Source organism: Monodelphis domestica, chromosome 1 (genome assembly GCF_027887165.1).
Source record: "Monodelphis domestica isolate mMonDom1 chromosome 1, mMonDom1.pri, whole genome shotgun sequence".
NCBI lineage: Eukaryota > Metazoa > Chordata > Mammalia > Didelphimorphia > Didelphidae > Monodelphis > Monodelphis domestica.
Window position 1 is genome coordinate 433144070 of NC_077227.1, and position 144179 is coordinate 433288248.

The 144179-nt window shown below is 43.4% G+C and overlaps 2 protein-coding genes and 4 long non-coding RNA genes across 9 annotated transcripts in view; 3 read left to right on the top strand and 3 right to left on the bottom strand.

The window, feature by feature from the left end:
* Window positions 1-6462: 6462 nt before the first annotated feature.
* On the bottom strand, window positions 6463-41134 carry LOC130456434 (uncharacterized). Of its 2 annotated transcripts, none has more exons than XR_008915286.1 (3): window positions 40832-41134; window positions 30305-30504; window positions 6463-6635 (listed from the first exon to the last, which is right to left on the bottom strand). It is a non-coding gene; the product is annotated as an uncharacterized LOC130456434 (long non-coding RNA). The 2 variants fall into 2 exon arrangements; XR_008915287.1 differs by lacking the exon at window positions 40832-41134 and adding an exon at window positions 31107-31211.
* Window positions 25767-42965, top strand: LOC103104805 (uncharacterized). Its single transcript, XR_008915285.1, has 4 exons — window positions 25767-25929; window positions 26859-26995; window positions 41128-41266; window positions 42747-42965. It is a non-coding gene; the product is annotated as an uncharacterized LOC103104805 (long non-coding RNA).
* A 533-nt stretch (window positions 42966-43498) lies between these two features.
* KCTD15 (potassium channel tetramerization domain containing 15) lies at window positions 43499-66711 on the bottom strand. 2 transcript variants are annotated; one of them, XM_007474758.3, is made up of 5 exons: window positions 66513-66711; window positions 60419-60594; window positions 51238-51382; window positions 49924-50229; window positions 43499-47329 (listed from the first exon to the last, which is right to left on the bottom strand). In XM_007474758.3, exons 1-5 carry the CDS (start codon window positions 66519-66521, stop codon window positions 47171-47173), a joined length of 795 nt encoding a protein of 264 aa, XP_007474820.1. In that variant the 5' UTR covers window positions 66522-66711; the 3' UTR covers window positions 43499-47170. The 2 variants fall into 2 exon arrangements, with proteins under 2 accessions (XP_007474820.1, XP_056668166.1); XM_056812188.1 differs by lacking the exon at window positions 66513-66711 and adding an exon at window positions 66168-66316.
* A 46053-nt stretch (window positions 66712-112764) lies between these two features.
* Window positions 112765-144179, bottom strand: part of CHST8 (carbohydrate sulfotransferase 8) — a 218101-nt gene continuing 186686 nt past the window's right edge. For both annotated transcript variants that reach the window (XM_056812189.1, XM_056812190.1), the window contains 2 exons: window positions 117092-117123; window positions 112765-114513 (listed from right to left, as the gene is read on the bottom strand). In XM_056812189.1, coding sequence (XP_056668167.1) covers window positions 113374-114513; window positions 117092-117123 — 1172 coding nt within the window. In that variant the 3' untranslated portion in view covers window positions 112765-113373. The remainder of the gene's footprint in view (window positions 114514-117091; window positions 117124-144179) is intronic.
* LOC107650687 (uncharacterized) lies at window positions 137835-141332 on the top strand. Its single transcript, XR_001626455.2, has 3 exons — window positions 137835-138555; window positions 140117-140198; window positions 141212-141332. It is a non-coding gene; the product is annotated as an uncharacterized LOC107650687 (long non-coding RNA).
* LOC130456435 (uncharacterized) overlaps window positions 141388-144179 on the top strand; it is a 13218-nt gene continuing 10426 nt past the window's right edge. Inside the window, exon 1 of the long non-coding RNA XR_008915288.1 lies at window positions 141388-141443. This is a non-coding gene — a long non-coding RNA (uncharacterized LOC130456435). The remainder of the gene's footprint in view (window positions 141444-144179) is intronic.

Sequence of the window (144179 nt, forward strand, 5' to 3'; positions counted from 1 at the left end):
CCTCTATCTATGACTTCAAGCTACTTCTTTAAGTCTGCCTTTGGTGGAACTATATTTTAGAGAGTCTCCTTTCTGGTAATTTCTAAATCTTGCCCTAGTAGGCACCTTCTTAGTTTGTCTGTGCACAAGGTTAGCTTGACTGGACTAGTGAATCCTTAAATTTTCATTGAGGAAGGCTCTTCTTTTAGCTCCCTTGCTGTGTTGGAGAAAACTTGACAACTGGACAGGAGACTAGATTTCTTCCTTGGGTCACATGTTGGCTCTGCCTTCCAGGTAAACACTGCTTTGTTTGGCCCTAAGCACACACACATCATATCTCCTGTCCTGAGGTAGAACAAGAAGTAGTGTTTTCTTGTATCATTTTTTCACAAATTTGTTTCGCAGTGGTTCCATTACAAAAGTTGTTCAGACAAACTTCCCCACCTGGAAAGCTTCCCTTTGTGTCTTTCATCCTTAGCCTCTCTGCACCATGCTTTACATTGACCTGGGACTCAAAGGAGAAGCTGTGGGAATAAGTCAAGTCAAGTAGGTCAGTGGGCCAGTCAATAAACATGTGCTGAGTGCTGAGGATACAAAGGATAAAAGTGGCTGCTCTCAAGAAGTTCACAATCGGATGAAAAAGATAACATGCAAACTACTGTGTGCAAGCGAGCAATATAAAGAATACATTTGAAATAAGCAATAGAGGGAAGACAATTGATGGGCATCAGGAAAGGCTTTTTTTGAAGAAAATGAGATTCTAGTTGGGATTTGAAGGAAGCCACTGGAAGCCAGTAAGCAGAGATGAGCAGGGAAAACATTCCAGACATGGTGAACGGGCAGTGAAAATCCCCAGAGTCAAGACAGCATGCATTTATTAAGCACCTACTAAGTGCCAGACACTGCTAATTTCAAGGGGTACAAAGAAAGGCAAATAGAGTTCTTGCTTCCAAGGAGCTTACACTGTAACTGGGAGAGGGAGAAATAACATGCAAACAGCTACAAATAAATTATATACAAAACAGATGGGAGGACATCTCAAAGGGTATAGAAGAAAGAGCTCTGGATTGAGAATCAGAAGACTTGTCTTTGAATTTGAGGTTAACTCCATTTTGGCTGTGCAACCTTGGGCAAATCTGTTGCCTCTCTGTCTCCATTTCCTCCCCTGGAAAATAGGGCATCACCTTTGCACCACCTGGCCCACAGATTGTTTTGAGGAACGCATTTGGTAAACTGCTCTAGAAATGTGAGCTTTGTGGATGTAGCAAAGGGGCAAATATGCCCTCCTAGGGATTGCTTTCCTCTGTCAGAGTCAAGCTTTATACCCCACCAGCACCCAGTGCATCGGTGTTTATTGAAGTGTTACTTCAAGAATGTTTTATTGAACTTTATCCCCTCTGGGATCAACCAAAATGGAGTATCTTTCTCTGACCTAATGGAGCAACCACCTATATTTATTAATAATGCTATTTCTATTGTTCTTCTGCATGCTTTACTAAATCCAATGCTATTTCATCCCACTGTTCCAAACCAACTTTCCCATCTCCTCCCCCAAATCACTTTTCTTTCCCTCCTGGAATCTGGTTGCCTCTGTCGGCCCTCAATGCACAATGAATATTTGTTGCAAGGATTTTGTGAACTGCAGAAATCTCCCCTCAGTTTGCCCTCCTCCGATTATGCCATCAAACCTCACATTGTCTGGTTTGCTATCCTTGCAGCTGGGTGGGTGCCTGCAAGATCAATGAGGTGATGGTGGATTTCTGTGAACCTGGATGCTTTTTTTTTTTTAACTATGATGCATATTATAGGTAGCTAAAATTGTTTACATATTTCCCCCCAGAGTTGGCATATTCCCAGCCCATGTTAACATGATGTTCTTTCCTGAACCTAACATGCTTTTTAAAATTTCCAAATATTTCACTAGAAAACTCAGTGGTATTGTTCGTAAAAGGGGCCTGTTAAAAGAACACTTTATTGAACTTTATTTTTCTTTGTTAACTACACACTAATTTTAAAGGTCAGTGTGGTTAGTTACCATAGCAGTGACCTAAAAATAACCTTTCTACTGTACCTGTATATTTTTGCTCTGTAGTGTTAGCATTCAGAAATGTTCTTTCCCTTAGAGTTTCAGCAGCTAAATAAGTTGCAGCCCCTTCAGCTATACTCATAAAAATTTGCTTCCAGACAACATGGTCTGTTTATTGTGTAATAATCGAAATGGCACTAAATTGCAATGATTGCCGAACACTTAGGAATTGCATTAACCACTTAAGTGCTAAACACTTTTCTCTTTTCTTCCTCCCTGTGAGAAGCGTTGTATTGATTTTTTTTTCTTCATTAGGGCTACTTGCTCAGCCTGGGAGGGACGGGGAGGGGAACAGAATATTTGAGTTACCTTCTCCATCCAGTGACACCCTGATATGTCACACACATAGGAGTGAGTGACCTTGGCTTAGGATTTTACCAGGGTTGTTTTTGTTTTTGTTTTTAAACAGATGTGAGACAAAATAGCTTATGGTGCTAAGCCTTGAATTTGCTCAGAAAATGAAAAACAAAAATAAAGCCCTCCCGGCTAAGTTGCTTTAGAAAATTGCCAATAGAAAGAAATGTTCATGCTTTTCTACATGAGCAGAGAAATGGCCTGCCCTGTGACTCTCTCTGGCAAAGTTACTCCATCTCTATGGAATATGCCTTGTCTGGCCTCTGAGGTATGGGGGGAAGACTCATTTGGAGTGGGGGTGGAGGTGGGGGTTGGGGGGACCAAAATGGACATCATTCTCTGCCTTTGAGTGTGACTGAGCTCTTTTTCTCCTCCCCTAGCTGTTGAATATTTGGGTCTTTCCACTGACTTGCCTTGCTTGCTCTGTAACTTGGTTTTGAAAGAAAAAGGATTGATGACTCTTGGAAAGCAAACGGAACTTTAAAGAGCTAAGACAAGAGCGAGCCAGTTGCTTTGTTAGGGATGCATTCTTTAGGAAGAAACCAAATGGTCGGGCCATTCTCGGTCACCTACGGGCCGGGCAATGAGCGCCGCTCCCCCCTGTGTTGGGCCGCCACTCCAGAGCCAGCGCACGGTTTCAAATGGCTTTTGGAGAGGCTGCTCTTCCCCGAGAGCCACTGAACTGGGAGCCTGATGCTGGTAAGGAAGAGTTAACCAGAAATTGAGCGGGGCTGCTGGGGGGCAGCAGTGCTGCAGAACATAGCAGCGTTCGTGCAAAGGCAAGTCATTTCCCGAAACACTGCAGACACATGGCCTCGGGCTGTCTAAAACCTTTGGAGACCAAAATGGCTCGCAGGAGTTAGAAGTAATAAGGTGTTTTTCCTTCTTTCTCCTTCACTGAAATTCTGTAAGGTTGCTATGCATTACCCGGGAACAATGGCACTGTTTTTTGTGTTTTATATGGGTATTAAGATCCATTACAATTTGACATTTTTAAGATTGGTTATCCTGTAGTTTGGTGTTAAATTGAAGTTGTTTGTTTTGAATTTAATTCTTTCATTTTTCAAAGGGGAAAAAAGGCAGCACTGCTGTGCTGATAGCTTACTGAAGTATGCCTGTACTTGCCGTTTGATTCAAATCTGTTTGCTATCACCAGACCTAGACAGAATTATCTGTAAGAGAACTCTGACATATTTTTCCATCATAAAGTCTATAAGAGCTTTTCTGGATGGTTTTTTAAAAATCAGAATGTAGGAGGTAGACACTAGCCTCTTCCAGGAAGGACAGGATCTTGGATTGTTTGTAACATTAGAGATCTAGTCTGTATTATGCCTAATGCAGCCTGCATATGATTATTAGAGCGCTCTCTCTCTCTCTCTCTCTCTCTCTCTCTCTCTCTCTCTCTCTCTCTCTCTCTCTCTCTTTCTTCCCTCTCTCTCTATTTCTCTCTCTCCTCTCCTCTCCTCCCCTCTCCTCTCCTCTCCTCTCCTCTCCTCTCTGTCTGTCCTCCCTCCCCCTCTCTGTTTCTCTCTCTGTGTCTCTCCTCCCTCTCTCCCTCTCTCTCTGTTTCTCTTCCCTCTTTTATCTCACTCTGTCTCCCTGTCTGTCTCTGTCTCTGACCCCCCCCCCCAACTAAATAAACTCCACATCCAATAAATGACCGGCAGTGGTATTAGGCCAGCAGCAATGAAAAGGACATCTGTTAACTCTTTGTCAAATGCCCTGTCCTTACTCCTTTATTCCAAATAGTTCTGTTGTTAATTACTACTTGAAGTATATGACGGCATACACAGTCCCTCAAACAGAGTGGTGGAGACCTGCTTAGGAGGAGAAATCTGGCTTCAAGTAATTCCCTTCCTCCTACCTCCCTTAAAAAAAAAATCCATACCAAATCATTTAAAAATAAACAGTCATGTAAATTGTGGCACCAAAATAGGCTGTTGGAATATGCTTTGATTAAATCCCAAGATTATAGGGCACTGTGCAACAGTGCTGTATCTAATAGCATCATTCTGCAGTCCTTGATGGAAAAAAAAATCACTTGAAATTCATGTCAAACCATAGAAAAGTTTCCACTAAGAATATGAGAATGGCCAAAGTTGCCTTTTGGTATTTTTTCAATATTTGTGACATAACAGCCTTGAAACTTTTTTTGGCTACTGCAATGGGCATAGACCATATATACATATATGTGTATGTATATGTACATATATGTGTATGTATACACACATATACATAGCAAAGCTGTATTTTACAAGTAATTTGGAACTTCAGAGTGCTATTCTGATCAATAAATAAAAATAACAACCTGAAAACCTTTCCTTTAAAAAGAACCCACAACCAAGATAGTGAAAATAAAATTCTGTTTTGCTGAATGACATTACAAGGGCAGTGGGAATGGTAGGGATGTACCTATAAGCATTGTCTCTTCTGTAGTCTTCATTCATCAGCAGTGCTGTGGAACACTTGGACAGACTTCTGCTTGGATCATTCTAATCATATTACTTTCCCTTCCATAGTGGCAAGGAGCTGATGGAAGTGTTGTGTTTGAAGGCTAGCCTGGTTCATTTGTACAACATGGAGCATTTTAGAACCCATAGTGGGATGCCTTTTTTCCCCCTTGCTAAAACCAAGGTTTCAACCAATTGTCTTCCATGAGCCTCTTCCAGTAGGAACTAATAATTCCAGCCTAACCTTTTGCTGAAAAGGCTTGGCGCTTCCTAGTCACTGGATGGATGTAGGTCATTATCTATATCCTAAATGCCCTTTATCTCTCCCTTACCAAACTTTTAGTTATTTTCTGGTGAGAGTAGGGAAGGAGTTATGAGCCTGGGTCATAAACATACAAGGATTTAGACACTATGAAGCCTCAATGGAGAATTTCTTTCCTACTCTTCATCTAATCATATGGCCAATTGCTTATATTTTTATGTTACCCTTAACTATTTCTGGGGCCCCATTTAGACACAGTTCTGGCTTCTGGCTCTGGAATGAAATAGGCATGTCCTTGCTACCTTTCTTAACCTTTCTAGTTGAGTGATTTTTATACTTTGCTTGGAGGCAGCATGGTGTAGTGGACAAAGTGTTGGCCTTGGAGCCAGGAGGACCTGGGTTCAAGTCTCATCTCTGATATATCCTAGTGGTGTAAATATAGGCAAGCCATTTAACCTCTGAGTGCTTCTGGCAGTTCTCATAAATTAGGGTTAGTTGCCAATCTGCAATGATAGAGGGAGTTTCCATATTGAGAGTCCTTTATACTGATGAAATCACATGTCTGGATCAAAAACAAACAAACAGACAAACCATCTCCCTGCCTGCCTCTCAGGGGTGGAGAATCTTCTCTTAGAAGCATCACCTTCTCAACAGTTGCTCATACTTGTTTTTCTAATAAGATCACTCCTTAGCCAACTTTGTTTGGAGGAAGATGGACTTTGCAGTTGCTCTAGTGACTGAACATTAAGCTAAGCAAGGTACTAGCCTGGGAAATCTCAGTGACTTGCAAAATCAGCCCTCAGAAAGAATTGGTTTGTTTGGGGGAAAGGAGACCTGCAGAATGGGACCAAAGCTTGTCTGGGAAGGATCACTCCTTGGTATGTGGGGAAGAAGTTAACAAGAGGTCATTGTGATATACCCATTAAGGCTTTTACCACTTTTATTCTTTCTGGGACAAGTTCACCCCCACAATGCACTCAAGAGCCCCAGAAAAATCCTTTGACAGACTATAATGCCCCCCCAACCAAATCCCTTTAAAATACAGGAGGCTCATGACTGGTGGTTGCCCAGCACTGAGCCTACAAACACTGTTGAATGTTTTTTATCAGCAGTCACCAAATAGCAAATGTTTCTACCATGAAGTGGTGGGTTGGACTTTCTTTAGACCTGTTTGTCTTTTGTTTGTGCCTCGAGATAGCATTGAATAACATATTTAAGCTACTCATGTATGAGAAATCAAAATTATATCTCATGAATTGATTTCCTCACACATTGGGAGAACATAAATCTCCCTTTTGCTCAGAAATCAAGCACAAAGCATATGGTGAAGATGATTTTTAAACTGACTTTATTCTGCGTACCAAAACAGTAGAACAGCCACTCTGTCCAAAGAGGACATTCTTGCCTGCGGAGCTGCTGTATGGTGAGACATTAGTATCCAGGCAGTAGCCTACTTCTGCATTAACTTATTCACAAGTATCTTTACTGATCATCCCAGGAAGGTCTGCAAGATAGTGAGTCACCAATAAAATGTATTAAAGGGTTATAATTCAATGCCTGATGGGGGAAGGGGGAAAATCTGCCTATATCAATTCTTTGCAATTTCCCCCCTATTCTTGACAACCAAGGCTTTCAAATTATGTTATTTGTATAAATTAAGAGAGTTAAATGTAGGTAAAAGAATTTAGAAGATGTATTTAAATGGCCTGAGTATTAATTTAATTCTGCCCTGATTTTCCAATTCTAGTGTCTTCCCTTTTTTCAAGTGCCTTCTCTCTTTAATTATTTCCCATTTGTAGATTATTATACATATTTTGGCTTGCTTGTCATATTCCCTATTAGACTATAGACTCTTGCAGAGTAAGGATTGTCTTATCTCTCTATATTTTCATCATTTTGCTTAGTGCCTGGCACATAGTAAGTGCTTAATAAGTGCTTGACTGAGTTTCAGCCTGCATGGTGTAAAACTGAAGTAAATGGAGAAAATTCCGCAAACCACATGTGAAAATCTGATTCCTTTCCATAGTTGGTCAAATGAGACATATATGAAGCATTTTGCAAACATAAAAATCTTAAATGCTAGTAGCTGTTAGTATTCTGTAAAGCCCTCATATTCAACCCATAATTATCCATGAGAAGAAAAAGAATTCCTCATTACAGGCAGAGTATACTTGGATTCATAGTTTTTTTGATAACTTGGCCAGCACTATAGAATGATAAAGGTTGATGCCCCAGAATAGAAAAGGTACTCCCAAATATAGAATGATTAGAGATGTGTAGGGCAGCTTCTATGTCAGGAATCAAAAAGCTATTTGGATGCTCTGGGGATCTGAAGCCAGGAAATCTAGGGCCAAGCCTGGGGACTATTAGAAGGTCCTAGGTTCAAGTAGTTGCATAAACAAACATCTATCCCAACTTTCTCATAGTTATTATACATGCTATATAGGATTCCCCATTCCTTCATGTTCTGAGGTTCAGGCTCTGAAGCCAGCAAAGACAGAAAGATAAGGCTTCAATACTGAAGCTCAGTGTAGTTCATCCCATTAATTCACATGTGGACTTACTTAGGGAAATACCTTAACAAAAAGCCAAATAGAGAAATTAAAACAAAATTCAACAGTATGCAAATGAAAAAGTTATTGGCTGATTGTCCCCAGTCTTCCCCTCCAGTCCATCTATCTTCCATTTGTTTCCTGAAACAAATCTAGGCTCTTCCAAGCAGCCTTTCCAAATTATTCTGACATTTTCTGCTCTCCTCTTTCTGTCTCTGTCTCCCCCTCTGTCTCTCTCTGCCTTTCTCCCTCTTTCCCTCTTTCTCCTATATATCATATCCACACTGCCAGAATAAACCTAACAAAGCACAGTTCTGAGCCAGTTACACTCCTGCTGAAAAACCTTCAGTGATTCCACTTGGCCTAAAAATCCACATTACATAGCCTGACTCCATTGATTTAACCAGCATTTATGAAGCATCTTCTTTTTACAGTGCCCTGGCCTAATAACTTAGGATACTAGGATGAATAAGATATAGCCTTTCCCTTCAAGTAGCTTATAGTTTGGTAAAAAAGATGTTATATATATAAATGGATCATATTTATAGGTAACAGTAATATTTATATAATAAAATACATATTCATGTATTTTACTATATCTTGAGGAATTCTAGCCAGGCTAGCTTTATTTCTTGTTCAATTTACTCTCCAGAAAGCTCCATCTCCTCCTCTACCTTTTTTCCTCAATTCATTTGGGCCTTGTCTTCATAGAAGTGATTGATTGTGGAAGCTCATAGGAATAAATGAGATTGCCAAGAGAAAACATATAGATAGAGAAGAGGAAGTAGGGGGACTAAAGGCAGAGTCTTGGGAGATCCAGTTGGGAAGTAGGAAGATGAGCCATGGAAGGAAATGAAGAAGGAATGAAAAAAGACAGGAGAGAATAGTATTTCAGAAGCCAAGGAAGGAAAGAATATTACAAAGAAAGTGGTGGCCAGCAGTGTCAGATGCTATGGAAAGGTCAAGATCTGAAAATAAACCATCGGATAAGATGATTAAGTCATTGATGACTTTGAAGAGTGCATGTTCATAGTGACAGTGATGGAAGAAAGATTACAAGGGGTTGAGGGAACGGATTGTGAATAACTGGAGATAAAAGTATAGAGTATACTTTCTAGAAATCGATAAGAAGAGAAGGAGAGAGAAAGGGTAACTCAAGGGGATGGCAGGGTTACAGAAACAGATTTTTAGGATGGGGGTGATAAACTTATTTATCAATAGAACAGAAGGAAATAATGTATAGGGAAAGTTGAATGAAAAAGGATTCAAAAAGAGATGGGAGAAGATAGAATAAAGGGCACATCTGGTTCTGAGAGAGGCTAGATGAAGCCATAGGAAGATTTTGAGGTATTAAAGGAGAAGACATGAGAGAACTCATGTCAGATTTACCTTTCTAGCTTTTTCTCAGTCTTCCCCTACCTGCACTCTTTTCTCCAGTCAAGCTGATCTATTTAAAGTTCTCCAAGCATGACTTGGGCTTTCTAACTTCAGTGATTTTGCTCATTTTTTTCCCTTCTGTCCAGAATGCCACTTTTTCTTCACTTATACAAATAAATCCCACCTGATTTTTAAGTCCATCTTAAATCCCAGATTTAAATTTAAATTCAAATCTCTCAGAAGCTTCCCTCATAATCCTAACCAATAATTAAATTGTCTTTTTCTGGGCTCAGGTGTCAGACATTTGACACTTAGAGCTTGACATTTGTCCGCTACATCTCACTGGTCTGTGAACTTCTTCATGTCTTATGCATCTCTATTGCTTTCCTACTGTTCAACATAAGGCCTTTTATATAGTAGAAATTCCATTTATTTGTTGATTGGTTGAAAGCAGATGATAAAAGGATAGCTAGGGAGCCCAATGAAGAGATCACCGAATCTGGAGTCAGGAACACCCAAAATCAAATTTGACCTCAGACACTTCCTAGCTGTGTGACCCTAGGCAAGTCCCTTAGCCCTAATTGCCTAGCCTTTAACTGCTCTTTAGTCTTGGAATTGATACTAAGTACAAAAAGGAAGAGTTAAAAAAGAAAGTAGATGATAAAAAATATTTTGATTGATGACTCAAGGTATTGCTTTCATAAGAGCAAATATGAAAGAGGTCTCTGATGTCAGTAAAAACAGTAGGTACCTCCACTATCCCTGGAAGCAAAATGGGAAGGATAGGATAGGTCTTTTTCATGCAGTTTTTTTAAAAGACCATTTCCTCCAAAGGAGATATTAGGGTCAGGGATTAGACTTTATCTGGGAAGAAAACATGCAGTTTTTTCTGAAAGGTTGTTAGTGCTAGGATATTCATTAGTCCTGCTGAAAAAGCCTTTGTCCAAACATCTGCTCCTCATTAGTTAAGAAGATATAGGGATAGTCTGGGATTCTGTTTTCTTACTAATGTGCTGTTTCTTTTAGGTATCTTGCTTTAGAATTCCTTGATCTGTAGAAATTGGTACTTTGGCCATTAAAAATGCCATTCATTTCTATTTACCCTATAAAATAGTTGCGTCTATTTGGAGGAGAGTGTTAGTTGGAAGGATTTTTTTTAAAGGAGGTAGGGAAATCATTTGTTTATCCTAACTGTTCACCTTCCCTTAAGAGTTCAGAAGCTCCATTTGAATGAAGGGTTAAAATTGTACATAATTCTTGAAGGCAAAGAAGGTTTGGGTATAGGAAAGGTACACAAAAACAGAATTTAAGAGTTGAAAGGGACTGTGGGGGCCACCTAATCTACCTTGCACATAAAAGTATAGGATAGATATGTATATATACATCAATAACTTGGATTCTTAGATTTGAGAAACTCAGCTGTCCATCTGCACATTCTCCCAAGTAAAAGAAAGCCTAGAAAGGCAAAAGTCATATAGTCTCAGACCCACTACCCATCTCAGACCCAGAAAACCAGTTGCACCTCAGTAACATGATGTATTTCTTGAAAATATCGAAAGTACTCTAACCAAAGGTAAATCTAGAACACGCAAGTCTCTGTTTCTTGAAATCTTTGCTAATCAACAAATCCCAAATTACAATCAAAATGAAGACTTCCTTTCTCATGCCTGAGTTTTAACCTTTGGTTGTCTGTTTCTTTCAGAAACCAGGTTATACAATATTCTGTTAACAGAAATATAATAGTAAGTTGGAAATGCTGAAAAAAAAAACCCATAGGTAGATATTCTAGTTGCCGATTTTGCAAAATAAGTCAATCTCATTGGTTGGAAAGGACTTCAAAAGTCCAGGTCATGTTTGAGCTGGACCCCCCTCTATAAAGAACAAGGTGTCATCCAGCCTTTGCTTGAATACCTATAGTGAAAAGGATCCTACTTCTTCCTAGTCAGCTCATTACACCTTTGGGCGGTTCTGTAGCAACATTTGGATGAAGGCTATGTTTGGATGAAGTGATTGTATTTTCCCTGTGTCCCCTGCTTGGGGTTTTAATAATAACAACAACAATAATAGTTTATATATATCTATAGTGCTTTAAGATTTTTAAATTGTTTCTTTACAACAATTCTGTGAAATAGACCAAGTATCATTTAATTTGCAAAAGAGGCAAATTTAGACTTAGTCTAAAAAAACTTGCAAACAGAACTGTCCCAAAGCAAATTGGGCTTTCTAGAAGGGAGTGAGATCCTTTCCACTTTAGTCATTCAAACAATGGGTGGAAGATTCCTTGTCCCATGTCTCACAGAAGGGATTCTTGCTCAGATATGGGTTGTATTATTAGATGGCTTCTGAAGTCCTTTCTAACTCTTGAGACTGATTCTGTAGTACCCATTTTATAGATATATAAATTGAGAGATGACATGCCTTGCCCTCAGTGAGTGAATAACACTTCCCAAAGTCCAGGAGCCTATTGACTTATTAATTAAACATTGCTTAGACACTATCTTTTCAATATTAGCAATTCTACTGGTTTGGAAAACAAAAGTGTAATCTCCCTAGGTATGATTGCCTCCTCCACCAAATTATCTTGTATTTGATTTTGTGTGTATTTTGTACATACTCATATACATATTATCTCTCCATAGAATATAAGCTCTTAAAAGGTAGAAATTGTTTTGGTTTTGTCATTGAATCATCAATACTACAAACAGTGACTGACACACAGTAGGTACTTGCTGACTAATGGATTGATTCACCAGTAATTGATGCTACCCTCAGGTAGGTTGAATTAAACTATTTTATGATTTTGTTTTAAAACTACAGTGATTTAACAGAGCCTTGAATTTTCTGTGAGTGCATCCCTTCCTTATATGAAAGCATTTGGGGGGATAGTATTTTTTTTTGAGCAATCTAATTCTAAGAAATCTTACCAGAACACTCCAAACTACAGAAACCTCTCTTTTCTCCAAACTCCCTTTGCTTAATGGCTACATTACTACTACTTAATGGCTACATCATTCATTTGATATTTAGCACATCGTTTGGCAACCCTAGGTCTTTCCAGGTCTTTGTGTCTTATCTCCCTATTCCTATTTTAAGTAGGTTTCTTAGGATTCCCTCAGTATTTATAGCTCAGGATTCTGCATGTAGTAGGTGCTCAATACATCTTGGTTAAAAAGTTAATTGACTCATATTGCTTAGAAATAAAAGATTAGGTAATTACTTCTAGTAGGTCTGTATCCATTTTTATTTTTTAACTACATGATAGAGAAAACTAATGGGGCTATCTTACAGATATAAGGTGGGGAAAGAAGTTTAATTTTTCCAAAGGAGATAAATAAAATGCAAGAGATAAGATAACAATAAAAATAGGAACGACTATTCATTGATAAAATCACATTTCTTTCTTTTGTGCTTCCCATAGAATTCTCCCTATGCTTCTCTGAATTCTTTATCTTTATTGTTTCTTACAGCATAGTAATATTCCATTTCATTAATGGAACATAATTTGTTTAGATATTCTCTGACTGAAAGATACATAATTTGTTTCTAATCTTTTATCACATGAAGTGCTACTATGAATACTTTGGTTTATAAGGTAGTATTTCTTTCTGTCTTTAACCTCCTTGGGGTATATGCCTAGTAATAAGATCTCTAAGTCAAAGGACATAGATTTTATCCACCATCTTAGCATGATATTAAATTGCTTTCTAAGATGGTTGAGTACACCAACAGTATTTTCCTATGCCCATTTCTCTGACTCAATTTCAGTGTTACTTCCATATTTTAGCAGTTTTGTAAATTTGAGATGAGATCTTAGAATTGGAATTTCTCTTATTATTATTTGAGTAATGGTTGCTAAAAGTTTACAACTGTTTTGAAAACTGTTTTGCTCCTCTCTGACCACTTCTCCATAGGGGAATAGCTTTTAATCATATGAGTTGGTGTTAGCTCACAGATTCTTCTTGATTTATTTAATGTAGACTTTTCCCTATTGTTTCCCTTCTTCTTCCCTTCATTCCTTTATTTGTAATCATATCCCTTCTGGTTTTGCTTCTTTTGTAAAGCAAATTTACTTCACGTTTAGAATACCACTAGGTTTTGGTTGTGAATTCAGAAGAAAGCAAGTAAGATTCTAGGCTTATTGCAATAATAAGTAAGGCACAGTCAATATGGCTTTTAAATAAGAAGTATGAGGAGGCCTACCTATAGCTGATTATTTTTCATTCGCTTCTTTGTATTCCTGTCAGTGTTTTCTGCATAATAGAAGAATGGCCTCAAAGCCAGTTTGCCGTGTTAAATAACAGACTATTTAGAGGTCTGTTATTTAAAACAAAATCCAACATACTGGCTTAAGCCCTCTTTCACTAAGTTGGGGGTAGTGAGGGAAAAACCCAGAACTCAAATTAGCCATCTTTCTGTACTTTATTTTCAGAATCTAAATGTCAACATTGAAAAAACATGGTAGTTAATGTTAAGAGATGCTTTGAGATGATTACATTTAGAATTGGTGAAGAAAAGAAATTAATACAGAGCTTCCCTCTTCCCCCCAACAACCTGCCATCTATTCCTATATAATATATGCCCTGTTCCTGTTTTATATTCAGAATACACAAGTCAGTCCTCAAATATTTTTAAAGAAACCCTGGAGAGCAAGCACCGGGGTCTGTGTGGCTAAAGCCTTCACAAACCATCTCAAGATCAAGGGCAGGTGAAAAATTAGGTTTTTTTGTTTTTATCAAGGTTCGATGCTGTTTCTTAAGAATCCGAGTTTATATCAGAATTTTGAAAGTGCCAAACAACAAAGAGAGTTCGTTGAGTCAGAATTCTTGGACAGAGAATTGGAATGGTAGCAAAGAAGAAAAACGAAGGCAGAGAGTTGTGATTTGGAGCAGTGCTACAGACCCCGTGGGCTTGTTCATCTAGCATTCTGTAATGCTCCGGTTGGGGTGGATGGTAATGCACTTGCTTCTGCTCCAGCTCGCTATTTCTCATATCTTATTGCCATGGGTAAAAGGGCCGGCAGCAGCATCCCCCGCCCACTCTGAAGCCCCAATTTGCTGATAGAAAGCCCGGAACTGGGACTTCTTTCATGAATCTTAGAAGAGCCTTTATAGACCCTTCCCTAAATCCAGTTGTCCCATGTTACCTGGTCCGTTATCCTGAAGGGCTGCCGGCTCTTGGGCCCAGCCTGCCTTCCTACTTCACCCACCCCACTGGGGCCCCTCAGAGTCTGGGCCAGAACTGGGGAAACCACCTTACTTTAAGGGAGGCAGGAGGGAGTGGAATAATGTTTTGCATGAGAAATTTCCACAAAGAGAGGGGAGTCTCAGACTTGGGCCCTCTGGGCTGGGTGAGTCTCTAGGCAAGCCTGTGGGCCCCAGCTGGTCTGTGTGTTGCCTCTTGGGGGCTTGTTTACACTGACATGTCTCTATCAGTTTTAACTGTTAAGCAGATTTATTTGTTACTACTGGCTTCTTTGGCTTTGATAATCTTGCTTTTATCCTCCTGGGTAACAGGAGCAGTGATGTCTGACTACGTAGTGTTTGAAACTGAGCTGTGAGAAAACACAGCCTATACTGTTAGGTCCTTGCGGGGTTTTCCTGTTGATGCTTTTCTCCAGAACTTTGTGCCGCTGATGTTCAGGTAAACCATTCCCTTAATTGTGGTTGATCATCTTGGGGGTGATGCTGAATTTAGCTTTCAAAAATAATCCTTGAAAAGCTGTCTCTTTTCAAATCCCTGCTAGTGTTTTACCAAAAGGAAGCCTCCTAGCATTTGTGGATTTGTATTTTAACTCATTCCTTCCTTCCTTGCTATACCTTTGTTGGCCTGGACCAGTTTTCAGAAACCTCACTCAATTTGGGGCTTTGGGAATAGAGGCTCCTTTTGGGCTCTCAAATCTTCATTGACTCCTTGGGACTGGGGCTGCGGGTTACTTGCTCTCGTACTCTTGGTATGAACTGACTCTGAGGTCTGGACTCAGAGGAGCTCCTGAAAAGGAAAGGAGAAGCAACCTTGAACTTCACTGCCTCCAGTTAACAGAGGGTCTTTCAGGTGCCCAGGAGCATTCTCACCTTACGATCTGAACTGGGGAGGAAGGAAGAAACCTTAAGCAAAAGCACGGAACACTTTCTGGAATCTCCCCATTGAAGGTTTGGTGCCTAGCAAGAAGGTGAGAGGGTTGCAGGATGCTGGAGCTGGAAAGGGTCTCTGAAGGCATTTTATGGTTAGGAAGAGCACACCAGCCTCTGATTTAGGAAGATGGAGCTCCCTGGAAGTGGATCATGAAAGGAAGAATGGAATTCTGTTGTACATCCACTTATTTTAATTCATGCTGCTAAGACAGAGAGAATGAGGCCAGAGGAAAGAAAACGTGGGTGGTGGATCTTTTGGAGAAAAAGAACATCTCATGATATGGCATGCTATCCTATGATGATGTTAACATTCCAAAAGATGGGATGTATACAGGCATACTCCTTCATGCCAGTCTTTTCCTGAAAATACAATATTGGGTGAAATAACAGTATAGGAGCTGTAACTTTCATAGGACCAATGTACAATAAAAAAGCAAGATGGCAACAGTGACAAACTAGTTTTGAGGGGAGTTAATTCTTCCAGGACTCAGGGATAGATGACCACATACTGACCAGTGGATAAAGGGCATTGCTTATACCATATTAATGACATTATCAGTAATAGCTCACATTTAGAATAGACAAAACACTTTCCTTAAAAAGATACTGTAGGGGGCAATTAGGTTGCTCAGTGGATTGAGAGCCAGGCCCAGAAATGGGAGGTCCTGGGTTCAAATCTGACCTTAGACACTTCCTAGCTGGGTGACCCTGGGCAAGTCACTTGACCCCCATTGCCTAACCCCCTTTGCCTAGCCCTTACCACTCTTCTGCCTTGGAACCAATACACAGTATTGATTCTAAGATGGAAGGTAAAGGTTTAAAAAAAAAAGATATTGTACAGCATACGCCTATATGCCTATATGTTATTTTCCCTGGATATTGTCTTCTCCTGTGAGTTATGATTTCAAGAAGCTCTGTGTTTTTATATGTGTGTGAAGGGCTGTGAGCTCAATGAGGAGAGGAACTCTGCGTTATCTAAACTTTGTATCTCTCCCAATGCCTGGAATAATGTTCTGCACACAGTAAGTGCATATTAAATGATTGTTGAATAAAAATTTAATCATGCATTTATTGATATAGACTAGACTTGAGATTCTGAGGGTTTAAAAATTATTAGGAATACAAAGGCTCTTTAATGACAAAAAAGCATGGAATCAAGATGTAATGGGAAAAGTGCTAAATTAGGAGTCAGAATAGAGAGGTCAAACCCTGGCTCTGCCATTTACTACTTGTGTGACTTTGGGCAAGTCATATAACTGAAGCCCTACCTTCCTCATCTATAAAACGAGGAACTGGATTAGATGCTCTTTAAGGTCCCTTTGAGCTCTGAATTCTATCAAATCTCTAAAAAGGAGGCTTTGTGAACTGGAGTGGTCTGACTTTATTGGGCAACCGTTGTTTAGAGACAAAGACTGCAGCTGGCTCAGATTGAGCTCAGGAAGATCTGTTGTCTGGCAGGATCAGCTCAATTCTAATTATATCTTTTGAGATTATCCTCATAAACTATAAGTTTCACAACAGAGTCTATTCCAGTTCTCTAGTTCTTTATCAAATGTGTGATCTCATCAAAAGAGTACTCTTTCTTTCTTCCTTCCTTTTTTTAAAAAACCCTTACCTTCTGTCTTAGAATCAATTCCTTATATATATTTTTAAACCCTTACCTTCCATCTTGGAGTCAATACTGTGTATTGGTTCCAAGACAGAAGAGTGATATGGGCTAGGCAATGGAGATTAAGTGACTTGTCCAGAGTCACACATCTAGGAAGGGTCTGAGGTCAGATTTGAACCCAGGCTAGGAAGGGTCTGAGGTCAAATTTGAACCCAGGACCTCCCATCTCTAGGCCTGGCTCTCAATCTACTGAGCCACCTAGCTGCCCCCAATAGAATATTCTTTCAACAGTGATGATTATAACTTATCTATGCCTGCCTACTGCCATTGAGAGTGAAACATCCATATCCTTTCATCATTTTGCAGTAAGAGGTACATTCAACATGCTGAGAGCCTTCCTTGAGTTGATGTTGCAAGGGACACAAGGGGACATATTGGCTGCCCATCTAGTTGCTCTTTTCTCTTTCTTTCTAGGTGACAGGTCTATCTTTTATTGGGTTTTTTTCCCTCCTTATCACACATTTATCTGATGACACCCTTCACATCCTTTTCCCAGGATAATTTCTCAGTATGGGGAAGAATTGTGAGTGTGGCGGTCTTTTCACATCTTTTCTAGATCACTCTTCAAAGCTCTTTGGGTGGATTCTCAACTTCAGTTCTTTAGACACGACACGGTAGTAGTCTATGATTAGCAGTTATAAAACATCATCCAAAGAGTTTAGGGAGTGGTCGGAACTTGTGAATTAATTCGGGCAAGGAAGTGTTGATGCGGAAACTTCCTCCAGCAATGCAAATTGGTAACTCATCTGTTTCTTATAATCTGAGAGAACTGCTTATGTTAATATAGGTAGTCAGGGCTTGAAATAAGGTCTTCCTGACTTGACCAACTAAGATGGCCCTCTAGCCACTCTATAAACGTGCCTTTCCTTTGGAAGAACATTGTTGAGAAAGAGGATTAGGAACATCAAAAGAACAGTGCAGTTTCCCATAGCTCTCTCAGTCTGCTCTCTTCCTCCTGGTCAATTGTGGGCACAAGCTGATTGTCCATTTGCTGTGTTGGGTCAAGACGTATTTACTTATAGATATACCCTAAGCATTGTTCATCTGCCTATATTTCATGGGTTAAACAATAGGAAACCTTTATCCACTTGGAATTTCCTCTGTGGGTGGGTAATTAGCCCAAACTCTCGTGACTCTCATTTAGGATGCTATACCATGTTCTGGGACTTGATATAAACAGTACAGTGTTATCCACGAATGGGAGCTTCTGAAAATCCTCACCATCCTACAGGGGACCCCCTCCTCAATTTGGACTGTATGTGAGACCCATTCCATGATGGGTGCAAATGCTTTAGCAAACACAGCCTTTGTATTAATAATCAATTAGCCAACATGCATTTATTAAGCCTTTACTATGTACCTTGAACTGTGCTAAGTACTGGGGCAAAAAAAGTGTTTGCCCTCAAAGAGCTCCCACATTTGAATGGGGGAGACAATATACAAATGGCTGGGTACATCTGAGCAATACTCAGGGTAAATTGGAGATAAACTGGAGGGGAAGCAGTAGCATTAATGGGCTCAGGGAAAGGCTTCTTGCAGAAGGTGTGATTTTTAGCTAAGGTTTGATGAAAGTCAGGTAAACCAGGAAGCAGAGGTGAGAGGAGGAAAGCTTTCCAGGCTTGGGGAATAATAGCCAGCAACATTTCATGGAGTCTCTAGGCAGAGGGGTGCCCTTCTATACTCCTTGTGGCAGAGGAAGCAGGTGAATAGCTTGAGTTTGGGAGTTCTGAATTGCAGTCCATCCAGGAATATGCTGGAACCAGACCTAACCAGTTTTTGATTGTTAAATTTTGAGGGTGAGCATTTACCCCTTAGAAATGGAAGATTTCTAGAAATCAGGACTTGTTTTCTTGGTTGTCTAGACTTAAGAAAATGTTAATAATGCAGACTAAACTTAAAAGTGTGTGTTCTAGTTGTTAAATATTTACCTTTAAGTAATTTACCTTTGAACATGCCAAGGGCAGCTAGGGTGGCACAATAGAGTGCTGGGCCAGTAGGCAAGAAGACTCATCTTCCTGAGTTCAAATCTGGCCTCAGAGGCTTAATAGCTGTGTGATCCTGGGAAAGTCACTTAATTCTGTTGCCCCCCCCTGCCCCCCCCCCGTTTCCTCGCCTGTAAAATGAACTGGAGAATAAAATGGCAAACCATTCTGGTATCTCTGTCAAAAAACCCCAACAACACCCAAATGGAGTTGAGTCAGACATGACTGCAAACGATTGAACAACAACAAAAAGCTAATCTGATGTCCCCACTAAATCCATCATCAAATATAGTGAGCTGCTAGCAACAGAATCACCAGACTGCTTAAAGAGGGGCCAACAGACCCACCCTGGAAAAACCAGCAATTTTAAGTTTCTGTGCTGATCTTTAAATAAACAGCAGAGAGGCTACTGTCTCTGAATCATAGAATAGTTGGAGGAGAGAGAAGGATAAGACTGAAAAGGTAGAAAGGGATAAGTTTATGAAGGGCTTTAAAAGACAGCAATTTCTATTGAATCTTAGAAATAATAGAGAGCCATTGAAGTTTATTTGACTGAGAGTAGAGGTAAGGACAGGAGGACATGATCAGATCTGAACTGAGACCAATCAGAGGTGGCTGAACAAAGTTGTCTCATCGTTATGTCTGTTGAGGTACATAGGATGATTTCTGACATTATATATGATAATGCATGCTCTCCTCTTTGTTGGAGCAGAACCTATAAAATGTTTTTGTTCCATCAAAGAAAATGCTTTTTTTGGGTAGCATTTGATTTATAGATTCCATCTACATGAGCCATAAATTCTTAGGTCCTGAAAATAACTTTAGTTTAGGTTTTCCAACCTCTGATTCTATTGATAAAAAAAAAAAAGTTGGGAAAAGGCTGATCCTTCTCCTTATGTACTGTGTGCCAAGTCAACTTTTGTTGTTGCACCCCTGATGCAGACTTTGCAAGGTTAGTTCAGTTCAGGACATTTTTGGGCAAAGCTTCTAGCTAGTGCCAATGGTCTTGTTGGTTTGGGTCAAAACCTGACCTGGGCTAGTTGGGATGCTCTACTGAAAGGAAGGAGGAAGAGAAAGAGTTTAATAAGCGTTTATATAGTACCTACTATATGCCAGACACTGTGATAATCACATTGCAACCTCAAAACAGCTCTATAAGGTAGGTGTTATTTTCTTTATTTTACAGTTGAAGAAACTGAAGCAAACAGACATTAAAGTGATTTTCCCAGAATCACACAAATTTGATTGGATTTGAACTTGGGTCTTCTTGACTCCAGACCCAACAGTTTAGCTCTCATTGGGAATTCACCCTAGAGAAAATTCTTAACTAAACAAAAGATGGAGATGATTTCTAGAGATACAATGGACAATTTCAGTTAAGTGAAAGTGAAAAGTGCTTACACAATAAAATCAGTGTAACTAGAAGAGAAACTGTTGGTTGTGGGAAAAAATATTTGCATCAAATGTGTCTGATATCAAAGATATACAGGAAACTAACATAAATATATGAGACCATAAGCCATTGTCCAATGAGTGGGGAATGGTTCACAGCACTAAACTGTGGTCACTTAGCAATGGCTGAATGGTTACAGCTTCGTGGATACAGATGGGAGGGACCTCATTAGCCATCTAATCCAACACATTCTTTTGAAGAAGAACTTTATTTTTTAAAATTCTGAACTTTACAGGCATTAAAAAATAAACATTTCCTTATATAAAGTAGAACAACAAAAAAAATGTTGTACATGAAATTCAAATCTTCATTATGTATGATTTGCTTTTCCTTTAAAATATGTCACAATTTCAATGTATATCCATGCTGTGGTACTTATTTGGGTTTCCTTCTATTCTCTTTTGTGCATAAACAAAAACATTTCAATTTCTTTTTCTTTCCTTCTTTCTTTCCTTCTTTCTTTCCTTCTTTCTTTCTTTCTTTCTTTCTTTCTTTCTTTCTTTCTTTCTTTCTTTCTTTCTTTCTTTCTTTCTTTCTTTCTTTCTTTCTTTCTTTCTTTCTTTCTTTCTTTCTTTCTTTCTTTCTTTCTTTCTTTCTTTCTTTCTTTCTTTCTTTCTTTCTTTCTTTCTTTCTTTCTTTCTTCCTTCCTTCCTTCCTTCCTTCCTTCCTTCCTTCCTTCCTTCCTTCCTTCCTTCCTTCCTTCCTTCCTTCCTTCCTTCCTTCCTTCCCTTTCTTCCTTCTTTCCTTTTTTCTTTCTTAGCCTTTTTTCCCCAAAAAAATTGAAAAGAAAAAAGAAAAGAAAAACCAGACAAACCCTTGTAACAAACATACATAGTGAAGCAAAACAAATTCCCACATGGGCTATGACTAAAAATATGTCTTATCCTTCACCTTGGGCCAATCAAGTCTATATGAGGAGGTGGTGGGTAACATGCTTCATCCTGTATCTTCTGAAATACTGATTGGTAAGTGCATTGATCAAAGTTCTTAAATCTTTCAAAGTTGCTTTTCTTTACAATGTTGTTGTTATGGTATAAAATATTCCCCTAGTTTTGCTTATCTTACTTTATATCAGTTCTTACAAGTCTTTCTAGGTTCATCTGAAACCATTTTGTTTGCCATTTCTCATGCATTCCATATATGTGCACATAAATACACATATGTATACATATGTATACATAACAAACATACATACATATGTATATATATTTACACGCACATATATACATACAAAAATGATGCTTTTATCAGGGAAATTTGCTTTAAAAATCTTTTCTCCCACTTACCTATTTACCAACCCATTCATTTTCTAGATAAGGAAATTGAGGCCCTGTCTTAAGATCTCACAGATCCTTAGTACTAGACTCAAAAGTACGATTTGAATTCAGTTCCTCTGATTTCAGTTCTAGTGCTCTTTACACTACCCTAGAACAAAGAGTTTCCCAAAGAAGACTTTCAAATTATTCATAAACATATATGCTCCAAATAACTAATAAGAGAAAGGAAACTTAAAACAACTCTGAGGTTTTGCCCCAGTCTCACAGAAAATTGGCAAAGATGACAAAAGATTGTAAAAACAGTCCATTTTAAGCTATGGAAACAAAGGTACATTTAGAATCCTGTTGGTGAAACTGTGAATTGGTCTAAGCACTAAGGAAAGGGGTTTGGAACAATGCTACAAAAGTTACTAAAATATCCACAGCCCTTCACCCACGAAATGCCAATGCTAGACATATACCTTAAGGAGGTCAGAGACAGAAAGGTTCCATACACTCCAGAATATTTGCAGTTGCACTTTTCATTGTCATTAAGAGCTGCGTTGTTTGGGAGATGATTAAACAGACTGTGGTTCGTAAGTGAAACAGAATATTAGCATACCACAAGGAACAAGTGAATACAGAGAATACAGAAAGGAATGGGAAGACATAAGAAGTGATAAGAGACTGAAATAAGCAGTGCTACACAGTAATATAAATGGAAGGAGCATAGCCCAACCAAACCCAAATTGAAAGCTGTTTATAATGATGAAGACTGGCCTCAAAGAAGAGAGAAAATGTACTTCCCTTCCTTCTCTGCAGGGATAGGGAGGGGGTGGGGGGTGCAATGATGTGGGTAGGGAATATTGTCTATACTGTTAGACTTAGTTGAAATATTGCTTTGTTTTTCTGAACTGCTTTTCTTTAACCTCTCTCTTTCTATTCTTTATTACAAAGAAGAGCCCTTTGAGTAGGAAGAGTATATTTTGAAAATGAAGTGATATAAAAACAAAGGGAGAGACAGAGACAGAGAGACAGACAGACAGAGAGACAGACAGAGACAGACTGACAGACAGACAGAGAACCCAGATATTGGAATCTAGTTGGAGCCAGGAACAAGCCTTAAGAAGGCTCTTGCAGTCAAAGCTCACATTCCCTTTTTATGAGCTAGACTGCAGGTAGGTAACACTGGAGGAGCAAGTCTGTGCAATATGAATAAAGCTGGAGTCTAATGGACAAGGACACATAACAGTTTGTTTTGGAGTCTAAAACCCCCCTGACAAGAAAAACCACACTGAAAAAACCTTCATGTCAGCAGAGGCAGGATCTACATTTCAAGGGAAACACCTGATCAAACATCAGCAGAGCCTTCCCAGTGAGATATTTCTAGGAACATGAAGGTACTCCAGTGACTAAGTAGGGGATAATGATGAAATCAGTGTCCATGGGATTGGTGGAGAAGAATCACCCTTATTTGTGATTCTCTGTATGTCTACATGCTTGTGAGTCAACCCTGGACTTGGAGCACTGGGAGAATAAAGGACAGCCCCAGCCCCTGATTTGTTTGTATGTGGTGGAGCTAAACTCTGTAGAAGCATAAAGAATTCTAGTGCTGGCAAAAACTCAGCCGACCCTCTTGACTCTCAGAGGGTACCATGTGGACAAACCAGACTGAGGAAAGAGATACGTCTATCTACATGGATATTTACATAAAGGTAGGCCATTTGCTCACTGTAGCACTACCTAAGGCTGATGTGATGGGTGGATGGTTTTGAATGGCCATGAATAGCCTCTAGTTTAGATGAATGAAGAGAGGCAAGGGGGAAAAAAGGCATCTGTCAAGAGGAGGATCTTAACCAAGAAGGCAGTATCCCTGAGAACTGGGGGTGATGTTTTGCCAGACTCAGAAGAGTGAGCAGGAAGACTATATAACACAGAGATTTGTTTACCTATCTAGAGATGCTACATGCAGATAATCCCATTGAATTGCACGGAAGAAAAGGACTTGGGTTTACATAATTAAAGAAATTTTGTGTGGTTCCTAGAAGGACTCTGAGGAGAAAGGAGCATAGTCATGTTCTAAATACCAATGAGAGGATCAGTAGCCCAAGTCCAACATTGTTGGAATTAGGCTAAAGGATCTGGGACTTTAGTTGGTTGGGGGTGGGATATCTTTCACAAAAGAATTCTGGTTGTGTCCCAGATGTGACCATGTTAGGGACTTGGCTCAGGAACAATTTTAGCTTTTGTCACATTGGGACCATCCGGAAGACTTGGAACTTTGTCATTGGGAATACCATAGGTAATGTCAATTCTGAATCCTTGGGACTCTAATCTCCTCCCCAAGTGTACTTAGCAGTACAAACATTGTATAGCAGCAGGTGTGGAATTAGTTTCTGGACTCTGCAGCAATTTTCCAAATTCTGGGAGCAGTTATCAAGGTGCCCATATTGTCACAGTTGGAAGACTTCTGCTTTATTTATCATGGAAGCCAAGTTAATATCAGCCTTTCTTCCCCTTTTATGATCCCCATTTGACTAACATACTTTCCAACAGAAAGGAACTTTGATGTTTTTTCTGTTTCTTTCAAGAATCTGTGATTTCATCAATGTGTATTCTCCTCCCTCCCTCCCTTCCTTCCTTCCTCCCTCCCTCCCTCCCTTCCTTCTTCCCTTCCTTCCTTCCTTCCTTCCTTCCTTCCTTCCTTCCTTCCTTCCTTCCTTCCTTCCTTCCTTCCTTCCTTCCTTCCTCCCTCCCTCCCTCCCTCCCTCCCTCCCTCCCTTCTTCCTTCCTTCCTTCCTTCCTTCCTTCCTTCCTTCCTTCCTTCCTTCCTTCCTTCCTTCCTTCCTTCCTTCCTTCCTCCCTCCCTCCCTCCCTCCCTCCCTCCCTCCCTCCCTCCCTTCCTTCCTTCCTTCCTTCCTTCCTTCCTTCCTTCCTTCCTTCCTTCCTTCCTTCCTTCCTTCCTTCCTTCCTTTCCCCCCCCCCCCTCATTCTTCCTTCTTCCTTTTACCTTCTCTCTTTCTTTCATGACCTTCTACATTTCTCACTTGGGCTGGTTGGTCCCTCCTTAAACATTCAGATGGCCTTCCACTCCCAGGGACTCATCCTATTGGTGTAATGCTTAATATAGGCATCCAATCAGCTTTAGGCCTTCTGTAGGTCAGAACTCCCAAACTCAGGCAATCCACCAACCCTATTTTGAGCCTTCTTGGTAGCAGTGATTACAGGCTTGCAGACACCATACCTAGCTTACAACTTTTTTGTGCACTTTAGTTGCAGTTTTCTGGGATCAATGTGGTTAAAAAAAAGTGATGGCCAAAGCCCTGAGGATGAGGCAGCTTCTTCATGCTTAGCTAGGTTCTTAAACATTAGATATGCACATGTGTTTATGTACTTTTCATTGTAGTAAAATTCCTTGTAACACACCCTGGTAAATTTAACTATTGGTCACCTATACATTATTGACTTTACCTAGCCTATAAGACATAGAAGAAAATGGCGGTGGGAAAGAGATTATCTAAAATCTGACATAAATCCATGTCTTTGATTATTAGCCAAAGATTCTTTGGTCTATTTTAGTCTCTCTGATGACTTCCTCTGTAATTTGATTTTGAGAGAAAAAGAATGAATAACTCTTTGAAATCAAATTGAACTTTTAAAAGCTAGGTCAGGAATTTGGTTCTTTCTTTTATTTCCTTGGGCATGCAGGATGGATCAGAATAGAGAGGGATTAGAAAGAGGCAGGGAGAATAGTTGAAAATATGTGGTGTGAAGAGATGAGGCTTGAACTTGGGTGTGCATAGTCAACATGAATACAATCAAAATGGATGGAGAGGAAGAGATGGATTCAAGAGAGATTTTCAGTCAATAGTCAATAAACATTTATTAGATGCTTAATAAGCACTAGAATTTTGAAGAAAAAATTGATAAGGACCTGATGACTGATTGAAAATATAGAAGGGAAGAATAAAAGATGATTCTGAGGTGCTTAGAAAGAACGAAGAGGATATGGCCAGGCTTTCTGGAGAGAATTCTTCTCAAATTTCAATGAAAACAAAGGCAGTACTGTCAGCAGTACCATCACCATCATAGTTTGATTTTACTTTATAGTTTTTATTTTCACATATAGTAACTTCTTTGAGTCTCATAGTAACCTTCCATGGTAGGTAGGACAAGGATTATTAATACAAGCTATTTTTTTTTCTTTTGCCAGATGAGGAAAAAGAAGCTCAGTGAATTGAAATGACTTGCCTAAAGCCACGTGACTAATTCATAGTGGAGCAGTGACTGAAATTTGGATCTCCTAAATCCTAGATGGCTATTTTTTTGTATTAGTTTTCCAGAATGCAGTTGGAAATAGAGGATTAGACCCCGAGAGGTAGGTGTGGGACAGAAATATAGATTTGGGAATCATCTGCTTACAAGAGAAAATTAAAGATGTTTGTTAATCACTTCATATCCTTATTCCCCAGAGAAGGGACCTTAGTTCTGTAATGACTACTCTGTTTTCTCTACCATTCTGTGAACTGCTGAGTATTCTATGAAGTCTTGAACTGTTATTTAAATCTCTTATTGTTATTTAATGTTCAAAGTTTTTGGTTGATCATTCATATATAATCTTTGTGAAAGTTTTGTATTCCCATGGTACCTGAAACATACAAGTCCTTAGTGAGCATGTATTGACTTAATTCAATTTGACTTAAGCATTTGGGGGAGATCTGGAGGAGTATTTTGTGTGATCATGTGAACAAATAGTTCTTTTATTCTTCATTCTTCCTGTTTTACTGATGTGTTTCTGTTGGAAAAAAAAAGTAAGCTACTGCTTTTGCACAGCCTCTATGAATAAGTATCTTGAGAAAGAGTCTGTTATGTTTTTGATCTCACAGATCAGGACCCACATCACCTTTTGTGATATAACCCCATTCTAAGATATCAGCTTCCGTGTGGGGAAATCAAAATAAAATTCATGTGGTTCTCTGAAGACACTACCTAGCACCTGATCTAATCTGATCATTTCACTTGTTGCTAAAAATCATGGAAGATGGAAAGAACCCCAGTGGCCAGCTAATCTAAATCATACCTCAAACAGAATCCACACTTGAGCATACTTAACACATGGGCATTCACCCTCTTTTTAGAATGTCTCATCACAATTCAGGTACCTCATTAAGAGAAATATTTAAGGGCCGATTTCCTTACAAACCTGTGTAAATGTAGCATTTGAATTAAAATTAATTTTTGACAATAATCAAACTAAAGGAAGCCCATACTTGGTCCCAAGGCTGATCTTGACTTTCTCCTCTTTAGCAGAAAACGGTCTCTCTGGCCTGAGCAGCACAAGGAGAAGCAGTTCACCCAAGAAGGGAGAGCCGTTAGGCCAGATTCTCACTAAAGCTGTCACCATGATGATGATGGATGAGAGAAGGCTCTGAAAATGAACCCATGTAAGCCCCAGCTCCTGGGACTTAGTCCCCAGTGGAGGAAAAGATGTTTTGTTGAATTAATCAAATGTGGCTAGACTTCCTTCAGGGATTTGAAGGTCAAGCTCCTCTGACCAGGGGTAGAAAACTGATGGAGAGAGATGAGGCCAGAGAAAAAGTGAATAATAGCCCTAACATCAACCTAGTCCAACTAAGTTTTTTCTCACTGACTCAGGAAAAGACATTATTAGTCAGAGCCCAGTTCAGTAGCTTTAGCCCAATGTTGACAAGGTTATGAAAATTTGGAGAAAAAAAGATTTTGTGTGACTCACAGTAATTTGTTTCCATCTTTGAAAACTCTGCTCACTCCAACAAAGTCTGCCCACTCCAGAGTACCTGGGCTGACTTCCCATTATAGCTTGAGGCAGCTGCGACAAGCTGGGACTAACTTTTCTTCCTGATACCTTCAGATCGCTCTGTGGGTCCTATCCCTGCCATTGGGGAAGGTGACTTGAAGACAAAAGACCAGGGGGTCCAGGAGATGTGAGAAGGCTAATAAAGACTAGGACACTAAGAAGCTTTCCCAGAGATGAGCTAAGGCCAGGTCCTAGATATCTGTGTGCCCAAGTGGTCCAGCTGCTTCTAAGTCAGGCTTAGGAAAGAAACTGAGGGTTTAGCATTCTACTGTAGTCTGGCTGGTTGGCCCCACCTCGATGGTGACACTGTCAGAAAGAACAATGATACTCACACTCAGTGCCACTGGCAGACAGAGGAGAAAATCCCCCAAGACCCTGACAAGTAGCAACTCTATTAGGATCAAAGGCAAAGGGAAGGTTTAAGGTGCAAAGCCAACTAGAGAACAAAGAAGTCTTTAACAGGAAGGCTGCTCTGATGACTAATTATGCCATGGAGCAACCTGATGTAGGAGGCTGGGCAGTGATTCCTCTCTTATCAGCCTCCTGGGTTTGAGAGGATGAATAACTGACTAGGAGAAAGTTGGCCTGCTGATCCAGACCATCAGGGGTATCTATAGTTTCTTCCTTGGTGTTGGACAGAATAAAGTCCCTCTCATGAAGCATTTCTAGCTTAAGTGTTTCTAGAGAGGGTTGGCCAGCACTCAGCTTCAAAGATCCCTTTGTTCTGTCCCTGCTGAGTGATCAGGGAAGACCTCATCATCATCACCCACAAACATTTATTAAACTCCTGCTTATGCACCAGAGGTTCTACTAAGCAATGTACTAAGACAGAAACTACTTCCTGCCCTGGAGGAGCTCACAGTCGAAGGAGGAGAGGGACACAACATACAATCAACTGTACATTTAAGATACATATTATGGGGGGCAGCTGCATGGTTCAGTGGATTGAGAGCCAGGCCTAGAGACAGGAGGTTCTAGGTTCAAATCTGGTCTCTGACACTTTCCAGCTGTGTGACCCTGGGCAAGTCACTTGACCATCATTGCCTAGCTCTTACCACTCTTCTGCCTTGGAACAAATACACAGTTGGATGGTAGGTAGGTAAAGGTTAAAAATAAAATATATGTATGTAAATATATATATATATATGTTTCATCCCCTCAAATGATGAAATATGAAAAGCTCAGAGAAACATGAGAATATCTGTATCAACTAATTTAAAATGAATAAAGTATAATCCAAAGAACAAAAAAAGATATATATCATATATGTGTGCATATGGTCCTACACATGTGTGTGTATAGTTGTTGTTCAGTTATGTCTGACTCTTCATTATTCCATTTAGGGTTTCCAAAACCACTAGAGAGGTTTGTCATTTCCTTCTCCAGCTCTTTTTTTTTTTAATTCTCATCTTCCATCTTAGAATCAATACTATGTATTGGTTCCAAGGCAGAAGAGTGGTAAGAGCTAGGCAATGGGGATTAAGTGACTTGCCCAGGGTCGTACAGCTAGGAAGTGTCTGAGACCAGATTTGAACCCAGGACCTCCTGTCTCTAGGCCTGGCTCTCAATCCACTGAGCTACTCAGCTTCCCATCCCCCCCACCAGCTCATTTACAGATGAGGAAATTGAGGCAACCAAAGTTAAGTGACTTAAGTGGCTTGCCCAGGGTCACACAGTAAATGCCTGAGGTCAGATTTGAACTCAAATCTTCCTATCTCCAGGCCTGGTGCTTCATCCACTGCATCATCTAGCTGAGTGTATATATATATATATATATATATATATATATATGTATGTATATGTATATATGTTTTTATGTGTGTGTATGTGTACATGAATGTGGTCATAGATGACAGAAAGATAAGAAGATAGGTAGATTGCTAGATGGATAAGATAGAGAGGGATAGATGGCAGATGGATAGATAGATGGAGAGATGGATGGATGGATGGATGGATGGATGGATGAAGAGATAGATAGACAGCTATAGAGAGATGGATGGATGGATGAAAAGATGGATGGATAGCCCATGGATGGATGGATAGAGAGATAGATGGATGGATAGAGAGATGGATAGGTAGATAAATGGATGGATAGTTCTGTAGCATTTAATGGCTTCTGTCACAGCTTTCCTTAAAAGGTCACTTCCCTTTCCACAGGGCTAGCTGGAACTGCCTGGGCTGAAGACAGTTTTGGCTACTGCCCAGGGTGTAGACAGAGGGTATGATGGTCCACCCTGACACCTATGGGCTCTCTCTCTCTCTCTCCTCTTGGCAGGTGGGCTACACTCGTTCTTAGCAGCAGATTCACCCCTGCCCAGATTCCCCAGTTCCTCCCTCTGTCTAGATCCCCTTTCCCCAGCCGAGTTAATGAGAACTTTTGCCTGCGTTTGTGGCTGTGAGTAGCCTTCTGCTATTGCCTAACATTCACATTCCCAAATTACAGCGCACTCGCTGTTAGGTGTTGCAATTGTGTTGGTATTCCAGGCGCTTGTAAATACTCGTGCAAATCAGTTTTTCTGATGTTTGACTGCAGGGCGAGGTGTGTGTTTACAGGCCTCAGGAAACCAGGGAATGCATTCGCAGCCAAAAGGGAGGAGCAAGCAAGCCAGCTCCAGCGCCGAGGAGTTAGGAGGGGTTGCGCCAGCCAGCGCTGGCTCAAAATGTTTGCACATGCAAACCACAGGCTTCCTGATATTCGTGGAATCCACTTTAGTGGAGAAACATCCCCAATTCCGAGGCAGAGGTCAAGGCTTTGGGTGACACTTTCTAAAGACTTAAAAAAAAAAAAGATTGTGTTTGTGGCTGTGGAGAGAAGTCTGTGGCCGCAGAAGCACTCCTGGATTCCTTAGCCTTCTTTGTTCCCTGTCACCAGACCTGTAGTGTAGGTGATTCCCTTCAGCCTCCCCGGGGAGTTTACCTTTCCCTTTGGCTTTTTCCGGGCTACCGAGCTCCTGCCTGGGACTCTCCCGCGGAAGCCTCATTCTTCTCCGCGGATGCTTCTGAGGTCCCCACCCAGACACAAAGCCCCATCCCTGCTCCTCTTATGCCTTGGCCGGGTGGCTCACTTGCCTCAGTGCAAGATGGAGTTCAAAGGAGAGATGTCAGGAGTCAGTTGTTCTATGATAATAGGAATGAAGATAAAATATTAAATGCCGCTGACTATTTGCCCTCTTCTTTGTATTTCTCAAAAAAAAAAAAAGGAGGCTGGCAGCCCATTTCCCGGGGTCTTTAATTGGCACTTGAAACATGAAATCGTGTCTGTCTGTTCTTCGATGTTGGGGGGCGGGGCTGGGCGGGAGAAATGGGATTTTTATGCAGAGGCCCCTCTTTTGCGGACCGTTTCCTCGTTTCAGAGTGTTTATATGTGCAAATGATGGGATCGGGAAAATCAAATTTGGATTTGAAATACGATAATGAACTGAAAAATTATGTGACACAATTTTCTATATCTAGGTATTAAATTTAAAATCAATATTTACTTCTAGAATTTAGCTAGGAGGTTCATTACAGGTTACCTAGTCCAGCAGCTCTCCTTTTTTAGAGATGAAGAAACTGAGGCCCGAGGGAGGGAAAGTGACTGCCCTAAGGTCATAGAGTGAGTTAGAGGCAAATCTGGGACTAGGACTGAGCTCCTTGTTGAAGGGCCTTTTCCCCACTACATACTGCTTCTAAGTTTAGAAACAAATGTCAGCTATGGGAAATAGAACATGGAAATTTACCTTCCTGGAGGAAGATGCTAGTCTTTTCATCGAAACAGGGGCTGATGGTGATATCCAGGGCTCAAAGCCCCTTTTCTGTCAGTTTGCTAGATGAAAAGCAGGGTGATTATTCCTAAAAATGGATAAATCTCACATAGATCCCCTCAACATAATAGGGAGAGGAACCCAATCTCCTAAAGATATTTATTTTGTGGTCAATAAGAAAGCTCTGACTTTTTGATTTCTGCTAGGGATGCATTGGCAAATGTTTATCAACCAACTCTGGGAATGTACATTAGGCACTTATTTTATTTTATTTATTTATTTATTATTTATTTTTATTATTATTATTTATTAGGCACTTAAATTTAAAATTTAACTGTATTATTAACATTTTCTCTCTCACTTAAGTTTAGATAGTTAACAAAACAATAAATCCAAGCCCTGACATAATGTAGCACTTGCCAATTTCCAAGGGAATGCTTACACTGAAAATTTAACAACTGGCTCTCACAGCCTGGTTTGAGCTGGATCCAGCACTCTCCTGGTTCAAGATCTCACAAAATAATTACATGCCACATTGCAAATGAGCTTTAGGCCTATGAGTATCTATTTGCTTTGTTATCAGAAAGGAGATGGAAATCTTACTGTACCATCTCTCCTGTATAAAAATGACACTCCCAACTCACCCTCAGCAAGATATAGACATAAATTTTCTGTTCGACACTGGGCATGGGTAGTGCTGAGTTTTTCTAAATTGTCTCTCTAGGCTGCCTTGTGACCAGAAGCATGTACCTAGGGGATCATTAGCTAGAGATGGGTCATTCTGGACCATTGAATAGGGTATATCAGGATGAGAATCTATAACTTTAAACAGTCATAGAAAGAAAGAAAAAACCTTTCTAAATGTTCTGAAAATGCTACATTTAAAATTTTTATTCTTTCTTATGCTTATATTTTACCCCAGGAAAGGAAATTTTTCTTGACATTGACAAAAGTTTTATCTTCTCTCCCTGAGGAAGTTGTTGGCTGCACATTGTATTTCTCTTGGATCATCTAAGACCAATTCATTGTGTGTGTGTGTGTGTGTGTGTGTGTGTGTGTGTGTACTTTCATTAATAGCAGAAATGGAAAGAGTGGCAATCAAGGAGAGAAGTGAGCTTGTAATCAGAGTCCCATGTGACCTATGTTATTGAGAATAATAACACATTGCAATTCTCACATTCAAATAACTGAAGAGGAAGAATTCCTGCCTGTATAGAAGCAGGAAGAGGAGATTGCTTATTTTTGTATATTGTAATCATAGGAATAAAAGGACCTAATTTCAGCACAATCTAAACTATCTATCTAAAACCAAGTGCTAGCATTTTAAAAATCAAAAAACATTAGAGACTTTCCCAGTAACATTGGGGATAAAGCAAGGATGATCATTTTCTTTATTTTCATTGTAAACTGTAGCAATAAGGAAAGAAATCTAGGGACTAAGGAAAAGCAAAAAAGGAGCAAAATTTTCTCAATATACAGATTTTTTAGAGAACTCTAGAGAAGTGACAAGTTAATTGAAACAACATTTATTAAAGTAGTAGAATATTAAATATGTCAGAAATCATCATGGTTTTTGTTTGGATTTTGCTAATAAAACACAGGAAGAAGTAATAGAAATTCTATTTAAATAACTACAAAATATACATAATTTTTCTGAAGGATTTATATAAATATAGTTACTGAAAATTAAATAAAAGAAAGCTTAATTAGTTTAGCTAATAGTTTAGTTTGTCAATATAATGAAAGTAATTTATCATCAGTGACCTAATTTATTATACACATAAATTAATAATAACAAAATCAATTGGGAAGAACAGATAAAATAGAATAAGAGTTCTTAACTTGGGGTCAATAAATGCTTCAAAGGGTTCAAGGATAGATTTTGGGGGACATGGAAATTTGGATGGGGCAAAGATTACATCTTTATTTCAATATAATTGGTTTCCTTTGTTATTGTATGTATTTTACTTTGTACATTTAAAAACATTCTTAAAAAGTATCCACAAACTTTACTGGGATCCCAAGGGGTCCATTATATAAAAATGGCTAAATGTCTCCGTTCTAGAATCTTGAAAGAAATAATGAACAGGAATATGAAAGGAGATGACCTCCTAGTATCAAAGGTACTGACTTAAAAAATAGGAAAGTCAATCAGTGGAGCAAACTAAATAAAGAAGATTCAGAAACATTTGAACACAGTAGCCTGGTGTTTGATAAATGTCAAAACACTAACATCTGGGTCAAAGTTTTCCTATTCAATAAGAACTTCTGGGAAAACTGGAGAGAACTGGCAGAAATTCCATTTAGACCAGTAATTTACACCACATGATTTAATAAACTTCAAATTAATGCGCAACTTAAATATTAAAATTGAACCATAACAAAAATTAGGTTAGGCAGTGTGATAGAATGGATAGAAAGCCAGCATTGGAATCAGGAAGACATGGTTTTAAGTCCTGTTTCTAACATATTTATATTTGCTGTATGATCCTGGGCAAATAACTTGCTCTCTAAAACTATAAAGTTCAGAACAAGTTGCCCTTCACATTGTTAGAGGGAATTCCTGCTACCAATGAAAATATAAGTGCAGTGCCTGGCCCTAAACAAAGAAAATAGAGGCAACTAAAAGAAGGTAACATTTCAATATCTATGACTTGAAGGAACATTGTTAACACAAATAAGTGATAGAAGTAATCATGAAAAAATAGACAGTTTTGATTACATAAAATTAAAAAGCTTTTGATCAAAGGAGAATCCAGCTTGAACAAGAACACTATGGGGTGGGGAGGCATTTTTTTTTTGTATCAAATATCTTTGATAATAGACTAATATATAGGATGTGGCTAGAATTGGTGCAAGTATATAAGACCAAGAACCAGTCCTTAATAAATATATGGTCAAAACATAGGAAGAAAAAATTTTCATAAGGGATACATATTGTCAATATGGGGGGGGGAATGTTTTGTGTCATTAATAATAAGAGAAGTATAAATTAAAATCTCTTACCAATCAAATCAATAGAGATGATAAAAGGGAGAAAGAGTTGGAAGGACTGTGGAAAGACAGGCATACTCTAATACAGTGTTGGTGGAATATGCATTGACCTAACTATTCTAGAAAACAATTTGAAATTATGCAATAAAAGTCACTAAACTGTTCATACTATTTAACTGGCAATTTCAGTGCTGGACACACATCTTAGGAAAGTCAATGATGGGGAAAGAAAAGATCTCACAACTCCCAAAATATTCACAGCAGCTCTTTTTATTGAAGCAAAATGATAATAATAATAATAAATAAAAACCTGGAAACAAATAGATGGTGATCAGTTGAAGGAATGTTTACCAAAATGTGGAATGTGAAGGCAATGGAATAGTATTGTACTTTAAGAGATGCTGAAGTTGAGGAATTCATACAACCATGGGAACACTTGAGTGACAAGAAGCAAAGAAAGCAAAACCAAGAGAAAGACACAGTCCACACTGACTATAGTAATGTACATGAAAACAACACTAACTGATAGCTAAACAGATTGATTGCAATGAACAATTTTGGCTTTGGAGAACATCTCTCCTCTTAATAGAGAGGTATAATGGGTCATGCTATCTTGAATGTGGTTATTTTCATAATCAATTTTCATTAACTGCTTTTCTTGTTATGAGTGTTATGAGGAAAGATTCATTTGGACTGAGTATGGGGGCAAAGGGTAAGGGAGGACTCTGTATCAGGAACTGTGGTTTTCTTAAGGTTCTAAAAAAGATTTTTGTTATGTTGTTCAGTCATTTCAGTCAAATAACTTTTCATGACCCCACTTGGTGTTTTCTTGGCAAAGATACTGGAGCAGTTTGCCATTTTTTTTCCTCTAGCTCATTTTACAGATGAGGAAATCAAGGCAAATAGAGTTAAGTGACTTGCTCAGGGTCACCTAGCTAGTAAGTGTGTGAAGCCAGATTTGAATTTAGGAAGTGGAGTCTTCTTGACTCCAGGCGGAGTGTGTCACCTAAAAAAAAAAAAAAGAATATCTCTTTAAGCTGCATTTATTTAGCCTCTGAGAGGTGAGAATAATGGTTGGGGTTTCCTCTAGTGGAGGCTTGATGTAAGGGAAAGCTTTCATTTATTTATTTGTTTGTTTGTTTATTAACAATTAGCCCTATCCAGAATAGAATAGGCAATAGCTTCCCTGCCACTGGAGGTCTTAAAAAAAAGTCTGGGAAACTTCTTGTTGAGTATGTGTATGTAGCACAGGCAGACTCTTGGAGCTACTCTCTTAGCCCCTGTTGACACTGACAGGTGGCTCCCCAGAGCTTGGGTGGCTACTTATTATACCCTGAGGGTTCTAGGAGTAACCCTGAGAAGTTCTGGGTACTTTCTAATACTATAGCTCAAGATCCCACATTGATGTGCTTACCCCATTGATTATCAGTCAAGAAGAATGAACTTTTAGAAGTATTTGCTTTGGTGGTGTTGTAGGATTCAAACACCCTCCTTCTTTCACCTTGGTTCTATGACATACTGTCTCATAAGTACTTAGAGAGGGGCAAGTAGGTGGCTAAAGAGCAGGTTTGAGACTAGAGGTCCTGAGTTCAAATTTGACTAAAGACATTTCCTATTTGTGTGACTCTGGGCAAGTCACTTAACCTCTCCTACCAAGCCCTTTGTAGAGCCTAGAGCTCTGAGAAAAGATCACAAATCTGGAACAGAGAAACAATAGTGATAGGGGACTTGAATTATTTGAACCCTTTCACCGTCTCTTCCCAAAGCAGAATAGCTAATAGTTTCTTGATTTACTTTAATGACAATTCATCTTTTTTTTTTTTTAATCCTTACTTTCTCTCTTAGTAACAGCTGTAAGACAGAAAGGAAAGGGGCTAAGTGACTTGCCCTAAGTTACACAACTAAATGTCTAAGGTCATATTTGAACTCAGGTCTTCCTGACTCCAGTCCTGGCATTCTTTCCACTATACCACCTAAATGCTCTTTCAAAAAGTGGAAGAAACAACAAGGGGAAATCCCATTTTGAATCTGCTCCTTGCCAAAACCATGAAGATGAATTGGTTGCTGAAGTGGAAATAATGAGGACCTTGGAGAGAAGCAATCATTTTATCTTGGACTTTTTGACAGAGGAGTAGAAGACAACTAGAAATACTCAGATGTGCCTCCTAAATTCAGGAAAAGCAGATTTCTAAAGTAGGCTTCGAATGAGGGAAAGATAAGATGCCACAAACCAACATTTTATAGGAAGATGTCAGCCCATAAGAAATGGGAGACTCTCAAGAATGAAATTCCAAAGATACAAAAAGCTCCTATGAGGAAGGAAAAGGGAAAGTGTATAAAGAAATGAATGTGGATGCACAGGGAACTCACCAACTAACAGATTTTAAGAAGACAGAGACAGGAAATAAGCTCAGGAATAGAGGATGAATACAAGAGTGATGGTCTTATGAAAATAGATTTAGGAATAATAACTCAGCACGAGCTGAGGTCAGCAAGAAAAGCAAAAGATAAATGGGATATTTTTTGCTTGTTTTTACCTAGCCTGGGGAAACAGATTAAAGAAGGGATCTGACCATTGCTCAGAGTGGATGGTTCCCAATGATGAAAAAAAGACAGATCTTCAGTTTTTGTTTTGCTTCTTTTCTCTCAAGAAAGGAGAATGAAAATTGAAGTAGGAAGGACAAAACAAAAAATAGCTAGACAGAGAATTGATTCTGATGATAGGAAAGGAAAGAATAAGAGAACATTTAGTGACTTTTGATGAATTTGTCATCTGAACCAGACAAACATTGTCTTCGGGTACTAAAAAAACAAACAGATAAGAGGTAACACAATAGACTGGAAAATGTACTTAATTCGGAATCCAAGGACCTGAGTGCAAATCTTAGCTCTACCACCTTTTTAACACTGAGCGAATTACTTAACCTCTTTCAGGTTCATCTTCATCATCTGTAAAATGAGAGAGTTGAACTAGATGGGCTCTAAGGTCTGGTCCATCTCTAAATCTATAACCCTATGTGGTTTTGATATGACTATCAGTGACCTTTGACAATGGGGAATTGGAGCTGGATTGAAGAATGGAACCTGCCTTTCTGACTTAAGGCAAAAAAAACCCAAACAAACAACAACAACAACAACAAAAACAAGGAAAGAGAATTGGATTTTGAAAAGCTTGATTTCTATTCTTAGCAAAATTCTAGATTAGATCACTAAAGACATGGGGAATGAACATCAAGAGAATGAAGTGGAAATCCCCAAGAGCCAACATGGCTGAATCGAGAGCAGATGATGCCAGATTAACCTCTTTTCCTCTTGTGATAGGGCTGCTAGATGGGTAGATTAGGAAATGCAGTCGATCTAGTTTACCCAAATTTTGGCAACACTTTGGGCAAAAATAATACTCTCCTTGTGGAAAAGAGGAAGAGATATAGACTAGGTAATTAGAAAGATAGGTAGAAAGCTTCTCTGATAAAAAAGTCTTATTTCTTAAATACATAGGGAATAGAGGCAAAGTTATTAAAATAAGAACCACTCTCCAATTAATAAGTGGTCAAGGTATTTGAATAGGCAGTTTTCAAAGGAAGAAAATAAAGCTATCAGTAGTTACATAAAAATGCTATAAATCACTAATAATGAGAGAAATACAGATTAAAACAATTCTGAGCTATCACCTCAAACCTATCAGATAGGCTAAAATGACAGAAAAGGAAAATGATAAATGCTAGAGGGGTTGTGGGAGAATAGGCACACCAATGAACAATTTGAAATTATACCCAAGATTTATTGAATTGTGCACACCTTTTAACCCAGCTATACTGCTAAGGCCTAGACCCCAAAGAGGTCAAAGAAAAAAAGAAAAGGACCCATATATATAAAAATATTTGTAGCAGCAAAGAATTGGAAATTGAGAGGAAATTCATCAATTGGGGAATGGCCAAACAATTTAGAGTATATTAATGTGATGAAATATTTGTAAGAAGGAAAGGGGCAGATAGGTGGTTCAGTGGATTGAGATGTGAGGTCCTGGGTTCAAATTTGACCTCAAATGCTTCTTCTGTGTGACCTTGGGCAAGCCATTTATCCCCCATTGCCTAGCCCTTACTGCTCTTCTGCCTTGAAACCAATATACAGTATTGATTCTAAAAAGGAAGATAAAGTTTTTTTTTTTTTAAAGAAAGAATGAAGGTGATTGTTTCTAGAAAACCTAGGAAGATTTTTATAAACTGATGCATAATGAAACGAGCAGAAGCAAGAGAACATTTATACAGTAACAGTAACATTGCAAACAACTCTGAAAAACTTAGTAACTCTGGTGAACAAATTAACTCACTATAGTTTCAAAGGCCTCATGGTAAAAACAATGCTATCCATCCCCAGATAAAGAAGTGTTGAACTTTGTAGACTAAAGCATATTTTATTTTTCTTGCTCTACCATTGCATCCCCTCCCCCTATATGATTAATGTGGAAACTTGTTTTGCATGACTTTATATTTATAATGGCTTTTCTTTTTCTTGCCTTTTCAAGGTGGGGGGAGGGAGAGAATCTGGGACTAAAAAGAAAATAAAATTGAATTAAAAACAAAACAAAACAAGTTAGGCAGAGCCAGAACTGGTTGAAAGTGCAAACTTACAAATATGGACATTAAATGGTTTGATACGGACTTGAAAGGTTTGCAGGAATCTGTGCTATTTTATTAGTCACCTCAGGCTGCTAGGTGGCACAATGGGTAGAGGCTGGGCCTGGAGTCAGGAAGATCTAAGTTCAAATCCATGCTCAGGTACTGTGTGACCCTGGGCAACCTTTGTCTGCCTCAGTTTCCTCCATTTTAAAATGGAAATAATGACAGTGTCTACTTCCCAGTATTTTTGTGAAGATCAAATGAGATAATATTTGTAAAGTCCCTGGCACATACTAGGCACTTAATAAATTTTCGTTTCCTTCCTTCACCTGAGTATTCACAGAAGGCTTATTTGTTAGGTTTATAGATTCCACAAATGGGACACATAGCTAAACATACTGGATGTCAGAGTCAGGATTACAGAAGTTCTTTTTTTTTTTTAAACCCTTACCTTCCGTCTTGGAGTCAATACTATGTATTGGCTCCAAGGCAGAAGAGTGGTAAGGGCTAGGCAATGGGGGTCAAGTGACTTGCCCAGGGTCACACAGCTGGGAAGTGGCTGAAGCCAGATTTGAACCTAGGACCTCCCATCTCTAGGACTGGTTCTCAATCCACTGTGCTACCCAGCTGCCCCCCGGATTACAGAAGTTCTTAACAAAATTTGGGCCAAATATCATAAGATGAAAGGTAAGGAAAGCAATCACCTTTATAAGCATAAGACCAGGAAGGTATGTCCAAACAGTAGTTTGTCTGAAAAAGATCTGGTTTTAGTGGGCCACAAATTCCAAATATATCTGATGAGATGAGGACCAAGGAAGCTAATGCCACCTCCAGCTGCAAGGAGCCTAGAACTAGGAAGGTGACCGTGCTTCTGGCCTCCATCCTGGTCAGACCCCCCTCCGCAGTACTGCATTTTAGGAAGGACGGCAATAATCTGGAAAGGGTTCCAAGAAAAGCAACCAGGATAATGAAGGGCCTTCAGTTCATGTCATGGAAGAATGGGTTGAAGGAACTGGGGAGGTTCAGCCTTGGGAAGATTTAGCTTCTCCAAGTGTATGAAAGGCCATAACACAGAAGAGAGATTAGAATCGCTGTGCTTGAACCACAAAGGGTAGAATTAGGAGCTAGGAAATGGGAGTTTGTTGGAAAGTCTCCACACAACTACAGCCACCCAGAAGTGGAACAGGTGCCTTGGGAGGAAGCTAGCTAGGGCACTGCTCCCAAAGTCAGGAATGCCAGAGTTCAAGTCCACCTCAGACATTTCCTAGCTGGATGACTCTGGGCAGGTTTACCTTAGTTTCTTCGACTATAAAATGGGGGCAATAATAGCATCTGTCCTCCCAGGATTGTGGTGAGAATCAAATATTTGTAAAGTGCTTAGCACAGTGATAGATGCTATGTAAATGCTTACTCCCATCCCTTGTGGGTTACTTCCCACTAGAATGCTTCGAAGGCTTGGGTTTGATGGAGGGGATTCTTGTTGATGTACAAATTAGACTAGATGTCTTCTGAGAGTATTTTCAGTTCTGGGATTGTGAGTCACTAATCTGGACTTGACCATTCACTTCCTAGGTAACCTTAGGCAAGTAAGTCTCTTAACCTCATCCTCAGTTCCTCAGTATGTCACCTCCTACTCCATCCCACACCCCTCACCAAAAATAGATGTTGGTCTCAGTTAACAAAAAGTAGAACTCTAGAACTGGTATCTTGTGAGAGTCTTGGAAACTCTCCCTTCCCCAAAACTTGAATGCAAAACCCACTTCAGAGAATTCATGGCAGGAAGATGGAGCCTCTCCTCAAATGCTTCCATTGAGTTGATGCTGCAGAATGCATAGGAGGCAAGTAAGGCACCCCATGCGAGGCATCCACACCAGGGAGGGTCATGTTGGCTGTTGAGCAGCCAAGCTCTGTCTTGAGAGATCTGAGTGGGGAGGAGCAGGGAGTTAGGGAGGAACTATTCAGAACAGCAAAGGGAACTTCCTTGTAATGTTCTCCCAGTCAAGGGACTTTGTAGAGGGAATATTTCTCCTATTTTGCCTCATAAATATCCAGATTTCTCCTAGTGTACCCAGCACTCGTTCAGCTTACCTTTTTGACCACACAGAATCTTGTGTAGACCCGGAGGAGGGGGGTCATGAAAGAAGGTGTACAAAACTACTGGAGCTTTTTCTATGAACTCCCTTGTTGGTTACCATGGATACTGACAACACAATGCTTGTTTGGGCTAATGAAAAATCTATCACTCTGATAAAGGCTGAGCTCTTTCTGACAACTGCGCGCTAAATTAATCCTGCCATTCCTGACAGTCAATTTTAACTATGTAAGTTTGCTTGTGGATAATTTAAGAAGTGGTGACAATTAATATTTTATATTCTTACCATGAGGTAATCCGGAGGATTTTCAGCAAACAAATACAAATTCAACTTAATACCCAAACGTGGCTTGTCTGTGAGAACCACCCAACAGGTCCACTCTTCAGGAGGCCCCGCCTGGATGTTAAGCTTCTGTCCCTGGTGAAGCTGGGTACGTACAACAGAGCAGAGCATGCAATCCAGGCCCCACTGGAGTGGCAAGCAAAGCTCCCAGTTCCATTTCTTTCTGTACATCATTATTCAGATAGTCTAAACATATGCTTTGCTGTGTATATATTCAGAGGAAGCTGAAATTACAGAGTAACTTGGTTCCCCTCCTAAGATTTTTAGTCAAGTTCTTTCCATTTGAACATTGGGGAACAGAGTAGAATGTTGCTGTGTCAGATACACATTGGGATCCTATCTTGTCTATAAGATGTTGGAGCAGACTTCACCAGTGAATGGAAAGTCACCTGGAGAGTGCAAAGATGGCACTGGACTTTGGTGCCAGGAGACCAGCCTGGAGTGTCATCTATGGACTGTAGAGATGGTACATTAATGCAGTCTTAATAGTGTAAGAGTTAAAATGAAAAGATTGGCCTCAAATTAATAATTTTATTAAATCAAAAATAGTAGAAAAAGAAAGATGGAAAAATAGGAGAGATATAAAAGGTACTTTCCTGATTGCTCCATTTAGCTTGCTATTTTATGGCTGCCATGAAGGGCCCCCTCTCTCACAGGCAAGTCCAGTCAGCACCAAACATGGAAGAGAGTGAAATCCACTCTTGCCTCATTTATCAAATTTATTCTCCACCCACTAACTCTCACACATGATGTCTCCAGATCCAAATATGACTTTTTATTTTGCCTGTGCCACCTAGGGCATTACAGGGGAGATGGCACTGCCCTCTGTCTTGCAATATTCTTGACTCCATTTTTCCGGCTGCTGTTCTGCCCTCATGACTCAGTTTACCCAATGATTTCCCTTTCATAGTCCTTGTTTCCTGGTCAAATTTTAACTTAATACCAAGTACGTGTAGTGGAAAGGGGGACAGGTAAATTTCCTTTTGCACATTGGCATTCAATTGTTGGGTAGGGTGGTGGTTTTTTTGGTACAGAAATATTTCGCAAAAACACTTAAATGGGAATAACTCTTTAAAAAATCGATCACAGACTTGGAGATGGAAGGAATGTAAGACTAACTAATATCAGAATTTAAAGATGTCCTCAAATCCCTTCTCACAGATGACCAGGATAACCTGGCTCAAAAAATGGAATGAGCAGTTTCTCTAGTGGTGTTTCCAGGTGCCAGGCTGAGAATGGGGTGAGCTGAGGGCTCAACCAGATTGGGTGGGGCATTTGGCTCAGGCTTCTTTCACCATAGCCAAAGGACCTATCTTAATTGTATTCCCAGGAAACACCTGGGAAATCACCTACCACGCTTCCCAAGGTTTATTTTTCATAGGATAATAAACTTTTTTAAAAAAGAGAGAAAAAAGTACAATCCATTGGGTACCGAATGAACTTGCGTGTCTTTGATAGTCCATCAGAAGTACTTTACAAACCTTTAAAAGCCCATATAAATATGAGACAGTCTGGGAAGGCCTAGCTCCATCGGCTGACACCAGCGCTTGCTTCTCTGTGATCTCTAGGCTGTGGGAGTGGCCAGTTGTACAGTGTGAGGCCAGAGCCCCCTTCTCCAGGCATTATTCAAGACAGAAAATCACAAGAGTCAATCTCAGGGATTTCATCTTCTGCTTGGAGCAGGAAAGAAAAACAAGCCACTCTCTTCAGCTCTATCGAGCCTTGCTTAAATAAAGCCAATCATTTTCCTGGCTTCCTCAGAGGGAAGCTCAGCTGAACATTTAAAATCTGTCATTTTCATGTGCCTTCTCTTTTCGTTTTCTCAGATGTCAGGGTTTGGTTTATGTAAAAATTAAGATGCAATAAATCCTCCCAGCCAGAAACCAAAGCAAAAAGAGACACAGAAAAAAGAATGTGCAAAAGGTTTCCGAGGGCTGAGCCCGGCTGTGCCTCAAGCAGCCTCCTCTGGGGCTGGGACTCACGACACTTCTATTAATGGAGGCTTTCCCTGAAGTCGGTGGAGCCCTATCTTACCGAGTAACCATAGCCATGCCTGCCTGTTTCTAATACATTTTAATCGCAGCTTGGTACCATTCTGAGCACATCCACGTTGGGCTCCCCATGACCTGGACACATCTAGGACAGGGGCCAGGCCCTCACCATGAATCCCAAGTGTTTCTGGTTGAGCTTCTGCCTTCGGGCCCAAACTGTGCTAACTTGACTACCACCCCTCTCCCCCCTCCCCAGTTCTTCTCAATACCTTCTCAACTTTTTTCATTCCCAGCGAGTGGTTAGTAACAGGAACCAAGAGGGGATGGTGTTTCGGTATAAAATATCTTTTATTTATTGTGAGAAGTACAGGCTACTGGTTTCAAAAGAACTGTTTAAGGATGGATTTTAAAGTTGTGTGCATTGACTTTTAAAGTCGCCATCACACGAGGTGGCCTCAGTCCTGGGTGAGCAGAACAACCACCCCCTTTCAGGGATGCTGGAGGAGTAGTGGTAGGGTCCCTTTGCTCAATGACCTTTGACCTTTTGGACCTTGTTTTGATAATGCCTCATTTATGGGAGGCAAAGCTTTTTGAGGGAACAATTATAAAAGCACAGACAGAACTCTTTGTCTAATGGTTTTAAAATAAGAATAATTCTTTTTTTTTCAAGTTTATGAAAAGCAGGAAAAAAAAACCCACTGATATTTGCTGCTACATAGCCAAAAGATTATTCACAAGGTATTCAGACCAGGAAGTGTAAAAATATGTTTTAAATGTATTGATAATTTGTACATATTGTTTACAAAGACCTTGTGTTTATTAGAATTGTTATTTTGACAATTTCTGTACATTATTCAGAAGTTCCTCAATTTGTGTGAAAACATACTTCCTTATTTGTACTTATAAAGAAATAAAACTGTTTACTAAAGTAATGCATTCAGTAATGTACAGTTAATTTGTTCTCGAGTATGACTTTGTATCACATTTTGTTATTTTATGGACTGGTCAGAAACATTTTTGCATCAAAATATTAAGACAGTAACCACAACATAATAACAATCCTCAAATCTTTAGCTGTTGAAGGTCTGTTGTGCTTAAGTCTTTTTCTAGGCCAGATATGGTCTCACAAAGCCATCAACCATGGGTGCCAAGAAAAGTCAAGGAAGACACACAGTGCCGCCTTCTCCTATAGCTTTCCATCCAAATAAGCATGGCCTAATGTTCTCCATTCCCTTCTTCTGTCAGACACTGGGGCCAAGAGATGGGAGATATGGAAACCAGAGTTTTGTTGTTGAGCAAAAAAAGAAAATCCAAACAGCTTTGTTAAGCAAATAAGATTTTTCTGAAGAATTCCAATTACTGTGAGCTCTGCAGAATAGCACCCCTGTCTACACTGTCCTTTCTGGAGGGGCTTACTGTTTTTTGTGTTAACAGGCAGGGAGAGAAACTCCTAATTCAGTCTGTGTTGCTATCATTGAGCATAGCTATGATAAACATGGAAATTAGCTTTGGTGGGCGTTGTTGTTAGAAAAGGAAAGAGATGGGGGAGGGAGGGAAGATGGAGATTTAAAATAATAATAAAAAAAGAACCTCTTAAAAATAAAAAAATACAAAAACATTCAAAATCAATGACCTGAACTGCTAGCTAAATGACCATATCTTAGCTTAAACATTTTTCCTTGGAAAAAAATGTACTTCTCCTAACGGAGTAATTGCTTCCCTACATCTTCCTCTGTGTTAGGGCTGCTTGCAGCTAAATGTTGGGGTGATATGGGCCAAACCATACACACGGCACGTGTGTACCAACTCACTGGTCTGGCTGGGCCCATGAGGCTTTAGGATGTGGCCTTCACACAGAGCTCTAAGCGACTGCTCTGTAGGGCCACAAAAATACTGTCAACACCAATAGAAAGAAGTAGAGGAAAACCAAAACCCAAACATTTTTAACTTAAGCTTAAAAAAAAAAAACCCTGAAAAAGTTTTCTGCCTATTGTTTCCATTTGCCTTTCCCAAATGAGGTACTGATGAGATGTCTTTAACGCTTACAGTTTCCTTTTAGGACCAAGACTAGAGTTTAGCACCTCTGTTACCACAAGATAAAGAGGGGTGTGACAGGAATGGAGGAACTAGACTGAAGCGTGCCCACCCACCCAGGCCTAGGAAGAACCACCAAGAACACAATTCCCACCACCCCACCCCGGCCAATGGACGAAGCCAGTTAGTTCTCTGGTTAAACCAAACGGATCCCAGGAAATTCAACCCAAACTTCTCTCTGGGACAGAACATGGGAGACAAGGGTCAATCCTCAGGACTGCATTTCAGTCCCTTAGAGAAATGTTTATGGCATGAAGTACTGTGTAAGGAATACATAACAATTATACATTAGGATCTTTACAATATTAAATGCGTAATATACAACTCTACAGGTATCTTACAGAGGAAGATGAGTGGTGTGCCATCTGTTCAGATACGGCAAGATGGGGTCAGCTTTTTCCATCAGTGAGCGTATAAAGTGTCACACTATATTAAATCAAAGAAGGACTAGCTTTGCTTTACAGCCCCCCAAACACCAGACAAGCCTGGCTCAGTACCTGTTTGCACAAAGGAGGGAACAGGCCCCACCGGGCTCACTTATTTCTGTTCTGGGTCTACGTTTCTGTCGAATTCATCATCTGGACCGAGGGGCCCCAGATCACCAGAAGAGCTCCGTCCCTCTCCTTAATGACCAAGTTTGTCTAAGAACAGTTTAATTAAAATTCAGTGTCTACAACAGGATTCTATAAATTAATGTGGGAGAAACTAAATTGTGATTAGTGCACGAATTAGTGACTGAGGCCCCCAATCACGCCACACAGCGATGAGCAGGATTTCACAGAACGCTATTTATAGGCTGGCACCTGCAAACACAGTGCTGTCTCCTGAGTTACGGAAGCTGCTGCTTAAGTCAGAAGAGATGATAACTGTTTTCATTAAAGGAACATTGTAGGGGCCAGATGAAAGGGCTGGGGAGAGACCTTCCCTAAAGAGACAGACACACAGCAGAAGGGCAAGCACGCCGTCAGTATTTCAAAAATACTTTTAAATTAACAGAGAAAGAGAAACAAAGATGGGTCCTGTCCTGCAGCACAAGAGCACAAAGGGTGGCTTTTTCTCCTAGAGCTCAAGACGGAGCATGTGCTGACTCCCCACCCCCACCCCTCGGCTCTGCCACCTGCAGGGGCACCAGGACCCAAGATGCCTACACACAGAACAAAAGAGTAGTGGGCAAGACAGGACTGGCATTTTCCTTGGTCTGTTTTGCTAATATGAAAGCTTCCATACTTTGGCCTTGATTTGGGGGGTCCTGTCCTGGGCTGGGGCTGTTCCCAAGATGGATCTTACTTTTGAAAATAGGCCGCGATTAGTCGCGCTGACAATTTCCTTTTTTTTTTTTAAAGTATTGAGCACCAGATAAATATGCATTGGTCCTTGTCTGTTTCTCCAACCTCGGCAGAGATAGCCACTTTCATTTTTAAATATCGTAGAAAAATAAGCCATTTACTAGCATGAACAATCACAGACATCAGACACACACATGGAAATGTGGAGCATGTCCAGCAAGACGCGAGGCCTCAGATGAGGCACCGTCTGGCATGGCGGCGTCACCCTGGCCTCGGCCCCCTCCTGGGGCCTTCGGGAGGGGGAGGGGATTTTGGGAAGGCTGCCGGCCCAGCTTCTTCCACACTGTCCTGTCACCAAAGCCCAGTCGAGCACCCCTCAAGCCCTGGGTTAGTGCCGGTCAGGTCCAATGCCGCCACTGCTGAGAAGAAACCACATTCAATGGCGTCCCCACAAAGCCTCCTGTCCGTCTGCCAGGCGTGCTCCGGGGCTTTACAATGAGGAGTGACTGGGTGACCACCTCTTAGGAAGACCCCTGACCGGCCAAGGAGCTCCACACCCAAGTTGCTAACACTGTTTTCTGACCCCCTCGGTGCCTTCCACGGGGATGGCGACGGCGGGGCCTAGTCCAGGGGCTCCTGCTTTATCCGGATCGTGGTCGGAGCCTGCTGAAGCCTTCTGTCCTGCCGACACAGCATATATTCACTGAACTGGGAGGAATCCACCCCTCCCCCACAGCTGGCCGCCACGCTAAAGCCCTTCTGAAACAGTCTCTCGAGGACCTGCAAAGTCAGAAAGAGAGTAGAATCAGCCTCAACCCAAGACCCAGAGGCCAGCCCTGAGCCCTGCCTGCTGCTTCCGCCCCAAAAGAAACTCCTTGCTCTCGAGATGCCCCCAAATCAATTGTTCTCGGGTTAGAAGTCTACATCCCGTTCCCAGTGAGGCATTGTGGGAGCTCAAGTTCATCCAACACACAAACCCTGTACCAGGCAGATCAAGGCACGTCCCTTTGGTGGGTCTTTCCATGGGTCAGTCTGCTGGGCCCCCAGGAGCGCATGGGGCCTGTGGTTACAGGGGGTCTCTGAGGCCCAGCGGGAAGGAGCTCTGGCTCCTTCTAAGAGGGTCCCAGCCTGGGTTCCTGGGGGGGGGGGGGGAAGATCTTCCTAGGAGGAAGGCTTCACTCCTTGGGCCCCAAACTCCCACCCAAGGCCGGCCTGCCTTCTCCCCCCTAACCCGTCTCCTTGGACCTTGCCTAGAATTAGTTGGACACACCAATTCCAGGCAGCTTTTCCCCCCGAGTCCGAGTGGCTCAGGAGCTGAAAGGGGAGGACTGACGACCCTGCCAAATAATTAAGGCTCATATAAACGATAGAGATGCTGCCCAGGGCTGCAATCTGCACTCAGCTGTGAGCTCCTGGAGCCGCAGCCGGCACAGCCTGGAGGCAGGAGGAGTCCAGCTGGTGCCCAGGGCCGGGGGGTAGATGTCCATGTGTCCAGACACTCAACTCTTCCCATGAGAGGCTTGGGGGAATCCAGGGCACCTCACCCCAGGCAGTGACAGACGCTGGGACCAGGAGGGAGTTAAAATGGACAGGCAGAAGGGATGGTCATAACCCCTTTTTAATGGACAAAAAACCTCTCCCTCCGCCCCCCTCTTCCCTAGTTCATCCGTCCCCAGAAATGCCTCAGGCCTGGGCTCAGGGAAGGGACTGTAGAACCAGGCACCAATTCAGTACCTCATGATCCCCCGACCTTAAAAAGCCCTGACCTGTCCCATGAGATCCAGACTCGGCCAGAGTGACAGGAAGGAGGGAGGGAACCCCAGAATGCACATGGTAAAGTTCAGGCAGATGGCCAGACCCAGGCCCTGGGGGATTCTGCCCCAGGTGGGAGGGACACACAGAGACAGACACCCCTCCATACACACAAACCTCCCCAGCCACAGGCTCCACATAGAACTTACAGACCTGCTTTCCCAAGCTCTCCCTGGGCCCTAGGAACAAGTGAGGAGCTGAAGGCATCTCAGCCCCTACTAAGCAAACCTCCAAAGCCTCCCACCTCCTCCCATGCCCCATCAGTGTCTCCACAGGGGTAGGGACCAGACCTCTGGTTTCATTGATCCAGAGAATTCCCAGATAAGAAATTCCCTCTACCAATGCAGGCCAACACATCTCTGAAACCTACAGCCACAGAACCACCTTGGGCAAGGAGAGAGTAAGGGACTTGTCCAAGGTCACACACAGGCCAGTATAGGTCCAAAGTAGGATTTGGGCCCAGGTCTTACCGGCTCCACAGAAATGGGGAAAAAAAAATTGGGAGGAAGCGACTTCAAAGAAACTGATTTTAAGTGCTTGAGTGTGTCTGTGTCTGTATGTCAGACCAGGGACGCATTGGTCGTCTCTGAGAAATCCGTATCTGAGACGTGGCTGTGAAACATGAGTGGCCTGGAGTGTCCACTAGTGGTTGCGGGAGCCATGCTGTGACTAAACTAAAGAATGCAGGCCTTAGCCGGCTTGCCCTTGCCGAGCAGCAATGACCCACATGGCCTCCACTCCAGGAAATCAGATGCCAGGATTTTTCTTGGCAGATCCCAAGTTGAGAAATTTCAACCTTGAGAAAATCTGGTGTCTGATGCCCAGGGGGCAGTCTGTGCTTGTGAGCTCTCCCCACACACAGCCTCCCTCAGCTCCCTGGAAACCTCCAGTCCTGGGCCTTACACTCCTTCCAACCTTGCAGCCTCCCAACTATAGAACATCCACCTGCTCGTTGAGCCCAACCCAAAGGAATAGTTCTGGCCATGGTCGCTAGCAATGTCCAGGAGAGATGAACAGAGCAAGGGCCCACATCTCGCCCCTGTCCCTCCCTTTTTCTGGTGCCTATTTAATTTTGAACCCAATATGAGGCTCTGAGTGTCAAACAAAGCACATTTGGTGGATAATACTTTGGGCCATTTTTATAGAACATCCTTTTGCCAAAAAAAAAAAAGTGCAGAGATCAATTTTTTTAAGTCCATCCCGCAGGCACCATCACTTAATTATGAGGGAGACATAAATTATGCATCGACACATTGTTGCCTTCTTTGGAAATGGCACAGAGGCTTCTGGGGTTTGGGCAACTCATTCTCTGCCTCTGCCTCTGTCTCTTGCCTTTCTTCCTGTCTTCTGCTAGGTTTGTATGGGAATGCACAGAACCCCAAGGCAATTCTATTTTCTGGCAAGGTTGGGGGGAGGGGAGGAGAAGGATGGGAAGGAGCCTTTTTGGACAGTTTATAGCAAGACGGCCTGGAGGAAGGAAACGTGTGGTCACCGGTGGCCGGTCAGGGGCAATGCCCAGGAGGCAGTGTGCCTAGCGGTGGGTGCGTGCCCCTGGCCCTCACCTGTACGGAGTTGAGCCGGCAATAGCCATTCAGCGGGAAGCGGATGACGTGTGTGGGGTCCTGGTTCCACCCGGCATTGACGGAGTTGCACATGACATCCCCGGTCTCTGGGAAGACTTCCTCGATAAGTGCCTTCTCCCCACTGAGGGCGATGCGCTCGCCGAGGTCAGGTGTCACACGAACCACGAGGCATTCGCACGCCTGGCCGCGGCGCTGCTGCTCCTGCTCCTGCTTCCAGCGGTCCAGCTCCCTCACCATCGGCTGCAGCTGGTAGTAACGCGCCTCTTCATACAGGAGGCTGAAGTCCTGTGGACCAGGGACGGTAGGAAGGAGGTGCCAGGGAACAGAAGGACATGCTCTGTCAGGCCCGAATCTCCACCCTGACCCTAGGATCACCAAGGACCTTCTGCAATAAGTCCCTTCCCAGAGGCAGACAGGAAGGATGCCCAAAACCTATTTTTCAGAGGAAGAAACTGAGGCCCGGAGACTAAAAGTGACTCGAGGTGTAGGATTAAAACCCAAACCTTTTAGCCCACAGCATTTTGGGGATGGGGGGGGGGGGGGGGAACCACAGAGCCTCTGTGTTCTCCTGGGACCCAGCTCCTAGACAATGAGGCTATTGTGTGCTGGGATCTTTGTTTGGGATGGGACGAGTACTGGATGAAGCGGGGTTCTTTCAGTCTTAATTTGGGACTGAGGGTGAGGGCCCAGACTTTGGGCTAGGCTAGAGGCGGGGGGAGTGGGGTGTAGTGTGCTAGTCTTCTAGGAATCAGCTGGAGCCCCTAGACTGTTCCCATTCTCCCCAAGTCTCCTGACTGTTCACACTTGCCATAGGCCTTGGCTCACGTGGGAGCCTTCAGCTAAGCAGGTCCTTTCACTCATGGGGCTCTGGTCCCACAGTGGTCTCTCCTTTGGCAGGCAGGAGCTTTACAGAATCTAAAGACAGTTTATTCTAGATTGTGGTCCTTGCTCCCAAATAGTCTAGGACTTCAGGCCCAGGACAGCCTTGAGACCACTGCCTACACGCAGTGCTGCCACTCTCAGGACCACCTAACTGTGAGGACACCCTGATAAGTAAATAAGCTACAAATATGAGAAAATAGAATTAGTTTAGAAAAACCAATTTAGCCTTTGGCTTCATCGTTTAACTTTTTATGGTATCCATGACAACCACTGGTCCATTTATTAAATCACAGCATCCCAGTATCGTCCTGTGTCCGAGGGGCACATGATGGAGTGCTGCACACGAGTGGGTCAGCAGCCAGCTCTTCACCCCCACATGCAGTAAGCCTAGCCAACACCCACCCACCTCACCTTGAAGTCATCTGGCAGCAGAAGTTTTGATGTCCGCAGGAAGCTAAGGACATATCTGAATATTTCGCCATCTCGGTCAATGAAATAATGTTGCTTCAGACTGTCTAGTACGATGGGCTCTGTGCCATTGAATAGACGACTTATCCTGAGGTGAAGAAAGGAAAGAAAGATGGTCAGAAAGGAAGAGGCCAGAATTCATGAGTCGGACCCCACGACTTGAGCTACAAAAAACCGCTACAACTGAGGTCACTGAAGACCAAGACTTTGAAGAGACCTTGGAAGTCATCTAGCCTAACTCTCTTCATTTTAAAGAAAGGGAAACTGAGATTCAGAAGGAACAAGTGACTTTCTAAGGCCATTTACTCAAGTTAAGTGACAAGAGGTGGGTTTTGAACTCAAGTTCTCCAACTGCAAATCCAGTGTTCTTCCCTCCACACAACACTGCTTCTCAAGGTCTTGGGGGACTGTGTTTTGGAAGACGACATAATGGGATGCAGGACTGGAACTAGCTCTGATTATGTGTGCACACCCAGAGAGGTGGATGACACGGTTTCCTCCATCTCCCAACAAACACACTCATTTGGACTCACAATATATACCCAGAGGAAGATGAAGGATGTGATGGTGACAGAAAGGTTGCAATAAGGGAGGCTAAGGAGCAATCATAGCCTTATCTGCAGTATACCTGAGATTACCTTCCACACTAATGGGCTATTGTGGCCTTTTGTTGTCCTCAGGGAGAAATGTCTCTAGCTACAGCTGGAAGAATTCCTTCAGCTCTATTCTTCTTCTTTTTTTAAACCCTTCCCTTCCATCTTAGAATCAATACTTTGTGTTGGTTCCAAGGCAGAAGAGTGGTAAGGGCTAGGCGATGAGGGGTTAAGTGACTTGTCTAGGGTCACACAGCTAGGAAGTGTCTGAGGTCAGATTTGAACCCAGGACTAGGACCCATCTATAGGCCTGGCTCTCAATTCACTGAGCTACCCAGCTGCCCCCTCTATTCTATTTTTATAGAGGGGCAGGGTGCAGACCTGTGTACAGGGCCTAAGAACAGAGGAACATTTACTGTCCCAAAGAGGCTTCCAGGCCCCCTTCTGGGTATAAACCCAGAGAGACCATGATGGAAGTTTGGAAAATTCTTCAAAAACATCTCTCTGTCCTTTGCACAACTATCTGAGCCCCCTAATTCTTTGAAGAAAACAAGAAAGGCCTAAGAGACACCAGATTTGGGGAAAATCTGTTTCAATTAAAAAAAAAATGAAGTTCTCTGTCATCATTTGATGCCAGCCTAGAATGAGGTTAATGCCTCTTTTCCCACACATGACCTTAACACGGAGTTGGTCACACTTTCTGGAATAAATAACTAAAAGTTCAATTTGGTGAAAAATAATTTACTAAAACTTCCACCAGTGAACCTTAGGAAACAGCCATTTCAGGGTAGGGAATACCTGGCTCTTACCCAGGGTAGGTATTTAAAACACACACACACACACACACACACACACACACACACACACACACACACACACACACACTCTCCCCCCAATTACCAGCAAATACAAGTTTTTAGCATTCATTTACAAGAAGTTTTGACCTTCCTTCCCACTCCCCCTTCCTGAGATAAGTTATCTGAGAGATTTTACATGTGAAAACACATAAAATACACAGAGTAGTTTTAACAAAAGTAACTAACTCGGGGTTCAGAAGCTCCCAGTTAGCCCTAAGATACGACAAAGAATGTGTAAGGTCTGCAACCAGTCTTCTCTTTATCGTGGACAGACACTGCGGTCCCTGGGCCCTCATCACTTCTTCAGCCACGCTAGGATCCAGCGCTACTCCATAAACCCAGAGGCTGCCTTTCCTTGGTCCTTAAACTTAACCTCTGGGAGAGTAGGCTTGCCAGCTTATCCTGGGGGGAAGGAGGAAGCCCTGCCAGGCATAAGGACAGACCAGCGGACCACATGGACCAGGCACATCTGCTGTCATGGAGACGGCCTATGAGGGCTGCCTAAGCCAAATGGGAGAATGCAGACTCACTAAAGAAGAGGGAACTTCACTCATCTGCTAAATCCCTGAGGGACTCCGGCTCCCCCGTGCAGTGGTAAAGATCCAGGTAACCAAAAGGGGCCTTTCTCATGCCCTCTTTGCTCTTCTTGAATTGTGTCTAAGCATACATGGCCAGCTTCTCGGTGGCTACCTCTGCTCTGTGCATGTTCGTTCTAAATCCTTCTCCTGGGAACCAATGGCATACACCCCAGAAGCAGAACCGGAAAAGGAGGCATCTGAGCTCAGAAGGAGCTCTGGGGCTCCGTGCCTGTTGTGTGTAGGAGGCACTGATGTGGGAGGCTCAGTTCTGACAACAGCGAAGGAGGGATCTTCCTTCAGTCCCTTTACAGTGTGAAGGAGAGATCTCAATTCCATTTGCCTCTATAGTGTTTGATCTGATTAGCTCCATGTTTCTAAGGAAATGACCAATGCCTGGATAAAAACCTAAGGTTGTTGGGCCAAGTCTGGGGCAGCTGGGCCGCACTTTAAGCTTGCCATAATATTGCTTTTAAAAGTCTTTGGACAGAGTAGAACAATCAAGAAATCCCATTGAAACCCATCCAATTCAGACAGTGGAACCAAAGATCTGGAGCTACAAGGCTTCGGAAGCGAACTAGTCCAACCCCTTTATTTTACAGATGAGGAAACTGAGGCTTGAAGAGAAGTGACTTCTCCTGGGTCACACAGATAGTAATTATCTGAGGCAGAATATGTGAAGATTGGATTATCCTTTACAAATATGAAACTCAGGTCCTCTGAACTTTTACTTCAATTCCTTTCTTCTTTACATGGGGGGGAAGGAGATCCAAAGATAGAAAGCAACTAGCCCAGGTCACCAGCACGAGTGGCAGATTTGGGATTGGAGGCTTAAGTGTCCTAAATCCTGGTCTCTGCTACAGGCCTCCATCTCCGCCTGGGTATAGGGCATCGATCTCTCATCAGTTATTTGGGGGACTATTTGAGGACCGAGAAGCTTGGAACCATACTGATTTTCTGTGCATTTCCCAATCCTATTAAGCCTGGCCTCCTACTAAACTAGAGATGGGGAGGAAGGCTTCTCAGGGATTTCACCAACTTACAGTGCTTCCTAGGAATATGTACACCAGCCACAGGTGTACCTGTTTTTATTTCTTTGTTTGTTTTTGTATCTGTGTTTCCTTTGTATCATTCCAAGAATACCAAGGCTGGAGTGTACTGTAATGCCCAATTAGAAGAGAATAGCTCAAGCTTAGGAAACCTACTACTCATTCATTGGTGTGTTCCCCATTGGGAAGGAGGTGATAGTAGTAAGAAGAGAGCCAACTCTGGACTAGGGATGTCAGAATCATGGATTTTCCATTCCTTTTTATTTTTTAAAGCACTTTCCTTCCATCTTGGAATCAAGGCAGAAGAGCGGTAAGGGCTAGGCAATGGGGGTTAAGTGACTTGCCCAGGGTCACACATCTAGGAAGTGTCTGAGGCCAGATTTGAACCTAGGATCTCTAGGCCTGGCTCTCAATCCACTGAGCAACCCAGCTGTCCCCGGATTTTCCATTTCTAAACAGTGCCCAAGCTAAGCCTTCACCCCAGCAACACATTGACCCCAACATAGGCCACTAGCTGGGCTCCCCAAGTGGAACAATGGCCCTTGTCTCCCAGACTGAGCCGTAGCCCTTGGGACCATTCTAGATCTTGACCCTGGCTACAGAAAGACCCTTAAGAAGAGCTGTTAGGCTTGGAAGAGACTCTAGAGATCATCTAATCCAAATCACCATCACAGACTTGACTTCTTGCCAGCTTTCTTGTGAGAGTGTAGATGGTTCGGTGCACCCACAGGTCCTCACCCTGAGGATTTTATGGGGAGACGGGGACATTATAGGAGGACTGAGAGGATCTGATAGAGAAGCACTGGAGACCTTATGCAGGAACAATGAGGTTGTTATGGAGAATAATGGAGAAATCTGAAAGAACAGTGGGGATATCACAGAGAAGACAATGAGCACACTATGTTGGGATAGCATGGAGGCTATGGGTGGACAGCAGGTGGATTAGAGGGGGCCAGAGCCATAACATGGAGTAAGGGGCAGGGCCCCTTCTTGGTTTCCTCTCTGGCTACTCCTAGGACCTCTGGGCAGCCATGCTTCTCCAATGGGATTTAAGAGGCTAATGATACACAGCCAACTAGTGTCATCCTAGGAATGCAACTGTGTACAGAAGAAAGAACTGGCCGCCTTCCCTGTAGGCCTGGGGAGTTGCCCTTGAACTCCTCCTTCAAAGCAGGCCAGATATTGCTGATGGTCCCTATGAATCCCTTCTCCCTCAGTGGGTTTCATTGTTATTTATTCCCCATTTCTCCAATCCCCATTGCTTTCTCTGACTCCATCTCACTGAACCTTCTTGAAAATCATTCTTTAAAACACACACACACAACAGCATTGATTTTTTTTTAAAGAGTTGGTGAAAAAAGAATAAAAAAAATGAATAATTGAGTAAGGATCAGGTTGAAGGAGATCTAAGACTCTAAAGAGAATCTCAGGGCAGCCAGAGTTTCTATAAAGACTCTGCTAAACCTTGTCCTGAGTCCCTGGCTGTGAAAGGAACCAGGCTAATTGGGTGACAAGGGCGCACAGACCGGCCAAACCCATAGGTGTTGACAACCCTTACACAGCACATAGACTGATCTATACAGTCATCTATACAGCAATTTGGAAAGAATACTAGATTTAGAGTCAGAAAACCTGGACTCGAACTCTAGCTCTGCCCTTTATGAGATAAGCAGCAAGTCATTTCCTCTCTCTAAGGTCTTCAGTCTTTTACCTGTAAAGCAAGAAGGCTGGTCTGGCTGATCTCCAAGGTCCTTTCTAGCTCCAAATCTATATTGCTAAAAAGCCAACATTTATTAATAAACCATAAGGCCAAGTGAAGGTTTTCATTTTCTTTATAAAGAGAAGCTGCAGGAGCAACTGGATAGCACAATGGATAGAGAGCCAGGCCTACAGATAGGAGGACTTGGGTTCAGATCTGGCCTTGATATGTCCTAGCTATGTGAGACCCTGGACAAGTCACTTAACCCCATTTGCCAAGCCCTTACTGCTCTTCTGCTTCAGAATCAATACTTAGTATAAATTCTAAGACAGAAGGTAAGAATTTTAAAAATGAACAAATAAATGAATAGAAGTTGCAGGGAAGGGAGCTGGGGAGTTATCTGATCACTCTCCTAAAGAGTGACTCCTTTAAGCAGATTGAATTTTTCCTCGATGACACTCTTGCCTATCTCCCAACAGTTTCACCTTTCCTTTTGCCAATTAAAAGGGAGAAACCAGGGGTGAACCAGAAGTCAGCCACATGTTCCTGACACCCTCGGTGGCACCAAAGAACAGAAAATTTCTCTCCTATCTCTGTACCTTTTCCTAGTCTGACCCCCATGCCCTCCCACCTGACCTCTACCACTCAGCATCCCTAACTTCCTTCAAAGCCCAGCTCATGGGCTCCTGCCCCTACAGGGAGCCTCTCCTAGCCCTCTCCCTCCAACTGCTAATACCATTTCCCAGAAAATTCCTTTGTATCTATTTTATATTTACCTTTCTGTGAACATATTGTTTTCCCTTGCAATCAAATGAACCAAACATAAACTCCTGGAGGTTAAAAACTTCTGTTTTCATCTTTGTACCCCTCTTCCCCAAAGTGTAAGGTAGACATTGGGCACTTAATAAATGCTCGGGGAATGACTGAATGAATGAAGTTCAGGTTATTGGCTTCTTCACCATGCCAGAGACACTAGCAGGTAGGTGGACAGAGAGGCAGAAGGGCCATGCAGGGCTGCAGACAGACAGACAGACAGATAGGCAGGCAGGCAGATGGGCAGGTAGCTAGGCAGGCAGGCGGCACTCGGGGCATTTGGCTGAGACCTCGGGCCATGAGGCTCACTGAGGGGATGTCATCCAAACATGATCAGTGTGCCTTACGGCAGTGACATCGCACCAGTGGGCAGGCAGCATCCATGGAGGATGCATCAATTTGCAGCCACAGCTGCCCACATAAAAAGAAGCAGTTAAGAGGCAAAACGCAATTTGCTATTCTAAGATTCCCCCACATGAAGGGAGTGTGTGCACCTGGGACAAATGCACGTTGACCCCGAGATGTGTTGTGCTTGCACAGACATGTGGGTTCCTATTCCACCGACCAGAAGCTGGGTGGAGGGGCCCGTGGGTCTATAAACCCACAGATTTGGTCCTGGGTACACAGGTATATGAGACTCCCTATTAAATCAAAGCACAGAGCTGTGTGCATTTGTGTGCCCCTGTGCCCATGTGTGGATTCACCCTCTGTGTGCCCATAGCTGAGCCCTCTGCTATCGCCTCCTTGCCCACGTGGGACCAGCCACATACCAAAACTCGTTAGTTACCGAGCTGGCGGAGATGATAAAACGTGCTCTAAGAAAGGATTCTTAATAAAGCACAGCAGATAAACAAGGACAATGGGACACAAGACCTTCAGGTACCAAAGGCTGAAGCCTTTTTAAAAACAGCAATAACCTCCCCCCCAAAGGCTGTAAGCGTCTGCCACGCAGATGACCACAAGGCATAGAGAGGGAAGATGATAAGGATGTAATTCTGGGTTTCAGTTCCAGGGTCACTGAGAGTGGGCATTCATTTGGTCTCATCTCCCTGGGTTTAGGCTTGTAGCTTCCAGCTCTCTTCCTTACAATATACGCTTCCTCTCTACCCCTCCATCAGCACAGAACTTGAAATTCTTCCCATTTCCCCCGACTACTCAGTTGTGATTACATCACAAAAGCAGTTTTGCTATTCTCAGGAAAGATATTCCACAGAGCGTTGTGGGCAAAGGTTTTTATTAATTTAACTCAAAAACGTCGTCAACTGATTAAGGGTTGATCTATCTAAAACAAGTTGGGAATGCCGCAGAAGGCAAAATTGAAATGAAAAAACCCAGACTCTCTTCATAGACACATCTCACTCTGTGTGTTGCTCCCACACTTTGCTTTACATGGATCTGTATTATCTCCTTCATCTTTGTTGACATGGGCTACACAAGAAGACTTCACCCCCAAACCCTGCCCCCAACCCCCCCCCCCCTGTTCAACTATTGATGATTACTTATCTATACTTAAGAGCTCCTCTACATGGAGTCAGAAACACCCACTTTAGTCTAAGTGAGAGGCAGTCTTTCTGAACACCAACAAATGAGTCAACAGACCCCTGGATTTCATCTCCAGCTGACATACTTTGATGGGTTACACCATGGAAGTTTCTATTAAATATGCCTATTCCTGGAAGTGTCAGCAGGGATTTCCTTAAAGCTGTGGGAACAGATGTGAAGCTTGTCACACAGCCACAATAGTGCCAACGCCTGCCCTCTCATCTCCTCTGCAAATGTCCGTCCTCATCTGCTATAAATTCTCCTCCACTGGGAGGAGATACTTCTGTGCAATCAGACCTTCAGAGCATCTTAATGTATAAGTATCCAAAGCAAACCACTTGGCATTTGGGTCATAAGTGAACTAACAAACATCTCAGGTTATTTTTTTAATTAAATGACTCAAGCAATTTAAATTAACATTCCTCTCCTTCTATAGTCATTTATCATTTGTACCCAGCCTTGGGAAGGCTCTCAATGATGCCCTGTCCAGGCACCGGAGTTAGTTCAATGCTCAGATAAAGCACAAGGATCCTTGTGGGCAACTTGTGATGCCAGATGGGGCTATGGAAAGGAGACTGAACTTGCAATCAGAAATTGAAATCCTAGCTCTGTCACTTACTACTTATATGGCCTCACCCCTTTGGGCTCCAGTTCCTTCATCTGTAAAATAAAGGGGACAGACTAGCTGACTTATAAGGCATCTTTCCAGTGCTAGACTGATGATCCTATGGCTGATCCCCAAAGCCACAGGCCTGATCTTTGACCTCAGGGAATGGGGCTCTATTCCTACCACCACCGATAAGAAGTTCCATTTATCATTTTTCTGGAGATGATGACAACAATGATTTACAAAGTACTTTACACATTTTATTTCATTTGATTATTACGATAACCTTGGGAGTTAGATGCCATTAATAACTCAGATGAGAAAAACACAGGCAGTCAAAGGTGAAGTGACTTGCCATGGGTCACATGGCTAATAAAAAATCCAAGACTAGATTTGAACTCAGGTCATTTGACTCTAGGTCTAATACTCTATTTACGGCGTCACCTAGCTGCCTCTAGATGATCCACAAGAACCTATTAAAAATGGTCAAGAGTTTTGTCCAAAGACAGGTGGAGACATATGTTCTGGTTTGTGCATTCCCAAATGGCCTCTGCCCCATCAAAGGCAAAGCCAAGCAACTGAACACAAGGGACAGTTCTGACATTTCCTCATCTGTCATCATGGCTTCCCCATGACCGAGTCCTGTTCTTTGGGATGTTGTTAAAGACATTCAACAGGACCTCAATGATACACCCCCCACCCCCTTCTTTTCCCTCCTCAGATACTGTGAGGGACCTGCCTTTGACTCTTAAATCACAATCATTTCTAGCAAGTGAATGTTTATCAAAAGGAAAAACCTTGTAGCTGAAGTTCTCAAAGGGTTAAAATCTGCAGTAGGACCTTTGACAGCTCAGTAATTAGCATGTTTTACAAAAAAAACATACACAATGGTCAGTAAAGTTCAAGGCTGCTCAGTGGGTACAGGGCAGCACAGGGAGCTCAGAGTAGTGTCTGGCTGGGCAGCCAGGACCAGAAAAGAATGACAATACAACTGAATAGACACAACTACAGTCAATAGAGACATCATCCCCCAAGTGATGAGGCCACAATGGCAGGTACCAGACAACCAGTGGGTTCTGATGCAAAACAGCTTTCCAAAAACAAAACTATCTTTCCTCAACGACAGCCTGAGAGGCTTGTGTGTGCCACCAGGTGTTTAAAACACTATCTCCTACAACAGACATTAATGAGGAAAAAAATAGCCTCGTCTGAGCTCCCAGGACACAGCTGTTCCAAGAGGATGTCTCCAACCCCAGGTATACACAATATATGAAGGAAGTTTATTTTACTTAACACCAGGCACACGGCGGCAAGAGGGAGAGAGGTCTCCCTTAACCCTGGTGCCCGCCAAATAGATGGCAAAAAAACAAGGAGCAAGGTCTTTCTTACCTGGAATCCGGATACTTGGTGAGAGTGGCCAGACTGCTGGTGTACATGTGTCCCCCTACGTCGATGTGTACAGGAGCGTTAGACTTGGTGAGCTGAGCTGGGAGCGGGATTCCCTGAGCTGCCAGGGGAGAAACTGGGGACCGTGTGAGAGAGAGTCGGGACATGCTTCTTCCCTCCTATGAATGAATACAAAACAACAGAACAGTTTTTCTTTAGTGTAGCTTTGGATTCCCTTTATTTCTGGTGTGATCACAGATCTAATCAGATCACTTTTGCATCTGCCTGATCGCATATTCAGCTGACAAATTATTGCCACCACTGTAATTAAGTGTATTTGCATCATTTTCTTCAAAGTACCAGAGGGTAAGAGAAAGATGCTTATTAGCAATAAGAAATCAAGAAAAAAAATTTTCAAGGTGTCAGCCTCCAGGGGCATAAAACAAACTGCAAAATCCTAATTAAAGGTCGCGGGCTTATGTGTTAGATGTGAAATATCCCCTGACAAACGAATCACCAATTTGTGAATTGGGATTCAGGGGTTTTTGCAAGTTTGTCTCAGTAACGAGACACCTCTAAATTAGTGACTTCCTCAGCACCTAAGGCAGTGAGTTTATATATGTAGTAAATTTCACATCAAACTAGGAGCATTTTTGTTTTAAATATATATAATAGGCACACCAGATCAATAGCTATCATTTGGGTTTCACCACTGAAAGGAAGGCAAGAAAGTGTGGGCTCTTGGGCAGGAGGGAAGCTGGTGCTTCCACTGAGACAAGAACTAGACAAGACCAAGCATCTTCCTGTTCTCACCACCATTATCAGAACTGACATGGGGAATGAGAAATCATCAAACCCAATCTCAATGATTATCTGTCCTTCCATATACATCCAAGAATATCTGTGGCAAATTCTAACAAAATAGAAATGGAATTGATTTGTCTGTAACCAAAAAACAGAGCTCTGTCTTTAGAAAGTCAGTCTCAATTTTGTGGCAATCCAGACACTTGGATTCCCCACTGTTGGGATGCCCCCCCACCCCCATCCTGACCCAGTGTGGTCCAGCATTGCTTCTCCTCTCATTCCTCCCGTCCCCCAGCTCCTCAGGCATCAGAAATGAAGTCGATCCTCCCCTTCCTCAGATTCCAACAGATATTTCCATCCCCATTGCAGATACCACTTAGACAACATGCACTTAGATCTGTCACAGAGAACACATGAACCAAGGTACTCTTCTGCTTCTCACAACATCAGATCCATCACAGGCAACATACATGTATATGCTTTAGAGTTTCCCGTCTATCATGTCTGTTACCAACAGTAATGCAACATATGCTCAGCATTATCATTATAAAACATTTCAGAGTCTAATCTAATTTTCCTGGTATTTTGTTTTGCAGTCATGCTCCCGAGCATGGGCTCTCTTACATCAGCAAAGGGCTTTGTAGCCCACAGTCCACGGTGAATATGTACCCCTACCGCCTGGCTTTCCCACCACCTCTGGGTGAAGCCCAAGCTGTCACCTGGAATCTGGGTGTCCATCTCACTGGGACAGACTTTTCTCAGTCAGCTCCCCATCCAGAACTCTTCAACATCCCACCAGGAGACAAGAGCCAGCACAGAAGAAAAGCCTCACATGGGGCCCTTTAATGAGGTGCAACAGCAGCTGAGAAAACAGGACTTTTGTCCACAGAGGACCCCCCCCCCCCATGGTAGCACTGTCTTTCCCTTCATATGAAGGGGGAGATTCAGAACAGCCTCCAGCACTTACTGATCAGCAGTACCAAATCTAAATCCATTGTCTTAGACTTCAGATGACTGGCCTCTCCCACAGGGGCACCCTAAGGCACAAGGTGAAAAGCCTGCCCTGTTTCTCTCTCCCCAGCAAGGTCACAGTCATGAGGTGGAGGACATTTATAAACAGGTCCCATTAAATACAGAAGTCCTAGCTTAAAGCACAGACAGACATGGCAAACAGCACAAGCATAATGAAAACAACAGCTGCCTGGGAAGGCATCCTTGCAAGTGTGGCTGGCCTTTCTTTCTCTTCTGGGCCCCATATCCTCACCACTGCCATCCCCATTTCAAGTAGGGGGTCTATGTAGCTCCGAAGAGATGCTGTTTATTATTACTAATGACACTGTAGGCAGACACTGTATTCACACACATACACACACCACACATCTGTTCTAGCTTTAGTAAAAATAAAACTCTGCTTGCTTCCTGACATACCTATCAGGGTCAGTTGTACATGGGCTTTTTTTGAGTTCTGGTTGTTGTTTTTCCCCCCATTCTGGAAGAATTGGCCAAAATAAGATTTAAGGAACCCATGAGGGATAATTTCCTTACTACCTGTTTGACATCTCTAAGTGCTAACCCTGAAATTCTACAACCAGTTTTCAAATAAAGGCTGGGTAAGGGGGGGGGGGCACAGCACTGGCATGTAAGTGGGCACATTGGAGGAACCTTTCTCTGCTGTGTTTTGGTTATCCATTTATGCCAGAAGAGCCCTCGGATCTGGAGGCTGGGATATTCGGGACCTGTACACACAGCAGAGGGATTTAATTTATGGGACCCACTGGGGGATCTAATCCCCAGCTCTGGCTATACAACAAGGCTGACCCAAAATACCACCAGGGCTCCAGGAAGGGAGAAACTAAGAAACGAAAGCAGTTCCCACTAGGGATGGAGCCTTTTGGCTCAACCTAGTCTGGCTTTAAATTACAGGGGAAAGTACTGTATAAAGAAAGCTTTTATTTTATATTACAATTTAAGTCATTACTACAGATCCATAAAAATTATTTGTGTCAACTAAGTAGCTCCCAAACTTTGCCTGCATTCAGCAAATAGGAGCTAACATGAAAATAAAATTTGAATATACGGTCCTCACTCACATCACAAAACTTCTCCAAACCCAATTTTCACTCAGCCATTTACAAGTCCCACACAATTCCCAGGTCTCTGCTAACCAGGACTTTATGCATAAATCCAAACATTAACAGAGCTCCCTCCTGCAGGAGGGTTTAAGACCTCCTGGTCTCCAAGAGCCACCTCTAATTAAAAAGATTGAAAGTAGGTGCCCAAAAGACAAATCAAAGCTAACTTAGAAATGGCCACTGCCTACAGGATCGCCATCCCAGAGGATGAGGCAGCAAGTCTCCCCAAAGACACCCGAGCCCCTGACCACAACAGGCCAACTCTGTGGGGCCCAATTCCCAGAACCCTCTACCTCGTCTTTTTCCCAGCCTCAAACTGGCCCCTGGTCACAGCACACCTGATCACCGCATGCCCCACCATTGGGCATAGGCGCCAATGGATGGGTGCAATCACTCTTTATGGTGATCATTATACACCCGGTCACCACCCCGACCATCAGTGCACGGGGCTCAGAGATTGGCCCCCTCGTTGTCCCGGCCCGGCCCTCCCACACTCCGATCACTCCGCATGCCATTATTGCACGTCCCCAACACCACCATCATTGCACACCAAGATCTTCTGCCCCAGCTTCTCTTCTTGCCTTTCCAAGCCGGCTGCATAAGTACTGCTTGTAAAAGCGATTTGCCCATGCAAAGGGAAATAATCAGAATGCCACGCTCATTTACACACAAAATGAGTTTGTGTCCCATTGTGTTCACAGTTGTTCAGCTCTCTAGGGGTGATTAAACTCGCTGTGCGGCTCCAGCTTGAGATGATTTCACTGAATCGTTTCTCCGTGAAGTTGCTTCTTTGCGAAGCTGTTATTTTAACCATAAAAGGTAAACAGAAGGCAGTTGTAAGAGCGCCATTGAGCTTGCTGGCTGGCTGGCTTGCTCACTCAGGGCCCAGGGCTAGGCGCCTTGGGCGGGAATGCTGAAAGACTGCAGAATTTTCCAGGGTGTGGGCTCCTGCTTCAGGCTTGCAGCAAGCCCGGCTCCTTTAAAGCAGACTCCTCTGATACTGCTCAGATCCCACTCACAGCCAGCCTTTCAAAGTCTCAGAACTTTGGGGAGATGCAGGTTTCACCTGGGCTCGCTGCCCAGGGCTACAGGAACCACTCCCAGTGGCTGTTGGGGCAACAAGGAGACACAGCCAGCCTGGGGCCCAAACCGGAGCAGGCCAGGCAGAGGGAGAGGCTCAAGGCCCAGCAGGAAGAGCCAAAAAAGAAGGGAGGGGGAGGCAGAAAGGCCCAGGGCCCAGCCAGAGAGAGACGGAAGCCCAGGTCCCGGCCCAAGGAAGGGTTAAAGGTGTCAAGAGAAAAAACTAGGAAGGTGGGGGGAGGGCAGCGATAAGAGTCGAGGGAGGGAACGGAGGAGTGGAAGGGGGAGGAAGAGACAAAGTTAAATCAAGGAGCAGACACTTAGAGAGGCTGCAGATGGGAAACTCTTCTAATTAAGGATGTAAAAGCGCTTTGTTCCCAAAGTTTATTGTTGCCAGGATAAAAAAAATTAATTGAAACTAATGCTGTTATTCACTCGTGCAGTTTAATTCCTTCATGCGCATTTAAGACATAAAGAAAACTGCAGGTTTCAGGATCCGCCTCCCCAGCCCTAGAGGGTGGGTGGGGGAAGGGTACCTCTGGCTGGGCAGCCTTCTCCTGTGTGCATGCATGTACTTGCCTATGTATACATATGCCAGTACACATGTCTGTGTACACATCTGTGCACGTGTGCATGTGCCACTGCATGGATATGCATCTGTGCCTGCTTGTGTCTGTAGGTGTATACAAGTGTATCGTGCCTAAGTATCAGTGACCCGGTGTCCAAGTTGTGTGGGTGCCCCTGGGCCTGGGGTGCTGGTGCTTGAGGCAGAAGCATGGGGCTCAGAGATGTGCCTTGTCCTTGGGAGGGCCAGACCTCTGCTCTATAATTTCCAGGTCCCTTGTCCCTAGTTCCTAAATCTAAGGAGAGGAGACCCTTCCTTCAGGGCTCCCCCCCTACTTCTCTTGTAGCCCCATTTTGGCCACGAGGCTCAGGGTGGGGGGCACGATCTGTACCGGCACAGGCACAGACTTTACTTTTAATCCCTCTCTTATCAGTTTGGGCGCCAAAAGCATGCTAGTGTGTCCGATCGGAGCTGGGCCCTACGTGTGGTCACTCCTGACTGCCCGATCGCGTGGGTTTCTGACTGCCGGGAACTTTTTTTTTGGGGGGGTGGCAGGGTGGGGGATAAGTGCAGTCGGTCACACATCAAACTCTTGCGTACCCCCAGCAGTGCCCCCAGGAGGCTTCAACCACCTAGGCGCCCCTGAGTTCAGTCCCACGTGGGTATGTCCTTTCTGGCTCCACTAAAGGCCAATTCTCCCTATCCACCCCCCACCCCCGCAATCCCCCCAACTCCCCACTGGCTCTGGTCAATAAAATTGTGGGTCCCAGGAGACAGGATTAACGTGCTTCTAGGTCCTGCATAACATGCGAACTGGTATGGGAACCCAAGCTGGCGCCCAGGGGCTCCGCCAAGCTCAATGCCTCCTCCTCAAAGTCACCCCCTATCCGCCCCCTTTGTGCGGCCGCAGGATCCACACCACTGACGAGTGCCCCACGCAGGACTCCGGCGCGCTCTAGCCCCTCGGGAAAAGGGGCACAAGCATTAGGCTCCAAGTGGCAGTCGCCATGTCCCCGCCCCCTGGGGAGGACCCCAGACCCTCGGATCCCTAGCTTTCGCCACCGTCTCCCGCTGGTCCGGACAAAAGCTTCAGATCGCGCGCCCCTGCCCTCCCCAAGCCCAGGGCCGTCTCAGTGCCGGGCGCCCCCTGCCCTTTCTCGGATCCACTCACCGCGGGGAGCCCTCTCCCTGGGCTCGGCGGCCCCTGGCCTTCCTCGGCCCCAGAGCACAGCAACCCCCACGCCAACCGGCCACGCTCAGAGCCTCCCGCCCTCCCCTGGGCGCGGCCAGGAAAGGGGCCACGGATCAGGCGGGGGGCGACCAAGTGTCCGGCCCAGCCGGCCAGGGTTAGAGAAGGAGCCCGGGATCTGTAGCTGGGGCCTCGGCGCCTTTAACGCCCCCCCCCCTTCAGTCCCTTAGGCTCCAAAGCGACTTTGTCCGAGTTGTGGAAGACTCTCCCGAAAAGAGGGCGCGCAGCCCCCAGCTCCGTGCGGAACCTCCGCGCCCTGATCCTTACCTTGGACATGGGAGACGCGGCGGCAGCGGCGGCGGCGGCGCGGTCACGGGCCCCCCGGCCCTGGCCCCCGCCCGCCTCCTCCCGCCCGCGGCTCGGGGTCTCGTGTGTCCGGGCCGCTTGGGCGCGCTTCTTTTCTCTGGTTTTTGGCTCCTCGGGTCGGTTCGGTCTCGTCCTGTAGTTACTTTCTCCCGAGTCCCCCCCACCCTCCCCCCACCCCTCCCTCCCTCCCCCGGCCCCTCTCTGCGCTGCCCCTCGCCGAGCCGGGCAGGGCTCTGCCCCCCCTCCCCTTCCTCCCCCTCCCCTTCCTCTTCTTCCTCTCCCTCCTCCTCCTCTTCTTCCCCGGCCTCCTCCTCCTCCTCCTCGCTTGCCTCCTCCCCCTCCTCCTTCTCTTCCTTTTCCCTCCCCCTCAGTCTCTCCCCCTCGCTCCCCAGCTTCTTTCCCCTTGCTCCCCGTCTCCCTCTCCGTCTCTCTCTCTGATTGTAATTGAAGAAGGGGGGAAAACCCCCCTAAACAAAACCCCTTAAAACCGAAACCCGCCGAGACTGTGCTCTGAAGAGAAAGGGCAATAATCCGTCTCTAAACACTGGAGTGAAAGACACACACACACACAGAGTCTCTCTCAGTCTCTCTCTCTCTCTCTCTCTCTCTCTCTCTCTCTCTCTCTCTCTCTCTCTCTCTCTCTCTCTCTCTCTCTCTCTCTCTCTCTCTCTCTCTCTCTCTCTCTCACACACACACACACATACACACACACACACACACCACACCACACACAGGCGACTTCTCGCTCCGGGCTTGGCAGGCGCCTTCGGGGCAGAGGATTAGAGCCACAATTAGCTCAGCCCTGCGCCCGCCCCGGCTAATTTCTCGAGAAAATTTTGATATTTTCCCCCTTTTACTGGGAAAACCAAAGGAACCTCACCTCTTTAGCTCTCTTTTAAAATAAACCCAACTGGAGACCCTCCCTCTTCCCCTCTTCTCCTCCCTCTCCCCGGTGCCTGCGAGAAATCCCCCCTACTGATGACAGGATGCTCTCTGTTCCTGTCCCTGTCTTTCTTTCCTGCTCTTGCCCTCTGTCTGTTCCTGCTTCTTGCGCGGTCTCGTTTTCGGTCTCAGTCCCCAGTTCTATCCCTGGCCCTGGCCCTAGCTCTGTTTCTGGCTCCCTTCGCTTCCCTACACCCCCACCCCCGCCCGAGCCCAGCCAGACCGGGCTATAACGGTTTCAAATGTGCAGGGCCTCTAGCCCCCGCGTCCAGTCCTCCAGGAATCTCCCAGGGAGAGGAAGAGGCCGCCGAGGGGACTGGGCAGGGGCGGGGGGGGGCGAAGCTGATTTTAATCACTGTCATTTCGTCTGATGTCATATTTCCCCCGGCGTTCTCAGCTGGGCATAAATTTTCGGCTCCCGAATAAGTAACACCGGGCACGTTTCTCACATTTCTCTACTCCTCGGCTATAAGGAGGGAGCCGCTGCCACCACGGGGGTGACGGGGGGGAACTTGTTGAGAAACTGGGCTGGAAGTTAGCGTGGGGCTAGAGAACACTGATATGGGGGGGGGGTCTTTTCTCCTTTCGGCCTTATAGTTGCTCCTCCCTTTTTAATCTTTTCTCTCTCCCTTTTCTCATCTGCTCTCTCAGCCTCTTCACAGCTTTCATCTTTTACTCTTCTCATCGCCTTTCCCCTCGGATCTCTCGCCTCCCCTACTTTCCTTTCATCTCCTCTTGCCCACCACTCACCTCTCCTTTACCTCGGCTCTCCTCTTATCTTCTACTCTTTCCTATTCACTTATCTCCCCCTCCCCATCTTCCGTCTTTCTCTCCCTTTTCAACTCTCCTCTCTTTCCGCCTTCCTCTCCTCCCTTCCCCTGATTTCCCTTCTCCTATCCGCCTTTTCACCCTCTCTCGCTAATGTCTCGCCTTGTAAAGCGCCCGGTTCTCCTGGAGCCATTAAAACCAAATGACGTCTATGGACACGCGGAGCTATTGCGGGAGGGGGAGGGAAGGAAGGAGGGGGCGCCTGGCTACTTGCCCCAGGCCAAACGCGCCATTTCAATTATAGCGCGCGGTGAGATGGAGATGTCTGCGGCGAGGACTTCCCAGACCCACCGGGCTTGCTTCCACTGGAGCTCGGCTCCGCCCGCCCCCACGCCCCACGCCCCACGCGGCCGCCGAGGCCCCGTAGCATCCCCCACCTCCTCCTTCCCCACCCCCTTCTCTTCTCTTCTGCTCTCCCCTCCCCGCACCCAAATTACCGTCCCTTCCAATAAGCTTTCAACTCCACCATTCTTCGCCTCTTCACTCCCCCCGTTCCCCCTTTCCTGGGGCTTTATGTGACAGCCTTGTCCACCTGGATCCTCGATGGGGTCCATACAGCCAAGCTTTTATTCCGCCCGTTCCCCAGGTTTGCGCTTTTTTTCATCACCCTACCTCCCCCACCCCCAGGTTGGGGAAACACTCCAGCTCCTTCCACATCTCCATCCCTACCCCCGACTTAGTACCAAAAACAGCCCTCACCATCCCTACCGCCCCCACCTCCATTTTCCGGCCGCGGAAGCCGCGGCAGGGATAGTCTAAGACGGTTCCCCACCCCGGACCAAAGAAAACATCCATGACCCAGCACCTTCCTCTCTCCCGCCCCCCAAACAGGGCGCAAACCCGAGTCCGCGCAAAGGGCGAGCTGGACTCTAAGATAGTCTTCCTTTCAACGCCCCCTGGCGGCTGCTTGAAGCCAAGGCCGTCGTCTGGTGGCCGGAGACTTGGCCAAGGTCCGGCTGCCCCTTAGGATTCAAATCGAGATCTTGGCCTTATAGCCGGTTGTCATTCGGCGGACCGTCTCGGAACCGCAGTTCAGGGGCTGAGGTGGGGCTTTCCGCCAGGAAGGTGGCTGACAGGGGCCCAGGGACCATCCAAGGACAGAGTGACGGGCGAGCTCCCAAACAGGCATTTTCAAAGTTCTCCTAGATGGCAGGAATAAACAGAAACTTTTTTCCTAAGGGTAGGTTTTATTTTTTTTTTAAGCACAAACTACAGGAGAAGAGGGAAATTTTCTCATTAAAGTTACATCCCTGCAGTTAGTTCAATTACTTGATATATGCAGAAGATGTTGTAAATTTAAAGATTTAAATAGCTTACAAAGATGCCGGGGGCGCCATCAGTTAATTTCCTTAATTTATGGATTTTTAGCTGAGCTTCTGAAATGAAAAGGGGAATGAGAACTAGGTCAGCGGAGAGCTGGGGATGTGCTCCCCCTCCCACTCCCCTTAGTGGGCTGGGATGGCCTGGCCTTGGCCTGGTCCCACCAGGCCAGCTGGGTTTCCTAGCATCTTCAAGGCCCTGGGCCTCCAGCCCTGTGTTCATCCACACCGTTTGGGGTTCTTAGGTCGTTGGCAATTTAACTTGTAGCCAATTCTGAGGGCCACAGCAGCTCTCTGACACCTGCAGGAGACTGGACAAAAGGCATCTGTCGTTCTCCGCCTTCCTTGCTCTCTCCTCAGCAAGTATGGTGGGAGATAAGCCCAAAGCAGGCATATGTGGGTGGCATTCTCCAGCTCTTCTTGGGTCAAAGCAATCATTCTGGTAGGGAAGGTAGCTTTGTGGGGCAGCTTCCCTCCCCATTCCCCTACTGGGCCAAAGTCTCTATATTCAAACCAAAGGAAGAATTGAGACTTCCTCTGACCCAACATTGCTGAACTAGCCATACAAGAGAGGCAGAAATGGACTTTAATCATCCTGATCATTGCCCAAGTCCTCTGTTCTGTTTTGTCTGGGTAGACCTAACTAAAGTATTCGGAAATCTTGAAAGCCCTGAAGGAGTTGCCTTTTCTTCACAAACCTCTGAGGCCAAAGGAAATAGAGACAAGGTGAGAGCAAATGAGATAATACATTTATAAAGTCCTTTGTAAATGCAAAACACTATGTAAATGTGAATTAGGATGATGATGATTCTTAAAATCAAGGGATTGGACTGGACTGTATGCTGAGAAGTGGGACTTTGCTCTGCCTGCATGTAGTCCTTCCCAGTTTTACTGGACACATCAGACAAAAATTCTTTCAGAGGACTCAAAGTGACAGTACAAAAGCAGCTGTTTGAGGATTAAAACCCCATATCTATTAGAATCCTTTCTATTTCACACACCTTAATCAGATGGTTTGTGGTTTCTGGAAAAAGATGCTTCATTTTTCTGTCCATATTCCCATCCACAAGATTAGAGGTGTGTCTTCCATATGCATCAACAGGGTTCTTTTTTTCTAGGAAGGCCTGCTTTGTTTTTGTGTTTCAATATGTATGAATATATACATATGAATTAATACTTAAAAGATTGCTATAAACTAAACAGTTTTCGGAAGCAACATTGCAGCATGATTAGTATTGGTATTCACGATTTAACATTTCTTTTCCCACTAGATGAAGTTTCTAAGATTTGCAAGGTACATGTCAAGGACGGGTATATAAATGGATTTTTATTTATTCACAACTCCAAGACTAATTGCTTCTCTTTGCCTCAAGGCCAAGGGATTGGTTTTAATATGACACTTCAAAAGTATTCATAGAACTACAGAGATACCGAGTGTCATTGTTTAAGCGACAACCTCACTATGGTGCGGCTGACCCCCAAAGCAAAAGCTTCCATTTTATTTTGAATTCCAACATGGCCGGTTTTCAAAAATCTCACTTCCAGCACAACTCTTCCACAGATAGCCAAGGAAAGTGTTAAACATGGGGGATGAGCAGAGACAGAAAGAGCCATTTAAAGCCACAATTAATTTTCTGTCTAGAGTTATGCCCTTCTTTTCCCAAATTTAGAATCTTGATATCCTCCTCCTGAACATGGGCATGCTTTCCAGCAAGGAAAGGAGTTTGGAGTATAAGTGACCTGCCAGTACTTTCAAAGCCTCTGGCTAGATGTTGAACACCTCTTCCACTGAGTCATTATGTTGCATATGATAAACTGTTTATATCATTGTCATTTTAGAAATGTCCAGCCAGGCTTAAGATCTCATTGGAGACATAAACAGGAACAGAGGCCACATTGAAGCACTCTAGTCAGTGAAAAACCATCTTTTTCCATTGTTCTAGCCTTGTGGTCTGGATTTGATGTGAAGATCTCTTTGGAGACAACTCGATTGAACATTAAGATATGCTTAGCAATGAAGTCTTTACTCTTCAAGTTTTCAAGCACAAATTTGGATATATTTTAAAGTTCTCCTGAAAATATGCTAAAAGGATAACATGAAGGTGAGCATTCTCATCCAACTCCTCCTCCTAGGGCCATGTTGGTGAACCTACGGCACGCATGCCAGAGGAGGCTGCTCCCCTCCCCCTCTCCACCATGCCTGAGGATATTTCTCACATGACCCACACCTCTACCTAGTAGCCCAATGGGAATACTTCCTCCCTCCCCTGTCTGGGGTAAGGGGGAGGCTCACATGTGGTGTGAGGGTACAGTTTGTAAACCTTAAAATTTCTTAGACTTATGAATGTTGGAAATTTCCCCATTGGGAAATTTCATACTGGAAAAAATTTCCTACTGATAGTAAGAACTCTATTGGAATGTGAAACCCCTTGGCATGGGAGGATCCTTCTCCTCCCTACTTAAGACTACTTTAGGACAGAAACCTTTTGCTAAACAATGGAAAGGGCTTTGACCTATGCTTAAGCATAGAACAGGAAGTTCTTTGAGTCATGATTGATTTTAGAATTGATACAATAGAGATACTTGGAATGACAGAACCAGGTCTTGGAAAATCTCCACCCTACTTAGAGTAACAGGATTTAGGAAGGGCTGCAGCAAAGATCAAGATTTAATTATTTGAGAATATGACCTTCAACAGACATGTGCAAAGGGGCAGACCTCTGGGTGGTCCTGGGTTAAACTAGAGCCACCATTGGCACAGGGGAGACATCGACAGTGATTGGTAGATGTGAGAACTGAGGGGAGGGAACTTAGATGGTTTCCTTAAAGATAGCGGGGTCTGAGGACAGAGGGAGGAGAGTTTTTTGCTCGGAGAGGTTTTGCTCTGAGGAGGTTTTGCTCTGAGAGGTTTTGCTCTGAAGGAGTCTGGAGGTGGAGGCCCCTGAGACTGTTTCTCCATTTTGGTCATGTGAGTGATAGGGACTGATCTCTTTTCTTTGCCTCAGCTATCTAAGGGCTTGGGCCTTTGGCCCAGCCTAAGGAGAGGGGGTATTTAAGTCCTATTCCCTTCTCTCCCCTTTCTCTCTCTCTCTCTCTCTCTCTCTCTCTCTCTCTCTCTCTCTCTCTAATACCTTTCTTCCTCCTGTTTGTAATTAAAAACTCCAAAAGGTTGACTGCTGACTTGAGTTTTCATTTAGGAATTACATAGCTGAATTCCTTGGCGACCTTAAATTAATATATATCAGTCTTTTAAAGTGATTTCGATATCACAAGTTTGGATACTCAGTCTCTAAAAGATTCGCTGTCACTATCCTAGGGGCTCAGATTTCCAGACATTTTCAGTCAGTCTTCACTCTGACTTTAATATGACATCTGGGTAGAAAACTTTGTCTGAGATTCAGTGTTCTTTGAAGAGAAAAAACAAAGTTCAAGTTAAGATTCCATTATCTACCCAGTCACACTTTTCCTAGAGTACAAGACTTTTACCCTCTGGTTCCCAAGAGCAGGCACTGAGCATTGGCACAAGTCCTCCAACCTATACTCCAAATCCTCCAATTTGCTATACTAAGTAGCAATTGCCAAAGTAGCTCTGCCTATTTTTTAGGAAAGATAGAGATAATCTGTTGTAGGGGAAAGAATATGGAATTTGAATTCACAGGACTTGGATTCAAATTCTGGCTCTTCTAATGAATATTTGTGGAAATTTTGCAAAGTCATTTTCTCTCTCCAGGCCCCAGTTTTCTCCTCTATAAAATGAGACGGTAGGCTAGATCACTGTTAGGTTCCCTCCCCAAATCCTATGAAAATGGAAGACTAGAAGTGAAGCTCCCTTTCTCTGCTCATATTTCACGTTTAACTTCAGTTGTCGCTTCTCTCTGGCTTGCCTGACTATGCTAAAAGCTCTAACCTTAGTAGAGCAGAGGTGTCTTTCTTTTTTTTTTTTTAAAGGCTTGACCTTCCTTACTGAAATCTCCCCAACCTTTCTAGAATCATCAGAATGAGTTTATGACATCAGTTTGGGAGCCTTTTCCTAGGAGGAAAAACCATAATTTGATGTGTATTCACATCATATATATCTGTCTATAAGTTTTTACATCATTCTATGTATCCTTATCTGTTAAAGTTGGCACATTAATTTCTATACTTCCTACTTCACTGGGAAATTTTGAGAAAGTGATTTGTAAACTTGAAAGTTCTATTGGAATGAGAGTTACTGTTACTATTATGTAACATCACAGTATAAGGATGAGAACAATTGATATTTACTTAATCAAATCACCCCTCCTTGCTTATAGATGTTTGAAAGCCATTTGATGAAGTAAAGCAGTGACATGCAGCATCTGACTGAGAGATTTTTTATCATGGAGTCTAGGTCCTACATAAATTTAGCTAGAAATGGAAAATTCAAGAAATTGGAACCATCTTGGCATTCTAGCCAAATACCTTGAGATGGAACCTTTTGAAACAGAAAAGGTTCTGACTTTGTTCTGTATCTCCTTCCCCCTCCTCTCAGAAGAGGATCTTTGGAGCTTCTGAAGGGTCTGGAGGTTTTGGATTCTTCCTGTCTGTATCCTATTACTGTCTCCCTGTGATAGCAGCAGGTGGCATCAGTATCAGCATCAGAAGCCCAGGACAGGACAGATAGATTCACCAAGCTTAATGCAAAACTCTTCAGCTTCCCATGAATGGTAGAAAACTCTTCCAGTATCCAGGAGACTCAAACGACCCCCTTTACCACTTGTGCTCTGTAAACTTTCTTTCCCTACTTTCCTACTTTCCCTAGAAAACTTCTGATTGTACTTATGAGATAATAAATTAAAAAAATTGGGGGGGGGGGAGGAGTGTTTTATGTCCACGGTTCTTACAGTATTACTTTAATAAATACCCCTTTGTAAAAGCTATTTAAGGATGGTTTGTTGATTCTCGGTGGAGAATCTCAGTGGGGAAAGCACACCTATTGATAGGGGTTTCCAACAACGGCACCTTGGTTCCTCAGGAGTACTCTTAGAATCCTGAAAGAGTGATATAACTGAGACTCATCTGTGAGAGTGGCCATTTGAAAAAGGTTATTCAAAGCTTAAAAAACAACAGAATTAGAGATTTAGGGCTGGAAGGGACCGTAGAGATCATGTAATCCAGCCCCCTCATTTTATGCTTCCCTAGAGATGAAGTGATTTACTCATCATAACATAAGTAGTTAGGTGTCAGATTTAGACAATAAAACCCAGGGGTTTTGATTCCAAATACAGTGTTCTTTCCAACTTGTAGCAGGAAAACCCATGTGTCAGTATATATGATATCAGCAAGGTTTTTCTTGGCCTCATCTTCTCCACTCTTTATCTCCTTCACTCAAAACTGCTACTCTTTCCCACTTGTCCCATAACCCTTTGGTTTCCCAAGAGGAAGTTTTCTTCCTCTTGTTTTTCCTTTCTCTGTTTCCTTGCCAAAGTGGTAGTGCTCACAGATATCCCCCCTGATTAGAGGATGTGTCTATGTTATTACCCCCTGAGTACATGAAGCAACTGAGGGAAAAGGATGCTACTAAGGGTTACCTGGGGAAAGTGCCGAACTCTGATCTATGCTAATGGAAGTCTCTTTGCTAATAGGAAGGGGTTTCTCTTCTCCCCCCCACCTCCCTATCCCCAAAATCAAACAACTTCTGAACATCTGGCCTTGTCAGAGCACAGATTCAGAATCCAACTTCTACCAGTCAATGGATTGTTTTCGTAGGTAATTTGACAAGTACTTATTTCACCATTCTGGATCCTGCCTGGAAAGGAAAAGATCCAGACAGAGGAAAAGAGGAGCTGGATGCTGCCCTGAGTAAGGTTCCAGTCTTAGAGGACCAGAATTATATTCAGGAAGGTGAAAGCTGGGCACAAAAGTCCAGACTGCATTTTATAATCTATGTTGAATGAGTGGTATGAAGTCCCCTAAATTCCTGGCTTCTTCCCAGGTCACAGAAGCAGGGCCAATGACTCACTGATACAGATCTCCTCATCTTGATTTTCCTTTGAACCCATGCCAGCTTGAAGGAGACCCTTGAGGACTGAGGTCATTTAGAAGGCTAAAGTGAATATTGCCACCCACTTACCAGTAAGTCCCTTAGCTCATTGGAAAATTTGGCCTGCTCAGATGATCAAGTTTGTAAAAATGTTGTTTTATTCTGATGTTGAATCCTAAACGGGATTCACATCTTTGTGGTCCTCCACAATATCCCATCCCCACCTCTTCAACCTGAGCCAGCTGTAAATCCCAAGCTGACTCCATGAAGCCTTTCATGATCATCTCAGCCCACAGCGGGCCCTTTCTATAGGAGTGAATTCCATAAGCACTTACAATCTGGCCCTATCCTTTGGCTTATACAAGGTATCTCTCAAAATGCATAAACACTTTGGCTGTTAATAACAGGTTTATTTAAGAAAAAACAAAAAAGAAATGTTGTAGTCTGATAAAGTGTGTACAGTGGTATCTTGATACATGAACACCTCAAGTCATGAGTAATTTGAGATTGGAGCAGTCACTATCAGGATTTGTTGCTTTAAGTCACAAGTGGATATCTGAATCACAAGCTTCCACCCATGGGAGGAGCCCAAGGTGGATGGAGTAATCAGCACAAGTGATATTAAGGAAATGTTGAGGGTCTGGGAAAAAAGTAAACAGTTTATTGAAAAGACACACCCAGAAAAAGTTGCAACAGGTTATGCATTGGAGCTGTGTAATGACACTTGTTTCTCACATTATCAAAATGTTCTGAAAGGGAGGAAGAAAGAAACTTCCATGGAAGGGTTTTTGTTCAGGAAAGTGTGGCAAAACAGCCAAAATTCAATGAAGAAAATGATGATAATGAAGTAAAAAAAAGCAATTAAGTTTAGCGATAAAGTTACATATCTTAAGCAATGTGTAAGATCCATTTTGCATTTAAATGTAGCCTTACATGTGTAGAGATTGTTATGTTAAGCAATAGCTCACAAAATGAAAACCTTCTCTGCCAGCATCTTTACCTGAACTTGAAGGTAAATATAACATTTTATAAGCAAGTTTATTTCTTCAAAATCTTTCTTATGTATTTGTAAATATATTTATTTGTTATTTATGAAGTACATTTTCATATTTAAATGCATATAAAACAAAAAATTCATGTGGTTTTTTTGCGGCTGGAATGGATTAATTGCATTTCCATTAATTTAAATGGGGAAATTTGATTTATCACATGAGCAGATTGAGTTACGAGCTTAATCATGGAACAAATTCAACTCGTATGCCAAGGTACCACTGTATACATATTGTGGGTCACCCTGTATTGTGCATTGTGAGGTATCCTCAGAGGCACTATCTACCCAATTCAGTTATAAGTTCCTTTAGAGACCCAACTCATGTAATATACATCTTTCTATAATGCACAACAGATACATATATATATATATATATTTAATATGACATGTGGAGGTAGATTCAATAAGATCTGAGAAATGCTTGTGTGTATCTGAGGGAGAGGGAGAGGCCAAGGAAGAGTCCATGGTTCCTCCTAGGAGTAGCATCTTTCCAGAACTGAAGTCTATGTAGGAATGGTATTTTCCTAAGAGCACAGTTTCCCTGGGAGTGATTCTCAGGACCAATATGGTTTTCTCAAACTGATTTTCCCAAAGTTTGGGGTATTTACCATCAACTGGGCCCTCATTGCCACACAACAACCATTTTATTCTTCACTGATTGACTCTCTAGCATGTTCTCCAAGGCTGCTTTTCCATATTCTTTTCTCTCTGCTTAGATCTCCTAAACTATTCCTACCCCTCAGTTTTAGTAGAGCTCCTCACCTACTTGACTGAGAAAACAGAAGCCATCCATCAACAGTTCACTCTTCTCCTGCTCCATTGCTCTAAACCCTCTTAAATTACCCTTCATGGTCAGATGAAGAAAGGGCTTTTCTCCTGGCAAGCTTAGCCATCCTTCTCTTTGATGTTCCAGGAACTTGCTCCTCTATAACATCTCCTCTCTCTTTCATCCTCCATCTACACATTCATTATCTCTCTTGCCACCTACAAACATACCCAGATGCCCCCCTACTTAAAAATTATCTTCCTTTAACTTAGTTAACCACTCAACTATTGGTCTATATCTCATCTTTCTTTTTCAAATGTTGCTTCCATTTCCTTACTACCTATACATTTACCAATCTTTTGCAATCAGTCTTCTGCTCCTATTGTAACTACTGACTCCAAGGTTGTCATGAATCACTGATAACTCCAATTGTCTTTTCTCTATCCTTACTGTACTGGAACTCACCTAGTTTTTCACAAAATCAGAGAATTAAATAATCTTAGGGTTGGCAGGGATCTTATCAACCACCTAGTCTAATCCATACCCTAAAAGGAATCTTCTACAATAAATGAGACAAGTCAACTCCCTCATGAGAGTAATCCACCATCTTCTGAGATGGCCCATTCCTCTTTTCACTAGCTCAAATATTTCCAAGTGCTTTTCTTTGATCGAGTTTACATTTGTCTCTGAAAGTTCCTCCCATTATTTCTGTTGTTTTTTTTCCCCCTCTGGGGCCAAGGAGATAAAATGAAATCTCTCTTCCATATGGTAAGCCCTTCAAATAATTGAAGATATTTTTCTTGTACCATATAAGTCTGTTCTTCTCCAGCCTAAACAGCCTCAGTTCCTTTAGCCAATCTTCATTGAGTGAGCATGGAGTCCAGGTCTTTTACCTATCTTAGCTGTTCTACAGCTAAGGAGGATGTTCTACAGCTTATCAATGTCCTTCTTAAAAATGCAGTGCCTGGAACTGAGCAAAATACTCCAGGTATGATCTAACCAGAGTAGAGTGTAGTGGGATGATCAACTTATTGCTAGAAAGCAAGTCTCTCCACAAAGGCCAAGATAATATTGGATTTCTTGGTTTCTGCAGCATAGTGTTGACTCACATTGATTTTACAGTCCACCCAGATTCCCAGATCTTGGCAAAAATTGCTGTCTCACTACTTCTTCTCCCTCTTATACCAGGGAAATTTATTTTTTGAAGCTTTAAACTTTTGCCTTGGTCAACAACTTCTTCCTGGACATTCCTTCTTCCCTGGGTTTGCATGTTATTTCTTAACTTTGTTTCTTTTCTCTATTTCTTGCTCATCCTCTTTCTCCCTCCCACCAAGTGTGGACACCCCCCAAAAATTGGAAAATGAGGGGATGCCTTCCAATTGGGGATTGGCTGAACATATTGTGGTATTTGTAAAAAATTTCAAATCACACACACACACATAAAAAGTGTGACCACCCTACAAAGCTCTGTCCTGGGCCTTCTCTCCTCAGTGTCTTGGTGAAGTCATCAGCTCCCATGGGTTCAATTATTATCCTCAATCAGACTCTCAAATCTATATATTCAATCTCAAAATTTCTCCTGATCACTGGTCCCTTATCACCAAATGTCTGCCAGAATATCCCTTAATTATCTCAAACATAACATGTTGCATAATGTCTCTCTACCAAGGATCTCCATTTCTGTCAAAAACACCATCGTCCTTCTAATAACCTATGGTCACAACCTTGTCCCTCAGTCCTCCATCTCTAATTGACTGACAAGTCTTTTCCATTCTAACTTTATAATATCTCATCTATCTGCCCTGTCTCATCACTCACCCAGTCTTTACCTTGGTTCAGGCCCTCAATACCACTTGTCTAGACTATGGCAATAGCCTCCTAACTGACCCACCACTTCCACTCCATCCCTTTCCAAACCATCTTTCACACAGCTGCCAAATTGATATTACTAAAACCCAGATCAGACTATGTCACTCCCTCTGCTCCAAAATCTTTTAATGACTCCCAATTGCCTCTATGATAAAAATGTAAAATTCTTAGCATGGCATTTAAGGCTTTTGACAATCTGAATCCCACCTATTTTTTCTTTATACACTCTCTTTTAGCCAAACTGACTTACTATATGTGCACCATAAATGCCATCCCATCTCCTGTCTTGATGCCTTATGTCTAGATGCCCCCCTCCTCACTTCTACCTTTTGTTGTTATTATTCAGGTTTTTCAGTCATGTTCAACTCTTTGTAATTCCATTTAAGATTTTCTTGGCAAAGACCCTAGAGTGGTTTGCCATTTCCTTTTCCAGCTCATCTGAGAGATGAGGAAATTGAGGCAACTAGGGTCACACAGTTAGCAAGTGTCTGAATCTGGATTTGAACCCAACTCTTCCTGACTCCAGGCCTGGTGCTCTATCCACAGTGCCACCTAGCTGCCCCACCTCTGCCTGATTTCCTTCAGTGCAGCTCAGGTAACATTGCCTATGGGAATCCCCTTGTTGTTAATGCTTTCTTTATCTTGAGATTTCTTGATTTTATTGCCCTCCTCCTTAGAAAGGAACTTCCTGAAGGTAGGGACTGTAGACCATTTTGGTATCCCCACTAGTTAGCACAGAGACCAGCATGGTAAGGGCTTAATACATTCATATTGACTATTAATTGTATTTAACATACCTGTGTACAGTAGACTGTATGTAAACTCCTTGAAAATGCACCTCACTCTGCTTCAGGAAAATAGGTACATTGATATACTATTGCTGGAACTGTGAACTGGCTGAGCCATTCTGGAAAGCAATTTGGAAACATGCCCAAAAGTTACTAAAATGTGCATGCCTCAACCTAGCAAGTGCTATACTCAGGTCTATACCCCAAAGGAATCAAAGAAAGAAGAAAAAGAACTATACGTACACAAATATTTATAGCAAATCTTTTTATAGTTGCAAAGAACTGGAAACTAAAGGAATGCTAATCAGTTGAGGAATGGCTAAATAAATTAAAGTGTGAATGTAATGGAATACTGTTAGAAAGGAAGAAAGAGGCAGTTGCAAAGAACACTGGGAAAATTTCTATGAACTGATGAAGAGAGAAGTGAACAGAAGCAGGAGAACAATTTATAACATCAACATTGTAAAAATTAATAATTCCAAGATTTAAGAACTTTCCTTAATGCAGTGATCACATGATTTTAGAGGATTGATGATAAAGAATGTTGCAAGAGGGGACAGCGAGGAGGTTCAGTGGATTTGGAGTCCTGCATAGGGACAAGAGGTCCTGGGTTCAAATCTGTCTTTAGACACTTCCTAGCTGTGTGACTCTGGGCAAGTTAATTAACCCTAATTACCTAGCCCTTACCACCCTTCTGCCTTGGAACTGACACCAAATACCAATTCTAAGACAGAAGGTAAGGGTTTAAGAAAAATGTCTGTTGAATTAGATTGAGGTATCCCTGGAAGTGAATTCTTTAGGAACAGTCTCAGGACTGACTATAGTCAGGGAACTTATAAAACTATCTGCCTGGATGACCAAGTGAGGATACTGAATTTCTTATAGCCACCTGGAAGTTAGGGAATGATAACATTTTATCCTTCTCCTTTTTTCCTTTTCTTGGATCTCCTCCTCTCCTTCTTCCTCCCAGGAACACTGGTAATATTGGAGCTTCTTTGTATCTGAGCAATTTCCTTTCAATGAACACTTCTCCCTTTCAAATGTTATAGCTTCAGCTACTCCCTGGCCACATGAAACCTTTTGACAATTCACCCCAAATCTTAGGAAGTGTGCTACTGAAGGAGATCTCATGGCCTTGAGTAGTGCCCACGGACCCAAGAATGTTGGTGCCAGAGCATCTACTCCTGACTGGGTACATACAGCTTAAATTCCTAGATTTATGGATGCCACTAAAGACAGAGTTGCCAGCACGGAAGAAAACCCAGGCACATCAGGGCGAAATAGAGGCAGATGGGGAAGACTCAGCAGGACATATTGGCAGGACCACTGGATTGGAAAACCTGGATTTTCTACTGCAATTGTGTTGACTTACTATTTATGTAACTTTGGCAAAGCCATTTTATTTCTTTGGGATTCAGTTTCTTGATCTGTAAAATGAGAGGGTTCCTAAGACCCCTTCCGATTCTAAAAACAATTACCTTATAAAATAGTGTCTTTTGTTGTTAACGTTCAGGTATTTCAGGCATGTCTGACTTTTTGTGACCTCATTTAGGGCTTTCTTAGAAAAGATATCAGAATGGTTTGTCATTTCTTCTTCAGCTTATTATAAAAATAATAAGGATATTATTAAAAAGATAAGGAACTGAGAAAAACAGGGTTAAGTGATTTACCTAGGGTCACATGTCAAGTAAGTGTGTCAGGCTAAATTTGAACTCAGGGAGATGAGTCTTCCTGACTCCAGGCCAATCACCTTAACCACTGTACAATCTGTCTGCCCCAGGATAATGTCTTAGTTGAGACCAAGAAGAGTCTCCATTTCCTTCAGGGCAATTTGGAATTCTGATGTATAGAGGGCTATTCAGTCCCACATCATCGTCCTAGGAGCTGGGCTTTCAGAGATGAGAATGAAACAGTCTCTGTCCTTGAGGAATTCATTTTTTTCTTCTTTTTAATGGTTATTGACATGTTTTGTTTTTATATTACTCTTATTTCCAAATATATCCCTTCTCCTCCCTTCCCTAGAGAGGAATAAAAAAGAATAGAGAAGAAAGAGGAAAAAAAAACAATTCAGCAAGAAACAAGCAGGGAGCCCAATGGAGAACATGTGTTTAGTCCTTTTATCTTCTAGTATGAAACAAGTAATGACCTATGAGCACTTGTTCATTCAGCTCCTCATGGGCAGAGACCAGCTCATTTGGGTTTCAGTAAGCTCAGTGCCTACCATTGGTGAGACCTGCGATTTCATCAGCAGTTTAAGAAACTCCCAGGAAGGAAACAATTTCCACTAATGTACATCTATAACTGCTCACCAATTTGTAATCTTAGAGAATTACGTGAGGCCACTAAATGGCTAAATGACTTGCCTGAGATCACATAAACAATCTGTGTCTGAAGTTGGACTCAAACCTAGGGCTTCCGGACTCTGAGGCTACTCTCTGTCCATTCCACTATATTGTCTCTCCAGTGCACACTGTAAATGTTTGTTGAACAGATGTTCTGCCTGTATGGATAGGTCCCCTGGTTCTTCTGGACGGCACCAGCCCTCTGGCACTCACCTAAGAGCTCCTGAGCAGGTCACTAAAAGGATTGTCTTTCTGACTCAGTCTACATCAGTGCCCCGTGCCTTGACCCGCAAGCCTCATTCAGCTCAACTTTTATAGCATGGTTTTTCAGATCTAAGAATGGGCTTTTGGGGACCAGTGCCTTGGTTCAGAGTGGTGACATCTTCTTGGTTTGGGGGCCATGGGAGCAAGGTCTAGGAGATCTGTCTGTGGTCACAATGACTAGGTCCCGAGGCAGAAATCCAATACACTACAGACTTAACTTTCTCCTGGGCACTTTTCTCAAGGACCCATACTCTTCCCCTTCCTCTATCCCAAACCCTTAGCCTCATCCAGGGGCCTCTGCCCAACCTTGGCCCCCTCTCCTGGTCCTCTGAGGTTCCTGGCAGGGACCCTTCCAAATGGGGAGCGGTGGAGAAAAGCCATGTCACAAGACAATAGCTTTCTAGAGGGCACCAAACATTCATGTGGATGCACATAGGTGTGTTCTATGTACTGGGAGGTCAGGTGCACATTTGCATTCCTATATCTAGCTGTGGAATGAACTGAGGTGTGTGCACACTTGCATCTGACTCTGGGGGGTCTGAGCTCTGCATGGCTTTGTATGTGCACATTTGAGTTAGCAGTGCTTTGGAGTCGTGTCTATGGAATCACCTCTCTCACTTGCCATCAGAAATGGTTCCCTGGGGTCACTAGATGGCTCAGTGGATAGAGAGCCAGTCCTAGAGGTAGTTGGTCCTGGGTTCAAATCTGGCTCAGACACTTCTACCTGTGTGACTCTGGGCAAGTCACTTAACTCCCATTGCCTAGCTCTTCTTTCTCATTTGTCCTGGAATCAATGCTTAGTATTGAAGCTAAGACAGAAAGTAAAGGTTAAAAGCAAACAAAAAGCCAGGTTCCTTGGTGCTGAAGAATAAAGATGCTCCTTTGCTGCCTTTTTTGCTCTGGGCTGTGGCTTGTCTTCTGTAGGCCCTGTCCACACTGAGTGAGAGGTTGGCTCTAGGAGCCCCCATCCCTTTGGTCCTCATCCTTAGCCATCTGCTCGTTTGTCAGCCAGGCCCATTACAGCAGGTGAAGTTAGCTGCTGATCCTTCAAGAGCCCAGCCCCTGAAAAATGTTAGTGAGAAGCCTCCCTCATGTCATTAATTCTCCTGCGATCGAGGCCTTTCTGGAGGGATGGACGCTGGGGTCAGAGTGACTGATTACACCTGCAAATGCCTCGTGAGAGGGCTCTGGCCCGTGTGAGATGTTTACTGGGTTTTCAGAGTGAAATGCCATTTGGAAATTAACGACCCCAGCCTCTGTATGCTCTCAGTACGTCAGGCTGAATTGTGAGGGGGGGGGGGAGGAAATGCCGAGCTTCCACATGGCTGAGGCTTAGACCCACCACAACCTCACCAAGCCAGCTGGCCCCAGATCCAAGCCACCCTCCACTCCACCCCAATCTCTGTAGCCTGTTGCACATCCTCCCTGGCTGGTAGCTGGCCCAGGGCCTTCCAACTCAGCCAAACCTGCCATTTCCTTGGTGACAGTATCTTTTCCCCTAAGACTTCCCTGGAAACCAGCTGCCTCAGCTCCACGCCTGAAAACTCAAGCACAAATAATTTTCAATTTGTCCAGGAGTTTCAATATCACAATCCCATGTTAAATAATAGATTAGATGCCCCAGGGAGAGAAACAGGATTTAAAAAGAAGAAATAAATAAAAGGAAAACTGAAATTCAGCACAAAAGTTTGGAGAGTGGCAGGGAGCTCGGTTCCTTTTTCTGCCCAGATTTCTTGGTTTCACCCTGCCCTGCCCCTCCTTGTATTCCTCCTCTCCAGAGTTCATCTCGCCTATCCTTTGCAATGCTCTTATTCCTCCAGGGAGTCCTGGGATGCTGCCAACGACGCCATTTCTGAGGGAAGGGCCCAGCCCTGTTAGTGTGATTAGAGATGTGTTCTTGGAACCAATACTTAGTATTGAATGTAAGACAGAGGGAAAAGGTTTAACAAAAAACACCCAAAAGAGGTTCCCTGGTCCTGCAGGATAAAGATGCTTCCTTGTTGCCTTTTTTGTTCTGGGCTCTGCCTTGTCTTCTGTAAATCCAATTGACACTGAGTGAGCCCCTGTCCCTTTGGTCCTCATCCTTAGCCATCTGCTTGTGTGTCAGCCAAGTGTTAGTACTGGCCCCTTCTTTCCCTGGGCAACACCCACAGAATCAGAGAATTTGACAGTTGGAAGGGACTTCAGCAGCTACACAGCAAAGGCAACCTTATCACAACAACCTCCTCTTCTGGCATTGTGGAGTGAGCTGGTTATACCCTCCTCCTAGGCAGGCAGATGCACAAAGTTGATTCTTCAGAACCAGGCCCCAACTACCTCTCTAGCCTTATGGTACCTCACTGGCCTCCTTGCCTGCTGCTGCTCTGTCGCCAAAATGAATTTCTTAATTTTTCTTAATAGGCAGCCTTCCATCTCCCGTGCCTTTGTACTCACAGACACCCTTGTCTCATATGGGCTTCCTCCTCTTCTCCCAGAATCCCCAGTTTCTTTCATAATTCAGCTCAAGCATCACCTTTTACACGAGGCATTTCCTGTCCCCTCAACCATCATTGCTGATGCCTCCTGCAAAATCACTTTATACTTATCTTGCCCTTATTTTCTGTGGTTGGTGTTCCATCTCACCTGACTCTTTGTAACCCCATTTTGGGGTTTTCTTGGCAAAGATATAGGAATGGTTTGCTGTTTTCTTCTCCAGCTCATTTTATAGATGAGGAAACTGAAGCAAACAGGGTTAAGTGACTTGCCTGGGATCACATAGCTAGTCAAATTTGAACTCAGGTCTTCCTGACTCCAAGCCCAGTGCCACTTTGCTACCTAGCTGCCTGTTTTCTGTGGTACATGTCTATCTCCCTGGACTAGATTATAATCCCCTTGAGGGGAGAGACTGTTTTAGTTGTCTTTGTATAGTGTAGTGCCCAAGGTTAAGTGCTTGGCACTTCCTAAGTGGGTGGTGATGGATTGATTGACAGGCAGACAGAAGTGGGAGCAAACTTTCCCCTGTGACAAGAGCAATTAAGTGCAAACATCTGATTTATTTAGCCACCTTGCCTTACATATACATATACATATACATATACATATACATATACATATACATATACATATACATATACATATACATATACATATACAGTATTCTGTCAGTAATCCTGGCCACTCTCTGCTCTAAGGGCAGAACTAGGGAGGGTGGATTCTTGGAGCTGCTTGGATCTTCTAGGAGCAGATTCCTGGGGTAACAGGAAGATAGACTAGACATCGAGGCAGGCAGACAGCAGACAAGGACATAGAAGAGGCAGCAGACGACCCCCCACTTGGCCACCCTCAGCAGCCTCTCTCTGTGTGGCCTTCATTGCTGTGGGAATTTGACTTCAGACACTTGTGGGATGCAATCTCTGCTTATTTCACTCCCTAAAGGGTTTAATAGAGCTTCTCGGAGCCGATGGCCCGTGCCATAGGGTTCCCATGTTCTCCAAGCCTCGAAGGCTTCTGGGTTGGAGCCAAGACCAGAGGGACAGTGGCTGTTTGGGGTGGATGCCCTGGCTTGGCTGATAGAAGATCAAAGTGCGAGGCACTCGGTGTGTTTTAGACGTGAAAGGACAGTCTCTGAATGGGGCAGGTCAGATCCTTCTGGGAGCCTGTTTCCATCCCCATCAAACCAGGCCACAGTATCCCACAGGGAGGTTTTGCTTCATTGTTCCACTTTCCCCCCAGGAAGTGCCAGATTGTATCAGATTCTTTGCTTTTTTCTCAGGGGCTTTAGGAAGCTGTTCCTGGGAGACTTTACCCTCTTTTGTTCTGCTATAATGGGGTCGGTCTTGGACCAGGACCCTTTCCCAGGAATTCTTCACTTGTAGGTTGGTAGAGTGGGGCTTTCCTGTCCTCAGCCTGTCATGCCACCTCCAAACCTGAGATTGTTCTGTCAGTGCTTCCCTGGCTGCTGCTTATCACACTGTCCTGCCTTCTCACCCTTCCCCACTAAGAATCACAGGATCTCAGAGATTTCAGGAGATCTTGTCAAGACAGAGAGTCAGTGGGGTATAGGGAAAGGAGCCTTTTCCCTAGAGGAGAGAAGCTGGGTTCAAAGCCCAGTTCTGCCATATACTCCCTGTGGGAGTCACCATCCACTACTCCTTCCCTCAGGGGCTCTAACTTCTCAGAGCAGGTTAGATGAGATCTCCAAGGTCCCACTAAACTCTAGGAACCATTATAAGTGGCTATCTCTGCTTGAATCCCTACAGTGAATGGGCAACCCATTACTTCGGAAAGCAGTCAGTTCCTTCTACCATCAAGCTCTATAGTGGTAGGAAGGTTTTCTTCTTTTGAACCAAGTCATTGTGTCCCTTGTTCCAGAGACTTTGCCTCTATTAATGGAGACTAAGATAACAATGGACAGCTAGGTGGTGAAGTGGAGAGAGTGCCTGGCCTGGATTCAGGAAGATCTGAGTTCAAATCAGACCTTAGACACTTATTAATTGTATGTCCCTGGGCAAGTTGTTTAATCCTGTTTGCTTCAGTTTCCTCATCTGTAAAATGAACTAGAAAAAGAAATGGCAAATCACTCTGGTCTCTTTGCCAAGAGAACTCCAAATGGAGTCATAAAGTTGGACAAGACAGAAACAACTGAAAAATGACAAAGACTGAAATATATATGTCACTTTCAGATTTACAAAGCATTTTATGTAAATGACCTCATTTCATTCTATCAACCCTGTGAAATAGGGAACAGGTTATTCCCATTTTACAGATGAAGAAACTGAGGTATAAAGAATTTAAATAACTTAAGAAGTATGTAAGGTAGGCTTTGAAAACTACTTTCCTGATTCCAAATCCACTGTGCTTTCCACTAAGCTATACTGCTTCCAATCACATTAGACTTTTAAACTCATGTTGAGTTTGCTCTCCAAGAAAATTCCCAGTTATTTTCCTTAAAAGTTGATTTTTAGTTGTGTCTCTCCCATCTTATGTAGCTGATTTTTTAAAGGTAAGGATGGGACTTTACATTTTCCTACTGAGGGATAGTGGTATCTGAAATCCCACCATTAGAATTTGACCATTTGGGGGTAAATCTAACAATCTTCTAAGGTCACATGATCTCATTGATCTTGAACCTTAGAGACTATCTAGTTTGAGTCCTCCATTTTGTAGATGGAGAAACTGAGACCTAGGCAATAAAAGACAAAAGTCCTGGAGGAAGATAAGGGAAACTGTTATTCTTGTACTCAAAAGAGGTCTAGCACTTGTAAAATCCAGTGGAATTGCGTGTTGGCTACAGAGTGGGGTGGGGAAGAGGGAAGGGAAAGAACATGAATCATGTAATCATGGAATAATATTCTAAATTACTTAAATAAAATTTTTCAATAAAAAAGGGGTCTAGCTCAGGGTTGGGTTTTTTTTTTAAGAAGAATTTTTGGTAACTTTAATAATATGTTCCTACTGTAATCTTTTGCATATTATTTTAATTCATTTCATACTTGAGCAGGAAACCCCTGGACAATACTCCCTGTAAGTGGTCCTCTGACCTGTTTAAATATCAGAATTATAGGAATGGTGGATTCTTAATAAAAATAAAACAAAAGGTTTTTTTTATTAATTCCTTTTGTCTTCACATTGTTGTTACTTCTTTCACTGCCATTCAATAAATTCTCCATGACGAGAAAAAAGAATAAGCAAAAACATCTGATATAGAGACCTTGCTCAACAATGTATATATATTTTAACCTAGGAGCTGGTCCCTTCCCTCTTGCCTCACTCCGATTCTTGACTCTGAGGGAAGAAGCTGGCATGGTGTGTACTTGTAGCTTCTCAAGTCTGTTAGGAGTAGTTTTCTAGGTCTCAGAGTTAGCTTAGGTTCTCACAGGATCTCAGGGTATCTGGGGAAAAGCATGAAGACAGGGAAGAATAGGGGCTTGGGAAGAGAAAGGCAACAGAAAGGAAGAGGCGAGAGAAAGAGAAGGAAGAAGTAGGAGGGGAAGACTGGGCTTGAAAAATAGAATGGTGGTTGCATTAAAAAAAAAAAGGCCAATATTCCGGGTTCCACCTTGGGTTGGCTACAGAGCTCATGCTTTCCCTATATCTTAAGCTTCTCCAATAGCAAGTGAACTTCTCTTAGGCCTCAGAGGAGCTGCTTTGTTCCTGAAATTGTGCATTTGCTGCCATCTCATGGTGATTATGAGGAAGGATCACTGCTTGCTCACCTGAAGGTGGATGACCAGTGGACCTGACTACTGTCCTGAGACTATCCATGGTGGGAATCTGCTGGGGGTCTGGACCATCAGGCCTACTGCCTAAAAACATGTCTGAGCCGCAAGGGCATTTGCCTCCAAAATCTAACAGCATGAAAAATAAAGATAGTAAATTCAATTCCTATTGAATTCCCCTGGGAATTCCTGAGGCTTATTGGGAGGAAATTACCAAGTTTTGGTACTTGTGTTCCAGTGGATGCAATAACATTTTCCTTTTAGCTTAAACTTCTGCAGTCGAGTCTACATTCCCAGGTTGAGCCCCAAAGGCTGAGACCTCATAGGGCCCAGGTAAGTGCCCCATTCCATTTCCTAGCTTGACTCTGGCCCCAGTTCAGCTTTTTAGATCCAATGGAGTACACAAAGCTACAGACAGGGGAGAGCAGCTTCCTGTAACATATATGGCAACTGTCACTCTGGGCCAAGGTCTAGGGTTTTGACTCAGGCCCTAGACTAGCCTCTGGTGATGGGTTAATCAGGGGCCAGTCCAAAAGAATTCTAGCCTAGAAAACAGACTGAGCCAGTACTCAGGCCACCTGAGCCACGGCTAGCAGTTTTTGTGGCTAGCAGTTTTTGTGGCTATGACAAGTGGCAGTAGGAGGACAGTAATTTCATCTGGGCCATGACCACTGGAGAGAGGAAGCTCTGGGGCTGGGCAAGAGAAGAAGTATACTTCAGAGTCAGACAACTGCTGCCTCTACCAATAAGTGCAGGGTTGTTAGGGAAAGAAGCAAGCCCCCCAAACAGTGTTTTGAGGGCCCTCCAAATGCCCTGCTCCAAGGAGAAACCCTTGTGGCTCTGCCTTAGTTAGAGAGACTGACCCCAACCCTGGCCACAAACTAAGCCTGAACAAAAACTGAATCCCAATTCCAGCCCTAGACTGAAAAAGTGAGTCATCTCTAGATGACTCAGAAGGAGGTGGTGGGTTGAACTCTGCAGTTCCCTTCCAGTCAGCCCATACTTTCTTCCAAGTCCTGGAGCTACTGTGATTGAGTCATTTGGGGCCCTAGTTCAGTTTTTGTCTTGGGGTGGACATTTATGCTTCTTCCTTGCCAAGATTCCCAAATCATCACTTCAATGAACTCTTATACTTTCAGCTCCTATAGATCCCCTTCAAATAAATCATCTGCCTGTGGGGTGTGGTAAATTGGCAAACCATAAATGAGCCCACTTAGGACAAAAGCAATTAAGCCAGCAGCTTCTATTCTTCCTAGGGCACAGTTCATCCCCTCTACTTGAGTTAGTCCCTCCTGAGATGCATCTAGGACAGAGACTGCTCTATTTTTTCCATGGCATACATATGAGTAGGTTCCCCTCCTCCCATCAACACAACACATAAATTGGGAGTGGAAGGGTATGGAGAAAGAGAATGTAACTGTTTTTTGATTTTAGAACTTAGATTGACTAATGGTCCCAACACACAGAGAAGAAACAAGAGAGTGCCAAGTTGTATGGGAAGAGTGTTATAGGGCTTCAGAAAGGAGGATCCAATCAGGGCTAGAGTAGTAAGAGAAAACTTCCTATAAGAATTCTAGGGATCTTGAATAGAAAAAAGGGTAGAATTTAGGTAGGTAAGGAGGAAGAAGAGAGGGATATGTTAGGAACAAGGGCATGAGAACAAAAATGAAGTGTGTGCTCAGGTGAAAATGAGGAGATTGCCCTGGCTAGAGGAGGACAGACATATGGAGAGGTGTCAGAGATAAAAAGGGTTGGAACAAAATTTTAGACCAGATCATGGAAGACTTAAATTCAGACCAATTTAATTCAATTCAATAAATTCATCTATCAAACAAACATTTATCAAGCACCTATTAGTGCCAGGTGCTATACTAGAGAGATCCAAAGACAAAGGGGAAAATAATCTGCACTCAAGAGACTTACATTCTAGTAAGTGAATTCAATTCAAAACATTTTTAGAGGACCTACTATGTACAAAGCACTATAGCAGACACTAGGAATACAAAGACAGAAGGGAATTGATATTTGTTTTCCTGAGGATTTAAAAAGTAAAGATTGGAGAAAAAAAAACAAACATGCACAAAAATCTTGAAATCTGAGGTAACATACATCAACACAATAGAAAAACTGGGACCAGAAAAAAGGCCAATAATTAAGTCTGTTGGACTGGCTGCTAAAATAAAAAAAAAAACATTTTTTTTTTAAGTGAGCGAGCAAGCAAAGAAGAAAGAACCCAATTATTGATAGCTATTATGGGGACAGAGAAGAGCTCAGCTTAAACTCAGAGGATAATAAAGAAAAAATACCTACTTCAAAAACAGTAAAGAAATATAATAAATGGCCACAAGCTCAAAAAGAGCTTTTGGAAGAACTTTAAAAAGACCTCAAAAATCAAATGAGAGAGGTGAAGAAAAATTAGGGGAAAAATAAGAGCAATGCAAGAAAATCAAGAAAATTGTGAAAGATCACCCAAGTGGAAAAAGCGATTCAGAAACTTACAGAAGAAAATGATGTAAGAACTAGAATAGGACAAGGGGAAGCTAATAACTTCCTAAGACAACGAGAAATAATGAAAATCAACAACTTTGAGGTAGTATTTTATGTTACAAACAGCTCCAGGTCCCAGCCCTATAGCACCTGAGGGAAGGCTACTTCAGGGAAATGTACCTACCTTGCTGGTCCAAACTCACTATGAAAGATGGGTTTCCTGTCACAAAGGCCTAAAAGCAAAGATGAGACCCATTTATCTATGAAAGCAACATCATCTCCCCTTCCCAGCTAGCACACTTAAACAGACCCAAGAACTTAGTTCTAAAGACCTAGGTTCAGAATTAGGATTAGAGTTACAGAGAAGATGAAGAACTTGGCTATGACTGAGGGGGTGGGATGGGGGAGGGTATCCCAAGATATGATGCCTTCTGTTTGTAGTTGGGGTAGATTGGATTCAGAGGGCAATGGGAGTTGAGGCCAAGGTGCTGATTCAAGAAGACAAGAGATGGCCTGGAGAAATAGACTGAGAATTAGATACTAAACTTATTGGGGAGGAAAGAAAGTGAGTTGGTGATCCATATATGATTGCCTAAAGGATCTAGAATGAAGTTTAAGGGAAGGGTAGTGTTTGCTAGAGGGAATGGTGGAAATAGGTCTAATGTGGCAAAGGGAGGAAGGAACATGCCAATGGCCTTGTTATATCAAGAGATGTGAGATCAAAGAAGGAAAAGTCAGGCTTGGAGAGGGCGCCAAGAAATATGGCATTCTTAGGGGTAAACTTTATTCTGATAACCACCAAAAACGGGAAGCAATGTCAGAAGAAGATATGTAGGATCATAGACTTAAGAGTTGGAATAGACTTGTCAAATCTCCTCATTTTACAGTTGGGGAAAACAGATGTGAAGAAGTGAGTGATTCACCTAAATCCATCCAAGTTGTAAGCAGTGGAGTCAGCATTTGAATTCATGATCTCTTAGCCTCTAAATTGCTCAGCCATCTTTGCATTGTCCTCAAGCAGAGGAGAGTGTCAGAGAACAGAGTGAACAGGCTAGGCTTTGTTTAGTGGAGGTTGTGGGGAAGTGGGTAAAAGGGTAATATGTAGGTGAGAGATGCTATCGCTCTTGATGGTGAGTTATTTTCTTTTTTTTTCTTCCAGTTCATCAATGAGCCTTTATTAATTCCTACTGTGTGCTATTGTGTTAGGCTCTGAAGACACAAAGACATAAATGAAACAACCCTGCCCTCAAAGAACTTTTGTTCTACTTGGGGAGTCAACACACATATGAGTAAATCTACCTAAAATATAAACAAGGGTCTTAATAGAGGTGGGGAAATAACAGCAGAAAACAACCCTCATCTGCCTCATCTATAAATGAGGGGATTGGGCTAAATGGTTTCTGAGGTTTCTTTCATCCCTGCAATCAATCCTTTATATTAGTGCCAGACTAATCTTCTTTATGAATTGACTAGATTATGTTATGCCCAAGAGCTCAATGACACAGTGCATAGAGTGCTAGGCCTGGAGAGATGAAGACTTAAGTTCAAATCCAAACTCCCATTAGTTTGTCGCCCTGGGCAAATCACTTAAACTCTCTCAGACTCAGTGTCTTCACCTGTAAAATGGGGATGATAGTACCTGTCTCCCAAGGTTGTTGCAAGGATCAAGTGAGATAATATTTGTAAAGTATCTCACAGACTTTAAAGAACTATATAGATACTATATAATTATTATTACATATTATTGTTATTTTGCTTCAAAATCTTCAGGAACTTTCTATTGTACACCAAGTCAAGTTCATATTCATTTGCCTGGCATGTAAGGACCAGATGGTGAACTATTTTTACTCCTGATACACCTGACCCCAGGTGAGCTATGTAGTACTAGTCCCCAAGTTGGGTGGCTTATTGATGTGTATTTCCACCGTGGTAGAAAATGTCCAAGATAGAGTATGATGGTCACAAGACCCTAGAGATGGCAGATTAGATATAGTGGAGTAAGGAAGGGTGAAGAATTAATGATGATCCATCGATTCTAAGCCTGAGTAACTGGGAAGCAGGAGAGGCTGGGGGTGGGAGGGCAGATGTGGAGATAATGAATGAGTTCTATTTTGGACATGTTGACTTTGAGATGACTATGGGTCATCTAAGTGGTTATATGGGGATAGGAGCTCAGGAGGAAGATGAAGGCTAATCCTGTAGATTTGGGGTAATCTGTTTAGGAATGATAGTTTAATCATGGGAGCTGAGGAGGTCACAGAGATAGAATGTAGAGAGAGCAAATGAGAGAATCCAGGATGGAGCTCTAGGGTATATCCATGTATTGGAGGTGGGACGTGAATGATGAACCTGCAAAGAAGATTTGATCGTTTTGACAGACAGGAAGAGAATCACATAGGCTCTGTCTTCTTTTTCCTCTGTACTCTGTCTTGACCTCCAGCTAATCTCATCAGCTGGAAGAATTCATCAGCAGGAGAGCAGGAGCAGTGATGGGGGAAGGGGAGGGGATAATGAGAATAATCCGGGGCTGGAATCTGTAATGAAAACCTAGGAAGGAGAAAATACACAGAAGGCCAGGGATGGATGTCAGTGGTGCCAAATTCTAATGAGAGGTTAGGAAGGAAGAGGACTGAGAAAAAACCCACTGGATTCAGCAACAGAGACCTTGGGGAGATCCTTTTCAGTCAAGTGGTAGTAATGGAAGCCAGTTTGTAAGAGGTTAAGAAATAAGAGCGAGGTGAGAAAGTGGAAGCAATGAGTATAGACAAAATTTCCCAGAAGTTTGTCTGTGAAAAAGGAAAATAGTCTGAATAGTGGGTGGGGTCAAGTGAAAAGATGAGAAGTGGGTGCTTTTTTTTTTTTAAATATATTTTATTTGATCATTTCCAAGCATTATTCATTAAAGACATAGATCATTTTCTTTTCCTCCCCCCACCCCCCATAGCTGACGCGTAAATCCACTGGGCATTAGATGTTTTCTTGATTTGAACCCATTGCTTTGTTGATAATATTTGCATTAGAGTGTTCATTTAGAGTCTCTCCTCTGTCATGTCCCCTTAACCGCTGTATTCAGGCAGTTGCTTTTCCTCAGTGTTTCCACTCCCATAGTTTATCCTTTGCTTATGAATAGTGTTTTTTTCTCCTAGATCCCTGCAAATTGTTCAGGGACATTACACCGCAAAGTGGGTGCTTTTGTAGATAGTGGGGAAAGAGCCATTGGTTAAGGAGAGATTGGAACTTAGGGAGAAAGGAGATAGATGAAGGGAAAAATCTGGAGAAGATGGGAAGGGATGGGGAAAAGGGCACAAATAGATGGGCTGGAATTGGTAAGAAGAAGGGTCACCTCAGTCTCTTTGATTGAGGTTAATGAGAAGCAAATGGGGTATGACGCTGAGGTGATTTTAGGTATGAAAATGGGCAGGAGAAGGAAGCCAAAATGCCTGATCCCAACTTTTTCAGTGATGAAGGGCAAAGTCAGGATGCAGAAAGTGAAAGAGGGGTGGTAGTGGTATAGGGGGTTCGAAAAGAAAAGGTCTGGAACAGCTGCTTTGGAAAGTGTGGTAGAAGGCTGATCAGAGAAGAGTAAAAGGATTATTTGTAGCAGTGAGGACCCAAGATTGGATACATATATTTGTATCATCAGCTGAGTTAGGGAACTTTTTCCAGGGGGTTTTACTTTCCTCTCTGGGTTTTGCCTTGCTCTGTGGTACTCTTCTTATCTGTCAAATCAGTCCTTTTGGATCTGCAGGTCCATCATCCACTTTGATTTATGGGTCTTCTGGAGCCAGCTCGAATTCTTTTTTTTTTCCAAACCCTTATCTTCTAACTTGGAATCAATACTAAGAGTAGTAAGGGCTAGGTAATTTCAGTTAAGTGACTTGCCCAAGTTCACATACTTAGAAAGTGTCTAAGGCCATATTTGAACCCAAGACCACCCACCTCTAGGCTTGGCTCTCAATCCATTGAGCCACCTGACTCCTGAACTAACTCTTGAAAGCAAACTGATAAATTTTCAATGTATTTGCATCTCAGAAATTGGCAAATGCTACCAATTGGGGGTTGAATTGTTATTTTGTTCATTTTAATGGCAGAGAAAGACCAGTCTAGACATCGAGTAGTAGAGAAAATGCTAGTAATGCAGATTAAAATTTTAAAAGTATGTCATGTAGTTTTTGAGAGCTGATTATTAAATGTTTACCAGCACACCCAGGTGTACCTGGGAGCTCTATTCTAGGTTCTCCCTTATTTTTTTCTCTATACTCTGTCTATACTAATCTCATCATTTGGAGGAATTCTTTAGCATGAGAGCAGGAGCAGTGAAGGGGGCTACTGAGAATAAGTCAGGGCTGGTGTCTGGAAAATAATGTGCCTTAATAGGACAGTGGGTCAAGGATTGAGGACTTTGTGAAGCTGAATTGGTTGAATTGGGGGGAAGGGCAGTTTTTTGAAACTGAAAGAGCAGGAATGATGGTCTGAGAAATTAGGGAGGAGTGAAGTGTAGTGAGGATGGAGAATGGGTTTCAAAGGAGTAAGGGCATAAAGAGAGCTGGAAAAATGAGAGATTCTAGTTGATAGAGAAATTTCAGATTTGTGGATTGTGGAGGTGGATGATGACAAAACCAAGAATACGACTAGTGTGAGGCTGAAGTGGAATGAGGAGGGTATTCGATAACCTAAGAAACAAGGGTATTTGAGGAGACATTAACATGTAAGTTGAAGTCCTCAAAATTGAGGACAGTGCATGAAAGATGGAGCCAGGTACTGAACTACTTCAGAATGCAGGAAGATTGACCTGGGAGAGAATAATTACCAAGACTGGGACAAGATGATCCATCCATCTCCAATCTTCTTACACCTTAATGACCTAAGTCCATCTTGCTGTTCCTCAAACAAGACAGTCCATCTCCTGATGCCATGGTGTTTTCATTGTTTGACTCCCATGCATGGAAATCTTTTTCTCCTTATCTCCACTTCCTGGCTTCCTTCAGGTCTCAGTTAAAGCCCTACCTTCTGCAAGAAGCCTTTCCCTGTCCTTAATCTTAATGTCTTCCCTCTGAGACACATCTCTATTCCCAATGCATCCTATATGTCTTGCTTGTACACAGAGGTCTGCCTGTTGTCTCCACCATTAGACTCTGAAGTCCTTGAGAGCAGGAACTGTTTTTGCTTTTCTTTGTAACCCAGCACAGTACTTGGCACATAGCAGGTACTTAATAAAAGATAACTGACTGACTGGAGAAAACCTCCTCTATAAATACACTAGATGCTGTGCTTTAGTCTTCTACATGGTTAAAAGAAAATGGTTATTTTTAAACTTTGCTGATCTTTTCTATCTTTTGTCTTCCTTTTAGTTTCATCCTTAAATATTTTCAGATAATTATAGTGAGAATGTCAAGATGGCTTAGCTTAGTTTGAGTCTGTCATTGAGCTTTCTGCACACTTGTTTTATACTCCTTTGCTTCTCATTGTTTATGAGATAATGTTTGTTCATTCATCTTTCACCTATAATGTATTAAAAGTTTATCTATATTCTCAACTGGGATTGCCCCTGGCTGCCTCCTCTTGGCAAGCAAGTCAAATGTTTGGCGCCTGAGGTGCTTTTTGGGCTCTTTTGTCTCTATTACAGCATTGATTTACGTTGGTAAAAGTTCTTTATGAGCTTTATGAAATTATTTGTGTTGGTCTCCTTTTCCTTTATCCATGTCCCAATTTGGGGCATTATGTAAGAGTTTGGGATGGGCTGTTTTAACTACACTTAATGCCTTCTTTTTATTGTTTTATTCTTTCTTCCAGATGTGTAGTAATTTTTTTCTTCTTTATTTTATCAAGTTAGTGATCTGACTGGGTAGAGATAGCCAATTCAGGAATAATTCCTATTTCAGGAAGGATTTATTTTCTGTTAAAATATATCATTTCATTTTCTATGATGCTATTTGGTACTTGTCATATCCAGGGCCCTCTGGTACTTTTTAAAAACTCCTTACCTTCTGCTTTAGTATTGGAGGCAGAAGAGTGGTAAGAGCTAAGTAATGGGAGTTAAGTGGCTTGCTCAGGGCCACACAGCTAGAAACATCAGAGGCCAGATTTGAAGCAGATCCAAGCCTGGCTCTCTAGCCACTGAGTCATCTAACTGCCCCCTTCTCAATCTGTTTTAAAACAAAGGATTCATGATGTATAGGCACAAGTCTTTTGTATAGTCTAAAAGTCTATTGCCTCTCTGATTAATTTTTCCTGAACCATATTTCCCAACAAATCTCACCCAACTCACCTATTCCAACCTTTGGTTGAATTCACTAGGTATTAAAGCGTTCCTTCACTTACTTGGGGAAAGGGTCTTATCAGGGTCTTCATACGATTCTTCTATCTCTGGAACAACTTTTGTCACTTAGGCCACAATTATATTCCTAGTGGTCTTTTTCCAAGCGCTGAAATATGAGATGGCCAAACATCCCCTGAAATGTTTCTTGTTTCTTGTTGCCTTTGGATGCACGATAAAACCAACCCTGCCACTTCCTCATTTCTTCCAATCTCGTCTGTCCAAGGGGAATCTATGAGTCGTCCTTCCATTTCACTGCAACTTTCTTCTCACTGCTGGTTTTGTTTATAGTGAGAATGTCAAGATTGATATGATTCCGTTTATGCAACAGTTTCCACTTCATGGCCATTGCATGAGTCACGGAGTACTAACAGCTAAGTTAGTGTTTACAGACAGTCTAAAACGTGTGTGTGTGTGTGTGTGTGTGTGTGTGTGCTCATGTGTGATTCTTAGTACCCTCTCTCCCATCTTTTATCCCTTCACCACTGTCACTGCAGAAGGAGACTGTAAAGGACCGAGAAGCATTTTGTATTTTTGTTTCATTGGTGCCATAGCCAAAGAATTTCTCACCAAGTGGCCACTCCTCTGGTGATGAGCCCCTACACACACTTAGCTAGTCCTATGATCTATTGCAAGATCTTTCTAGAGGAGCAACAATAACAACAAAAAGCCATCAATATAGTGCTTCATGGTTTGCAAAACACTACAATTTTTCTCAGTGAATCCTCACAGTATCCTGGGAGTTAGGTGCTATTCTTAACCCCGCCCCCCATTTTGTGATGAGGAAACTGAGGCAGGCAAAGGTTAAGTGACTTCCCCAGGATCATATAGCTATTAAATGGCTCAGGTTAGATTTGAACTCAGGTCTTCCTAACTCCATGTCTAGTGCTTGGTCATTTAGCTACTGATAGTAGAAACTATCAGTTTGGACTCCGTTGGCCTAACCTTCAAGAACTAAGGGTGACATTAGCATAGGACTTTGTGGAGTAAAAGGCAAACTCTTAGGAAAAACCGCCCCAATGAAACCTTCTACACAGATTCTTTCCACTTTTCCACCTCTCATCCATTTTTAAAATTTGGTTTTTTATTTCACCACTCAACTACAGTGTCTCTCTAAGGTTACTAACCATTTCTTCATTGCTAAATATTACAGTCTTTTGAATGGATGAAAAAGCATTTATTAAGTACTTAATATGTGTCAAGCACTGTGCTAAGTATAGGGGATACAAATAGAAAAAATAAGAGTCCTGGCTGTGTGGGATGTGAGTTCACTGACTCAAAATGGAAAAAAAAAACAGACTGAGATTACAAAGCAGCAAGATGGTTTTATTTCTCCTCTGGAAGAGGGCATCAAAACCGAGATAGTTGGGAGGCACCTGCTGAACTTGAGGCAGAAGCTTAAGATGCTTCAAGGGGGACCGGAGGGGCTCACCATCTAACATCTAATCCTGTCCTTCTCTTGTGATCCCCTTTCTCAACCCAATCCTGACCCTCTTCCGGGTTTATGCACACCTTTCAAAACCCAATCAGGGGGCAGCTAGGTGGCTCAGTGGATTGAGGCCTAGAGATGGGAGGTCCTGGGTTCAAAGTTGACCTCAGACACTTCCCAGCTGTGTGACCCTGAGCAAGTCACTTGACCCCCATTGCCTAGCCCTTACCACTCTTCTGCCTTGGAGCCAATACACCGTATTGACTCCAAGACGGGAGGTAAGGGTTTAAAAACAAAAACAAAAACAACCCAATCAGCCTTGTACACACCTTAAGCTAAATTGCAGAGCAGATTTAGCCTATGTGGCAGGGTAGAAGGGGGGAGGGTGTTGTTCTGACCTAGTACTTCCTGATCTGTTCTATGTTGCAGGTGTGCAGAAAAGAGAAAGAAAAAAAATGGAGGGGGAGTGTTCTGACTTATTCTAACGGCATACCCGGCATGTGTCCCCTTCATTGCTCTCAAGGAGCTTACATTCTAAATGAGGGAGATAACACATAAAAGAAAATTCAGTCATATGGCATGTGGAAGGTCCCCAAAATTCCAGGATAGCAGCAACTGGGTGGATGGAAAGGACCAAGGATCTTTAGGTTCTCAGTCCCTTTATTTATTTTTTTTTAATATTTCAGTAGCTTTTGACTACTGCGGGGCAGCTAGTTGACACAGTAGATATTCTGGGCCTGGAATTAGGAATATTTTAGTTCAAATCTGGCCTCAAACACCAATCAGCTATCTGACTCTAGGCATGTCACTTAACCCTGTTTGCCTCAGTTTCTTAATCAGTAAAATGAGCTGGAAAGGAAATGGCAAACTACTTCAGTATCTTTGCCAAGAAAACCCCAAGTAAGGGTCATGAAGGTAACTAAAAATGACTAAACAAAATCATCCTTCTTTCCTTCCTAGACTTCCATGACATGGCTTTCTCCTGGTATTCATTTTCCCTGCCTGATTTCACATTTTTTTTACTTGTCTCTTTTACTGAACCATCAACTATCTCTTACCCATTAATCATAGATGTCTTCCAAGAGTCTGAGCCTCTTTCTTTCCCTCTCCATTTCCTTCTTCCTCTCCTTCCCTCCCTCCTCTCTCTCTCTCTCTCTCTCTCTCTCTCTCTCTCTCTCTCTCTCTCTCTCTCTCTCTCTCTCTCTCTCTCTCTCTCTCTCTCTCTCTCTCTCTCTCTCTCTCTCTCTCTCTCTCTCTCCTCTCCCACCTCTCTGTCTGTGTCTTTCTCTCTGTCTCTGTCCTTCAATTTTTCTAATAACCTATCATTACAGCCTTGAACTCTTCCTTGACTCTTCCTCTCCTTCATCTCCCATATTCAATTATCTGCTAGGTCTTGTGAATTTCTCCTCAATAATGTCTCTCATGTCTGCTGCCTTCCCTTTATTCACACAGCTAGTAGAGGATTGGCTCACATCTTGATTGTTTCTTGCCCACACTCTTGTAACCACATCTTAATTGGACTGTTAGTCCAATTCGCCTTTAGTTTCTCCTCACCAACCTATCTTCCACTAGCTGCCAAAATAATCTTCCTTAGCTCATGTCTGGTCATGTAATTCCCTTGCTCAAAAATCTTCAGTTGCTCCATGTTATACTTAGGATAAAATTTTTTAAAAGAACCCTTAGCCGGCCATTTCGAGCTCTTCCCAACATCACTCTAGAGTGGCTCTCCACACATTATCCCCTTTCACATGCTTTAAATTCCAGCCAAACTGGCTTATTGTCTGTCTCTGGAACTCAGCATTCCATTTCTCACCCTCATGCCTTTGTCTAGTTTGTCCCATATATCTGGATGCAGTCCATCCTTAGTCCTCTAAGACTCTATAGTTTCCTTCCAAATCCAGCTCAGGTTCCACATTTCCCAGGTTGTTTCTGATCCCCCTAGTTCAGTGATGGTGAACCTATGGAATGGGTGCCAAAGGTGACACACAAAGCACTCTCTGTGGGCACATGACTGCTCTCTCCCTCACCCCTACCCCTAGAGCTCATTACTAGAAAGGCAGAGGATCTTGGGTGGAGCTATTCCCTTCCCCCTCTCCACTATGCCTGATGACATTTTTTCACATTCCCCACCCCTCGGCCCAGCAACGCAATGGGAGCACACAGAGGGCTCCCAGGCATGAGTGGCTCCCAGGCAGCAGAGCTGGAGGGGAGCACATAAATGTTTCCACTTAATAAACGAGGGCATCCAGGTGGTACAGCAGACAGAACATTGAGCCTACAGTCAGGAAGACCTAAATTCAATCCAACCTCAGATACTTCCTAGTTTTATGACTCTGAGCAAGTCACTTAACCAATTTGTCTCAGTTTTTTCTAATGTTAAAATGGGGATAATAACAACATTTACATAATATCTGTAAGGTGCTAAGCATAGTGCCCGGAACATAGTAAGCACTATATAAATGCTTAATCCTTTACTTTTTGTTTTTAGCAAGTCTTTTTCTAGGAAAGGGCCAACCAGCTACTTCCAAACTACACTGCCCCCAGTAGTGACAGTGGACCCACGGAAACTCTTTAAGGTCACAATCCTCTATGTGCTTATGTGTTGCATGAAGAAGTGGAAATGTCCCCAAAGACAATAGCTTCAGGAAATTAAGTGCATGTGGAGAGAGGAGGTCTGCTTTGGAGGGAACACAAATTTGGGGGCATTGATTCCCAAGGTATCTGAAGGAGAGAAGGTTATAAAACAATTGGGAAATATAACAAGCTTTATTACTAAAAACAATAGCAATGAATAAAATATTAATAACTAAAGACCACATGTCTCTGTTCCCATCTCTATTAAATCTTTAGAAGAATAATCTATACATGCAGGGACAGCATCCAAGTAGTCATCCAGTCTCTAAAAATCATTTCCTCCTGAGTCAGCCCATTTCTCTTTAGACAGCTCTCTCTCTCTCTCTCTCTCTCTCTCTCTCTCTCTCTCTCTCTCTCTCTCTCTCTCTCTCTCTCTCTCTCTCTCTCTCTCTCTCTCTCTCTCTCTCTCTCTCTCTCTCTCTCTCTCTCTCTGTCTTTCTCCCCCTCCCTCTAATTCTTACTTTCTGTCTTAGAATCAATAGTAAGTACTGGTTCCAAGGCAGAAAAGCAGTAAAAATCAAGCAATTGGAATTAAGTGACTTGCCCAAGGACATACAACTAGGAAGTATCTGAGGTTAGATTTGAACCCAAGACTTCCCATCTCTAGACTTGTCTTTCTATCCACTGAACCATATAGCTGCCATTGAGAGTTCTATCTCTAATTTTCCCCACTGCACCCTTTGGGGTCAATCATAACAAAATCTCATCCATCTTTTACATGACAGCTCTTCAAAACTACGACATTAATTACATCCCTCTTAAGTTTTCTCTTTTCCAGGAGGGACATCCCATTTTTTCAATTGATTTTCCCATAGCATACTTTGAAGGGTTCTAGACACATTGCCAGTCTTCAGGTGCTCTTTTCTGAAGGCATATCAGCTTGTCTGTATCTTTCCTAAAATGAATTGAATGTAACACTCCAGATGTGCTCTGAATAGGACAGAGTTTGGTGTCTCTATCACATCCCTCATTTTAGACCAAGCTTTTTTGGTTTTAGAACCATTTACTCTTAAATATTAGTGAGGATCAGGGGCAGCTGGGTGGCTCAGTGGATTGAGAGCCAGGTCCAGGGAGGGGAGGTCCTGGGTTTAAATCTGGCCTCAGACACTTCTGTGTGACCCTGAGCAAGTCATGTAAGTCCCATTACCCGCTCTTCTCAGAACTGATACTTAGCATCTTAAGTACTTATATACACATATAATATATATATGTATATATATAAATAAATAAATATATATGTATACTTAGTATTGGTTCTAAGACAGAAGACAAGTATTTTTTTTTTAATGTACTATGTGTATAGTTTTTGTTTGTTTGTAGGCCAGTTGTTCAGCATTTACCAACACACTCTTAGTTATACCTGTCCCTATTTACATGTTAGACATTAAAAGAGATAAAATTTAAAAATATTTATTAGTCCATTTAAAAATAATAATAAACTCATTATACATTAATATAAATAATATATTTTTATGAAAATCCTATATTTTCCAAAACAAAAAAGTTTAGTGAGAAGAACAGCACTATTTTTGATATTTTCCTAAACCTCTTTGATGTCTGGCTTAATAGAAGACAGCTGGATTCTCATAACTACTTCTGCATTCAGTCTATTGCAATATGTTGTTTTGGTAGAAGTATATAAAGAAAATTTGGCCTGATAGAGATACAGAGTTGGAAAAAGGAGTATTTGGCAGGCAAATAGCATCTTAATATCATTATGAAAATAGTTTTCACTTTGCACATTCCCTGATGGATGTTGGGAATTCTCCGGGGTCTGTGAACCATACTTCGAGAACTCTTGTTCTAGGTACTGTGCTTATTTTAATGTAATCTAAAAAACAATCCAATTTTGTTGGCTACTGTGTTACACTTTTAAGGAGTGAAATTATTTCTTTACTAGGGGAAAGTAATAACAATAATAGCTGACATTTACCTAGAGTTAAGGTTTATAAACTGCAATACATACACACCTATGTATGCATAAATCTCATTTGAGTAATAACCCTGTCAATAATAGAAAATTCACCATCTTTATCACAAAGAGATTTGGTTTCTGAAGATGGTGGTGTTGGGATGCGATAGGGCAAAGGACATAAACTTCAAAGGTGATTTGTATTGACTCAGGATAATGACCAGGAACATGATAGAGGTGGATAGTAATCTCTTCTCCATAGCTGCACCCAACCCCTTTCAAAATTGTATCTGGAATGATTTGTAAAGGACCCAAGCTGGTGATCATGGCTATGGTGGGATTTAAAAAGATTTTTTTTGACAACTGAAATATAAGTTTATATGAAAAGATAAAAACAGTTCAAAAGACAGAATCACAAAGAGCTGAAATAACCTCTGAGGTTATGAGCTAAAAGAGCCGATAGACCCTTCCTTCTCCTATAAAATCGTATGTTGCTTAGCAGGTCAGGACCAGCAGGTGGCAGCAAAGAATAGCAGAAAGCAACTCAGTGGAAGTGCTAGTAGAGAAGCAGAGCATGCAGCTCACCACCTCCTATCCCCAGAGGATATCAATGGATCTGCAGGAAAACAAGTAAGAGCATCAGAGGCAAGGGAATTTTTCACGGGGAGTGCCACCTTAAGGGCATGAGTTGCCCTGTCTATGTGCATACACATGTGCTCCCTAATGTTCCATGCATGTTGCCTGGCTGAATGTGTTTTCCTGCTTTCAGAGATGGTTTGGCAAGCAGTGAGAAGAGTGTAAATCTTGATTTTCTTTGTCATCTATTTTGCTATGTTGCTTGATTAAATGTCTTGCTGCTCTCTACTAATTTGCCTTCCTGTGAGCCTAGCAAAAGCAACATTGGAGGAGCCTTGTGAGCTGTAACACTGGGTGAGTGCTGACTCAAAGTGTACCTTGAGCCCTAAGCAATTATTAAAGGGTTGGGGACTGACAGGTGGATGAGTTACACACTTCTGACTCGATATTAAACTTGCAGTCCATTAACACTCCCACAGAAATTATATTGTTTAGTCATATTTCTCCTTCTTACATTTGATATGAATATACTGAATTTGAATCCTCCTTGCATTATACTAATCTTCCTTCTAGCTGACCTCCCAAGATCGAAGAACCATGCTTCCTTTAATCATGGCTTCTCTTTCTATAATCTCACAAACCATTCCTTTAAAACCTGTTTTCTAATTTTGTCATGAATAGAGGTCAATTTCACTGCTTTTTCCTTACCTCCTCCTTTTTTGTTGTTGTTGTTGTTGTTGTTGTTTTTCAGTGCTTTCTGACACTTCAGGATCCCATTTGGGATTTTCTTGACAAAGATACTGGAATAGTTTGCCATTTCCTTTTCCAGTTCATTTTTCAGACGAGGAAAGTGAGACAACAGAGTTAAGTGACTTGCTTAGAGTCACATAGCCAGTAAGTGTCTGAGGCTAGATTTGAAATCAGATTCATCTTCCTGAATCCTGGCCCATTGTTCTATCCACTGTGTCACCGCGCTGAGATGATTATCTTTTTCTAGTCTCCCATTGTCCAAGATCTTTCATAGGTTGGTCAGAGCAAAAAAAAAAAAAAACAGTTCAGCAATCACATCTGCCAGTTCTTTCAGTAACAAAGAATGTGGTTTACTGGGACTGGTGACTTGAACTTTTGTGGGCAGATAGGTGCTCATCTTGCTCATCTTTAGATTTAATTCACTGTTTATGTTTTCCTCCTCTCCATCCCTTTAGTCATCTACTATCTGCCATCTTGCCAGCTGTATTCTCCCAGTGGCCCACTTAGACCAGCATCCTCCACTTTGGACCTACACTTTGGTACCCCCGATCTCTAGAATCTATATCCCTATCATTGGGGAAGAATTAATCTGGAACCCTCACTGTGGAGCCCAGTTGTCTTGCTTGGTGCCTGAATGGGTACAAACTACTCTAAAATACATAGTTAGCCCTAGATCCTATTTCTCTCTTCATATCCAATGGAAATATCCAATCCGGCTGTTCATCCAAGGCATCTCACCATCTACCTGCTGACAAACTTCTTCCCTTTCCCACCTCTTGCTCTAGGCACAGTAGGCAAAACATTCCAATGATAACATTGCTTCTGGAAAGCATTGGATGCATTATATAGGAACTCACCATCCTTGTGACTCCCTGGGCCAAAATTCTTCCTTAGCCACCCCTGTTCTATCACAACAGGTAGTGTTGAATGTGAAGTCAGAAAAACCTGAGTTCAAATCTGACCTCAGACTCTTACTAGGTGTGTGACACTGAACAAATCACTTAACCTCTTTGCCTCAGTTTCTTTATTTGCAAAATGGTAATAATAATAGCATCTTTCTAAAAATGGTATAAGGATCAAATATTTGTAAATCTCTTAGTAAATCCCTGGTATATTGTAGGTACTTAATAAATGCCTGTTCCCCACCCCTCTTCCCAGCATTCTCCTCTTGCCTCCAGCATAACTAAGAATCACCTCTTTGCTGTACTTAGCATTTCTCACCATCCTCAGTTCATACTGAGTTTGAACCCTTCTGATGCTGTTCTGTGAGGATTATGCTGCTCCTTTGCATCCATCTTTAGTTATTTGCCTTTGTTTCCACCTATTAAATATGTATTTTTAAAAATCTGAGTTGTTCAATGAATTCTTTGTACAGTCACATTAATCTCTTTAGACAACTTTCTATTCTTCTGCTTATCAGAATTGATTCTGCTCGTGTCTTCAGAATTTCATTTTTAAGAGCTTTCTTCAAATCCCATTGGTCCAACTCCTGCAGAATATTAGTCCACTGGGGCCTACCTAGCTTTGCTTTGAACTCTTTAAAATTCATTTTCTTACCAGCTGGGGTCTATATCAGACTATGCCTGCCTTTTCTCTCCTCTAATTTGAACTAACCTCCCAAGTTCCTGGCACTTTTGGTTTATTAACCCTTCAGATGCCAAAGGACCAGCTTGCCTATGAGTGGTAGTCTAGGCAAGGGGCATCCTTCACTATCTAGTTTTGTCATATATGGTCAGTTTGACTGAACTCTTTTTTCCCTCTCACAATTCTGTATCTTATTTAGAAGATTCTACATCCCATCGGCACAACACCTCTCTAACTTCTCCATGTCAATTTAAAAAAAAACTTTTGGTGACCATATGGCTCACACTTGCTTACTACTTACTTTATATTAATAAGTCATGTTTGGGAGCAGCAAGGTGGACTTAGAGTTAGGCCTAGAGAAGGGATGTCCTGGGTTCAAATCTGACCTCAGACACTTCCTAGCTGTGTGACCCTGGGCAAGTCATTTAAAACCTCCATTGCCTAGCCCTTACTGCTCTTCTGTTTTGGAACCAATACACAGTATTGATTCCAAGACAGGGTTATAAGGGTTATAAAAAATCATGTTTGTTGGCAAGATCCAAGTCCATAATAATGGCTCCTTTTATTGCTTCTGCTACCCTTTGAAGAATGAGATTATTAATACAGCAAAAGTCACATTTCTCATCTACTCTACTTTTAAGCCACTTTTGAGCATCAGTAGATGTTTAGAAAATTATAATACTGAATCCCTGCAGCATCTCTCCTTAGATTGAGTTTTCCAATTTACTGCCATGTCTAATTTCCTCTGTCCAGGTGGCCTGCAGTATACCATGATGATGATATCATTTCTTTCTCCCATTTTTCAACCATATATACCTCCACCATGTTCTCTCCTCTCCCACCTTAGGTTTTTGGATTTCCTCACATGAGGCTATCTTCTTAATTAACAATGGAACTTCACCAGCCAGCCATTTAATTTATATATTGCTCCTTTAACTGGATCCAATGCATTTGAATATAGACATCTGAGGCAATAGGCTTTTCTTGATGGCTTTTTCTTTTTGGGATATTGTCTTCTAGAAATCAGTCGGAACTTTTCTTCTATTTTATTTCTCATAGTGTGCCTGTTACTCATTTTGAAAGTAGGCTTGGCTGTTCTTTATGGGTGGTTGCCTCTCTAATCAATCCCTTTTTATCTTAAAGCTCTCCTGATCAAATTTGTAAAATGCCAGGAAAATGTACTTTTACCAATCCATTTTCCAAGTATTCTTTCCTTGGCCAGAAACTTATTCCCATATTTTAATATGTTGTCCAAGAAATCCATCTTATTCTCATACATCATCTTTTTAGCCAGTTGTTCTCTTTCCAAGTATTCTTTTCTTTTCCGAATCCCTGATCTTTAACTGACAATGCTGTCTTATTGAAAACATATTCTGTGCCCCAAAGTAGGGATTTTCAACCTACAGTCCTTGAACTTGTTATTAAAAATATTGATAATTGTTTGAAAAAATTGGTTTCTTTTGTAATCCTCTATATTTTATTTTAGGGATTTAAAATATTATTTTGAGGAGTCCATAGGCTTCTGTAAACCTTAAAATTTCTTAGACTTATAAATGTTTTCACCATTGGGAAATTTCATACTTGAAAAATTCCCTATTGATAGGGGGAACTCTATTGGAATGTGAACCCCATTGGCATGGGAGGTTCCTCCTCCTCCCTTCTTAAGATTACTTTAGGACAGAAACCTTTTGCTGAACAATGGAAAGGGCTTTGACCTATGCTTAAGCATAGAACAGGAATTTCTTTGAGTCATGATTGATTTTAGAATTGATACAATAGAGATACTTGGAATGACAGAACCAGGTCTTGGAAATTACAATCTCCACCCTACTCAGTCCTAACAGGATTTAGGAAGGGCTGCAGCATAGATCAAAATTTAATTATTCCAATCTCTACCCTATTCAGGGTAACAGGATTTAGGAGGGGCTGTAGCAAAGGATCAAGATTTAATTATTTGAGAATATGACCTTCAACAGACATGTGCAAAGCCACAGACCTCTGGGTGGTCCTGGGTTAAGGTAGAGCCACCATTGGCACAGGGAAGACATGGACAGTGATTGGTAGATGTGAGAACTGAGGGGAGGGAACTTGGATGGTTTCCTTAAAGATAGAGGGGTCTGAGGACTGAGGAGAGGGTTGGTTGGAGAGTTTTGGCTCTCAGTGGTTGGAGAGGTGCTCTGAGAAGCTTGCTCTGAAGGAAGCTGGAGGTGGAGGCCCTGAGACTGTTTCTCCATTTTGGTCACGTGAGTAATAGGGACTGATCTCCTTTCTTTGCCCCAGCTATCTAAGGGCTTGGGCCTTTTGGCCCAGCCTAAACAGAAGGGGTATTTAAGCCCTATTCCCTTCTCTCCCCTTTCTCTCTCCCTCTCTCTCTCTATCTCTAATACCTTTCTTCATCCTGTTTGTAATTAAACTTTATAAAAGGTTGACTGCTGACTTGAGTTTTCATTTAGGAATTACATAGCTGAATTCCTTGGCGACCTTAAATTAATATATATCAGTCTTTTAAAGTGATTTCCTTGTCACACTTCACCTGACTGCCAAAGGAAACCCTGACACAAAAATGGTTAAGAACTTTTCCCCTAAAATCTTTAGTTTCTTACAAAAGATGTCAAAATCTGTAGCCAGAGGTTAGTTCTTTTTCTTTTTTTTAATCCTTACCTTAGTCTTAGTCTTTTTAACCCTTACCTTAGTCTTAGTTTTTTTAACCTTACCTTAGTCTTAGAACTGATACTAGGTATGGGTTCTAAGGCAGAAGGGGGGTAAAGGCTAGGCAATGGGAGTTAAGTGACTTGTCCAGGGTCACACAACTAGGAAGTATATGAGATCACATTTGAACCCAGGACCTCCAGTTTTGGCTCTCTATCCACTGAGCCACCTAGCTGTCCCTCTCTAGGTTACTAGGTGATATCACTTAACCCCAAGCAAATCATCAGGATTGGGTTGTGTTTTTCAAGTTGACTAACATTAGGAGGCTCCCCATCACATCCTAGATACGTGACCCAGAAGGATAATTGTCTTCTCTTTGTTCATATGGGTCGACAAACAGCTTCAGTGGCCTTTCACAGAGTGATTGTTTCTTTTTCCTTTGACCATCACTGGATGCCCTCTCACCTGATGGTGCCTGAATTCCTTGGAATTAAGGGACTTTTCCCATCCTTCTCAGAAAGAATCTTATACCTATTAATGAGCTCCAAATGTTCAGTTGTTCTTTCCTTCCTTCTCTGTGTTATGCTTTTCCAATCTCTGACCTGATACTAGTTGAAATTCCTCTCAGCTGCTTCCCATACTTTTTCTTCTTTGTTTCTTCCTTGATGCACTTCCTCCATACTTTCCAATACTGCATTCTCTTTGATAACTTTTAAAGGAGAAAGGTGTTCTTCCAGCCCTTTTACCATCTACTCTACAAAGGAGATCAGGTTGTAATTTGTGCATACTTAGCTATGCTAGCAGAAACATAAATAAAACATAAAACAAATTTCTTCAGATTCCTAAAAATTCTTATCTTCTATAACTTAAAAAAACCCCTTTCCTTCTGCCTTACTATTAATTCTAAGAAAATGGAGTGACAAAGGCTGGGGAATTGGGGTTAAGTGACTTGTCCAGGGTCACATAGGTGGGAAGAGTCTGAGGCTGAATTTGAACCCAGATCCTCCTCTGTACCTGGGGCTCTATCCACTATGCTACCTAGCTGCCCCCCCCTTCCATAGCTTCTTGAAGACAGACCTTCAGTCTTCTGACTTCTTTTCAGCTCTTTTGACTAACCCTTGTGCTTCATTGCCATGCTTGTTTGCTATCATGGTGGTTCAATCACATAGACCTTCTGAAGGACCTCCTTTCTAGATAGGCAGATTCAATCTACTCAAGTGCCATCCATTAGCAATTAACATACTCCTGCCATGCCCAAATTCTGAGAAGCAAATAGAAGCCAATGAATAAGGAAGAAGTCTTATTATTTAGCAGATGTACCCACCCACCCTCATGTCTCTTTGATGATCTCCAGCTATGCCCCTCTACTTGTCTGGCTGCTTGGCTATCTAGAGTTGAAGTTGGAGTTCAGGTTAAAGCCAGATTTAAAGTGAGGGTTAAGGTTAGAATTATTCTAGGGTTCTGACCAGGGTTGAGGGTTAAGTCTCAGGCCAAGTTTCCAACCAGTGATGCTTGTAGAGGACTGGGTTCTTAGATATCTACTCAGCAGATGGTTTGGAGGTTGATCTTATGGACTAGGATTCTCCACTCCTGTAGCTGTCATCTGAGAACGAATTAAGATGGGTCTGCCAATAATACTTGGTGTCCTCTAGGTTTATACTTAACCATCCTATGGATGTAGCCTCCTTTCATGATGCTTCATCTTCCCTCCTCACTTCCACTCATCTCCCGCATCTTCCCATCTTTCAGAGAGCCTCTGTATAAGAATATATTACTGATCATGAATGTTAATACAAATAGACAGTACAATCAGAGCTTGGCTTGGCCTTTCATTTTCATCTCAACTCTCACAGAGTTTGAACTCCAATTTAACTCCAGCATGGTTTGTTCCCCACCTCAGACAGTCTGTCCCTGGTATTTTCCTTTCTCATCTCTCTCCTCCCCTGTCTTATCCACTATCAGCACAGATATTTTCTGTCCTTCTTCCCATTGCCCAGAAGCCTTTACAGGTGTGGGGGCCCATAACTAGATGATTTTCTATGGAGTTGGTCCATCAATGACTATTTATTGAGTGTGTGCTATATGCTAAGTGCTGTTCACTGTGCTAAGGCTGGGGCAAGTCTGTGGATAAGTGCCTCCTGGGGTGGGGTGGCTGCTGGGGTTAGGTCAAGCCCCTTACCAGTTTAGTTCTCAAAATTCTTTTGTCCTCATTCTTTTGGTTGAACCCTCAAATCTCAGGATGGTTCATTTTAAATGCCCAGCAAAGAAGGTTATTTCTGAAAGCTGAGGGGTGACGCATCATTGAAAACTCCCCATTGCCCGGGTTGTTTTCAGGATCCTATTCTTGTGTCTAGATGGCCAAGTCCTCTTTTCTGGGAAAGTAACTTTTGTATGCTGATGGGCAATGAGAATTTTCTGAAATTGGCAGGTTTTTTTTTTTGTGTGTGTGCTCAGGTTTAGTGGGTGTTTATTGTGTTGTGGATGATAAATGTGTGTGTAGTTGATGGTGGTACTAGTATGCACTGATGGAGTATTTTGTGTGGTTCGTGGTGTTTATGTATGTTGATGTGTAATGGAATACTTCTAAAGGAAATATGCCTTCTCCATAACACTCAGTGCCAACGGAAAGATAAGAAAGTCAATGTTTCAATGATTATTTCTCTTAGCTCAGACAGTCTTGGGATAAACTCAGAAAAAGTTTCCTAAAGGAAGCAGGCTAGGTGGCTTAGTGGAATAAGAGCCAAAGCTCAGAGATAGAAGGTCCAGGATTCTGATCTCAGACACTTCCTGGCTGTGTGACCCTAAGCAAATCACTTAACCCTCATTGCCTAGCCTTGACTGCTCTTCTACTTTGGAACCAACACAGTATTGACTCTAAGACAGAAGATACAGGTTCTTTAAAAAACTGTCTTAAAAAGCCCAATATCTATTTGTAAAGCAAATAGGACCCTGGCTATATAGTGGCTCAGTGGCAGGGCACATGGTGCCAAGGAGGAGTTTCAGGTCAACATTCACACCCTTAAGCAAAATATATCCAGTGACACACAATACCATAACCCTGCTAACGTGGTACCTCATAGTAGTGCACACGGTAACACCATCACACAGTGACACAGTCAGTTATACCCTCACAACCCACAATTCAGAACCCTGATTGACACCTGTGAACCTCCATCCATTGAGCTGACCCAAACATCTTTGAGGAAATAGTGGGCTTTTTTGGGGACCACACAAGCATCCAGAGACCCAGTTGTCTGCAAAGGATGAGAAGGAGCTTTGTGCATCGGGACAGTCATTCCATTCCCCTGGATGCATGTGCCACAGGGTAAATTAGGAGGGAGGGGGCCCAATGACCTCAGCCTGACACAGCACATGAGTATCATGCAGATGCTCGCAGGATGGGGTGTGAGCTTGAGCTTGAAATAGGCCCCACTAGATGAATGAGATCTGCAGGGTCTGAAGTGGAATGGCTATCTGGGGTAGAAGGAAGGAACAAAAAACACTACTTGGAAAACATGTGCTTTATTGAGAACCCAATTCCACAGGGATCTCTGCCTGCAGAGCCAAAGGAAAACGGAATATGGGGTCCGAGAATTCCCTCCCCACCTTCCCACCGGTGCGCAGAGCCTCAGCCTCCGATTCCTCCGGTGTCAGACCTCTCTGGCTCATGATCCCCGAGCTCTCCGTGAGCCCACCTGGTCGGGACACCACGGCGCTGTGCTTTTACAGCTGCTACCTCGAGCCCCACTGCACTGTAGGGGCTTCACTGTTAGCCTCAGAATGGAGGAGGGGGGCCGAGTTCCCTGCCGTGCTGACTCACACACTCCCGCTGCCATCACTTAGTTCACAGCCGAGTACAGCCATGGCACTGATTCCTGAAAGGGCACCAGAGCCCCCACCATCTCTCCGTCTTGGGCATGGTCTCCATGGACAGGTCCTTCTGGGAAGGGCAGGTATTCTGGGAAACGCCAGCTCCCAGAGTGAGGAAATACAAAGTGTTTCTGGGAATGCCAGCTCCCAGAGTGAAGACACCCCGTCCTTCCAGACCGGGTCCTAGATTAGACCCAGACCGGGCCCCTGGAGCAGACCCAAGCCAGGCCCTTCCACCTTGGCTGTCAATACAGGTCATCGAAGGGCTTGGAGTAGTTGAACATCAAGTAATCCATGTAGTAAAAGTCATAGGTGCGCTGCCTCTGCAGAGGCGACAGCTGCGCAAAGTAGTGGTGGGCGATCCTCGTGGTCGTCCGCTCCTCATTCGAGTGCCTGTCTTTGAACCTGGGGAAGGTCAGGTTCTGGGGGGCCCCAATGAGGCGCAGGAAGAAGTTGGCATCTTCCTCCATGCTCTCAAACTTGCCCACAAAGTCATAGTCAATGAGACAAGGGCTGCACAGCCTATTTACATGGTCCCAATGAATGTCCATGCCCACGGGCCGATGCACGTCCAGCAGGTACTGGATGAACTCAGAGAACCTCACCCCCGAGCCCGTCCTTAGAGCCTCCCGTGTGGCATTCATCCGATACCGGGCAAGAATGGCCTTGCCAAAAACTGGGTGATAGTAGCTATTGGGGTGCTCAAACTTGTCTCGGAAAGCAGAGACCAGCCTCTCAAAGGGTTCCCGGATGAACAGCATCTTGGTGTAGGTGTTGAGGCGGTGAGAAATGCCCTGGCGGTCGAAGCCGTCCAGCCTCTTCAGAGTGTTGCCATAGTGGACGGTGTTGTGCTGGATGTCCCTGGTGGAGGAGGCCAGGCCGCTGAGGACCATCAGGACCCGTTTCCAGTTGGAGCAGCCAGCCTTTGGCACCTCACAGTACAAGACTCGGTACTTGTCCTCCACGAAGATGCGGGACACGTGGTAGGGCGTGATGACCCTGCGGCTGTTGCTCTTGTATTTGGCGCACGTGTCTCTCATGATCCTCTTTCGCTCATGCTGCACCTGGTAGAGGCGGCGCCAGTGACCCTCGGGGGCTCCACCTTCCCGGGGGCCCAGCTGAGCCAGGGTGATGGTGGAGCTGTTGAGAGCAATGACGATGGGCGTCTTCTTGATGAGGAGCCTCCTCCGGCGCTGCCGGAGCTGGACTCGGCCACCTTCTGGCCCAGGCTTTGCCTGGTCTCTCACCAGCAGCACCAAGCCATTCAGCTGCTGCTCCTGGCTCCGTGCCCCTGGGCCCGGGGAGCCCTGGGGAGCGACCCTTGCCAAGGCTCCGGCTTTATGCCCCGTCCCTTTGCCATCCTGGCTGCTGCCTGTTGGACAGTCCTGGAGGCAGGAGGAAGAGAAAAAATCGGTTAAAAGGGGCCTTGGGCCTTAGTGCCCCATAACAAAGCATCCCACAGGTACCTTCCATCACCCTGCCCGCTCCGATGAGAGACCACAAAGGCCTCACGTTCATTGCTTTACTCCTACTGGCCTTTCAGAGCAACAGGGGACGATGGAGAGGATGGCTAGACTTGCAGTCAAGAAGACTCGCGGCACCCCCAGCATCTCCGATAACGGAACAGCATGGCGGCCTCCGCCAGCCTCCAGCACAGAGCTGCAGGTTTCGAGGGCGAAGAGTGCTTGACTTGGGGTCGAGTGTCTGATCCTTCCTGCTCTTGATGAACCTCAGTCTCCTCTGCCAGAGAGGATACTAATACACATACTACCTATTTCAGGTGGCAGTTGGAGGGAAGTTTTATGAAGCTTAAAGCAGAAAGGGAATGGGAATTATTCATTAGAGAATCATGAAGGGATGGGAAGGGCACTTCTTATTCAGTCATTTCAGTCGTGCCCAACTCTTCATGATTCCCGTTTGGGGTTTTCTTGGCAAAGATACTGGAGTGGGTTGCCATTTCCTTCTCCTGCTCATTTGTCACATGAGGAGACCGAGGCAAACAGGGTTAAGTGACTTGCCCAGGATCACACAGCTACTAAATGTCTGAGGCCAGACTGGAGCTCAAGAAGAGGAGTCTTCCTGACTCTGGAACTCCATCCACTGCCCTGGGAAAGGGAACTTGGAGATCACTGGCCCAAACTGCTCATCTTACAACCAAACATGGTTCCTTCCTGTCTTTTCAGTCTTATATAAACTTTAGTCTCTTTCACTTTCACTATGATCTAGCTACACTGGGTTTTGTTGTTCACAAAAATAAAAATAACAATAGCTAGCATTCCTATAATGCTTTGAAATTTGTAAAGCACTTTAGAAATATCTCATTTTATCCTAACAGCAGCTCTGGGAAGTCAGTGCTATTGTAATCTCCATTTTACTAATGAGGAAACTAAGGTAGACAGAGTGACTTGCTCAGGGTCATACAGCTAAGAAGGGTCCAAGAATTGATTTGAACTCAGCACTTCTTGTGATGCACTAGCCACTAAACCATCCAGCTGTCTATCAAACATAACACTTCATTGCTAGAATCCATGCCTTCTCAGCGACCGTGTCCCATGCGTAGAAAGCTTACTTTCCTCCTCTCCAGGCTTCCCTTTCTCCCTTCAGACTCAGTTCACATCTCATGCCCAGCAAGAGCCCTTTCTTGGTAACTCTGTACCCCCGACCTACGTTGCCCCTAACTGCTAGTGCCTGTCCTCTGAGATGATCTCCCATTTACTCAGGCTATCTCTTGTATATGCAATTTTAAAAAAGTTTTATCTTTATTTTATTTTAATAACACATTTGTACATAAGTTTCCCAAATTTATATGATTCACGCTGTCTCCCTCCTGTCTTCCTTCTCCGCTCCTGGAGTTGACAAGCAACTCAATCTAGGTTCTACATGTATTATCACTCAAAGGTTTTGAGTAATAATATGTGTATAACCCAGGGGGATTGCTTGTCAGTTCTGGGATGGAGGAAGGAAGAGAGGAGGGAAAGAACATGAATCACGTAACCATGGAAAAATAGATTTTTTAAATTGAAAAATTTTATTTAATTAATTAATTTAGAATATTTTCCCATGGTTCCATTATTCATGTTCTTTCCCTCCCCTCCAACCCCTCCTGTAGCTAATGAGAAATTCCACTGGGTTTTGGACCTATTCATGGAAAAAATATTTTAAAAATAAAATTGCATTAAAAACATACTTCCATATTATTCATTTTGTACATACAATTTTTGCCAGTTCTTTCCCCCTTAGAATGTGAGCCCCTTGAAGACAGCAGCCATGTTGTTGCCTTCCTCTGTATCCCTAGCTCTTATCAGAACCTCTAGCATCTAATAAGTGTCCACAAGTCCTGGGGGGACTGATTGAAACACCCTTTCCAAGGTCAAATATGGACCTAGTATCTGAATTCAGAAGCACAACAGGGATTTGAATCTAGACCTTAGGAGTGAAATTGAGGCACACTGCCCTACTTTCTCAGCCTGGGTCTTCTTTTGGGAGCAGGGAGAAATAGGAACTTCCATTTTACAGATGGGAAAACTGATGTATACAAAAGAAAATAATTCTGTCATGTTTATCTTGATTAACATCTTGCATCTTGTCTCTGATGTTAACAAGTTTATGAATTAACATGGCAGACAGTAAACTAAATTGTTATGGAGACAAAGTGGTCTGACTGAGGGAATCTTCCACCCCAGGCCCTCAAGTGTCCTGACACCCCATTCTACCCAGGACCCTGTGGGTGGGTGCCTGTGCTAGAGTAGGCTCCGCTGGTGGATGCAATTGCCCAGGGAGCCACTAGGTGGAGTGGTCTCACTAGGATCCCTCCAGCTCCCTTACCTGCTGGTTTCTTAGGGTCCCCCACCCAGGACTGACAGTCTCTATTAATGGGACTCAAAGCAGCTATGGATGAGAAATGGGGAAATTCATGGCTCAGAAGGGCTCTCACTACTTTCCCTTGGCAGCGGCAAAACTTACGTTTCGGTGGCGTTGAGCATTATACTTTACTCCTGAAAAGAGAACAAAGAAAAGAACATGATTATCAGGGCATCCCTCCCTGTTGGTCCTGTGTGCACATGGGGGTACGGGCGCCTTTGGACACAAGCGAGCAGACTCTGTCTCTGCCCTAGTCCAGGATGAGGCCCCATTTATAAATGGCTGAAGCGATAGGGGGGGGTGGCTCCCGCCACCACTGCTACTAGAGGAAGGGGAACCCTGAACAGCCACTGGGCTTCCAGATACCTAGGCAAAGCTGCCGGGCATCCTCCCATAGTCTCTGCTGCTTCCAAAGAGAAGAAATACGAGGTCCACAACCAAGGGAAGTACAAGTGGCTATTTCTATCAGATAATGCACTTTTTTTGGTGGCTGTTTACAGACAACACATGATATGATGAAAGATCACTAGTTCTGGAGTATGAGCCTGAGCTCTGACAATTACTAGCTACACAACCTGCCAAAGTTAGCTTTCTGAGCCTCAGTTTACTCATCTGTAAAATGGAGATAATACTTTTATACTCCTTCCCTCCCAGGATTGTTATGAGGGGAAATGTTTTGTAAAGCCCAGAATACTATAGTTGTCTCTATTATTATTATTATTATTATGGGATGAGATCAGACCTCTGATCATCTCTTGATGCCACATGTGAGCCATTTTTATATTTACATGTCTCAAACCATTTGTATCTTACAAGAGTATTGACCTTGCCTCAAAGGACCATAAAGGCTCAAACAGTTTTCATACATTCTCAATCCTGCAATACAAGCTACTCCTATGCTTAGCCCCATCATAAAGGGAGTTCAAAGCTTTCACTTCTAAGATCAGATAGAACAAAATTATGAAAAGAAGATCCCTTTCCCTTGGGTGCAGCCTCATCTCCCCAGTTATTTTTTTCCTCCTCCTCTAGATCAGTCTTCTGGGTCATCAATCTGCATCTCCACCTCCTACCCAGCTCTCTCCCTATGTACACTGGGGTAATTTGAATTTCCAGTTTTGCTCATCCTCTTTCTCCTTCTGGGGATACCTTCCCTGTCTGATTCCCTACCTATCAGAACTCTAAACGTCCTTCGAGGTTCAGCTACTTCAATGCATAGCTATTTCTTTCTCCTCTGACCTCATATTATCTCTTCTGCCTTTATTATGTTTACCTTTTCATGCATACATGGATGACTGGCTTCCCCAACTAAGCCAGGAGTTTCATGAGAGTAGGCACTGTTTTTCTATCTGTATCCCCACGGGTGCCTTTAGAACAATGGGCCCCAAATAAAAGCTTTATTAATTAAGGGAAGGAGGGACTAAGTACCTCCTGGGTTTCGGAGCTATTCTCTTTGCTCCCCTGGTGCTATTGCTCTTACACTAGGGACACAGAAGTTGCTTTATATACCTGGGTTCCATGTTAGAGGTCACTGGGGCTGAAATTGAAGTCCAAGGGCATCTCCCATATATCACAACTAATTGGCTTTTGGAGGAAGACTTAAGAGGGCAAGGGTAAGGACTACATTAGAGAGAAGAGTAGGAAGACTCTTTAAGATACAAGAGCATAAGAAAGAGAGGTAGAAGTCTTTGAGATCGAGTCTAATTTCTATACATTACAAATGGGGAAACTAAGGCACAGAGTGAGAAACTGAGTTTCTCAAGATAACATAGGTAGCAAGTATAGAACTAGAATTCAAACTTGGGTCTTCCAACCCAGTTGTTTTTTCCATGATGGCATGCTACAGTCTAAAAGGTGGGGCATCCATGAAAAATCAGATCTCCTAGCTTGGTTCTATAAAGGAGTAATTTCTCAAGATCAGAGCATGGCAAATGGACCCATTACCATCACCAGTATCATGACAATCACCATCACTATTTTTGGCATCAAGATCATCACCTTTGCCATTATCATCAGTAGTAGTAGTGGCAGCATTATCAACGTCACAAATTACCATCTCCGTTATCACCATCAATATCCCTATCTGCATCATCACCCTCTTCACCATTGCGAACATTCATAGCAACTTTGCTATCATGGGCTTCTCATACATAATGACTCCCAGGCCTGTGGTGTTTCTTCTGGTAACAGCATAATTACAGATCTCTTCAGTGAAAGCCCTTGTTTTACAGCTCTGATTGCTACTATAGTCATCGGCTCACTCCATCATATTTCCTTCTGGAGACTGCAGTTGTTAAATCATTTCTCCTCAGCAGTGTCACAGATCCAGAGATTTGCTTTGGCTGTCAATTTTGTCAACATGTAGAGATGACAATTTGCATATTTACATATTCATCCCAGAGCAAACTAGTTTTACCAAATTCAGCCAGGAGTGGGTCTGAGAAACACCCCCCCCTTCTCTCTCTCTCTCTCTCTCTCTCTCTCTCTCTCTCTCTCTCTCTCTCTCTCTCTCTCTCTCTCTCTCTCAAGCTAACACTTAACTTCCCAATTATCCAACTTTGTTACTTTGGAGTAACCTCTCCCCCCAGCTTTTCAATAATCAGACAAATGTCATCTCGATTCAATTCACAAACATCGATATGGGACTTATTACAAAGTAATATGTAAAGTAATTACAAGATACTGAGCTAGAACCTGAGGGTGTAAAGATAAGAAAGAAAATCTTCAAGGACTGCCCTTGTGGAGCTTACATTCTAGGAAGGAGAGGTAATTTAAATAAATGCAAAATGCCTGCAAAACACTTACAATTAGAGAGATTAGGAGATGGAACCTGATCTGTGCAATATGAAGGGAATCAAGAATTCTAGAAGGTGGAGATAAAGGGAAGCTCACTTGTACATAGAAAGTTTAGGTACTAGGAACCAATAAGAGGCCAATTTGGAGTGAACAAAAGGGAACAATGTGAGTTAGAGGCACACTCTGTTAGAGATGTGCCTCTGCCAGTCTGCACTGCTGAAATACATTAAAAAAAAGGTATAGTTTGGGTGTTCTGACTCAGAAATCTGGCCAGAAGCTGGGTACTTCTAGGTCCAATCAAAGGGAACTTCCAAGAAGGATGCTTTGGCAGGATCAAGAACTGGAGGAGTAGAAAGATAGGTTATGGAAGAAAGAAAACCATTGGATGAGAGGCAAGAGTCCTAAATTTTTCTGCAGGCCTCATTTGTGACTTGCTGATAAATCTTTGAGTGAAGCTCTTCACTTCTCTTCATCTTACTCATCTCTGCTTTTTTTGGGAAGAGCAGGAAGAGAAGGCAATATTTGAAATATCTGGGATATAGAGGAGATAAAAGTTTTACCACTTAGGTTATCAGGATATGTCTTGTTATTTCTGAGGAGTGGATTTAATTTTCATGTGGTAGCTCGGCTAGGCCATAATGGTTTGCAGAAGGGCCCTAGCCACACTTGCCCTTTTGAGAAAGAAAACTCTTTCCTTGGGAAAAACCCATTAAGGAATTTATTTGGTGCCTTAGCAACTTCTTGAACTGAACTCTCTCAAGTCTCAGTGACATGGTTTGCTGGGAAATGAGAGTTCATTGTACAAAAGGCAAGTCAAAATACGAACTGTGAGCTTTTTCACATAAAGAAACCAAATGAAGCTAAATAGGTATGGATTAGAGCAGGGCAGAGGGCATTATATCTGACTTTGATTAGAGAACACTCTTAGCGGCGTGTCCAATATTCTAAGACTTTTCCCCCAGAGGAAGCTGCTTTCCTGTGAGTAATTTAGATAAATGCCACAATGCCCAGATCTCTTGAAGGATAAAAATTGTAATCTATGTGTGTCCCTGGGTCAAGCCAATTGTACTGGACTTATCAAGGATTTTGGAGAATAGATTGATCTCAGGCCCACGGTAGGGACTGTTCCATAGGAGATAGGATGGTTATATGGTGGTGGTAGTAGTATTTATGTAGGAAGATCTAGTCACCCAAAAGAAAAATAATCAATACTATTATCCCTATCTACATCATCATAACAACCACAACAACCACCACCACCACCACCACCACAACAACTACTACTACCACTACTACTACTACTACTACTACTACTACTACTACTACTACTACTACCAGTACTATTATCAAATCATCTCCATTATCACTATTGTAATCATTATCATCATCCCTATCATCCCTACTACTTCAACAACCATTTCCACTATCACCACCATTAATTAGTTAGCTACCTACGACTCCCTTTACTACCATTATCACTCTTCTCTGTCGCCATCACCTCTTTACATCATTACTATGGTAACATCATTATGACTACTATTATCACCAACATCAAAATCAGCCCTACCACCTTCACAATAACCAGTTGCCATCACCCCCTCCACCGTGACTGTTCATTATTACCACCATTTAATATCACCACGACAACATATCAGGGTGATGTCTCTTTCATCCTCCGGCAAGCTTTGAATGGATGAGCCATAGTAGCATGTCCTCAATCTCCTCAATATGTCCTGGGGCAGAGGATTACTAAAAACCAAGTACCTACAGCGGGCCCAGCCCTACAAATTGTTTGAGAGATTGTGGATATCTCTGCTCTAACTCATTAAATTAAAGGGAAACATTCAGAGAGGTACACATTAAGTGATCTACCATCTTTCATTAGTTTGGAAGGTCTGAAGTATGGACACAGAATCCTTTCCCATTCTCCACGTGGATCAGGATCTATAGCTACCCAAGTAATGAAAACATGTGTGATTGAAACTCAGGTGAAGAGTGGGAGAAAGCAGGGAGGCTAACATGTCTAGAGGCATCCTTAGGGTTAAGGATGCGATTCCTCTATCCTCTCTACATTTTCCTACCACCTTCAGGGGGCCAAATCCGATTGCTCCATGTGCCTCTATCTTGTTTCATAACTACTCTTTAGACTAGAATAACTCTAGGGCACAATTGTAATTACTCCTGTAATATTCATAGACTTTGCCTGAGTCACAAGAAATGTCTTCTCATTGTGGTGTTGGGAATCCTATTCAACTGGCCAAGAAATATACAGAGCATTATTTAAAACAATCATTTTGAGTCATTTGCCAAACATTCAAATTTCTACTGTGCATAGAATGTTGTTGAGAACATAGAGATGAATCATGGGTCCCAAAAAACAACTGCACAGGAATGGAAGCATGGCCAGACAAAATTTCTATGTAAAATATCTGAGTTTATGAGACTGCAAACTCAGCAAAAGTTAATAGCGATATGGCAGCCCCTAAAAAATCATAGGCTGAATAATAAGAGACATGGTATTCTCCAATCCAAGTCAAATAAACGAGCATTTATTAAGTATCTACTGTGTTCCACAAACTGTATCAGGTACAGGAAATAAAAAGACAAAAATGAGTTTATATTCATATGAGGAAAAACAACATGTGTAGAGATAAGTTAATCCAAAAGATTAAAAAAAAAAGAAATACCAAGTAATTTGCAGAGGAAGAGTATTAACCACTAAGAGAGCAAGAAAGGCTCCTTCTTGGACAAAGGCATTGAGCTGAGACTTAAAGGCAAGTAGAAATTCCATGAGGTGAAGGGGAGAAGGAAGAGGATTCTAGGCATGGAGACAGTTCCTGCAAAGGCATGAAGGTAGTAGGTTGAAGGTAAGAGGTATGATGTGGTAGTAGATATGAACTAACTTTACTCAACTCCCCCTTAAATATTTGGCATTCCAGCCAAACTGGAGTACTTATTGTTCCCCATAACAGGACATTAATAGTTAATAGTGTGTGTATATTAGGACTCTTTCAAGAAACTCAGGGAAAGAGAGAGAATATTTGCACAATTCCAAAATATAACTACCATCAATTTCACCACTACTGAGTCACTGGTGGTGGAGATCCACGAAGCTCCCTATATATATATGGTATAATGGTCCAAAGCAGCAAAGTGGAACGGGGGAAGACTTCCATGTCAATCAGCATGAAGATAATAGGGAGTCACTGCAGCTTCTTGTACAGGTGAATGACATGGTTATATCTATGATCTAGAAATATCTATTTGTCAACTAATAGTTTAAGAAAGAAGTGGTGAGGCACTGAATTAGGGTTGCTTGCTGTTTGAATGGAGAAAAAGGAACAGACATGAGAAATTTTATGAAGACAGAACTGACAAGACTTGGCAACTTAATGGAAAAGGGGTGAGTAAGAGTACAAAATTGAGAATGAATGTGAGGTCTCAAACCTGGGTGACTGTAAGGATGGTGGTGCTCACAATGGAATTGGGGAAGTCTGGAGGAGGTGGATTTTATGGGCATGAATGAATGATAAGGACATATTGAGATGCTTATGGTACATCCAGGGATTTGATGATATGACTGGACAAAAACAAAGGCTGGATATGTAGATGTGGGAATGATCTGCATGAAGATGATACTGTCCTCTTGGCTAGATTGCCTCTAGAGTACTGCCTTAAGTTCTAAGTGCCATGTTTTAAGAAGAAAATTACACACTTAAGTGGACTTAGAAGAGGGTGACTTTCTTTTGGAGTGTGATCACGGAAAAGGTTAGGCTCTAGAGTCTGTGTGCATTTAGATATTCTTCACCAGGAAGTTCTGGAGTTAGCCACAGCAGGTTGGGCCTTTGCAGGGAGGGAGGGATGATTGGGGAGAGGTGGCTTATCCAGGAATGGAGGAAAGCAGCCATGATCTAATGGTAGGAGGATGTCCTCATGAGCACTCCTTGAATGATCTTCATTTTCTTTCCTCACAATTTACTGGGTCTTCTCAACATAACTCGTTAAAAATCCACAAGGGAATCTTTTATCTCCCCCCTCCCCCCTCCCCACATTAAGAAATAAACAGCCATTTTCTCTTTTTGGACAGACTACATTAATAGCGAAACAGACTCACAAGCAAGAGGAGATGAGTGTGTGCCAACGATAATAAATACGACATGAGTTATTGGGGCTGCCAAAGTGTATTTCATGTTCCGTAGTTTTCATCTATTGCTGTTTTTCTTCACCGTGTGTTATTTAAACGTTTCCTATTTATCAACAGGGAGGGGGACTGCTGAGGGGCCTGTGATTCCTTCTGGATTTTACAGATGCAAAGGAAAGCCTTGCTTTCTCCATGCTGGGGTGGAAGTGGTGGAAAGAAGGCTTTCAGAAGGCTTTAGAGATGAGTTTTACCTGAAGTAGAGAAGTTGTCCTGTGTACTCCAGCTGTATTGATGTACATGAAATGAGAGAAGAGGGAAGGCACACAAGGATAACTTGGAATTTCAAGGTGGAAATCATTCAGCCTTGGGAGTGAGTACCTGGGTGTTGTGGGGAGACATGGGAGCTCCAGTTTAATAAAAGAACACTCTCTTCCCTCCTCACTCACCTCCTGTTCCTGAATTTCACTTGTCCTAGGAGTGAATGAACTGTTGGTGGCAGGGTGGGGGAAACTAGTTTGAATTTCTGCATTGGCTCAAGTTAAATCTTTGGCCATGTTGTGCTCATAGCTAATTCCAGATTAAATTGGCCTGAAAATTTGTGTAACCAATGCCCGACATTGCCCTCTTGTCTATCTAAATTATTGTTATTTTCCCCCTGGGTACAGAGGAAAATAATCATGATTTAGAGAGTGAGCAGTGATGTAGATCCTGAGGACTGCCTCTCCCTTTGGGAATATTGTCTCTGTTGCCCCTTTTCCATCTTCCTACAAACCGGATATGTCCCAAGCTAAGGCTGGGGGGAGTGGAGAACCCACGGGGATTTGAGCATGGACTCAAGATGGTCCAGAGACCTCCTGAAAGGTCTGAGACCATGAAGAATCCAGTACAGAGGTGGGGTGGATTGTTCATTTTTCTTCTTACTCTCTGCCCTTGAAATTCAAACCCTTTCTTTTTAGCCCAACATTCAGTTGGAGGCCAGGAGCAAAAAAAAGAACATGTTCTAGCGAGGGGTCATACCACCACTGCCACTGGCTGCTGCTGTCACTGTGGTACACCAGCTGCTTAGACACTTACACCTATATGACCCTGGGTAAGTTGCTTCATCCTTCTGGGTCTCAGTTTCCTTATCTGTACTAGATCTCTTCCAGCTCTTTATCTATGATGGCAAGACTCCAGGGTCAGTGACTGGGATGTCTAATTCCTCATGTTACATTAAGGTGCCAGGGACTAGAGTGCCAATGACAAGGATGGATTCAGAGTAGTGTTGGACTGGCAGCTGCCATGAAACCTCAGCAGTCAATGAGAAGGTTAGGAGACCATTCACCTTTCTTCACTGTTCCCTACCTTTCCCCCCGACTTGCATAATGGATACAAGGTAGGTCCTAGACATATGAGCTATTCTCTTGGTCTTGCCCAAAATCTTGGAGGGTGTGGGATGAGTAAAAGCTTGGAGAATACTTAGGGAGTGAGTCTATATGACCCAGGAGAGCATTTGAAGTTCTTATGGATTTGCTATACTTAATAAACTATGTGGCTTCCCAAAGTAGAATGCCTGTGTGATAATATAATTGAATTAGGTGAACTGGGGCTGTCCCACAGAAGTAGGAGGGGGGTGTTTGAGTCACCTAGATTCTTTTATAGTTTTCTAGAAGGCCAGAGAGATATTGCACTTATATACTTCTACAAGTTAGAACCTGAGCCAGTGAGGCCTTCCTTCCTGCCCTCTATTACTGGTGAATTCATTAATGTGGTACCCTGGGAAAATCCACCCACATTCACTGTCCCATTTGGAAAGGACTAATGTGCCTGTTGGAGGCACCTTCTTGCCATGAGTAGGACATTGACACTAACTCTGGGAATGGGCATGCCTGACCCTAAGGCCAGCAGGTTCTAAGATGCTATCTTAGGCAACCTGGCTCAGATCAGGTGCAGGAGCAATTTAAGGACAATAGGCAGCACTGCTCTTAGGCCTGGTAGAGGCTGAGGAAAGTCATGGCAACTCGGAGATGCTCTGGGGTTTGGGTACATAAGAAAGCAGGGAGGAAGCCTGGGCTGTCTGGATAGGAGAGAAGAAAAGAGGGGAAAGGAATAGGAAGAGACAGAAGAAGGGAGAGAGAAAGAAAAGAAGACAAAAGGAAAGGAAAGAAGAGAAACAAGTATCTCAGGATGATCCTCTGAGGAGGATGGGACAGGATAATGTGGAACAACCAAGAAGGGAACAAATGACTTTTTGTTTTCTAAACCCTTACATTCTAAATATCAATTCTAAGACAGAAGAGTGGCAAGGGCTAAGAAAATGGGGTTTAAATGACTTGTCCAGGGTCACAAGCTAGGAAGTATTTGAAGTCACACTTGAATCCAGGTTCTTCCAAGTACCTAGCTGCCTCTAGAGCAAGTGACTTTCTACTCTCTCAGTACATCATTATCCTTCAGGACCCAATAACTTTGAGGCTATGCCCTCCATTCTGTCATTCCGCCCTCTGGCCCCCAACATACTCCAGAGGCTGCAGTGCCCTTGGACTTTGTATGAAAAGTCAAGGTCTTTTCATGATGCTTTTGAAGGGGATGCTGCCTCCTTGTGATCATTCAGAGCTCACCCATTGGTCATGCTAATCTTCCTACTACATCTCTCTTCCTTTCCTGTTATCTTTTTCCCATACTCTTTCAGACCTCACCCATCCTTTACACCCAGAGCTGACCCAAGGGGCCTTGACTACTTTGTGTGTGTCTCTCCCAATCTCTTGGAGCTCAGCAACACAGGTGCCCTTATGGGTATGGTTGCTAAGAATGTGTAAGTCTTTCTAAGCCTGGAAGATTTGGTTTTATCAGCTCAAGTTTATACTAGAGAATTACCTCATAATTATTTGGGACAATGGCATTCCTCTTCTAGCCCAAAGGCTCCAGGTCAACCTTTTTGCAGAAAAGACTGTAGGGTAACGGGTGGTTCCCAAGACCCAAGATCTGGTCCCTGCTTTTCTAAGAAGCCAGTAGATCATGATCCCCTCTCCATCCACCCAGGACCCAGCAGCAGGCTGGAGCTGGGAAGTCGAGGACACCTGGAAGGGTGAGCTCAGAGGACCCGAGAGAGGGAGCTCTGGTAAAGTCCCAGGTAGGAGGCAGTGGATGGTTGGTCTGTCAGCGGTGTTTACTCCCATCCCTGGTGTCTCCTCCAGGCTGTTTGGGCGTCCTCATTAGAGAGTGACATTTCCTGCACCTCATTTACATTCCCTAAGAACTGCACCCCAAGCAGGAGCCAGCTCCAAGCAACAGATCCGGCTTTTTCCTGGCCCCATCCCTGGGAATACCTTAATTAGCATCATTAGCTTTCAGGCACTGTCAGCAGTTACTTGCAATTTCTACTTAACACCTTTCAATTATTCTCTATTGTCACATTTAGCATTTGCATAAAGCAGCCTTCGCCAGCTGACTTTGACAAGGACGGTGCACACTCTCAATCGGCAGGAGGGGAAATGAAGGTCCAGCCCAGCCTATGGATATGAGAAAAGACTGGGGGGGTGGGGCAGAGGAGGAGTGAGGACCGAGTCCATACAGAGCCAGCCTGGAAAGAGTGCAGGCAAATCCAGTCCAATAAATAGGACTCGGAGGATTCCTTTTGGTTGTTCAGTCACTTCAGTCATGTCCCACTCTTTGTGACTCCATTTGGTGTTTACTTGACAAAGATTCTGGAGTGGTTTGCCATTTCCTTCTCTAGATCATTTTATCAATTAGGAAACTGAGGCAGGATTAAGTGACTTTCCCAGGGTCATATAGCTAGTATGTGTCTGAGTCCAGATTTGAACTTAGGAAGATGTCTTTCTGACTCAAAACCCAGTGCTCTATCCACTACCACCTAGAGGCCCCAAGGTTTCCTTAGTGGAGTATTTGTAGCTCCTCCAGCATGACATTTCTATCCTCCATGCCCTTTCATAGGCCAGCAGATAGAAATTCTCTCACTCTTCAACTCTACCTCCTGGAATCCCTATTGCCTTTCAAAGCTCAACTCAAGCCCACTTTCTCTAGGAGGATTCTCCTGATCCACCCCCACTGCACCCCCTTCAATTATGCACACTCCCTCAGAAATGACTCTCTATTTATTTGTTTTATTTTATTTATGGGGTAGATATTATTTATCCTTTAGATTTTGAGCTCTTTGAGGGCATGAACTTTTCATTTTTGGCTCTGTATCCCCAGTGCCCAGCCAAGCATTTAGCAGAGACTTAATAAATGCCTACTTAAATGGAATTGAAGAGTGAGTCCAGAAAATTTAAGAACCAATGAAGAGGGGAAGCTAGGTGGCTAAGTGGATAGAGTCAGGCCTGGATATAGGAGGTCCTGGGTTCAAATTTGACCTGACACTAGCAGTGTGACCCTGGGCAAGTCACTTAACCCCTATTGCCTAGCCCATAGCTTCTGCCTTAGAACTGATGCTTAGTATCAACTCTAAGACAGAAGGTAAGCATTAAAGAAAAATAAAAGGAGATTGTGTGGAACTTTATTGGGAAGATTCCCTGGGGACCCATAGCTTTGAATCAAGAGGAACATTTTAGGAGGAGCCCAAAGAGGGAGGTGGGAAAAGTCAACAGCGAGGAGTTCAGAGATTTGTGTTCTAATTTTTGCCTTTTCACTATTAATATGCTGAAAGAACTCAGGCAAATGCTTTTGGACTCAAAATTGTAAACTTTCAATCCTGCCTCTGCAATCCCAATATCAGTGGGATATGTGTAGTGCACAGAGAATGGGACCCAGAGACAGGAAGATCTGAGTTCAAAACCCACCTCAGACTCCTCTTACCTATGTGACCCTGGGCACTGAACCTTTCTCTGCTTTAGTATCCTCATCTGTAAAAGGGGATAGATCTCTTCTAACTCTGGGTTTATGTTCAGATTCTCTCCTTCCTTTGATTAAGGAGCTAGATCATGCTCCACTTTCTAGTTTCTAGAACTGAGGGTGCCAGAAACAGGCACATGGGATCAGTGGGAGGCTCTGGGGAGAGGAGAAAAGTTTTCTTAAGCACTTTGACCTCTATATTCTCACTGGCTTTCTGCTCCAATTACCTAGCATACTTTATTTTTTTAGTTGAAAGCACTGGACTTGGAACGAGTTCCAGTCGGACCTCAGACAATTACTAGCTGCATGACGTTGATATGTGCCACTTAACCTCTTGTCTGCCTTAATTTATTCTGTGAGATGAGGTTGGACTCCATGACTTCCAAAATAATTTCCAGCTCCAAATCAATGCATATGCAAGTATCTGTACCCACACAAGCACATGTAAACATATATATATATGTGCAGACACACATAGACACATGCACACACACATATATACATACATATTATCTCCTCCGATGGAATGTCCTCCTTGAGGACAGAAATGATTTTGTTCAGCATTTAGGGAACTTGCTTGATTGATCAATCCTCCCCAAATACGAAAAGCCGTTAACCAGTCACAAAGTGAATGCTATATGTCCAGTGCTACGCTAGGTCTGAGGAGCTTACAGAGATGAATAAGACCTTTACCTCTGGGAACTTGTCGTCACTTAGGGGAGATAAGAGTCACACTCAGGAAAAAAACTCAACACCAGGCAGTGAAATTAGATAATGGGTTGTTTGTATGGATGGAGAGAGAAGGAGAGAGCAGTATAGACTAAGGTAGCCAGGGAAGGTTCATGGAAGCAGTTAAGCTGGACCTTGGAGGGCAAGTTACATTTGTAATGCTTGAGATGGGGGGGAAAAAGGGGGGGAGGGAAGCAGGCAAGGGAAAGACATTCTAGAACAATCTGGCTGACTCTGCTTGGTTCACACAAGCCATTTAGATTTTATGTCAGATGATTACTAACTTCTCTCTGCTTGTCACCAAGTTCCTAGCTCTGTGCTTGGCTGTGCTCTGGGGGAAGCAAAGGAAGGAAATCACTTTAGGGGAAGAGATGATTCTTTCAAGGGCAGTTACCTGGAAGAGGTATTAGCCTTTGTTTGACTGTCTCAGAAGGTAAACCAAGGCACAATGGGTGACGTGCTTGGTGGAAAGCAATGCTCTTGCCTTTTTTGACTTTTGTTCTGACTCAAAACTTTTGAAGGATCTTGGGAATTCTCAACCCTGAGTTATATCCAAGATAAAAGACACAGCTCAATCCATGGGTTAAAGAAAGAAGACTTAATCATAGTTTAGGAGGCTCTGCTTGACTTTTGTTAGCTGGATGTAGTAGTTATGACTAGACAGGGGAAATATTTCTGGCCACCACACTCCCTAGCAGACCCATGAGCTTCCCCTCTAGATGTATGCTGTGGCCACATACCTGTGTGATCCTCATACAGGATACCTATGTGTACCCACTCTATCTACTGAGGTAAGTTTGTGGAAGTATATATTCCATGTTTATGAGGAAAATATTCTAGTTCTACTTTTCCTATTGTGTTTTTAAATGGTCTTTGCTTTGAACTTTGTCCTCTGGCTAACCAGAAAAGAAAAATATCTAGACTTTAGGGCTCATAAGCTGAGGTTTTGAATAGATAAGGACTCACAGAACAACTTGAACCTCAGAGTGATCTCTTGGGAATCTCACATGTGAGAGAGGGTGTTACAGAAGGGGAAAATCCATCCTAATTGTTGTTGCTCAGGCATTTTTCAATCACGTCCAACTCTTTATGACCCCATTTAGGGTTTTCTTGCCAAAGATACTAGAGTGGCTTGCCATTTCCTTCTCCAACTCATCTGAGACAAATAAAGTGACTTGCCCATGATCAGTTAATGTCTGAGGCCAGATTTAAACTCAGGAAGATTAGTCTTCCAAACTCTAGGGTCAGCACTCTATTATACCACCTAGCTGTCCATCCAAATAGTTAAGAATTCTCCAAAAGTGAAATGGGCTGCATCAGGAGGAAGTGGATTTACCATTCCAAGGTTTTCAAGTAGAACCTGACTGATCATTTATACATGATTCTGTAGAGGGAATTCTACAAGATGTAGCTTGGGTTAAATGGCCTTGGAAGTTCCTTCTAGGTGATTCTGTTATATAAACTCTTGCCCCCTTAAAGCTCACAGTCTCTTTGGGGAAACGAAAATTGCGCACACAGAATAGCTAGAGATCTGGAGGGTAATAAAAAGTGTAAAAATGGAATTCTTCTAAATCCTTTGGATCCCTGGTTTCTGGGGTTGTCTTCCTGGTGCCGGCCTGACAAGACTCCCTGGTCTTTTCCCTCAACCTTTCCAAAGTCTCTTTAGTATCTTATTGAGGTCTCTCCATTTGCCCTTTCTCTTTCCCCTCTCTCCCCTTTCCCCTATTCTTCCTCCACCTCAGCTATGCCTTGGTGTCTCTCTGAGCCTGTCTAGGAAAAATTTGAGGTTTTTGAGGACAGGTTCAGGACCCAGGGGCTACGTGCATGGACAGACTTAAGATCTGGGGATATTTTTTGATGAAAGCGAGTGGATTTGGGGAGAAGTGTCCAGAGTTGCACCCAAGAGAATAAATTCCTTGAGCTCAGGAGCTGGTTGTTCTTCTCTTTGTATCCCCAGTGTCTGGCACAGTCCCTTGCAAATAGTGCTGGAGCTTAAGTGCTTACTGAATGAATAAATGGAAGGAAGGTTTCTCTTTAAGCCCATATTCTTTTGATAGATGGGTTGAGAAGAGTGATCAGCTTCAAGTGTAGAGATTCTCCTGAAATGGACAGTAAAGTGGGATTTCTATGGAGGAACACATGATGGAAAATGTTTGCTCTGTGAATAGCTAAGACATCGATCCAGATGTAGAAAATAGGACCAATGGTGAATTCCAACTGAAAGGGACCTTAGAGACCTCATCTAATCCAACTTCTTTATTTTACAGATGAAGAAATAGAGGATCAGAGAGGTCTAGTGACTTGCCTAAAGTCACATACGTAATAAGGGACAGAAATGGGATTCAAACACAGGTTCTCTAACTACAAATCCTCATGTTGTGTCATGTGACCTTTCCTTCTGGTGCCAGTTCCAAAAAATAACTCCAGCCCCCACCTTCTGACCTTGATAATGATATTGCATATACATCACCTCAACTGATTTGGTGAGGCAGGCAAGATAAATGTTATTATTTTCATTTGACAGAAAAGGAAATTGAAGTCTAAGGTCATACAGTAAGACAATGGCAAAGTCAAAACTCAAACACAGATTTTCTGATTCTCAGCCTCGGGCCCTTCTGCTTCCCATACCCTTTTCTTTCATCCTAGGCTGCTGACTCCTAGCCATAGCTTAAGACTGATCTAGTACCCCAAAGGTCTCAAATGCCACATGTCCAAAGAAGATGAGGCAAAGGAGGCCTTGGGAGCATGCTCCTTCCTAGCAAAACTGCAAGCCCAATACTGAAAGGAAAGGGGTTTGAATGGGCATGCCCAGATTTTTGCATGGTATACAATAGAGAGCACTGACTTTTGAGACAGAGAACCCAGGTTCCATCTGTGATACTAACGACCTGTGTCTCCTTGGGAGAATCACTTCATGGGCCTCAGTTTCCTCATCTGTAAAAGGAGAAGGTTGGACTAATTGACCTTTGAGATCCTTTCCAGCTCTAAACTCATACCCCTATGATCTAGGGCCTTGCAGACTCATATGGCCAGGAGAAAGTGTTAGTTAGGAGGGAGGCACCCCCTCTTTCAGCCCCCTTTGGGATGGTAGGGATTGGGAGGAGCTCAAACACCTGGGAGGCCCCCACCTCCCCAAGAAGAGCTTCCTGCTGTGCCGTCTCTGACTTGGGGTAGGAGAAATGACTTGGTAAAGACATATGCCTGTACACTAAAGAAGAGGAGGAAAAAACGCAGGTTGCCCTCATTGTTGGTCATAAGCCGACAACCCCACTGTGGCTGCTTACAGACCGCACTGCGCTTTTACATCAATGAGTCACGGCCCAGATTTGGGGCTCTTTGCTAATTTATTTAGATTAGATGCGAAACTGAAGCTTAAACACGCTGTCATCCTCAGACACACTCGGGCAATTAGAGACTGGCTCATATTAGGGACTTATAATTCAAACGGAAGAATCTCATTAAATTCTCAATTGTGTTTATAGGAAAATTCATCGTATTAAATTCTCTGGTCAGGCCTCATAATAGCACCTCAAAAAAAACGTGCCTTTGTTTCCCCTGTCCTTACCCATTTGAGCTGTCTGAGCAGATTGGAAAAGTCAACCAACACATCACCACCTCTTAGAAGGTGTGGATATGCCAAGCCCAGGAGACCAAAGGTAGGAAAGACCCAGAGTTCCTCCTATCAGAGCCATCAGGGCCTTGTGGAGACTGGAGGGAGCCGTGGAGGAGGAGATGATGCCTCTTTGGGCCGGAGAGGGGAGAGCCGAACTCTGAGTCTTCTGCCCAAGGGACAGTGTCTCCTCCATTCGTGCATGAAGGCATCCGACCAGCTGTGTGAGTTCTCACCATTTCCTCCAGCCCTGTTGTTGGCCTTCCAGGGAGAGGCCCTCCCCCATTCATGCACTGCGGAGTCTGACCAACTGTGTGGATTCTCACTGTTTATTCCACCCCTACAACTTGCTTTCTGAAAGCAGTGAGTACTCTGCTCATGCAGAGTGGTATCTGAGTGACTGTACGTGTTCTCACCACTCGCTGCAGACCGGCTGCTTGGCTTTGGGGGATAGAATTTCCCCATCTCCTGAATGGAGGTATCTGGCCGGAGGGGGGTGTTTTCACCACTTCCCCCAGTCTTGGCATCTAGGTTCTCTGGAATGGATTTCCCTTCTTCGATTATTAGGGCGTCTGACAGGCAGGCGATCTCACAATTAGCCTTAGCTTTGAGGCTGGCTTTCTGAGGACTGAGTTTCCTCTGCTCCGACACAAGACTATCCGACTGGCTCTGTATGGTCTCCCCTCCTGAGGCAGGCCTGAGGCTTGTTTTTTGGGGACAGAGTCTCCACTGATCGTAGATGGAGCCATCTGGGTGACACTGCCTGTGCTCGCTGCTAGCTCTGATGCCTGACTTCTGGGGACAGAGTTTCCACTGATCGTATATCGATGCATCTGGCTGGAGGTATGCATTCTCAACACTCATAGCTCTGATTTTAGGCTTCTGAGGTAAAAATTTTCTCCTCTCATGCAAAGAGCCATCTGACCAACTGTAGGTATTGTCACTGCTCGTTCTAGTCCTGCCCCTGTGTTTCCGGGAAGAGTGTCTCCCTCGTTTGGGCATGGAGTTCTCTGACTGGCTGTTGGTGTTCTCCTCCCTCAGTACAAGTCTTCGGTTTGGCTTGCGGGAATGGCATCTCCCTTGATCGTGCACGAGGGTGGTATTTGGCGGACCTGGCATTTTTTCATTGCTCGCCCCGTCGTGGGTGTTGGGCCTCCGGGAATAGCACCTCCCCATCTTACGCATCACGGGATCCGACTGGCTCCGCGTGTACTCCCTGCTGGCCCTCGACCTGCGGCCCCATTTGGGAGGAGAGGGGTTCCTGGGCTCCTGTGCGATGGGGTCTGCCTGGATGATACGGGTGTTCCCGCTGCCTGCTCTCCCCCTGCTTCTCGGTTTCCGGGGAGTGTGTTTCTCTTGATCCGTCACGATGATGCCGTCTGACCAGCTCTGAATATTCTCAGCCCTGGTCTTCATCCTACCGCTCTGCTTTCGGGAAAAGAACTTCCTCGGTTCCTGCACGGGGCTATCCGACCAGCTCTGGGTATTCTCGCTGCTCGTCCTCGTCCTGGCTCTCCGCAGATGGGAATAGCCTCTCCCCCATTCCTGCGGGGGGGTGAATGACCGACTATGAGTGTTCTCGTTACTTGTCCCAGCCCTGCTTCTCTGTTTCTGAGAATAACGTCTCCCCCGTTCCTGCCTAGTAGTGCTTGACCAGCTCTGGGTGTTCACACTACTTGCTCTAACAATCCTGCTGCTCTGCTTCCAGCGGTGGGGTTTTTCCCACTCCTTCATGGGAGCCTCTGTTTTGGGTTGCCTGTTCTCGCTGTGAGCCCCAGCCCTGTCGATCCATTTCCGAGGACGGCCTCTCCCCCGGTCCTTCGTAGGGACGCCCAACTGGTTCTGAAAATTCTCTCCGCTGGCCCCGTGTCTGCTGCTCGCTTTCGGGGTACAGCGGGTACAGCGCTTACTCCACTCCTTCATGGGCACATCGGACCAGAAATGGGTATTCTCGCTGCTCGTCGCAGTTCTGCTGCTCCGTTTGTGCGGGCGCCTCCCTCGTTCCTTCACAGAGGTGTCCGGGAGGATGTTCTCCCTGCTGGCCGCGCGCCTTGCTCTCTGCTTCCGGGGACATCGCCCCCACTCTCTCAAAGAGGAATAAGACTGGCTGTGGGTGTTCTCCCTGCTGGTCCCAGTTTGGCTGCCCTGTTTGCGTGAAGAGTGCCGCCCTCGCTCCTTCACGAGGGTATAGGGCGGGCTCAGAGTATTCTCCTTACTGCTCCCAGCTCTGCCGCTGCGTTTGCGGGGATAGCACCGTCCCCGCTCCTGTATAATGGTGTCCGTCCTCTGGTTCTTCTCACTGCTGGTCCCGGCCCGGCTGCTCCTCTTCCGGGGCTTGTGTCTCCCTCGTTCCGGCAGAGCAGGTGGGAGTTCTGGTCGGATGCGTATATTCTCACTACTGGCCCCACCCCTGCCGTTTCTCTTGCGGGTACAATGTCTTCCCCGTTCCAGCAAAGCAGTGTCCAAGCGGCTGTGGAGATTCTCACTGCTGGCTCCCGTCCTGCTGCTCAGCTTCCGGGGAGATCGCCTTCCCCGTTCTTGTACAACAGCATCTAGTTGGTTGTGGGTATTCTCGGTGCTGGCCCCAAACCTGCCACTCCTCCTCCGCGAAGAACATTTCCTTCTTTCCTTCAAGAAACTATCCGACCGACTACGTGTGTTCTCGTTGCGGATCCCGGTCCCGCCGCTTCGTTTCCGCGGACTGTATCTCCCCCTCTCCAGAACAGTAGTGTCTGACGGGCTGAGGGTGTTTTCGCTACTCCTCCCAGCCCTGACATTTCGCTTCCGGGGACTGCGGGTTTCCCACATGTTCACGGAGGTGTCTGACTGGCTGTGGGTGGTCTCACTGCGGTCCTCATGGTTTCACATGCTTACTCGGGACAGACCTGTAATGTTAGTCTTCATCTTAATTCAAATGTGACATTTTCCAGTTGTGACCTTAGGAGATTTATGGCCTGACCATCCGCACTTTATCTTTTAGTGAATCCCAATAATCCTTTGCTGTGTTAGATGTTTAGAAGGGGAGGATAGCTGAGAAACCCCCAAGGCTTCGATGGATTCTGCAGGAAGTCAGAGAAACAATGAGCTTTCCGAAACATCCTCTGTCATCTAGTGTCATAGAAACGTGGAATCACAGAACAATGGAATGTCTGAGCCGGAAGGGACCAGAGAGTCCACAGAGGCCCAGAGAGTGGGGGCAACTTGCCTGTGATCAGAGCGCTCGTTTGGGATGGAGGAGAGGCCAGCATTGAAGTCTCCGGACTCCTAGGACCTTCCCATGACTTTCCCTGCTTCTAGCCATGATGGAGAGCTCACTCTCAGGCAGTTTCCTCCAGAATCAGAACCATTCTACTCCTTGTAGTTTTTGTGTAAGCTTTGAGCCAGCCTGCCTCTATCTTGTGGTTCTGCTGGTCTTTTAGGACTTAGCTTTGCTCTACAAGGCTTTAGGAAATAGAAGCTGTACACGCTGGTCTGGACCAGTCCTGGGACTCTCACAGGCAGAGATCTGGCCACACTTGCTGGATCCTACTTCAAAGGGTCCGCAGGGATCTCAACCTCCAAGCCACCCAAGCCATGGTTGATGATTCTGGCAAGTACTTAATGCTTGATTCTCTCTGCTTTGCTGAGGCACAGGACCACAGAGAAAGAGGGGAGGGCCCATAGGCGGGCAGATGAATGTCTGCCAGTGACTTTACTTGTTCTGGGGTACTAGGAAGCAGCCATGCATGGATGGGTGCGATCGACAGGCTGGGGGAACCTAGACCCTAGAATACCCCAAGTATGATTGCACAGGGCATGAAAGGTTAGCTGACAGGAGTCAGGGTGATCTCTCAGTGGCACTCTCTTGCAGACTAATTTCTGCACCATGATATTTGAGCATGTTCATGCTGAACCTGTGCCAGGGCAGGAATGCCATAGAGGAAGTCCTAGTGTATCGCTCAAGGCCAAAGGAGACTGTTTTGAGTTAGCTCTGAGCTCCTTTGAGTGTCTCTGGGTGAGCTAATGGTCATGGCATTCAAGGTGAAGTAGAGGGGGAGATTAAAACAAGCCCAGTTAGCTCTACACAGATAACCCCTGGGCCCTAGGGACACATTCATCATGAATCCTCAACTCAAGACTCTTAATTGCTGAGTCAAAATCACAACCATGATCTGATCTTACAAATCTATGTGGCAGAAAGGGTGCTGAGAGTATGATGCCTCAGTGTAGACCATCCCTACTATGAGAGCCACTTCCTGCTGAGGGGAGCGGGAGGGGGTCTAGGAGAGTGCAGCTGGGTGACGGAGGTGCACCTTTATACAAATAGAGGGCCAGGTATTTGGTTCAGGAAGCAGGTATCCCAGGGTGTGTGTGTGTGTGTGTGTGGAACACATGCATCTCCTTTCTGAGTCAAGGCTAGAGGAGGTTTTGCTCAATGTTGAGGTATTTTCCATCAGCTTCGTTTATTTTTTTTAACAATAATTTTCCCCCAATTTTGGAGATTTTTAATTAATTAACTAATTTAGAATATTTTTCCATGGTTACAAGATTCATGCTCTTTCCCTCCCTTCCCCTTATGTAGCTGATGTGCAATTCCACTGGGTTTTACGTGTTTTACAATAGTTTTAAATCTTTAGATTATCCTCTCTGTGAGCTGGAAAGGGCATCCCTGAGTTCTTGAGCTTGGTCTCCCTAAGGGGAAGGAATGGAGGGGGAGGTAAGGAGGTGAAGGCTTGGAGCGTGGGGGGGGGCAGCTGACATCTTCCCATTTTAGGACCAATCCCTCCTGACTGTAGAGAATCATTCACACGCGTTTTATTTAGCAAGTCTCTCGCCTCGGTAATTAACAACAATGATTACGATGGATTTTATTTCTCAGTGGTGTGGCCTTTGAGAATGGCCTGACTGAGTATGTCCTCTGGCTTCTATGTGTGATCAGCTATCCTGTTCTACCACGTGGCTGTTGGTTTGGGCAGTCAGTTGGTGGTCCAGCCTATTGTCAATCTGTTAGTCGATCAATTAATCACTCATTCATCCAGGCAGGTCATTAGCCCACTCCCCTCTGAGGTCCATCTCATCATGGACCTTGGGGCTGCCTTCATGGGGGTCCACTGGCCCTAAACGGCTTGGCAAAGCTGTCTGAGTACAAATGCTGCCAGTTTCAGCAAGACACGTCCCATTGAATGTGGCAGCTGCTCCCTTGGTCCCAGCTGCCCTCAGTGTGGGGGCCTTCCTGGATCCAGGAACTTGCCAGGAAGCCAGGGCAGGCATGCTTTTCTCTGCTGTTTGCATCCCATCTAGCACAAGGATAGGACTTGCAAACTCATTGCTGCAGGATCCCCTCTCTGTGTTTAGGGGAGAGCTCTTAACAATCTGTTGACTCTCGTCTAGGTTATACAGTGTGCGGGCTGTCGATCACAGGATTTGGCATCAGGAAGACCCGAGTTCAAATACGGCCTCTGATACTTGCTAACTGTGTTACCTTGGGTAAGTCACATAACCTCTGTTTGCCTCAGTTTCTCCAACTGTAAAATGGAGCTCATAATGAGTGAAGATTGCTCCTAGGGCTATAGTGAGGATCGAATGCGATACTATTAGCAAGGTGCTTAGCATAGAGCCTGGCACATAGTAGGTGCCATAAAAATCTTCACTATTGCGAGCTAATTTTCACATGGCACATTTTCTATGCAGTGTGTTATAATGGTATCCTTTATGGTGTGTGCTGCATGCCACAATCTGTACATACTCTGTCATGTGTTATGGATTGTATACCAGGAGGTATTCAGGACTGTGACATGGTAATTTTTAGATATAGCTACACCCAGGGAATAAATCCTGGGGTGAGAAATGAACTATGTCACAGATACCGTGGAACTGTGCCATGCCTCAGCGTGGTAATGAGTCTGGAGCTGACGAGAGGCCAGAGCCGACCACGTCCTCTCCTGGGGCTCGCACACCACAGCCCATACCACAGTATACCACTGTAGGGTTCCGTACGAATGTGGTGATGCAAATGGGATCTCCTGTATCATGCTGCATGGCCGGGCCAGGCTAGACGGTGAATTCCCACCTGCTTTTGCTGAAGCTCATGAGGTCTGGGACAAAGGAGGAAGGGGACAGGACCTTTCGGAGTGGCTGCTGCTGCTGGGATCCTGAATGGAGGGAATCTAGAGGTTCCTGAAGGGTAACAAGCCTGGCCAGTAGAGTGCAGTTCTTCCTCCATCGGAGCTGCCTAGCCATATAGTACATGCTCCATAAAACACTGGCCAGAAGGTGGTTAGTCTGGGAGAGAAGGTAGAAAGAAGGGTAGCACAAAACAGACATGGATAAGCCAGCAAATAGCTGGATTTTCTTCCTTCCTCCTTCTCCCCTTTTCCCTTCCTTTCTGCCTTTTCCCTTCTTCCCTTCTTCCCTCTCTCTTCCTTCTTCCCATCATCCTTCCTACCTTCCATGTTTACCACATTCATTTTCAGACACAAGCTTTTTCTTTTTCACTAAGTGTTTCCATAGATAAGTAATGTGACATAATAAAAAGAAAGCTGGAGTTGAAGTCAGGAAGCCCTGGATTCAAGTCCTGCCTTTGATATTTCTATGTGACCCTGGGCAAGCCATTTCCCTTTTAGTGTCCTAAGAAATCTAGAACACTCATAAGTTGCAGAGTTGGTGCTGATTTGTATTGGGAGAGGGAATTTCCTCATCCAGGAGTTCCCTATGCCAATGAATTCACAGGCATAGTTTGTGTCACACACACTGCCACTGAGCTTTCCCTTTTGACAAATAAAAAGTGAAACAAACTAGAATAATACAGTGATAATGACTGGCACGGCTTCCAACATTCTGCATTCGTAAACCTCTACCTCTCCGAGGAAAGAAAGAAGGTTATGCTTTGCCTTACAAAGGCTCATGTTCCCATTTGCTCTTCCTAACATCCTAGTGAGGTGGGGGGTAGCATATTCATTTTATGGGGCAGGGGGCAAAGGGAGGAGGAGGAGAGATGGACTGTGACTTAACGACAGAGCTCGGATTGGAAAACCAGGTCTCTTTACAGAGGGTGTCATGTGCTGAACCTATCATGTCTGGCCCTGGGTCAGGAGGGATGACAGAGTGTCCCAGAATCCATCCTCTTTGTGGTAAGTGGCAATGAATGTTGAATGACTGATGCTATTAACTGGCACATTTACCCTCCTTCAGATTACCCACTTCCCATTCCTTCCCTCCCTCCCAGGCTCCCTTCACCTGCTGCATCTCTGCAGGAAATAATTGCCCAGTCCTACAATTTAGTGACAAGTGATGAGGAAATACAAATGAGCCCTGCATGGGAGGATGATGCCGGGGTAGAGGGATCGGCAGAGCTTTGCCCTGGCCACGTTTCCCACATGCTCATTATGGACATGCTACTTCTTGGCAGGAATATAGCCAATGAAGTATAACTCCACACACCGCTAAGCACAGCTCTGATGGCTGTTTATCAAACTATCTTCAGGCAATATGTCATCTTTTAATGGGACAGAAATGTTCCAGCAATCGAGGGTTAGGAGCCAACCAGCATGAGTCCTCATTACAGGATTCTGGCATTGTGGCAGGAGAATGATCTCTCCATGCTGCTCCACGTTGCACCACTCAGAGGCTAGCCTAGATGACTGGCTCTCTACTTACCAGCGCCTAGTTATGGTGTCAATTACTCCTGGCCCATTCTCTAAAAAATCCTGGAAGGGAGAGTCTGGACCTCAAGGATATTTCTGGCCACCATCTCTCTGATCAATGATAGTGGCTACTCTTCCTTCAGGGCCAGCACCTACCACCCACCTACAATGAATTGTCCTCATCCTCCAACAACCACACTTGTCCCTCAGTTCTGGTGCCTCCTTTCATTCCTTCCACTCTTTTGTTTGTCTCTCAAACACTTGTTGACAAATTGAATTGAGTTCTCCAGTGTAGAGGCCCCTCAGTGTCTCAGATGTTATTCTGACTCTCGGGGGACCTCTCTCTTCCCTCCATGTATGCTTTCTGGCAGCAACTTTTCTCAGAGAAGTGATTTTTATTCTGTAGCTAGGAGTTCAGATGTACTCAGGCTTATATTCTTCCTGGATCATTTCCTGAAATGGTCTCAAGTTCACATCTCCAAAATCCCTCTCTGCTACAGGTGCAGATCTAGCCAGTCTCCTTGTGGTCAGTCCACAAACTGACCCCATCGCCAACCAGTCGTCATGGCAGTCAGATTGGTGGCATCCTTCAGGAGGAGGAGGAGGAGGAGGAGGAGGAGGAGGAGGAGGAGGAGGAGGAGGAGGAGGAGGAGGAGGAGGAGGAGGAGGAGGAGGAGGCTAGGGGCACAAAGTCAAGAGGACTCCTAAAGGCACCCTCCACTTACTGCTGTGGTAAAGCTTTATTTCTCGCTCATTTTGTCAGAAATCCCATTTGTACCGTTTGATAAACTCAAGCTTGGTCCTAAGGCAGCATCCCATCTTTGATATATCGGCCGACCATTCCGTGCATCATTGCCCTTAACTATTCTTCTAACTTCTCGGGGAGTTTGTCATCTTCCTAGTGTCTGTGCGTGGGAGCTGGGTTAGTACAGCCCTGTCCAGCTTTGACACTGCTTGTTCATCTCTCCCGATCGAAATGCCATTAAATCACAACAGTGCAGGGCCATCCATAATTATTCTCGCCAAACACCACCCAAGCCACTGAGGAGACCTTCCTGGGGGGACATTCACATATTGATTTCTTTCCCCGAGGAAGATTCTGGGGTCCCCGCCTAGGGGGAATGGGGCCACACAATCCCACAGACTAACTGCCAAAGGAGAGCTTCTGGAAGTCTTCAAAATGATCTGCTACACTCATTAGAGGAGGAGATCAAGAGCCCAGAAAATAGGAACTGAGAATGCAAGGGCAGTGGTTATGGGGCTGAATTCTACCATTAAATGCATATACAGCATTGGGCTACCAAAACCTCATTCCAGGGAGAAAGTGAAAACCAGTTTTCTTATCCACTCAGACCTTTCTGCAGCCTGAATTACTTTATGGGATGTGAAAGAAAAGCCTAAGCCTGTGAATTATAAAGATAGAAAAATAGCCAGAGCTGCCTTCATTTCAGACTCTTCTAGGGCATGAAGGGGAGTTTGGGGAGTTGGGCCTGACCAGACTCATTCTTTGCTGCCTGGCTTTGCGTGAAATAGAGGGGAGGACAAAGAATGCTATTAAAAACCTATTTCTCTCTTGCCAGTGGAGGGGGATGAGGCAGTGGGTGGGATGCCCAGGCAGCACCAGGGTTCATCAACATTTACAACAGAAATCTGGAGTGACTTTAGTCATCCGTTGGGGACCCCTAAAACGGTGGCCAGGGGGAATGTTATTTGTTATTGTCATTCAGTCATTTCAGTGATGTCCGACTCTTCATGACCCCATTTAGAGTTTTCATGGCAGATACCAGAACGGTTTGCAATTTCCTTCTCTAGTTCATTTTTCAGATAAGGAAAAATTAAGGAAAACAGAGTCAAGTGACTTGCACAGGGTGACACAGCTAGAAAGTGTGTGAGGCCAGATTTGAATTCAGAAAGATGAGTCTTCCTGAATGTAGACCCATCACTCTACCCATTGGGCCACCTAGCTGCCCCTGCACTTCTAACCCAGATGGCCCTGGAGAAGCTAAAATCACCAAGAGGGAATAAGACAAACGAAGGCAGGTGGAAGATTAAGAAGGGGGGGGGATGGCCACAGATAAGTATGTCTATAGGGCTAACTATTCAGAGAGCCTTTGCTATAGAATTGGGCTCTATTTCTCCTCTACCTCTGTTGCCCCTTTCTTCTATAGCTCCGTTGCCCACCCAACTGGAAACACCGAGAGTAGTGGCTCTTCACCTGGGGTCTGTGAATTTGTTTTTCAAAGAAGAATTTAATGTCCTTTAATTCCAGTGTAATTGATTTCTTTTGTAATCCTATGGATAGTTTATTTTAGGATTTAAAAGCATTATTCTGAGAAGGATTCTATAGGCTTCCCTATATAAGGTAAGAACCCCTGACATCAAGAGTCTGTTTCTTCCGTGGTCTTGCTACTCACTTCTGTAACACCAGTGCCCACCTCCCCGAGAGCCAGAGAGCCTACTTTTTTCTTAGCAACCATACCTACTTCCCTTCTCAGTCCTAGCCCCTACAGCAGACATAGAAGAATAGAGGCAGACAAGATTTTAGAGGAGGCAGATAAGGTTTTTTGTTTGTTTATTTTTGTTTTTTATCTGAGACTCTATTATGCAAAATACACTTCCATATTGGTCTTTGTTGTAAGAGCAACCTAAACCAAAACCATAAATACACTGAAGTGAAAGACAGTCGGCTTTGATCAGCATCCATCCAACTCCAACAGTTCTTTCTCTGGAGGTGGAGAGTATTCCCTGTCATAAGTCTTTCAGGTGGTCCCAGATCATTGGACTGCTGAAAGTAGTCAAGTTTTCACAGTTGATCACCGTACAATATTGCTGTTACTGTGTACAGTGTCCTACTGGTAAGCAGATAAAGTGAGTGAGAGAGAGATGGGCAACTTCCATCTCAGGCATCAAAAGAGATCCCTTTGTTAGTCGATATTGTCATATGTCAATTGCTCATATGTCAATCCCCCTAAGTGCTTAGAAAACGTGCCTCTTCCTATCCGATCCTCACATCAGCTCTGGCTGGAAGGGAGGTGGAAGGGGACTTATCGTCCCCCTTTTGCAGATGGGGAAACTGAGACTCAGTGAAGGGGGGGTCTGCTCACTCGATACGGGGGCGTCCAGAGGAGAGTTAGGGATAAGAGCCTGTTTGAGTCTCTTGCTGCTTTCTAGATGGCATGTTAGCTCTTAGATGATGTGGACTGTCACGGTCATAGCTGATTCACTATCTTCATTCAGGTTTTACTTCTGCAAGTATTGACACAAGAAGCCGTGGGATGAGTGTCAGAAGCTTAGGGGCTTTTTGGGGGGTGGGGAGAAGGGATAGAGTAGGGAAAAGGCTGTCTCTCTACCCAAGGACAAATCCCAGCTCAGAGACTCGCTGATAGGCAGAGGTAAGAAATGACAATACATGTCCTAAGAAAGTGCACTTGAATCAACCTGAGGGAACCACCTAGACCCACACTCACA

Bases quoted from the DNA above. Each gene is read 5' to 3' on its own strand.
- KCTD15 (XM_007474758.3), bottom strand. The intron at 51,383-60,418 runs GTAAGAAAGACC...TCTTCACCTCAG, and splicing joins ACCAAGTATCCGGATTCCAG to GATAAGTCGTCTATTCAATG. The intron at 47,330-49,923 runs GTGAGGGCCAGG...CTGACTTTGCAG, and splicing joins GCCGGCTCAACTCCGTACAG to GTCCTCGAGAGACTGTTTCA.